Source organism: Cynocephalus volans, chromosome 12, assembly GCF_027409185.1.
Source record: "Cynocephalus volans isolate mCynVol1 chromosome 12, mCynVol1.pri, whole genome shotgun sequence".
Lineage (NCBI taxonomy): Eukaryota > Metazoa > Chordata > Mammalia > Dermoptera > Cynocephalidae > Cynocephalus > Cynocephalus volans.
Window position 1 is genome coordinate 46,869,789 of NC_084471.1, and position 144,179 is coordinate 47,013,967.

The 144,179-nt window shown below is 34.8% G+C and overlaps 1 pseudogene; it reads right to left on the reverse strand.

Annotated features, from left to right (window-relative positions):
* Window positions 1-46,250: 46,250 nt before the first annotated feature.
* LOC134391654 (cysteine-rich PDZ-binding protein-like) lies at window positions 46,251-46,593 on the reverse strand (annotated as a pseudogene).
* Between the last annotated feature and the right edge of the window lie 97,586 nt (window positions 46,594-144,179).

Consider the following 144,179-nt stretch of genomic DNA (forward strand, 5'->3'; position numbering starts at 1 on the left):
TAAAACTTTAATTAAATAATTTTGCTATGTTTTACTCTTGTTAATCTGTCTTTTGTTATAGAATTGCCATCTGTGAGATTTATGATGGGGAGGAAAGGTATCACACCTTTTTTCCACCTCCACAGGGTCAAGTCTCTGAATAGCTATAAATAATTGGTTTCCATAATGAAATATTTCACATGGAAAAAATACTATCATTATTTTTTCATATGTATTAAAATTAGGAAGATTTACAAACATATTGATTTATTTAGTTAACAATATTTATTAAGTAACTACCATGTGCACTGTTCTAAGCACTTAAGGTTCATCAATCAGAGATCCTAGACATCATGGAGGACGTCATAGGGTAGGAAAAATGAATATTTTTTTTAGTGTTTTTCATCTGCCGGGCATCATTCTAAGTCTTTTCCAAATATTAAGCCATTTAATCTTCATAGCAACTTACAAAATAGGCAGTCATCATTCATATTTCAGGGATGAGGACACTGAGGCAGAAACACAGGGAATTGAAGAGACTACCTGAGGTAATACAGCTAGAGAGTAGTGGAGCCAGAATTCAGAGCCAGGCACAGTGTTTCAAATGCTGTGCTGGACTGCCTCATTTTCCACAGCAATTAAAGGCTGGATGGCTTCTAAAGTTACTTTCAAAGTTAAATATCATTCCTAACCTTAAATTATTTTAATACCTATTTTATTCTCTAAATTGCTGCACTATCATGTATCAAAAGAAAATGAATGCAGAGATATATTTTTCCCTTTTATCTTTTATAAAGGCTGAGAACTTTATTGTATAGTACCATTGAAACAACTTTTTTTCACAGCTTTTATTTGTAAAAAATTTACATTTGAGAGAGACCCAGAAAATTGCATCTTTTATTCACCACCATGAATCCAACTCATTTTGCTTTTAACTAAGTACACATTAAGGGTGGCGGAGAATTGTCTCATCATTATTAACAGACATTAAAATTGCATTACTTGTTAGTATACTGGCATAAATTCCCAATTTAAAAGACCTAGGAATAATAATTAAATATATTTTTGAAAATGATACATAAAAATCTTTTTCTCACATAAATTTACATATTTATTAACACATTTTGGGTTATTCCAGTTGTACGACTATGGTTTATTTATTGTTTGCCTATGGCTTACAGTGCACACAGGGGAATTCTAAGCAGATATAATCTTAAAGAAAATTGGGTTCCTTGTTATTCTCAACTCTTTGCTGGAAGGACTCAACACACAAAATAAATTTGCTGGTTATAGCATGTACAATGAAACTTGTGATTTCTCGAAAGACAGCAAAGTACTTCACTCTCTGTGCGGTCTGGAGAGAATCTAAAGCAATGACTGCAGTTTTTGTGGTTTTTAAAACAGCCTTGGCTGGTGGATGTTTTTGCAACCTGAAGAGCAAGTGCAGGGAGGGTGTACTTCTGAACATGCTGAGTACTGTCCTTTGGGAGTGCACATGATTCTCCTAGCCTTGGGGGAACTGCAAAGTTATATCACTGTGTTGAATTGCATCCGGACCTGCAACTGGATAGGCCCTCTCTCATTTGTGTGTGGCCTCTCATTTGTACCTGGAAAGGTGTTAGATTATCAACTGCTACATTTCATGTCACAGGGAGTGAATCTCCGTTTTTTAAAAATCATTACATGTTTGTTCATTAAAGAAAAATTGCTGCTTTTTTTTACTGTTTGCGGGATTACCACTGCAAAAGAGATCCCAGATGCCAGATCTGTGCATATGCTAATGAAAAACATGCGCACACACCCATGAGTAGGTTAAAAAATAAATATTTGTTTAAGGGGATTTATCAACTTGAAGGAGGAAATCCAATATAACAAATCAAAACAAGTAGTGGGCATTCTGGAAAATTGAAGAGAAGGTTAGAGGAATATCAATAAAATAAAAATTAAAGTAGAAAACATATAGTATAAAGCAGGAAATAATTTTTAAATCTAATGGTTTAAAATTGAAAGGGGAATGGTTGCTGCTAGAAACATCTCAGTTAAGAATAAATATCATAGAGTACAAAGGAAAAGTACAAAGAAATAAATAAATAGAAGAGATGTGAAAGATAATTATAATAGTTTGTAATATCTTTTAATCTAAATCAATGATATTGTTAGTAAATACTTCAATTGAAGGACCAAATATAGATTCTTGAAGCAAAAGAAACTATACAGAAATATAATGATAGCTCGACATTCAAAAATTTTTAAATATTTATGAAAAGCCCAGGAATTGAGAGTTGTTGAGAAAAAAATGATTGCAGTAAAGTGTTGTTAGTGCTACTATTGAGATATGAAAATTTCTCAGGGATGGTACAGCATAGTTTTCAGGTGGAAATATACCATATTGATGGTTGTCAAGGAATAATTTTGATGGAACAAAGCTAAATCCTGAATGGGAAAAATGACATAGTCAAATAAAGTGGTGATAGCATGTTAGTCAGAGAGAAGAGCCTATAAATAAGCAAGATTTCCAAAGATGATTTGGAAAATTAAAAGGTGTCATTGAAGTAAGTGGTGAGAAAGAGAGACCATCAAGAAACAGATTTAGAGAACTAAGGAAGGTCCAAATATTAAGATTTTTTTTCAAGTAATATTTTAATATAATCAACTTGTTTTCAAGATTGAAGATTGCTTTGTGGAAACACAAACCCAGAGATGAAAGAAAAGAGATGATTGCTTAAACAAAATAGTGGATATGAAGTGTCATAGATTGTCTTCAGAATGGCCGTCCCAAATTTTTTCTTCCCTTGTCCACACACATTCCTCTTCCCATCAACTGGTGGCATTGACTTCTCCTCCCTTTAATCTGAGGTTGCTTTGTGATCAACAAAATGTGGTACAAGTGACATGACCTCAGTTTAGGTTTTAGGCCTTAGAAGACCTGGCAGCTCTTTTTGTTTTCTTGGAATCCCAGATTACCAGTAAAGTGGTCCAGCTACCCTGCTGGAGAGATTGTGTGGAGAGAGAAATGTTATCCTGCCCCCAGCCTTTCTAGTTACCCCAGCTGAGGTGTCGAATATGAGGGTACTTCAGAAAGTTCATAGAAAGATTTGTAATATCTTTCAATTATATTTTGCCATGAACTTTTTGAAGTACCTTCGTATGTGAGTGAGGCCGTCTTTGATATTACAAGTCAGCCAAGCTCACAATTGAATGCAACTGCTTGAAAGACCCTAACCCCCACGCCATGGCAGGATCCTAAAGGAGTCAGCTTGGGCTGCCCTCTCCGAGTTGGCAAGGCCGCTGGAGGGAGAGTTGCTGGCAAGGCCACAGCTACGAGCACTTGCTACAACCAGAAGGGTTCCTGCCTCGGCTTCGTGGTTTTTGCCTTCTCTTTTGATATTTTGGTTAGCGTGGCAGTTCTCTGAATTCCCAAAAGATTATAAAAATAACACAAATGACTTTGCAGTCATTGAACTAAACATTCCCACAGAGGATCCGAGTAAATTGGACAATTTAAAATTATCTCCTTATCATAAATTGACCACACCAACATATGTTCCAAAAGCACCGCTCATGACTAAATATGAGCTGCAGCCTAATGTAAGCTGGAAAACATCATTTACTGGAGATTATATTAATGGCAAGAGAATGGTTGCTATTAATGGGAAATTATATGATTGGGATAAAAATATATGCTGTAAAATTATTAAACATGCAAAATTAGATCTTAGAAGAATAAGAGAGTACACCTAGTTTTGTGAGGGATGGTGCTGTGCACAAGGACACTTTAACATTTAGATCAAGATTACAGTGCCAAGGCCAATGCATAACCTCAAAATGTGCATGATAATGCTGCTCAAATATCCACTGTTCTTTTTACATTTGACTCCCACCATGTTAACAGGGTGGATATTAACCACAGCTTGCTAACAGAAAAAGGTCACAAGATAACTTCAAGACAATGAAGGGATGATTTGAATCTGATAAACCTGATTCCAGGAAAAAGAAGCACGAGTTCATCACCTAAGACGTGCTGACCTCTAAAAAAGTTTCCTCCCTGCTTTTTGGACTATTGATTTAAGCTTGCTGATACAATAAAAATAATACCCAAAACCCCCCTGCAGAGAAAAATCTAAATAAAAGGCATTGTCTCATGCTCTACTGGGCTCCAGCTGCAACACGCTGACAGCCCGCAGAGAGAGAACGTGCATACTGATGCATTGAGGTCTCTGTCTGTGTTTGTTATTTTCACAGACCCTCCCTCTCCCTTTTCGGGTACCCACAACTGGACTGGAGCTGGTCTCTGGCACCAACTGATGCCACATGAAACAGAAATGAGTCCTCTACAAGGAGCCCTGCCCAGGTTGCAGAATCCTGTGCAAATACGTGGTTGTTACTCTGAGCCACTGGATTTTGGTGTGGCTTGTTTCACAGCAATAGATTGATAACTGAAACATCAAATAAATACATTCAAGAAATGTTAGGGAAGTAGAGCTCAAATGACATGGAATCCAATTTATGAAAGATGAGAGGAAGAGAGACATATATCAAAAAGAGCTTCCTGGATTTTGGCATGGGAATCTCAGTGGAATGATGGTCCCAGTCACTAAGATGTGGAAAGGTGGATGAAAGAGGATGGGGGTAGAGGTTGGAAAGCTAGAGCTCAGATGAATGTTTGAGGCCCAGGTATGTATTTGGGAATCATCACCACAGTGGTGCTGGCTGAAGTCACAGGTTGGCAGAAAGCAATCTGACATGCCCATGAGCATCTCCTGGCAATCAAAACGTCCACCTCCTCTGTCATCTCAGAAGTTCTGAAAGGCTAATTGCTCTCAACTTCGTAGTACATTAGAATCACTTAGAATGACTAAGACTAATCCGAATGTCCAAGCTGACCCTCAGGCCAAGTATATCAAAATCTTTGGGAGTAGGATGCAAAAAGGACTTTTTAAAGTTCTCCAGTTGATTTGAATGTGCAGGCAACTTTGAGAAGAAACATTATCACTCAGTGGCAGAGCATCAAAGTGCATAGTATGGAATTCCCGCCCAAATGATTTTGCTGTGCCCTTACCTTGGCTGAAAATCCCGAATGTAAACTATTTAATTAGGAACTCCATGATTTCAAATTATTATAGGTATTTAACATCAGTACAATTATTTTTTTGTGATCTAAATATAGCACACTTTCAGAAAATATTGCTTATTTCTTAAAATATATTTCCCTTCTATTATATATTTTAAAATTACCTTTTTTTTAAACACTTACTTTTACATATATGTAGGGTTGCACAATGATTCACTTACAGTAGATAGCATAGTTTTGTACCATAGTCCACCAGTTCTCTGGCTTCCCCTTCCCCACTCCTCCCAGCCTCTGGTAACCACGATTCTACACTCTATCTTTGATATGTGATGTTTGCTTTATTTACCTTTATCTTCATCTTGTTTTCAATTTTATCACTGGCTAGTTAAATTTTAATTAAGCTTAAACTGAAATAAAATTTTCAGAAGCATACTAGATCTGAGTTCAAATACCAGAACAATACTTTTACTTGCCCTCTCAGTAGTGATATTTAAAATATTTTATAACCTGCACAACAATAAGCACCACTTGGACAGAATGGGCTCCAACTTAACAACAACAATGACAATCACAGGTGTGATTGTGTGCTGCACAGATATGTACCTGATAAATACAGCCTTTGCAAAGATGGTTTATTTGACTTGCCATAATTAGACATAACTCCCTCTTCTGGGTGCTGCCTTCTGGGATTCTTTTAAGTGCAATGAGACAATAGTCTTAGAAAAAACAGATACAAATACATGTCAAAGGATTTTTACTGCCTCTTTATTTTCTGTCAATATTCAAGTTTTGCCTACATTCTTTCCAGCTCACTGCCATAGCATTGCTGTAAAGGTATGAGAATTCCTGGATCCTGCAACTCTTATCACTTGGTTGGATGCAGAACGGTCTGACTACAATTTGCAGGCCAGCTCTGAGGACCTGACTGAAAGACAGCTTCACAGGATGAATTGTACTGAGTCAGGGCTCAGAAACCACCCCCAAAGTATTTTGAACTGAAAGAGATTGGGAGAGCCTCAGAAGCAAGAAGATCACTCTGAATTTTCCTGCCTCTATGTGTGAGAGCGGGCCGTAAAGAAATTCTCTGAGGTGGAGCAACAGGACGAGTGATAGAGCACAGCAGAAGCTCCTGGGTTCCTGAGATGGGTGGCCGTGGGCCTCAGCCCTGCCCACCACAGAAAACAACTAGACCAGCAACAGAGCCAGCTGTGGGCTAGCCCCACTCCCTTCCCCCTCTGCCCCAACAACATGTACTTACTAAAAAAATATTAAAAATAAGAAAAAAAAAACTTAAAAAAAAAAAGGAATTCTCTGTTGTACCTTGCCTGAAAGTAGGCCATAAGACCTTCAGTCTGGAGGGGTCCCACAGGAAGGAATGCCACACAGAGAAGCCAAGAAGAATCTGAACAGACAGGCCCTACTGGGTTTCCCCCTCAGTCTGTTACCATTAGATCACACATTTTGTTCACTCACCTTTCTACACAGCTGTCCTTTCTTCATCCAACTGAAGCGTAAAAAAAACAGTTTCCCTGTGTCTTTGGATCCTCACTTCTAAAGTCTCCTATGCTATGTAAAACTTTGATTAAATAATTTTTTTATGTTATTCTCTTGTTAACCTGTCCTTCGTTGTAGGTGTGTCACCTGTGACCCTCATGATGGAAAGAGATCACACTTCCGCCCCTGCAATATCTAGTGGACAAAAATGGTAAATTTTGACTTCATCCAACCACAAATCTTTTAGCTTATTTTGGTTTGGGCAGATCACTTTCTATTCTCTATTTGAAGATTAAAAATAAGCAAGAATAATTTCCAGACAAAGAATACTCAACAGAAATTTTGCAATATAATATTTTCTTTCTTGATTGTACTGTATGACTTAATGTTTTGGGAATGAATACACAAGTTTTGGTATAATTTGACAGTCACAACTTATTAACTTATTTTTCTTTCCAAAACAAAGGATAAATAGTATGAATTCCATAGTGGAATTAGAGCCAAAGGGAGTTTGACCAACTCAAACTCAAAAGTTCTTCAAAACCATGCAAATTTACCATATTTATTTCCCTGTATTGTTACCTCTTGTCTTATCACTTAATTGTCAATAATTATTCATTCAAAATGGCATTTGAAAGCCATGTAATTTTTATTAATTAAGTATTAGTCCTCTGCTCTTATCGCTTCACATGTCACTTTAACAGTCTCTTTCATGTTTTTGGGGAACGCTGTTTTTATGTATATCAGACATTCTTATTCTAACCTTTAGGTTTCTTAGCATCTCTTCTGTATTATTTATCATTGTGCCTTGTTATGCTTCCTTCTAGATATTTTCTTTTGATTATCTTCCCATTTGATCATTTGCATCTTATCTATATTCAGTATGCCTTTATATCCCATGATTGAATTTAATACAAGTTGTTATAATCTTTAAATCTAGGGTCTTTATTGGCATTTGTATATTTCTAGTTCTATGCTACATTCTCATTTCTTTTTCTTTTTATCTCCTTGTATACGTCTGGATAGTTATTTACAATCTATGTCTGACAACACTAATATATGGGGCTCTTTTAGATCTGTTTGAATTGTATGTTTTTATTTATTTTATTTTCTGTTTTTCATTCTCGTCTTTTCTCCTTGTGAACCTCCTCATTTTTGTGTGGCAGACATTGCATTTACAAAATTATTTATAAACATAATTTAAATTCTAAGATCACAATTTTTTCCTCTAGATAGGAGTTATATTTCTATTTAGCTAACTTTTTGTTCTGAATAACCTAATCTTAACATGACTGAAAAAAAATTACCTATTTTTAAAAATTCTCTGGGAAATATAAAATTCTTATAATTTCACTATTCCAACCTTTGTTATTAATTCCTTTTAGCTTATTTTAATTTCTTAAGTCTTTATTGTAAACTTGCATATTTAAAGCACTTTGTTATGTCTGAATACCCCTAATGAATAACTGATAAATACCCCTTGTCATGCAATAAGAGTGGCAAATTTCTAGATTTAGAAGGAAAGGTAAAATTTTGACAAATAAGGAATATGAGAGATAGATAGCATTCAGGAGAAGGACCAGGATAAGCAAAGGACTATAGGCTGGTGCATTTAAATTGTTATCAATGAGCAGCTCAGATTTGCTATTTTTCTCCAGCTCTGTTAACTTTGTGTGGGGTCTTACCTGGAGCACTACAGAAGCTGCTATTTTAATTTACTGATTTATACTTGCCCCATCTACCACACATTTGTCAGAGTGATTTTTCTAGAATGCAATTTTGATTTGATGTCTCCCAAAACACTTTAATATAATCTCATTAAATTGAATTCTCTATCATGGTGTACAAGGCTCTCGAAGATTTGGGGCTTGATTTATTTTTCAGATTCACCTCGGCTTAACTTCTTCCCAATTTACGCACTAGAAGAGTATTCAAAACTTTTTTCTGTACTTCTTTGAATACTGTATATTTCGTTAGTACCATGCTCTTACATATATATGTGAAAACTACTATTTTTTTTTTTTTCTTTTTAGATCGTCTCAGGAATCAACTCCTTAGAACAGCTGTTTAGGTTATCTTTTAATGTATTTAAAAAGCACCCCAAAGCCCAGTGGCTTAAATTTGTAACTTCTAAATTTGTTCACAATTCTGCAGTAAGGGCTGGGTTCAGCTGGGTATTATTGCTCTCATCTGCTGATAGTCACTTGAATAGCCTGTATTCAGCTGGCAGGTATGCTAGTGAGGGATTCTACCCAGCTGCAATGTGAATGGCTGGACCTCTCTTTCTCTAGTTAGTCTTTCCAACTCTTCCACCTGTCTTTGGACACAGCCTCTTCAATAGTGTAGCCAGACTGGTTGCATGGTGTTTTAGGGCTCCCAAGAGAAAAATGGTGGAAGCTGCAGAGCATCTTAATGGTTAGGCATGGAACTGGCACATTGTCCCTTCAACCATATTAGTTTGTTTAAAGTGAATCACGGGGCCAGCTCATGTTGGAGTAAACGGGACTACATGGGTGTGAATTTCATGATTCACTCACAGTCATGTATCTATGAGACTATCACATAACTTTCCCTGTGGCCCTCCAAAATGGATTAGGTATGCCTGCTCTGTGCTTTAATAATATTCCTCATAAATGTGTTTTATTGTACTTACTGTTTTGAATTATAATTATCTACAACATCAAATAAACTATGTATTCTTCCCTCATGCTACAAAATACATAGGCTTTTGCTCAGTGAAAAAAAACGTAGTGAATTATTGATATAAATGAATTAAGAATATGGTATATTTTGCAGAGTTAAGATCAAAAAGTTAGGCTGAAAAAATGCTTTTTAAGTTTCTGAATGCATGATTAATATTTAAATATCATGAGAGAATAGTGTATACATACCATTAATTATATTCATAATATTTGAAATAACTAGAAATTATTATACCGTTGCTCTCATTTTGTCTTTAGCAGATTAATTCTCTGTCCTCTGATTTGTTCTATAACCTGGAAGGGCTGCTCTTATACCCTTCATCACCCTGGCTCCTTAAGATCTGACTTCCCACCAGTTTGATTAATAGGAGACACTGGAAGACATCAACATCTAAGAGTGAAAGGAGATAAATTAAACCACTTATACCCTTTCTTGCTGCTTTGTGCTAGGGTTCTAGCAGACACTGTTCCTCAGCTCCCACTCTCCTACCCCTGACTTCAGCTCCTAGTAGATGGTTCACCCCTACCTTTTCAAGGCTCCATTTATTCCTAGTTCTAATACATTTTTCCTCCCTTCCACATTCATTTTGGGGTGGAATTAATTTCCCACTGTTGATAGTCCTTGGGTGCCCTGGTTCTCTTATTGGTTCCTTTAAACCTTCTTTCGATAAAAAGTCTCTTTATTAAATTCTTTTCAAAATCTTAGTTGAATGTGTCATTTGTTTCTGCTGGAATCATGATAAGTTCAATTATCTGATTGAATAAAACTAAATAAATAATTATTGAGCATTAACCTGACTTTGGGAGTAACATTGAGGGTGTGGATATAGAAAGTTATAGTTCCAGATACTTTGATTCATCTTTAGTTAGCATTATAGTCGATACTATAATGAGAAACAATAAGAGGCAGAGGAAAATGTTGACACAAGTGCTTTTGGAAAGAGAGGGCCAGTTGATGTTTTTTTCAGTACCAGGAAAGGAAAAGGTTGAAAAATGTTTAAATACCATAAAGACACAATAAGTAAATAGGTTAGCAAGGATATTTGCAATGACAGAGCATCGTTTAAAAGTGAATTATGCATATTCTTTACCTGTAATGGTAAAATTGAACTCTTGGCATGCTGTTAATAGATATGTGTATTTGCACAGTGGTTAAGAGCACGTACAAGACCACTGAAGCCAGATGAACTGGGAAGAATTCTAGCTCTACCACCAACTAGTTTTGTGACTTTGAGACAAATTAGTTGATTTTTTGTGCCTCAGTTTCTTCATTTATAAAGTGAAGATAAAAATAGAATAAAAATACAGACCTAAGAGGATTGATGGTATAAAGGCAACTAAACCATAAGTATTCAGAACGTAGCCTGCCCAAGGTAAGCACTATATAAAGAATTATTTTACTATTTTGTTATTTGCTGAAAATGAGAAAAGTTCTGTATATTCTTTAACAACAAATGGTCAGTAGTTATTTAGGTGAAATTAAACCTTATCCTTGGGTCTATGATTTTTGCTAAATTTGTTTTTCATTTTGGTTGCAGAGAATTATATTATACTCATTCTATATATGTTGTAGTAATTTATGATTAATAAATTATATTTGTAGGAAATTGAATTTACCTTATGTAAATTTTAAAGTGCACAGGAACATTTTTATTAACTTTCTGATTTTGATGTTTGAAACACCCTGCTTTCTCCTTGCCACAGTATTTTACTTGTTTACAGAAAGCATCACATTATTGGTCTTGAAAATCAACCTTTATGCCCAGTGGAAAAATAAACTGACTGCAACATATTGAGTCCTAAAGAAAGTGTGAAGCATGTTTTTCAACATGAAGAAATTAAAAATAAATATGACTTTGTTTTTGGTACCATTAAGCTTGTCTTTAACGTAAGTAATTTAATTCCAACCATTGCTACTCATTTTAAGCCATAGCTTTGATAGGGATAGGGTAATTGTGCACCCTATTTGCCCCATCATAATTAATAATATGTCCCCTTCTATACTCAGAAGTTTCCTAGTTTGGAAAATAAAGTATATGGTCACTCTAGATAGGTAATTTTACCTATGCAAAGGCCCTTGCCGTGACATATGGTTCAGGACTTGGACATTAAGGTAACAGATACAGCTGATCTCAAATAATAACTGATTTAGTAAGAGGCCACATGTCATCTGAAGAGATCCAGGAATACGGCCCAAAGAGAGAGAAAGAGAGAGACAAACTACTTTTGTGGTATTTCAACCAAAAATACATAATCAGAATCTAATCATGAGGAAACCTCAGACAAGACCAATTCGGGGAAAGTTCTTTAAAATATATAGTCAGTAGCCTTTAAAGAGACATTATCATTAAAGACTAAAGAAAGAATGAGGAGCTGTTCTAGATTAAAAAGACCTGAGACACATGACAACTAGATGCATTACATGAAACTGGATTGGTTCCTGGACAGGAAGGGGTTAACTCATCAGGACTGGGTTGCTCAAACCCTGCACATTCCAAAGAAAGACCTGTCTTCAGATTAGCCTTTAGTTGACTTCTAGGAAATTACCTCTTAGCCTTTGGAATATTCTGCTTCATAAGGGGGTTTTTTGTTTGCCAGAGACCTTGGGACATACTGTATGAGCTTGACCAGATAAGTACATCCTAGTAAGGTGATTTATGATGAACACCATTTTTTCTGGGGTTGGAAATGGAGGCTGATGTCCAAGTAGCTGAGGCCAGTCAGGCAGGTGAACAATGCTTATGTGACTGACCCCCAATAAAAACCTTGGATGCCAAAGCTTGGGTGAGCTTCCCTGGTTGGCAACACTTTGCATGTATCATCACACATCTTTGCTGGGAAAATTAAGTGTATCTCCATATGACTTCAATGGGAAGAGACAGCTAGAAACTTACATTAGTGTCTCCTAGACTTTGTCCTATGTGCCTTTCCCTTTTGCTGATTTTTTCTGTATCCTTTCACTGTAATAAACTACTATAACCATGAGCATAGTAGCTTTTTTGCATACTGTAAGTGCTCTAGAGTCATCAAACCTAAGGGCGATCTTTGGAACTCCTGACCCAGCTCCTACACTGAAAAAAATTGATAGAAAAGACTTTTTTAGAACAATGATTGAAACTTAAATATAGATTTCAAATTAGACAAAATTATTGAATTTGATAACTGTGTTGTAGTTGTGCAAAAGATTATTCTTATTCTTGGGAATTATATGTTGAGTATTGGAGGTCTAGGGGCATAATGACTACAACCTACTATTAAATGGTTCAAAAATATCTATATACACTATTAGAGAGAAAAATATACCAAATTTGTCAGCATTTTAACAATTGGTGAATTTGGGTAACAGGATACGTGATATTTTCATTTTATGGATAACAAACCTGACATTCAGAGAGCTCATATGAACTGCCCAAAGTCACACAACTTCACAACTGATAAGGAAAGATCTAAAAATTCCATTTTCTCAATCCAAAAGAGACAAGGTTTCTAATTCATTGTTCTGTATATCGTGTGTGTGTTTTCTTGGAGAAGAAAAACACTCTTATTTATAAAATAAAAGAGCTAGTCTTAAAGGTTTTTAAGAAGTCATTTGAGGTAAACGAATATGCTAAATTTAGTAAGAAGGCATATTGATCTGAATTTGTGCCTTGAAAAACAGAGCATCACCATATAAAAAACAAAGCTATTGTAAATGTGAGGACAATTTTAAAAAATAAGATCATCTTAGGAGAATTTATCACAGAACAACTAGATAAAATTAGAATGTGAAAGACTGAAAGAAAATAATATGCTTGGCTAAATGCATTTATTAGAAAAAATGAAAAATTGAAAACAAAGGCATAGAGCATTCAATGCAAGGAGCTAATTTTTTTAAAAAAGTTATACTAAAATAAATTAGCAGAAAATAATAGATAAAAATGAAACAAAAAATAATTAAATTTAAAAAAGTAAATGTGATCAATTACATCAACAGTTGATATAGCAAGTTGGATCAAAAAATATATATATATAAAGTAATAAAGGCAAAAATGAAAATTAAGGATGGAAACAGAATACAAGAACAGATACAGAGAAGAATAAAACTTATTAAGATAAAATATGAGCAACTTTACAGAAGTTAATATGAAAGTCTAGATGAAGTGGGCACAATTTGGGAGAATATGATTTTAAAAACTTACAGAAGAAAAGGTAAACCACCTGACTGTATTGAAAATCATAGGAGAAATTTGAAAAATTGTTTAATGTAATCTTAACAAAAGCATAGGCCCAAATCAATATTTTAAGTAAATTCTAGTAAATATCAAAAGATTAGTAAATATATAAGTCGATTAAACTTTCTACGAGTACAAATAAAAGATGGAAATAGGGAAATCTATTCTAAAATAAGAACGATTTGAGAGGAATTGCCCTACTAGCTATAAATATTTATTATAAACCTGTATAAATTAATGCAATGTAATATTAATAAAGAAATAGGCAATAGACCAATAGACTGTACAAGAATCCTGGCATAAGCGCCTTAGAAGTATATGGAATGTTGATATACGATAGGACAGATATATGGAGATCAATGAAGAAAGAATGAAATATTCAATAATTGTGCTGGAAAGACTGTATTCCTATTTAAAATATAAAATAAAATTAGATCTTAATCATCTATTATACTCAGATCAATCCCACATCAACTCAATTCATTACAAAATAAATCTCTTTAGGAAAATATAGGAGAATACTGTGCTAGAAGAATTTCTCTTTTTAAACTTTTTTTCATTATTTATTTATTTTTGTAAATTGATAAATAATGGTATATGTTTATGGTGTACAACATGATGCTTTGAAATATGTATATTGTGAAATGGCTAAGTCAAGCTAATTAATATATGCATTACTTCACACATTTATTTCTGATGAGAATACTTAAAATCTAATTTCTTAGTAATTTTCAAGCAAACAATACATTGTTATTGACTATCGTCACCCTGATATGCAATAGATCTCTTGAACTTATCCCTCCTATCTAACTGAAATTTTGCATATTTTGACCATTATTTCCCGAGTGCTCCCACAAATTTCTTAAGCAAGATACAAAAAAGGTGAGCAAAGACTAATGAAACTGATAAAGTTTAAATGAAATATGTCTATCAAAACATAAACATATGAGGGGAGAGATGTTATTTGCACCTAACTGACAACTAATATGCAAAATATTAAAAAATAAAACTGCCAATCAATAAGTAAAAGAAAAACAGTTCATTAGAAACTTAAACAAATTTATGAGTGGGCATTTCACTGAAGTGGACACACAAAGGACAAATACACAATTGCAAGGTGCTCCACTAGTTATCAGATGTATTCACATTACAATGATAAGGGGGTAACATACTCACTTTTAGGAAAAACTAAAAACTTTAAAAGTAATAAATGTTTGTAAGGATAGGAAACAGTGAAAACATTTCTGCGTTACTAACAGGACTATAAACCGGTACAGACCCTGAAATTTTCGCAACAGGTAGTAAAGTTGAAAGTGTTCTAATTTTATAGCCCAGCATTTATGCTCCAAGATTTCTGCTTATCCTTTTAGGGACTTCCTTAGCTGAAAATACTGTTCCTATGTGCATCATGATGCCTGCATAAGAGTACTGTGTGGGGGGACAATCTAGATACAAACTGAGTATATACTAATAGGGAAATAGATTAAACACTTGTGGTGCATTCAAAATAGTAATGAAATGGAATATTCTACAATTATAAAAATGAATGGACTGCAACTATATTTATCAATATTTATGAGTCTCACAAGCACGATATTGAGCAAAAAGGTATGGGATTTAAATAATACAGCATTTTCATAAATTTCAAATACTTGCCAAACTAATAATATAAATAACAATATGAAGAATCCAAAGAAAAACAGGAAGAACAAACACAAATCACAGATAATGGTTCCCTTAGTACAAGAAGAAAAATCCAAGAAAGGATGTGTGGTAGGTATAATAGCCCATTACAATTTTTTTTTAATCAGGTGTATATATGTACAAAAATGAATTAAGTTTGAATATATCATAAATTAAATTTTAAGATTATAGTATGATATTCAAAAATTTGGAATATACTTGAGTTTTTAAACTAAAGTCCATAACCCCAATAAGTCTGTTTGGAGCTTTCAGCAAGTTCACAAATTAAAGGAATAAAAAAAGACTGCCTTCCCTCCCCAGCTGTCCCCTGACCCTTTATCCCAGCAGAAGAGTGGACGTTTTTTCTTTCTCTGGAAAAGTTGAACAGGAGAGATTCTGTACTCAGAGAAAGAATCTTGCTGAAAATAGGAGGATTTAAAGAAAATTTGTATACTTAACCATGAAAATCCAGCTCTGAATAAAGGAATTATTAAGAAATCACCATTCTCCATTCTTCTCCTCCCTTACCCCAAATCCTGTTGGGCAGAAGAACTGAGGATTTATTTCAAACAGAATTGAACAGTGTAAGAACACATCTGCTGATGGAGATGCTTCATGAAATAGTTCATCCAATTGAACCTACAAGAAAGGCCACCAGCCAACAAGGATACTCAAGCACAAAGAGTTTGCTACAGTGTCCTAATCTTAGATATGAGGGAAGCAAGTGTTATCAGATAATTGAAGAAATTCTCTAACATTAGTAAATGAGATAAAAACATTTTAACAGTAGAAAAAAGAAACTCAAAAGAATTAAGAACACAGGAAAGTAACACTTCCCTCTGTGTAATGGAGATGTAAAAAAGAATTACTCAATTACTCAAAGCACTATGAATGCATTGCATTGAGAAGTCCAGAATGACTGCACTTCAGTAATTTCCCCATTAGGAGGAGAAAGCTGAACGTGACAGCCCCATTTCAAATTTAGTTTCTCCTTCTTATTGTAAAGATAAGGAAGTTTCACAGGAAAATTCAGTTGACTTAATCATTACAAAGAAGGCAAGGACATGGGCAGAGTTATGGATAAGTATAGTTTTAACAATGGAAACTAGTAACATCAGTGAAATAAACAAAGTGAAATTCCATAATGCAATTTACAAAAGGTTAAGTAGACCCATCAAAAAAAGCTTGTTCTTAGTAAACACTTTCTTTTCCTACAGCAATTTGCTTAGTATTTTTACATAACAATCAAGTAACTTTTTCAACATATCCATCAGTAGGTTAACCTGCACCAAGGACATCTGCCCTTAGAGCCAGCAATTTTGCTGTGTTACAATTCTTTATCTGCAACAGAGACTTTAGCATGGGGAAAGTTTCCTGTTTTTTGCAAGCTTAACATTTCTACGTGTAATTTTAAAAGGTTAGATCCTGTGAAATACATTTGTTTTATTAACATTAGTACTCTCCACACAAGGAAGATGTGAGAGTGGGCAGGGGAAATGTTCACCTATGCTTATTTTTTCTTATCATGTTAAATACATATATTTCAATATTTCTAACACTTTTATTCATGGATTTAAGAAATCAAAAGACTTTTTGTCATTTAAAGAGCATTTAATAAATTTTAGCATTCATTATTTTAAACGTTATTCATTCTATTGATGAAATTTATTATATTAGAGAATATTAAAACTTTTCTATGCCTTTTAGCTTAGATTTTATTTTAGATTATTTCATGTTTTTTTTAGATCCTTATTATCCTCTTCTCCCCTAATTATTTTTCACATTTCAAATTGATGTTTGTCTATTATTCTTCTATAAATTCCTACTCTTTTTTCATAGGGCTGTGTCTTATTATCTTAAATGATGAACTTTTTGTAAATTTTTTTTAGTTTCTTGAAGTAACTCATTTTCAGGGCCAGCATTTTCTCTAAGCCTCCAAGATTGTGCTTTCTTTTCTTCCCTTGAAGTAATTCTTTATAGGCCTCTGTTGTATTGTTTAATACCCAGTGGGCAGAGATTCATCTACACTTAGTATTTTCTATCCAGGTTACCTGCAGATTCCTAAGTGTTGTTTTGTTTTGTTTTGTTTTGTTTTGTTTTTTTCTCCTCACAGCAGGCTTGTTTCACCTTTATTTAAGACTTGCAGCTAGACAGTAAATTGACAATCACATGTAACCAAGAAAGCCTTAATGTTCCCCACAGCTTGACTGAACTTAAAACAATCTTCTTTCTGACTCTAGGCCCCTGTCCTCCCTTTTCTTAGAGAATTTACTTTAGAAAACTTGTCACATAATATCCCTCCTCTGCACCTTTGAGATGTAAGTCTTTTTAAAGGGTTCTTGTCAGTTTTACAACCTACAAATGTGAATGTCTTTCTTAAGAACCTGAGAGTTGTCTCTTTGAAATGTAATCAAGTGCCTCTATCTTGCTTTTCTGTGGGACAGTAGGAGCTAACTTTGGAGGCAGGACACCTTGCTCCAAGTTGTAAAAATACTTCCTGTCATGAAAATATGAGCAAGTTTACTTTTCCTTAGAGTAAAGCCAATTAGCAAAGACAAAGCAGAACTCAAGATCCCTAAAACTCGGCCCTCAAAATCTCTCTAAACCTTTCTTTCAATTTACTTAAGCTCCAAATGAGTTATGGCCTCTCTCTCTACTGTGATAATCTTGAATGTCTTCCTTGCCTGTTTGACTTTGGTGCAATTTTTGCTTTGACGTGTGTTATAGGTCAATTATATTAAATTTTCATTTAGGAAGGTTGTGCTGACTTCAGATGAGAAGGCCACTTAGTATTTGTCTCCCTGAATCAGAGCTACCCACGGCAAGTACGTGAGAATAAAACAACCTCTCATATACGATTTACAGGCTTTTATTTATTAGCCTTGTTTTCCTTTTTGTTTGTTTTATTCTAGGCCTGCATAACTCTCAGGATAAAATGTAGTACTCGGCTTTTGACTCCTTGTGTCTCTCGTTGCTTTCGGTGGGCTAGAGAACGGCCCGGGATTCCTCTTTCCCTCCTGTCCCCTTGGAAGGAGATGGGGGAAGAGAGCCATGAAGAGAAGTAAGCACACTGCCAGCCCCAAACCAGCCCGGTTAAAGGACACTCAGACACGGCAGGGGTTCTGTTGAGCAGTTCCGTTTATTACCACACAAGTACTTGCTTTTATAGGCAGATAGGGAGGGGAGGTTTTAACATAATCCAATCAGCTTAAAGGTCAAGGGCATGCATCCTGTCTCAATGCCTAGCTATTGCAATCATGCAGTGTTCACGAGCACAGAAGCACATATTTGGCCAATAAGGGCTAAGGCAAGGTTCCCGCAGACACCCCCACCCTACTTCCTCCTGGCGCCGTCTTAGGCTGCCACATTAATACACCCTTGTGGGCCTATAATGGCGCTGCTTGCAATGTCACTTAAGGTGGCATTAGTTTTTAAAGCCTGACACATTCCCCCTTTTTGTTTTAATAAGGCAGCTGGAGGCGGCTAACCTTCCCAGCCTCACCTCCATTCCCTCTGGTGGCTGTGCCTGTCTTAGGTTGTTTCCCTCTGGAAATCTTACCCATCATTGACTATCCAGCCAAGCGGGGGCGGGGTGGAGCCTTAGAGATTGGTGTTGATTTCTTGAAGGGCCATATTGACCCAAGGGCTGTCAGGGCTTTCATTGTGGGCCACCTCCTCTACCACCTGGGTGAGCATTACGAGATTTGCGCCTTATAAGGGACACAACCTGGTGAATGGCGTAAGGCCCTAAGATGATTAAGACAAGGAAAATGGCTAGGGGGCCCGCCAGGGAGGACAGCAGGGTGGTGAGCCAACGGGGAACCTGAAAGCCAGTCTTGGAACCAATTACTATTGGCTCCTTGCTCTTTTTTTTTTTTTTTGCGCTTTTCTAGCCCTTCTCTAAGCTTAGCTAGGGAATCTTTGACCACTCCAGAGTGGTCGGCATAGAAGCAGCACTCCTCTTTGAGGGCGGCACATAGCCCTCCTTGTTGTAGAAATAGCAGATCCAATCCGCGTCGGTTCTGTAGCGGCTTGTATGACCTCCCAGGTTTGGTTGGCTGGCTCGTGGGGACCTCCCCCGGTGGCAGAGGCCCTTGTCCTTGTTGACCCGAGTAGGGCGGCCACTTGGAGCATCCACAAAGGGTTCATAATGCAGTCTGAAACATACAAACAATAAACTCCTCAGGGTCCTCAGTACCCTGGGTGTCTGGCAAGAACTTAAGATTTTTGGCTGGGACCCATATAATAATTGATTTTTTAGGCATTGGTGATGCCATTCAACAATGGCTTGTCCTTGGGGTTTATAGGGAATTAATAGGTGTTAATGGACACAAAAACATATTTGAGTTTTCCAAAAGGCAGGAAGTGAGTTACATCAGTTTGCCACAGCACATTAGGCTTGAGTCCCCTAGGATCGACCCCTGGCGGTTGTAAGGGGGGTACTTACAGATAAGGAAGGCATGACTTGCATGTGTGTACAATCCTTTTTAGCTGTGAAATAGGTATATTTGGAAACCTGGCATGTAGACCTCGCCAGTTTACATGAGTTAAAGTGTGCAGTTGGCTGGCATTATCTATTGTATATATTTTAGGGCCCTGAGAGGCAAGAGTATCTGCCTGGGCATTTCCAGTGGCTAGAAATCCTGGCATCCCTTGATGACCCCGAAGGTGTTGAACAAAAATAGGGTTATTGCAGCCTTGTAAGGTACTCCTTACTTGTATCATAAGGGAGGAGATGGGATTATAATCTAAGCAAATGTGGGCTCCCGGAAGCCCAGGGAGAAGATTGGCCGCATATAAGCTGTTTGTAAAAAGGTTGATGGGGTCTGGCACCTTTTGCAGGGCAAGGAGTATAGCGAGCAGCTCTTTGTATTGTGCCGACCCATCACAGGGGTGAAAATGAGTAGTGGGGACTGCCTGTGATGTGGTGCATGGGGGTTTGTAAATAATTACATCAGCCCCTGATTTGTCACCGTCCATGAAGACATTGTAGGCATCTACCAGGGGTTTGGTGACAAAAAGCTGTGGGTTAGTCCATGACAGCTCTTTGAAGGTGGAGACCCATTTATTGTTGCCATAGTGGCAAACAACAACCCCGAGATACCCCTCTAGAGCCAGTGCCAGCCAGTTTTGATTTTGAGCTAACCATGTAAAAATCTGCCAAGCGGAAGGGGATGACACTTTTCTGTGGTTCCTTTGCGAAACATCTTAGTGAGCATTCCCTTCCTTTCAGTATTAGGTCAGCAGCTTGGTTCAGAGTGGTGTACACCCGGGGGGTCCCTCCTAGGGATAAGTGTACCCATTGGAGTGGCTCCTCCCTTTGGGTTAGGGCAGCCATGTATGTGGTGTTAGTGGCTATGAGCCATAACTCTATAGGGGACTCAGGGTCATAGCGTTTCAACTGGGCGCTGTTTAGGAGATCTTGGAAAATGTACTTTAGAGCCTTGCAGGCTATCTCGTCACTCTTTCCACACACACACCTTCCATGTTGCCCCGCGAGGAAGGGACAAAGGGAGCACAGGGCAGAGAAGTGCAGGGACTTCCCCCTGTTATGGTACTCATCCTGACACGCAGGTGGATTACTTCACGGCGACTACCGTGGTTGCGGGGGCCACTCCGCTGGTTGATCACCCTTCCTCGACCTTCTTTCAGGGCCGAGCAGCCAGGGGCCTCACTCGCTTGTCTTTCACCCATGAGTTTTTTTAAAAAACGCCTCACATGGGGCACCACTCTGTCGTGTCCGCCACCGGCCAACCTGAACAGCCCTAGCCTCGTTGCTTTCGGTGGGTGAGTGAACGGCCTGGGATTCCTCTTTCCCTCCTGTCCCCTTTGGAAGGAGACAGTGGAAGAGAGCTGTGAAGAGAGGTGAGCACACCACCGGCCCCATTCCAGCCCGGGTAAAGGACACTCAGATGTGGCGGGGGTTCTGTCGAGCAGTTCCGTTTATTACCACACAAGTACTTGCTTTTATATGCAGATAGGGAGGGGAGGTTTTAACATAATCCAATCAGCTTAAAGGTCAAGGGCATGCATCCTGTCTCAATGCCTAGCTATTGCAACCACGCAGTGTTCACGAGTGCAGAAGCATGTATTTGGCCAATAAGGGCTAAGGCAAGGTTCCCGCAGAAACCCCCACCCTACTTCCTCCTGGTGCCGTCTTTGGCTGCCACATTAATATGCCCTTGTGGGCCTATAATGGCGCTGCTTGCAATGTCACTTAGGGTGGTGTTAGTTTTTAAAGCCCGACAATATGAGAGGCACAATTGCACTAAATGCAAGAAGAGGTATTGATGTAATGACAGAAAAGTTCTCTAACTTTCTCCTAAACCTTCAGTCATATGGTAAAGGGACAAAAACAGTTCCATTTTCCTTTCTTCTTTCTTCCCTTTTTATTTTTTATTTGTAATTACATAAAGAATGTCTAATGAGATAAAGAGCTGCGTATGATTAGTCTCTAGCATATTCAAATGCTGAGATTAATAGACATTATTTTTATTCCATGCCATTGTAAGCATGTGGGTCACTTCTCACAAATTTTGACTGAAAATAGTGTGCTCTTGAGAGGTGCAGCTGATTTACACTCACATTTACAACACAGGGAACTGGAATATTTCGAAGACGGAAGTAATATGATAGTGGAAATCCCTGGCTAGGAGCAAGAGATGATTTCAGATGCTATTATAATCACATGGGTGAGATCATAAAGGCTTTAACCAAAGATTGGAAATGTGGATGAATAAAATGAGATGGACTCAAGAGGTTTTTGGAGGCAGATTTGACATGAATCTGTGATTAAGTTTAGTGAAGGAGGGAGAAGTGGAGAATAATTATTATGTCATTTCTGGCTTGTGTCATGGTGTATGATCATGAACCAGTATGTGGTATATTAGAAAGATAATTTGTTTCTAATCTTAGATCTGCCTCAACAAATCTGATGGCCTCATAAAAGTCTATTAGAAACTCAAGCCTCTCTTTCTTCATCCAGTTTATCTCGATATTCCTTTTTTAGTAGTGACGAAGTAGTATTCTTGAGGTAAATAAATCACCGTCACAGTGAGTGGTCTCTTTCAAATCAGAATAACAGGCATTTATCAAGCATCTATTGTGTGGTCATTACAGCCTGAAAATTGAGAGACACACAAATTTAAGACAGTACATTTATAAAGGCAGTGGAAGAATAATATTTACCCACATGGTGCATCTAGAAAATAGTGAAACAGAGTCAGGCTAGGCCTGTGAACCAAACTGACACCATTTTCCCTGCAGAGGACACTTTGTTACTTTTCCATTCCTTAGTAATGAGATCCCTCAGGGCAAATGATTGCTCCAAGGGCTGCCCTGACAAAATATAGGGAGATAAAAGAGGAAACAGATATTTACTAAGTTGCAAAACCCCTCCCCAAGGCTTGTTTTACCATAATAATAAAAGTTACAGATTAACCTTAAGACCCCCTTTAGGAATTTGCACCTGTGCACAAAGCATCAAGGCTACAATGACACTCCTGGGGTGACACGATGTACACCACTGCCTTTGTGGACCTACTGAGCATGTGCCCACGATGCAACGAGGACCATCCCCGGTGACGCTGGCCTGTACCTCTTAAAACTCCTTTCCCTGTAAAGGACTCTGAACTGCTCCCCTGGGGGCAGGGGCGTGGGGGGGGGGGCGGTGCAGCAGGTTAACTTTACTGTGGCTACCCCCATTATGTGTAAGTCTCTCTCTTTTTTAAAAAAGCATTGCTTGCTTTACTGTTGGTTACATTGTTTATTTCTATAACTTTGGAATCCGAGAGCCTAATTTAATCACTGGCAAAAACTGGAAAGCTTTGGACACCAGAGAAGGAAGACTCTAGCTGCAAGAGGCAAGTGGCCACTGGGATTATTTTGCTCCTATGTCTCTGCTGCTGGTAGATCTCTCCTGGAGTCCCTGGCCTAAATTCTGACAAGGCAATGCTTTATTCTCTTTACCTTTCTCTGATATTCTGAGCCCTCTTCTGCTGTTTGGTTGGATTGTATCCGCTACTATGTAGGTGCACCTTGGAGGGCTCCTGGCTATGCTTTGCTTCTGATTTTCCAAGCCCTCTTCTGTTTATAGGTGCACCTTGGAGGGCTCCTGGCTATGCTTTGTTTTTCTGATTTAAATCTAGTCGATACTTTTCTTCTTTATGCTGAAAACAGTGGGGAGAACTGCTTTTATCAATTACTGTTAATGGAATAGGTTGGCCCCGCCCATTAGGACTGGGCTAAACTGGACCCCACTGCTCCTCTTTTCTCTTGGTTTGTTTGTTTGGTTAGACATTTAGTTGAGTACCGGTAATCTGAATAAGCCTTCTGATCCTTGCATCAACTTTTGGACTTTCAGGTCATTTGTTTAATGCGAGAGAGCAAGCTGAGCCTGGCCTATCAGTAACAATAGTATGACTAGAATTATTAAAATCCAACATTTATGCTATAAACATTCGATACTGTGGAAGTTTCATCATTATAGGATATATTCGTAAAGAATTCATCTTTTACATAAAAATAATCTTATAATAACACATGAAAACCTGCTTCAAAAGGTTCCAATTATAAAGAATGAAAAACTAAGATATTTTATAAAAGAACAACTACAACAAATTTTCTAAGTTTTAGGACTGGTAAAGAGAAGAGCCAGGTTGAACTTCAGGTGCATCAGATTCCGAAACTCATGCCCTTTAGTCTATACCTTGTTAGGCTTCAGTATTACATAACATACATTCAGCAATAAAAACAGTTGCTGCCTTTTCACTTGGAGCAAAACAAATACATTGGCCTTATTACCACAAAAGTATGTGCGATTATATACAACTCGTATTTAAAACCAACTATATTAATATTTCAATGTATAGTTTTTGTAAAAAGTTGCCAGCTATAAGAAAAAGCAAAATAACAAGTTGAAATGTATTTTATAAGAATTGAGTTATGCTGCCATCTAGTGATCACTTGTCGGCTGATACTCCTTGAGTATACAAAAAAATCAAGTAAATTAAAGATTTTTGTATATATAAAAAGTAGACTAACAAAGCTATTAAATAGGTGGACATAGATTCATATCATAAGGTTTACACAAATTTATATAAGAGCAAAAATATAAAATAATAATAAAATGGAGATATTAATGAAAAACTTAATTATTCTTTAAGTTTTTCTTCTTAAAAGTGGAATCTACATTGGTTTACATACAAAAATGTAACAAGTTACTGGAGTAGAATTTCCACATCTTGTATTTTATGGATTCTAGGTTTTTGTTTTATCATTTGAAATAAATATTATTCATAATTTACATTTAGTCTTAGTTTACAGAGATTTTATTTTATATTTTTCCACCTACCCTGGAGGTGAGAATAAGAGTTAACAAAAATCGAATGACACAGAGAGGTGTTCTTGTGAGGATCATGGGCAAAGGAGGAAGCAGCAAGGAGAGTGGAGAACAGAAAGAATTTCTTCTTAAAGTCAGTTGAATGCAGTATACAGAGTCAACTCAATAAGTGCTGAGAAAATTTTAAGGAAGCATTTAATGGTAACCAAGTAACAGGAGTCTCAAGGCACTGTAGTTTGGTGTTAAAAATAAATGCACAGGACGTAAATTCCAAAAAGCTTATCTGAGGCTACCCTAAGCATATTAGATCATTGATTCTGCTTTACATGTGACTCATATTAAGATAGAGATCCACAGCCTTAAAGCCTGGGACATAGTGGATAGTACTAAGAACAGGGAAAAAGATTCTGCAGCTCTAAAATGCATTCATTTACTTGCTCAGATCATTGAAATTACTGATAAAATACGAGACGCTAAGCATTGTGTTAGGCATTGTTGTATACTAAACTTTTCCCTGCCCTTAAGGAATTTATATTTGAGTGGCAGAGAAAAACACCTATAAATTATTGAACATACCAAATGTGTGGGTATAAACAGAAGACAACTATTTTTTCTTCTGACTTTGCCTACACTCCTACTCTACTGCATCTCCCTGCCCAACCTCATAGCAACATTTTGGGCAAATCCATCACTCTATGGTAATGTTGGAGTATTAGAATTAGAATTAGATTTGAATTGTCAGGTTAAAAATTTACAGCAAAGTATAAACTAATCTAAGTTAAAACCTTACTATCTCACCTAGTTCAATGTTCCTTCCCCCAAATCAGCTCAGACTTTACCCGTGACACTGGAATCAATAGAGAGGGAAAACAGCAGGGCCTAACTATTTTTTGTTCTTTTGCTCTCCTTAATTGATTTTCTTTCCTATGCCCTGTTTCTACCATTGGCTTCTTCAGGAGAGTATTAGAAGAAGGGATGATAGAAGTAAACAAGAAAGACCTTTTGATTTGGTGTGTGTTGCTTGTTGTTCTCTCTGCTGTGCTGGGCACTCAAACGATGGCTTCCTATCACAGCAACTCTTGGATACTTCAGAGATGCCCCATTCCGTATTGTGTTGTGTGCAAGATCTACTTTTTAATACGTACTTCCAGTGTTTGTTATCTTTCACCTTCTTAGCTATAAGCTCCATGAGGGCAGAGTCCATACATTTTGCCACTGCTGTATGCTCAGCTCTAATGTAGTGCTCTGTGTTTGTGCTTGAACGCTGAAAATCAGAATCAAGGAACTTCGTATTGAAGAGAGCGTCAAAGCAAATGAGAACGACAATGGAGTTCTAATTCAGGTATAAGCAACCTGAATTAGAGAACAGTTTGAAAACTTGGGTGTATTTTCAACTTTTAACATCTGGCTATGGAACTTTATTTGGTGTGCTAATTGGTCAAGTCTACACCCTATTCATATTTTGGAGCTTCACCTACAAAACATGTCCTGGGAGGTGGGAAACCATTCTTTCCCACAAAGAAAACCCACAAGTCCACCTCTATGGCTGCCAAGGAAAAATAATCCGAAATTAAATTCAGGTTAAAATTCAACAACTCTTGTAAGGAGTGTCTGATTTGTTAAGGTCTGATTTTGGCTCATTTTGTTCTGGGACTTTATATCAATTTATGGCACTTTTTTTTTTTTTTTTTTTTTTTGTCTGTTTTGTTTTGTTTTGGTGGCTGGTTGGATCCTGAACCTGTGACTTTGGTGTTATAAGACCGTGCTCTAACAAACTGAGCTAACCAGCCAGCCCCCAATGGCAAGATTTTGAAATTAACTGCTTCCAAGTGACCTACATACAGGAGTTGAAAGAAAAAGTAAACAGGAACATATGGAGAAGAGGAGGACAGCAGGATTGGTCACCACTTTATTGTATAGGCCTTTAAGGTTCATGACAGTAGCCACAAACCACATTTGGCCACCAAGCACTGGAATGGAGCTAGTCCAAACTGAGATGTGATGTGACTGTAAAATACACACTGGATTTTGAAAACTTGGTACAACAAACAGTAAAATATCTCTATAATTTTTATAATGATTTACTTACTTCAAAATAAAGTATTTTGGATATATTTAATTAAAATATATGGTTAGTTTTATGTGTTTCTTTTCACTTTTATTAGTATGGCTGCTATAAAGTATAAGATAACATGTATTATGTTTCTGTTGAATTCAGTGCTGGTGTAGAAGATAATCTCCTGGACTGGAAAAGCAGGAACTTTCTACTCTTAAAGAGGAATTGTTTCTTTGTCCTCTGACCTGGGATTTATCTCTCAGTAAAGTGCTGGTTGTTCTACCTGTCCTTCCTTCCCTCATTTAAGACCTACACCTTTGCAACTTCCCTAAGGTCACCATAAATAATTTCTCCTCAAACCCAGGATGTATGCAGGTACATCTATCAATGTGTATTTGGACCTCAAAATGTAAAGAGGAGCTGTTTGCCCATGGGTATGCCATCTGAACACCTTCATTCTTCAGTGTTTTTAATGTCTGCTTCTGGAAGAGATCATAGGAGATTCAGCAAAGTCTTGTCTTCACCTTGATGTGGCAGCGTTTTTCATCCTTTATATTGAGGGAATTTATACCTACCCAAGACCAATGTCATGGACAGCTTAGTCCCCCAAACATTATTCATGTGAATTCTGACCACTTCATATACTTCCTACACTAGATATATTTTCCACTTGGTGGTGTTTTGCTTGCAAACATTAACTCAAATCTATTTAACTGAATTAAAAAATAGATAAATATAAATAAATAAACAAACAAACAAACAAATAAATAAATAAATTGGAAGACTATCCAGGTCCTATGAAAGAACAAAGATGTATATAAGGCAGGCATACAGCTAAACCTCAGGAAGAATTAGAACTAGGATTTGGAAATTCGTAAAAAATCTTTTCTAATTTCTTATGTTTAATTCTCTCTCTCTCATCTGTTTAATTTTTTTCCTAGCTTTTCATCAACTTTCTCTAAAGGAAGGAAGACATGACTGCTGAGTCTTAGCAGGAAAATTAACATATTTTTGGTTCAGTAGAAGTCACTATTCTGGTACCTACCCAGCTACAAAACATCGTAGTTATCTGTAAATGTTGTTATGCATTGCCTCTGTATGTAATTAATCCACCAATCTTTGTTATTCTCGCAGTTCTCCTTGACTTCCCATTGTAACTACCAACATCCTAATTCAAGGCCACTTTACTCCTCCCCTGACTTCTCAGTTTGCCTTCCACCTCTACGCTTTTTCTTCTTCCACTCTATTGCTATTCAAATCAAAAGTACTAAAAATCCTTTAATGGTAAAGATTTTGGTAACTGATTTCATTTGAAGATTCTTTGCATTAGCATATTAAGTTATATTAAGAAAAGATACGAACAATCATTGAAAGAAAAAAAAATGTTGACTTTTGCAAAAGAAAAGGCAAAAAACAATATTTTACCTTTGAGTTTCATGAGTTTCATTATAAGTCAAGTTATTAATCTTCATACTTCAGTACCTTACAAATATTGTATTTAAAGTCAGTTGATTTCAGAACAAAATTTGCACAAGAAGAAGAAAGACAAAGTATTATTGAATCTTAAAAAGTCTTTATTTATAAATATGCATTCTCAAATATGGTTTTCATCCAATTTGGCCACAGCTTTTAGGAAGTGGTTTGGTGACACATGTCTGCACTTGAAAAGCTAATGAAAAAGTAGAAACAGAACTGCTTTTTAAAAGCTGCTAAGGTAATACACATGAGAAAGGAAACAGCTATTTACTTTCTCTAAAAGTTAAACTACGAACATAGAAATAATTATAAGTTTTGTGAGAACATACTGTTAATATTTTTCATTGTATGTTTCCTTGAGTGATTTATCCTCCCACTTTCCTTCAGTAAGGTGAATTACTTTTTCAATAAAGGGTCATTAGATAGCACTTGCTCTAGTTATCATAAAATATAAATCTAATGATTAGAATTAATATGCCAGCTGAATATAGTCAATATAAGTAGATATTGTTAACTATGATGAAAAAATGACTTTAACGCCTAAATGCCCTTTATCTACTGATAGTATCAAGAGAATCTGCTTAAAATGCAAAACAAAATTTTTTTTAACAGACTTTAGTTTTAGGTTTAGAGAAGAAGAAATACTTGTCCATTCACTTCACAGAAGGTACATTGGCTGGAAAAATATTTGCCCTGGGACAGAAAAGAATTAAAGTCCATCAGCTCAAGTCAAAGACCAGGCTAGTTTGGGGCATGTGTTTGATTTTAGAAGGATACAGTTTTCCTAAGAGAAGGGACCAAATTATATTCACATTTTTTTCCTGCATATATATACTTACGCATTCTTTGTCATTCAGATATATTTATATTTAGATAAGTTAATGTAAAGTCCCTGAATAACTTACTTAATACAGTGAAGGTTTGTGCAATAACTAACAATCATTCTCACTCCTGGAGATAGGACAAAGAAAAAGAAGAAATTTAGTATGAATTATTATTTTGATAATTTTTATTGGGGGAATTATTAGATCATGTAGCTTTCTGTCTTTGTTTTTTATTTCAGTATCTGTTTTAAAAAATTGTGGTAAGAACTCTTAACATGATTTCCACACTCTTAACAAATTTTTAAGTGCACAATGCAGTATTGTTAACTATAGGCACATTGTCGTACAGCAGATCTCTAGAATTCATTCATCTTGAAAAACAGAAACTTCATACCTGTTGAACACCAACTCCCTGTTTCCTTCTCCCACTAGTCCCTGGCAACACCATTCTACTCTGTTTCTATGAGTTGGCTATTTTAGATACCTCATATAAGTGGCATCACGTAATATGTGTACTTCTGTGACTGGCTTATTTCTCTTGGCATGTCCTCTAGGCTTATCCACGTTGTTACATATGGCAGGATTTCCTTCTTTTTTAAGGCTGAACAATATTCCATTGTATGTATATATCACATTTTTCTTTATTAATTCACCTGTCAATGTACATTCAGGTTGTTTCCATCTTGTCTATTATAAATAATGCTATAATGAACGTGGGAGGGAATGCAGGTATCTTTTCTAGATTCCCTGCAGCTTTTTGTGATTGGCATCTTTTTAAAATTTATGGCCACCTAGCCTTTTAGTTCTACTATTTTAGGAGAATTCCTTACTTTAAGAATACTGTTGGGAGGAGTGTATACCCTCCTTTTACAGAAAGTAAAAAGGCTAGTCACTCATCATCCCAGCCTCCCCCACAGCTGACTTTGACTCGGTGGCTTTTAAATAAGCATGTCTTTGTCTCAGCTGATGGGAGTAGTAAGAGATTATGAAAGGTGACATCTGTGAAAACATAGTATCTAGTGCTTAAAGGAGTACTTTTCAACATATCAATTCTGTAGTGTGGTTTGTGCATTGTTCCTGGAAATTAATCTAAAATGTGACTTTTTGGTTTTTTTCCAATGATTTTTTTAATAAACTCATTTTCTGCCTTTACAAAAAGAGGCAGATTCTGTTCATTGAATAAAACATCTGGCCAGTTACAATTGTTTACTTTATTTCATTGTGACTTTCCTTCCTTTGGAATTTGTAGAGAATATAGTCTTCATGTGTCTTTGTTTCTCAATTTCATCATAAACTGTTTGGTTGTGGAGCACTTACCTTACATATTCTTTGTGTTACCCATAATATTTAGCAAAATGCCATCTTAATATGGATAATTGAATGAACATGTGATTATTTAGTAAAAGCATAGGCCTGAGAAATATTTAAAGCAAGTGCTCTGTTAATATTTTAGGTTCCATAAGCAATGGTATCTCTGGGTCACAGATTTTTCACATATAAAATGAAATGGTCAGATATGTTTTATGAACCTAGGAAGTCTATATTATTTTTCTTAGCCTATTTTTTTCTGTAGATCTTGAAGTTAAGGATCCTTTAACATAATACTCCTCTATAAGACTTCAGGAGCAGGTATGCCTATAATACATGTATAGCCCAAATTTAATTTGTAGGTCTGTTTTTTTTCCTGTACCTAAACTGAGGATTGGCTAAATAGTTTGCAACATAACCTCAATTCAGAGGAAGAGAGTTAATCTAGGTATCTCTGTTCCAGGACAGCTATTTCCTTTGTCTTTTCCCTTTGTTATCTCAGTTCTTCCAGTTCCTCCTGAGACTGAGCAGCTCAACAATTATAGCAGCTTACTATCCTCCACATCTTACCTTCCTATAATTTTTCATCTGTCTCAATTCCCAGCTGCCACTCCCTAGTGGCCTCTTTATTCTGGTCCTCGCTTGGGGATGAAAAAATAAGTAGCAGGCATATCCAAATTCCTCTCTCTCTATCTCAGCAGATATCACTAATGAATCTTGTCACTTGTTCTTGCTGAGCCTGCATGTGTTCAGCCAATCCTCGGAACACTACTCCAGGAAGTCAATACCAATCAAGGCTGGCACAGTTTGTTGCAGACATTTTATATTAACTCACTCACCACTCATTTCAGTGGTTTTTTGGCTTGCTGTCTTGAACAATAGAGGCTGGCAACGCACAAGCTGCATTTTCCAAACATCCTTTTAACTAGTGTGCAGGCATGGGACCAAGTTCTGCCAAGCAGATGCACCTGCATAAAACATGGATAAAGAGATAAAGAACACGAAAAAGCTATTGCATGTGGGTCTTCTGGGGCGGCTGTGGTGGAGTTTCTAACTTCTAGTTCCTATTGTAGGGGCAATGCAAATGGCGATGTTTTTCCATTGCAATGGCCCCACTGAGCATTTTTCCTAGATATGTTGTCCTTCAAGTTTACCTCTTACGTATGTACTGCCCACACTGGAAGACCATCCCATCAGTTCTGTGTTATGTGACTTCCACTAACATATTTCTTAACGAATAAATTAGTTTCAATTGTCTGCAACAAAGAACCATGATCTATACCAAGTTGAAATGTCAATTATTTATGTGTCTGTGGGTAATAGAAAATCCAACGAACAGTGATTTAAACATAGAGCTTATTTTGCACATGATGCTCACGGATGTCAACCAGGAACGATCTTTAACATGTGATTTTCACATCCTTGTTACAAGATGGTTCTGCATTCCTATTTAATCTGCACAGTAGGCAGGAGGGAAGGGATGGGCCAAAGGCTTTCTTCTAACATTACATTACTTGATAAGGGATGCCATGTTCAGGGATTATTGCTGACATCTCATTGGCTAGAACTGTGTCACGTCTTTCCTGAGTCACTGAGGCTGGTATTTCACTATCTTGTCTTTATAATAGAGACAAGGAAGAGAATGGAGATTACAAATGGTGTTGAGTGAGACATCTTACAGTGTTTGCTACACCTTCATTGCCATAGTTTGTTGTAGTTGCTGCTGTCACTGAGGTTTCCTCTGAATAGTTCCTACAAAATCTTACTTACACACTTAGATGAAATATTTAGTTATCAACTTGATGGAACTCAGGCATACATCCATCTGTTCATAAGTAACTTTTTCAAAAGCTTGTCATTGAATGTGATTTTTTTACTTTTTTAAAAAATAAGTGTTTTTCACATGTTTGGATTAAGATATTTGGCATCCAGAAAACATACGCTCGGCCGCACATTTATTATTCACTGGTGGTAACCCCAAAACTTGTCACTATGCATTATCTTGTAACTACAGAGAAAACTATTAAAGAGACATGTATGTCTTTGTGGAATAGAACATACCTGAAGCTTCCTCTGAGGATCAGAGGTCTGGAATGGACTACCGAGCAGCATGAGCAATTGGATTCCAGGAATTATGAAGTGAACTAAAGGGTACACACTAAGCTTCCTCTCAATTGCACCTTGAAGTGGGCCATTTTAATTAGAAATAAATATGAAACAGTTACTTGATATATGTTAGAGTTTTAGAAGGTCAATTCATAGCATCCTTGTTTTCTCTGTTTGAAGTTAGAGCCAACTGAAAAACAGGCAGGTGGATGGAAATTACACCCAATTTTTCTTATAACGATCTCCATATGCCATACTGAAATCTATAAGTAAGCTTGTAAGACTTGACTCCTCGGTGAAACGTATTAACGTACCCAGCCACTGGCACAATTGGACAACCCCAGGTTTCATAATGCGCATGTGCATGCGCGCACACATACATACGGGCAGCAGCTTTCGTTGAGAGTAGGCAGAAATTAAGAGACACAGGAGTGGGCTGAGCTACCCATACCAGGACACATCAAGTAATTCCCCTTGCTTTGGCATGGTGAGCGAGGCGGGGGCCAGGGAGGTGTGAGACAAGACAGCAGGAATGTTACTTTGGTGGAAATCTCTCTCCACAGAAAAGTAAATGAGGTCAATATGTACTCTCCAGTGATAATTCTTAGGAGTAAAAGCCAGAGAGTGAAGAGAGTGACAAAGAAGTTACAGAGAATTATACTATTGCTGTTAGTATTTCATTGTCCTAAATTATTTTTAAAAGGATGATGATCATTCATATTATGCTGCTATTATTGTGGCCTTTCTATAATACTTACAGGAAGAACTTTTTTCTTTTCTTTCTTTCTTTCTTCTTTTTTTTTTTTTAAAAAAGATTACCAGTAAGGGGATTTTAACCCTTGACGTGGTGTTGTCAGCACCACACTCTCCCAAGTGAGCCATGGGCCGGCCCTAGGAAGACCATTTTTAAGTGCGGAAAATATACTATCCCTTCATGCATCTATCTAAAATACTTCCATTTCATTTGAGAAACAAAATAAGAGATAACAAAAATATTAAAAAAAAAATCAGCGCATACATACCTCTCCAGCATCAACTCCCTCTTGCTCTGAATTTATTTTACAGTCTAGCAAAAACAATCTTCCTATAATGATCATGACACATTTCCTTCTTTTCTTAGCTTCTTCACTTATGCTTTTGCTATTTATTCTCCCTGAAACATATTTTCAGTCACCTTATATCTAGTACTAAGTATTTTTCAAATCTCAGGTCAAGCATTCTTGTATTTCACTAGGAAGATTTTCCTGAATCTTCTGAACACAGTAAGTGGCCATCATCTGTGATTTCATAAGAGCACTTTTTCACAGTATTTGAAACTGTATGTCATTTATTTGTTAAGTCCACTGGAGTATAAGTTGCTTAGGTTAAGGATCATAATTTTTACTAATGTTTCTCTAGCGTAGGCAATTATTAAGTGTTTTTTGAGGGCCGGCCGTGGCTCACTTGGGAGAGTGTGGTGCTGATAACATCAAGGCCACAGGTTCAGATCCCTATATAGGGATGGCCGGTTAGCTCACTTGGGAGAGCGTGGTGCTGACAACACCAAGTCAAGGGTTAAGATCCCCTTACTGGCCATCTTTAAAAAAAAAAAAAATGTAAGTGTTTTTTGAAATAAAGAGAGGAGAGGCAATGGAGTTATTAGGACAGGACTTTCAGAAGGATTTTCAGAAAAGGGCAAATTGTGCATGAAGAGAAACTTATCAAAATATATTTTAGAAGTTTGAGGAATGGTATAGTTCTCTGTACAACAGATCTTTAACTTTTGAAATTAAAAAATGGGCGAAGGAGCTGAATAGACATTTTCCAAAGAAATTCATACAAATGGCCAAAATGTACGTAAAAAAATGCTCAGCATCACTAATCATTAGGGAAATGCAAATCAAAACCACAATGACATATCATCTTCACCCCAGTTAGACTGTCTATTGTCAAATATACTGAGAATAACAAATGTTGCTGAGGTTGTGGAGAAAAGAGAAATCTACATTGTTGGTACAACTGCAAATTAGTGCAGCCATTATAGAAAACAGTATGGAGGTTTCTCAAACAACTGCAGATAGACCTACCATGTTATTCAGCAATCCCACTTCTGGGCATATACCCAAAGGTATGGAAATCATCACGTTGAAGGGATACCTGCACTCCCATGTTCATCACAGCTCTATTTACAATAGCCAAGATATGGAATCAACCTAAATGTCCATCAACAGACAACTGGATAAGGAAAATGTGGTATATATACACAATGGAATAATACTCAGCTATAAAAAAGGATAAAATTCTGCCATTTGCAGCAACATGGATGAGCTTGGAGAAAATTATGTTAAGTGAAATAAGCCAGACACAGTAGAAGAAATATCACATGTCCTCACTCATAAGTCGGAGCAAAGAAAGGAAGGAAGGAAGGAAACAATAAAGTCTTGAACTTTCAAAAGGAGAGAACAGACCTATAGTTACTAGAGGTGATGGGGGGGGGGGGATAGAGAGTAACTGGGTGAAGGATACAAAGAATAATTACAATTTGTAATGATAGACATGCTAATAATATTGATTTGATCATCACATACTGTACACAAATACTGATAGTCAAGTCTACCCCATAAATATATATAATCAAAAATAAAAAAAATAATTACTTACTTTTTAAAAAAGATCAGGGTCACAGAAACAAATCTTAAAAGTGTAATATTTTGATATTTAAAAGGAATCACTTTTAAGTGACACTGAATTCTTTAAAAAAATCCCAAAAGAATAGTTTTAAAAGGTTATTTCATAAGACTGTTATAAACTGATCGGAGTCCTAGGTATGAGTTTTATATTGTTCCATTTCATGTCATGAGCATCATTAGACATTTGATGATTAAATTATAATCATTCAACATTGAGATTTAGAATGTGTCAATTATTTGTACTATTTAATTCAAACAGCAGAATGAAAAACAATAAATAGCATTTCCATTCTAAGGTATATCCTAATAAACAAACATACTGCATAATAACGTGGATATTTTTCATTCATTTCTGATGATAACACATTATCAAGTCAATGACCTACTTCTTCAGGAGCAACTTTTGAATATATTGTGTGTTATATTTGGATAAACTGCAGGTAAAATCCTGTTTCTCAGGTTGTATCTAGGGAGGAAAACCTGACACAACATTGCTGGTCATAAGATTTAGGTAGACAGGGCTTATTACATCAGATTTTAAAGATGTTTTCTCCTCTACAGCTCTAATAAGATTAACATTTTCTGTTCAATTCTTCTATCTGAAATGCATAGAGGGGGCATTCCACTTCTGTAAAACCATATTTGCACAAAACCAGTTATTGGCTATTCCAGTTAAGGAGGATCAAAGCCCCATATCCTCGACCTTTTGATTTATGTCCTAATATACTTGAGTTCTGGCTCGAGTTTAGGTTCAGTATTGCAATTATGTAATTCTGTGATACTTATTACTTATTTAAAGATATGAATAAAAACGTAGGCCTACAAATATATGTATGAGCTTTCTACAGACACACTTCTTTTGACTTTCAAATAATATTAAAATTTATTAGAGAAATGTTGATTTCAATTTTTTTCTTTTAAGATTTAAAATTTACTAGAACCAAATTGCATGCTTCATAGTTAATGTTAATTCATATAAATCAATCCTTCTTCACTTAGCAATGCCAAAATAAATGATAAAATTGGTATTTGCTATTTAATCATTGCTAGAAACAATAATTTATTTGAATTTGTCTTTTCTCAGTCACTCATGCACTATTAATCATCCTCAGAACTGCTCAATCCTAAAGAGGTCTGGCAAACGTTGTAGTTAGAAACAGCTTTGTTTTCCAAATTACATTGTCTTCACATCTCTTCTTGTTTATTACTAAGCATATTTGCATAAAAATTGTACCAAATTAAACAAGTTGCCAATCTCATTATAATGGACCTACAATCCTCTTGACATTGTTACAAATCAACAAAACATAAAAATTGTTTGCATTAGCTTATGCCTGTTGAAGAGAAAACACATCCAACTCACTACCTAGTAGTACCTCTGTAAAAGCACCGCTTTATTCTTTTATTCCAATAACAGAACTGTAAAATATTGCCTAAAAACTACCTCAACTAACTTTCAAGTTAGTCTCTGCAAGTGCAAAAATGAAGCATTTGATTTCATGAAGAATAAAGCGAACTTCAAATAGATTTAGGCCTTCTATCTCTTTAAGTAACATTGCAAAAAATCATTTTCAGATTAATTATAAACATTGCAAAGAATAGTCACCTGAAAACATACTGAAAGGGTATAACCAAGGTAATTTTTAAAGCTTGCATTGTTTTCTTCCTACCTGTAATCTTCATAAAGTTTTTTATATACCAGCCATTAACACATCAGAATGATCTTTGGAAAATGCATACTTATTCTTGCTCATTTATTGCCATTCCATTTCTTTATCCATTTTTACCACAGCAAACATTCAGTCTAATGTGGACATATGCATGTTTCTCAGTTTGCTTATTCTCCAAGTAGACTTTTATTTTTGAAAGTGGTTAATAGTTTTCTCCTTTACTACCACTTTTACTAAAATAGATACCTAGTTCAGTAACAATAACAGATTGTTTATCTTTAGGATTTTTAGCCAGGAAATGAATTTTGATTTAGAATTTACTAGTTTCTCTATCCAATTTCATCTTTTTTCTATCACCTCTCCATCATTGCCATCGTCACCGCTTCAGTCCGTGTTATAATCATGTTAAGCCTGGATATTGAAACATCTTTCTGGCTATTTTTAAAACCTCCAGTTTTTCTCTCTTCCCTCCAGTATAACCTGCATAAAATTTACAAAGTTATTTTACCAAAAATAAGTTTTATTCCTCTGACCAAAATCTATACAGATTTTACCCATTTCCTGCCACATCTGTTTTAAAGCGGTTTCCCTGAGTTGAATCCTGTATAACATAGCTCAATGCACCTTCACAGGAGCACCAAAATCAAGGTTTTTGAAAAAAAATAGTAAGTGAGTTCAATTATTTAACAGCATCACCTTCCCTTGGAGTCTTCCCCATTCTCTCAGTTGCCTCTCTGTGAGTGTTTTCTTAATTTTTCTTTTTACCTTATCTCTATTTTTTTATTTTTGTTTTTCAGTGACAGGAGCATTATACCACAAAGCTGTCTGGATTTTAAAAGTATTTTCCATTTCTTGTCCTGTCTTTTATTTGTCTCATAAATATAATTTCACTAAATGTTTCTGGCTTCAAGAAGTGAAACCCTGCCTTTCTTTCCGTCTCCAATTTGTTGTCTCAGCCTTCATAGGGGTGTCCCGAAGGCCTTGATTCTGGAAAAAGAAGTTGCTACACCAGGTCTCCTGAATCATACCAGAAATTGTTGAAAAGAGGAAAAGTGTGCATTAAGAGCCAGCTCATTTATAGTGGATAACTACAAGACTAATAGAATTTATTTAATCTCTTCTACCTGTAGAAAGCTTATATTGGTACTAAGTTCTATGTTGTCTTCCCAGGGATGTTCTCAGGGACAATAAATTGTCTTTGCCATGATTTAAACCAGGAATACTTGCTAGTAGTGTTTTAGCCTAAATAATTTTTACCTGAGATTTACCTAAATTACCAGCAGCATATGTAAAGATAAGGATTAAAGTGTAAATATGAGTAGAGTTAGAAATATAGTCAATGGAGATTGAAACCAAGTTCTGCTCACTCAAAACTTTATACTCTTTCTACGTACTAGATATGATTTCCCACACGGGTGAAGTATGTATGATTGGATGATTTCCTCATTGCTTCGTTTTAACCAACTTTACAGAGTACAAAGAGGAGTTCAAATATTCTGTGTACTTTTAAAAATTTATTTCTACACACACACACACTTCCTATGTTAAAAATTTGAAAGATCAGAAAATGTTGCCTTTGCAGTCACTTTTAAGTATGACTTAGTCTCAGAATACAGATGAACATTATCCAGTCCCTTCAACTATAAAACAGGATTAGTAACATTTTGCCTATTCTTAGTGTTGTGTCAAATATATGCAAAGTCCATGAAACAGTGACTGGTACACGGATATGCTATGTAAAAGGTTAGCTATGTTTGCTATTGTTATTGTCACATCATTGTCAGTGGGTGTATATTTCTTTGTTCTGTGTGATGACTCCATAACATTGAAAGAAAATGATAGTGTACTCTCTTCCCCTGCCTCAGTGATTAGAAAAGCACATGTTGATGTGGAGGTGTGACACCGGGCATCGCAGAGGGACAGCTGCTCTAGAGAATCTCCTGGACCTGCATTGTACTGCACATATGGAAAATAAACTTTTTCTTTTATGCTACTGAGACTTGGAGGTTATTCTTATGTTGTCATAACTTAGCATTTCTGACTAATGGTGACCTATTGGAAATGAAGTATAGCTTATGAAGAACTGGTTACAGTCTTCACCAGTTTCCAGCTATGTGACCTCAGGAAACTCTCTATTGCCCTAGTTTTTAATCTGTAAAAAGTGAGACTATTACTTACTGTAATAAATTAATGTAACAGTAAAGAAATATAAACATGGTAAAGTGTTTCACATGTAGTTGCTCTTTGATAGTTACTACTCTTTTTAATATTGGATTTATTTTTATATGAACTAAATATATTACAGGGCCTTTTGATATACAGAAAATACAGTGGATAATTTAGTTAAAACTTTTTTAGAAGTACTATCTCATCTACAGCCAATGGGAGTTGGTAGGGCCATAAATTGTAGTAATTTCTATGAAGGAAAATTTGACAATATTTTTAACAATTAATTTTGTTTCTGGGGATTTATTCTTCACATGTACATTGACATGTATGAAAATACATACATAGATATTCATTGAACATTATTTGTAATAGCAAAAGAAGAAAAACAAATATACCTAAGCAGCTATTAACAGGGAATTTGTTAACCAAATAATGATGAACTTATACAGTGAAATACTATCAGGCCATTTTTAAAATGAGCTTATCCGTACATACTAATATGGACAGATTTTTCAAGATATACTTTTGAGTAAAAAATGTAAGGTGTGGAACGCAGTATAACATGGTACTATTCATATGAACAAAAGATATATACACACAGAATATTTTTGCAGGTTGGAGGATTCCCAAACAACTGATACCACTATTTTTGAGGAAAGGAGTTGTATTTTGGGAGAAATAACTAAATGAGAATGTATTTTTCATTGTATTTCCTAAGGTAGGTTTTTTTTTCATTTTTTATTATGTACATATATTATTTGTACCTGTTAACATTAAATAGATAAAAGGAAAGATGATACATCAGATGTGCTTTGTCATTGTGCTATGAATAGATGATTGTTTATGGATAAATGGATTAGGTGACATTGGCATTTATTTTTTAATACACTTGAGGGTGATTTTTATAGAGAGAAAAGATAACCTAGAATTATTATTATTGTTAATATCATTTCATTTAATTTTTTGTTGGAGTCTGGTATGTATGGGGATCTGAAACCTTGACCTTGTAACCCCTGTTCTAACCAATAGGCGAATTATTTTTAAGTTTAAAACTAAATATTGAAATTGTTAAAATTAAAAATATATATTTTTTCTCTTTATCTTTAATTTATTCTACAATTTTTTTCTATTCATAAGTTTGTTGGATTTTAATAATTATTTCTTAGTGAGCTTTAATTAATGTTTGCCCTTGTTACCAGACTTGATTATGCATCCTCAAATTTTAAACAATGTAGTTCTATTCTAAATTTATTATACTTGATTTCTTTTTAAAGTAATTTTTCGGTTCTCTAGATTGACAACAAAACAACTTCCTAAGTATTTAAAACTCTTTTATAAGTCTCATTGATCAAAGTTAAACATTACTAATTAAAATTTTAATTAGATTTTAACTTAAAGTCCATAGTCTAAATTGGTTAATCAATTACCTATTGTTAAATTGTCTTTAAAAATTTATCAATAATCAAACTATCTTAAGCAATATAAGTGCAAGAATACCAATGATTATATGAAATAGAATCTTGAGTAAGTTGGGCATTTATTTTATATATGCAGAGAGGTTAAGTAAATTGACCAAGTATACATAACTAAATAAGAGCAAAATCGGATCCAGGTTTGTTTGATTCCAGTTCCTATAACCTTTACACTGTGCTACTTGCTTTACTAGATACTACCAGACCTTCACAAAAAGGAATTTTATTAACTCACATATTTAAAAGTTTAAGGAGTAGGACTAGCTTCAAGTGCATTTGGGTATTGGGGCTCAAACGATATCTTCAGCATCTAATTTCACACTTATTCTTTTGCATCTCTGCCTTCTTTGTGTTGGTTCCATTTTCAGCTGCAGACACAAGTTTTACCTATCATTTAATAAAATGCTGTGTTTCTTTTTTTTCTGAAATTTCCCAGCAAAGAACTTATTACAACCTGTTGCTCTATTTTGGTAACATCCACACACCTGAAATGTAGCCAGGGAGGTAAAATATACTGATTCACATAGATAAATCAAGGTTAATCCTTGGGGATGAGGGGTTCTATTTTACCAAATCATGTATATTCAAAGAGCCAATAGATGTGTCTACAATAGAATTGTTAGTTTGTGGAGGTGAAGTTGGGGAGAGAGGAGCTGTTGTGATTGGAAAAGGGGATTCTGAAGTAGATTTTGCCCTATTTCTATTCTGCTTGTTATTTAAAAACTTGCCAGAATTCCAGAATCATCTATTAAAGTTGAAATGTTTGTTTTAATTTTAATAAACCAACACCTTTGATGTGATCTGGTTGATGGGGTGGGAGTTGGTGGTGGTTAAGGGGTCAGGATGGGGAGTAAGCAAGTGGCTTGTTTGGGGGCAACACACATTTTCCAGAGTAAATGACAGTGAATTGGCAGATAGATGGTTAGAAGTATCTAAGTAGGGATAATTGGATGAAAAATACAATGTAATATAGTGAGGTAACGTTTTGCCATGGGGCAGTCTCTCAGCAGATAGCCACATCCCGGTTAAGCTAATAAGTATTGGATCAAAGCTAGGATGTCAAATCATTAGTAAGAGCAAATAGGTATGGCCAGTGTAAGAGTAATTGGACCTTCTTGGCATACAGTTAAGATAGAGACTAAGGACAAAGTTCTAGGAACCAGAATTCTATGATGCAGTGACCAAGACTTGGCTGGACACCAAGGCAGGTGTCACAGCTGGAGTGGCAACAGCAGACTTCATAACAACTGAGAATGTTGGTTTCTAATTTCATTCTCTCTTGTCTGAGATCAGTGTTAGCTCTGATAAAAATAGCTTTAGGCAAGTGGCTTTAGATTTGAAGAATACATTTCGGAGAAGCAAGACCTAAAATCTTGCAGTCAAGATGCCACATATTCTCATGATCCCTCTCTGTGCCTCTTCAGTTAGAACATAGTTCTCCAGGGCTGGCCAGTTAGCTCAGTTGGTTAGAGTACCACCTTGTAACACCAAGGTCAAGAGTTCAGATCTCTGCACTGGCCAGTTGCCAAAGAAAACAACAACAGCAACAAAAACCCATTGCCTTCCTTAGGTTTCCCAAACACTGTCAAATCCTATATTTTATGTTCTCAGAATTTAAATAATAAGCTGGATGTATATGTTTTTGTTAATGTGTTCTTATGCAAATTACCCTTTTAAGGATGAGCATAGGCAGCTATAAATCAGCTGAACAGCATTGATGTTAAATAGTTAATCTTCAGAATTTTAGAAATGCTGATATATAACAAGTACAATAATACCCTTGGTCATACACAAATGTGTTTAAAACTTATAGGTATGTGATCCACTTTTGAAGATAATAAGGCTGACTTTATTATTATTTTTTTAAAATCTGGCCAAAATTGCAGATAAACCTTAGAGCATCATAAGTTATAGGAAGTAAGGAAGTGATTAAAAAAAACAAGCAAACACACAATGATGGGGTATGTCAAAGGGACACAGGAGCCAACTGAAAGAGCTCCCAATGGCCAAAGCTGCAACAATTTGAAGAACAAAATAAACACAGTACTCATATTGTAGGATTATAAACCAAAGAATAAGTATCTGTGAATTCATTCTGATATAAAATATGGTTAAACAAACAAGTAACTAGGGGAGAATAGACAAATCTCATGTGAAGAATTGTAACAATTTATGTAGATACTATGCCTTCAAGAAGATATAGCATAACTTCCCACTTCTTAACTGTGGGCAGCACATAGTGATTTCCATCTCAAAAGCACAGTACGGAAAGGGGAAAAAATAAGACTGCAGTGGAAAATCCTCACTCTTCCTCAGCCAGGTGAGCAGCAATAATATCAACAGTGATAAGTCGTGTTGTTAGTAGTCGTGTGGACCTTTGATATGATGCGATGAGAAGGGCACTTTACGGCTATGGTGTTCCTCCACATAATACCAGAGTAATCATGAGAAAAACATAAGTTAATTAGTAGTAATGTCTGAACATTTGTTCATCAATTGTGACAAGTGTAACATACTATGTTAATAATAGGGGAAACTGAGTGTGGGGGTACATAGAAACTCTCTGTATCATCCTTGGAATTTTTCTGTAAATCTAAAATACTTCTAAACAAAAATATTTATTTTTTTCAAAAAGTGGGGAGGGTAACTTCTGACAAAAAACCACTGATTTAAAAAGCCAAGATCTGCTGAGAAAAGTTTGTAATCCTAACCAATCTGCTCATTGAACCTAACTCCAAATTTGGCCCTCGTTTCAGTATTCATCCCAGATAGAGTGGCTATTATCAAAAAGACAGAGAATAACAAATGCTGGTGGGTGTGCAGAAAAAGGGGAACCCTTCTGCACTGTTGGTGGAAATGGAAATTAATACTACCATTATGGAGTACAGTATGGAGTTTCCTTAAACAACTACAGGGGGAACTACCATATAATCCAGCAATCCCACTACTGGGTATGTACCCAAAGGATCGGTAATCATCATGTCAAAGGGATACCTATACTCCCATGTTTATCACAGCCCTATTTACAATAGCCAGGCTATGGAGCTAGCCTAATTGTCCATTGGTGGATGACTGGATAAGGAAAATGTGGTATATATACACAATGGAATACTACTCAGCCATAAGAAAGAATGAAATTCTGCCATTCACAGCAACATGGATAAACCTGGAGGAAATTATGCTAAGTGAAAAAATCCAGGCAGGCACAGAAAAAGAAATACCACATGTTCTCACTCGTAAGTGCTAGCTGAATTTATAAATAAACAAACAAACAAGAAAGAAAGAAAGAAACAATGATCACAATAATAAGTTGAACTTTAAGAAGGAGAGAACAGAACTGTGGTTACTAGAGGTATAAAAAAGGAGGGGAGGGGGAAAGTAGGGAGGTTAATGAGAATTAATGAGAAATTGTTTAATGGACAGAAAGAATGAGTATGTTTTGTAATGATGAATAAGCTAGCTATCCTGATTTGACCATCACCCATTGTACACAACTATTGATAGTCAACTTTGTACCCCACAAATATGTACAATCAATTATACTTCAATAAAAAATAAATTGAAAAATTAAAGACATGATAAACTTTCATGGTGATTAACATGCTAACTACCCTGATTTGATCATCACACATTATATGCATTTATTGTAAGATGACTCTATATCCCATAAATATGCACATTTATTGTGTGTTGATTAAAAACTAATAATGTTTTTAAAAATCTAAAAGAAAAAAGTGAAGATAAGCCTACTTTAAATATCATTACACCTTATTCCTTTATTATAGCCAACCATTTGTCTTATGTGTTTATAATTGTTTTTAAAATAAACTTTATTTTTAGAACAATTTTAGATTTACAGAAAGATTGCAAAAATAGTACATATATCCTGCTCCCAGTTTTTCCTATTATTAACATCTTACATTATTATGGTACATTTGTTACAATTAGTGGACCAATATTGACACATTGTTAGTAACTGAAGTCCATACTTTATTCAGACATCTTTAGTTTTTAACTTAATGTTTTGTTTTGTTTTCGTTTTTTTTCTGTTTCAGGATCCTATCCAAGGCATATTACATTTATTCATCATGTTTTCTCAGATTCCTGTTGGCTGAGAAAATTTCTCAGGCTTTCGTTGCTTTTCATGATCTGAACAGTTTTTTTAAAAACAGTTTTATTGAGGTTTAATGGGCATTTAAGACATTGCACATATTTAATATATACAATTTGATGAGTTTGGACATATGCATGCATCCGTGAAACCATCAATGTAATCAAGGTAAAAAACATACCCATCAACTACAAAAGTTTCCTCTTGCCCATTAGTTTGTTATATGTGTGCATGGGGGACAGGTAAGAACACTTAACATGAGATTTACCTTCTTACCAACTTTTTAAAGTGCACAATACAGAATAATATTATTAACTGTAGGCACTATGCTGTACAGTGGATCTCTAGAACTTACTCATCTTGCATAACTGAACCTGTACAACCATTGAGCAACTCCTCATTTCCCCCCAGGGCCCTGGAAACCACCATTGTACTCTACCTCTGAGTTTGACTATTCTATTTTACCCTTTTTTTTGTTGTTGTTGGCTTCATTCTAGTTATTTTTTTTAATGCGAGAGGAGGAAGTTAAAGACAAAAATAAGTTTGGTTTTTGCTTCAAAGAGTTTTTGCAAAGGGTGGTGATTAATGTTCCTTACACATCATCATGAGCAAACAATGTTCTCCCAGCTTTCATGACATTTGAATTCAAGGCAGTGTGTGTAATACATGTCTTTTTTTTTTTTTTTTTTGAAATTCAGTGTAATCAATTGGACATATGATGATCCTTATGTTCTTGTTCTCATCTGAAAGAAATTGGTACCGTAGGGGCCAAGGGAAGACGTTCCCTTCAATGCTCTGAATGCTATCTGAAAAATCATCTGATAAACACAGATTAATATAAAGAAAAGTCATAACAAATTTTATTATGTCACAGTTTTACATGACATGGGAGACTTCAGGATGAAGAACCAAATTTCTGTATTTATGCTCAGTTTCTATGGAGCAGACAGAGACACGTAGAAATTTGATTAGGCAAGAAAAGTATGATCTAATGCTGTTAGACTGAGTGGAGAAACCCAGCAAGGCTTGTTTTGTTCAGATGCTTCTTGGCCTCTCTGGGTAGCACTCATTCCTCCAGGGTATGGGGCAAGACCCTTTCTGGAATGGGGATCTAACGACCTACAATCAGACAAGGTAGGTCAGAGAATTTCTTTATGGCCAGCTCCAAGACAGAAGAAAGGCAGCGGGGAAGATTAGAGTATGTCTGTGATTCACTTTGGGGGAAAAGTGATTTTAGTTTCTATGGCTTGCTTCAGGGGAGAATGAGGTTGAGAAACAGGAGGGCAGGAGAAAGTCAGAGAAAAACTTTTCTTTTGAGGATGATTCTGAGGCCTTCACTTTGGGGCGTCACTTTCTGGGCCCCAACAGTACTTTGGCTCCAAGAAAAAAATTTTTAAAACGTCACAAATCCAATTTGTCTTTAATTTGGGTCTGGGCTAATTACTAAGGAACCGTTCAGCAATAATGGCTTCAGACATTTAAATACCCTGTAAAAGCACAATTAATTAAGGGGCTGCTGATACTAAGAACTATGCAATGAATAAGGAATGAGGGAAGGATTATAAGTGTGAATGCCAAGTTCAGAACAAAATTTCAATAACTTTCTCACTTTTACAATATCTATAAATAAAATAGAGAGAAGGGAAAAGAATTATATGAACAATTTTAAATAGAAAGTGCATACAGAACTTGGCAATTAATTTTTATTAAATTTGACACTAATTTCAGTTCAATAAAATGCTTGTAAGGAAAATAACTACTTAAGTTGGTAGGCATAGTTGCTGTTCAAAACTTTTGAGAGCAAAAGAATGAATACTGATAAGCTTCCCTGGTTTAAGTTTAATTATTTGTCTTAAAATATGTTATTTTGTACCTTGAACATCTATGTTATGCCTTAAAAATTCAAAGCTTAAAGTAAAATCATATAGAAAGCAGAAACTTTATAATCCTCCTTAATAGACATTTGCTTGTAGTTTTTTAATTCATAACCTTTTCCCTTACAATGCACAGATGTCTTTTTTTGTAGGCATAGCCCTGGCAGTAATGAAAACGTTGGTGCACAGAACTTTTACAAATTCTGCAAGTGGAGAACTTATTCTTTCCATATGGATTGAATCTTGCTTATTTGAAGTCAAAGCTTTATTTTCGTTCAGCTTTTTTCCACTACTTTCTATGGCATTCCTTGCACCTTCTTTTTATGTATCTGCAGTGATAACAGTACCAACTTTCTTTTCATATTTTTAGCACACCATCCTTCCACCAAAGTTTCCCTTTGCTGCAGAAGCAGCAGCAGCTTGAAAACATTAACTGAGTTTTACTATTTTAGGTACCTCGTACAAATGGAATCATGGCTTTCTGTGTCTGGCTTATTTCACTTCTGTTCTCCAGGCTCATCCATGTTGTTGCATATGGCAGGATTTCCTTCTTTTTAAAGGCTAAATAACATTCCATTGTATGTGTATACTACATTTTTTTAATCCATTTATTCCTCATTGTATATTTAGGTTGTTTCCATATCTTGATTATTGTAAAGAATGCTGCAATAAACATTGGAATGCAGAGCTCTTCAAGATGCAGATTTCAATTATTTTCTAAATATACCCAGAAATGGAACTGCTGGATAATATCGTATTTCTATTTGTAATTTTTTTAAGAATCTTCATATTGTTTCTGTAGTGGCTGCACTATCTTGTGTTCCCACCAACAGTGTATAAAGTTTCCAGTTTCACTATATCCTCATCAACACTTACCTTTTTTTTTTTTTTTTAATAATAGCCATCCTAACAGGTGTGAGGTGATATCTAATTGTGGTTTTGATTTGCATTTTTTCTCATGACTGGTGACATAGACTACCTTTTTATATACCTGTTGGCCTTTTTGCAGATGATGCGATTTTATGCATATGAAAAACCCTGAAGACTCCACAAAAGACTGCTAGAACTAATGAATGAATTCAGTAAAATTGCAGGATACAAAATCAACATACAAAAATGAATTATATTTATATACACTAACCACAAACTACCTGAAAAGAAAATTAAGAAAAAAATTCCACTTATAGTAGTATAAAAGAGTTAAAATACTTAAGGTTAACTTAATCAAAGAGGTGAAAGACTTGTACACTGAAAGCAATAAAACATTTGTGGAAAAAAGGAAGACACAAATAAATAGAAAGATATTCTGTGTTCATGGATTGCTAGACTTAATGAATATATTTTTAAAATGTCCATTATACCCAAAGAATCCTACAGATTCAGTGCTATACCCATCAAGATCTCAATAGCATTTTTTCTACAGAAAGAGAAAAAACAATCTTAAAATTTAAATGTTACCACAAAAGACCTTAAATATCCAAAACAATTTTAGAAAAAACAAAGCTAGAGGCATCATACTTCCTGATTTCAAAATATTTTACAAACTGTGGTAATTAAAACAGTATGATACTGGCATGAGGGTAGATATACAGACCAACAGAACAGAATAGAGCCAATAGAACAGAGCCCAGAAACAAACCCACGCATTTTTGTTCAACTGATCTTTGACAAGGGTTCCAAGAATACACAAAGGGGGAAAGATACTCTCTTCAATAAATTGTGTGGAGATAACTAGATATCCATACGCAAATGAAGAAATTGGATATTTATCTCACACCATACATAAAAATCAATTCCAGGGCCGAGCCTGTGGTGCACTCGGGAGAGTGCGGCGCTGGGAACGCGGCAACGCTCCCGCCGCGGGTTCGGATCCTATATAGGAATGGCCGGTGCACTCACTGGCTGAGTGCCGGTCACGAAAAAGAAAAAAAAAAAAAAAAAAAAATCAATTCCAAATGGATTAAATACTTAAACAGAAGACCAGAAGCTGTAAAACTTCTAGCAGAAAATATGGAGAAAATCTTCATGACATTAGTCTCAGCAATGAATTCTTGAATATGACACCAAAAGCACAGGCAAAAATAGACAAATGTGACTACTTCAAACTAAAGTGCTTCTGCACAGCAAAGTAAAAATATCAACAGAATGAAAAGGCAACCTACAAAATGGGAGAAAATATTTGTAAACTGTATATCTGATAAGAACTCAAAATACATAAGAAAATCTCATAACCCAATAGTCAAAAAAAAAAAAAAAAGATTAAAAAATGGACAAAGGACGTGAATAGCTATTTCTCCAGTGAAGACATACAAATGGCTGATAGGTATACGAAAAGGTATAAGGCTTGATATAAGGAACACTGGTAAGGTATTTTGTCGAATGTCTCTCAACTGGGATTAGTCTTGCATTTTTCTCATTATCAACCTGGGGTTATGTGTTCTTAGGAGGAAGATCACACCAGTAAAGTGCCATTTTTATTATATAAAATTAAGGGTATACAGACCATGCGATAGCTGTGTACACCTACTCCCAAAGCCACAGATGACTGAGTAGCAGCTTTTCCTCCCTACAACACTCCTTTGGAAAGCCACTGGGTCCTGCAGTATTCACAGAGGGTTGCTCTGGGCTCAACAGCTCAGCCAGTGGCCCTCTAACGACCTACCAGGAACTGCCACAACAGTATACATCTACTCACTGACTGACAGCGGAACACCCACCCCAACAAGAAACTGCTGAGGGCCCCTATGCCTAAGCTGCAAAGGCACCCTCTGACAACAAGATGGAATACAGTTGAAAAAGTAACACAAAGCCTGCACTACCACACTCACCCATTTTTTTTTTTTTTTTGTCTTTTTCGTGACCGGTACTCAGCGAGTGAGTGCACAGGCCATTCCTATATAGGATCCGAACCCGTGGCGGGAGCGTCGCTGCGCTCCCAGCGCCACACTCTCCCGAGTGCACCACGGGTCGGCCCTACCACACTCACCCAGATCCAAACTTAAAATGCCTAACCCAGCTGCCAAGATAGAACACTTCTACAGGAAAGAGTTTCCCTCTTCAAAAGCTTATCTTAGAATTAAAAGAAGTAACAACACCACCAGATGCCCAGACATCAATGCAGAGATATCAGAAGCATGAAAAAACAATGAAGCTTGACTCTCCCAGAAGAAGATTACAATTCTCCAATATCAGACCCCAAACAACAGGAAATAGATGAATTGCCTGTGGAGGAATCTCAAAGGGCGATAGTAAGGAAACTCAAAGTGATGGATGAAAAAATAGAAATCACAATGAAGTCAAAAAGAAATTCAAAGACATGCATGAGAAATTCAACAAGGAGATAAAAGCAATTAAAAAAATGAAGAAGAAATCCTGGAACTGAAGAAATCTTTAAAAGAAATGAAAAATACAACCAAGAGCATGAACAGTATGCTAGAACAAGCATATTATCAATATGAGTTTTCTCTATTGATGTTACCCGGGATCACCTGACCGAGGTAGTGCTTATCAGGTTTCTTCACAGTAAAGTCGTTCTTTCTCTCCTTTCCATACAAGAGGTGGCGTAACAAAGCAGTTTACAATTTCATTATTTTACATAAAGACATGGAGTGAGTGCCCCATTTGGGCTTCATACCATGTCCTTATACTACTTTTATTAGAAATATAGATGTTTTTATTTCCTTTCTGCTTTTGCTCAGTGCTCAACTGGTTCAGAAATTGGTTGAGAAAAGGGAGGTGTTCTTTGCTGAGACCTTCAAACCACCCTCAGTATTTCATAAAACCAAATAAAATCATTTATGGTGTGGTAGCTTGAAAATAATTATTCATATAATTCATATAAATGTAAATTCATATAAATGTAGATTGTTATCATGGTAAAATTGAAGCTTCTGAAACTAACAGCCATATGTATTCTACATCTATGTAAAGAATATTGAATTGTTACAACTTCTGGTACCATCCAAAATAGTAATGAAATACTCAACTTATTTAAAGTCTGTAACAAGCTTGCTTAGTTTTATAGAGTGGACTCTTACGTCTTCCTAATTGCTAATTATTTTTCCTCTTTTTCTGCCCATTGCATGTTCAATATAAAACTATGCTTTTAATTAACTTCTGTGCAGTAAATAGGTATTCAGATGCACATTTTGTGCATCAGAATCACAATTAAAGCTGTAGGGTTAGTTTTTGCAGCAACGTTATTCTAATTAAAATACTTTTAGCTGTATTTGGCATGCATTAAAATGTCAAGTAATTGACAGCCCATAAGTGAAAAATTGATCCAATTATCAAGCCAGCTAGAACTTTTTTTTTTTTCTTTTTTCAACTGCTAAGATTTATTATGGTCATTAGAATTACAGATGTTTATATGTTTGCTTTTAGTAATTGGAATTCATTTAACTTTTCCATGCCCTCAGTGTTGTTTCTGCTCTTCAGTGTGATAGACAATTTCTCAGTCCTTGAAGTGCACATTTAGAAAAGGCCTCCCAAATCTCTCTTCACATGGAGTAGATAATCATGCTTTTATTGGAGTTTAAGAAATAGATTTTTCTTTTCATGTCTCCAGATGGTCCTTTTGGTAATGAGTCACAGAGAACACAGCTTCTCCTAAGATATGGCTTCTATACAATGTGTTGTTTCTTAAATTAATAATATAAATCTTTAATGAGTTAATTCATTAAAGTCATGAAAATGGAATAAAACAAATTGAATAAAAGAAAATATAACAAATGTTAGCTTCTAATGCAACCATTTGGTTCATCTCTACTGAAATGTAATAAAAATATTTAACCTTCTCAATAAAAGTCAGCCAAATAAGCCCCTAAAATACCACTGCTATATATGCTTGAAAGGTACTTAATTTAGAACAACTACTAATAAAACAAAAAAGAAAAAACTAGGGGGATTAATATTTACTTAATTATTTATATTAATTTTTTGGATCAGTAGTGTAGGGGGAACAAAATATAATAAATAACCTTTATCAATAAATATTAACCAATTAGGAAAAAAAGTCATTTCAGAGTGTAAGTTGTAGATATTAAATTTACCTGTGTCTGTATCTAATAACTATAACTGGAATGAATATTAAACTGATTTATTTGTTATGGATGTCATAGACCTATTCCAATGATTTACATAGTGTCAACAGGTATATCTAAGACCTAAACAAGTCTTCCCCAACCCAAGCCCTCAAAATAACATTTATCTCTTAAAGTCAAGACGGTCCTCAGCTGAGTATCCAGTGCCTTTTACCACTAGTCTCTCCACTCATCCAACTACATCCTGGGACTCCAGATCCAGCCCATTCATAACATCCTCATCAAGCCCACCTCTTTGCTTTTTCCTCTGCTAATTTTTTCTTTAATTCTCCAGTAGACTTCACTCTGCCTCTTCACAGTTCAAAGAAGACCAGGCTCAAAACTTACTTTCACCAAGAACCTTCTTTTATGAACCTCTCCCAGAAATAGTAAGTGCTTATTCTAAATTTCAACGTAGTCTTACAGCGTGTGCTTCACTATGAGAAATGTATTCACAATCAATTCTCATTGTCCATGGTTGTTATGGTTTATAAAGTCACTACAAAAACTGAATTAGCAATTATTGAATCATTACTTCTTGGGGAAATAAAGATGGAATAAAAGGTTAAGTTTCTGGTAGTCTCTGATCACAACATTTTTGTTAAATAATCAAGATTTTGTTTTATGTATGTTTCTGTTTCAAGACACCTTATTTGGTATATATTGTTGATTCATTAACATTGAGTTCATAATCAACAACGTTATTCTTCATGACTGGATGAAACTTACCTAACACATATTTTCTTGTAAGGCACATCACAGCCTTCTTGCACTTAGAAACACTAGAAAATATTGCAACACTAGGCTTGGGGACATTTTAGACAACAAAATCACCATGTAAAAGTACAAAAGTGAGAAAAACATAGTACTAAATAGAGCATGAAAAAGAAATATTTTACATTATGAGAGTTGCAGTAAGAGAGCAGAACAATGCCTTATTCAACCTCAGCTAGGATCGTGTGCATTGGTCAACCCAAATTTTTCACCACACTGAGCATGTGCATGTCCCCGAATGACAGTGAAAGCCTTGGAGTATTGATTTTGGGTTTAGAAATAAATTTTAACCAGTGGGCAAACTCACAAAAATGGAATGTGAAATAATGAGATCGATTGTGTATTTCTTAGTTGCTTCAACTAAGTTTTCTCTTTAGAATTACATCCCTCCTCCCAACACCAATGTGAGTCTATTGTAATACTTTTAATATTACATACTTACAGAATGTGAAAATAAATCAAATCTTCCTTTGACACAAACTGTATCACAAATGATAATATCACCATCAAAATTATTTTCAATATGGAATCTCTAGCCTTTTCTGGAAACGTGGACTTAAAGATCTCCAGGCAAAACTTTTTTAGAACTTAAAAACTCAAATATAAAGAAATAAGCCTAATTATATCAAGTGATAACGTTAGAGGAAAATGTAATGATCGTAATGTTATTTCAGTGTTGGTAATATACTTCTGTAATAGCTCAAAGAACAGAGACTATACAGGCAAGCACAGCAATAAGGAAACACTTGAAATTACCTAGATTTGAGATGATGAGGGAGCAGGGGTTGGAATCAAGACAGCTGCAATATAAAAGAGGGGTTATTTGAGAGAGATGGTTTTAAAGACTCTATTTGAAATCGTCTTCTAAGGCAATTTTTTCAGATATAAATCCCAAATAAAATAATTGTATTATTTTAAAGTAATAAAATAATTTATATTCTAGTGTATGCATAGCATATTATAGGATTTAGAGAAAGATTATTGTGCAAATACAGGACAACAACAAGAACAACAAAAGAGAATAACAACAAGCTGATATTTATTACTAGTATAAAATTAATATTTAGTAGATATAATTCCTATTTTAAAATTTTTAAAAATTCAAGTTTGCCTAAAGGAAAATGTCTAACTTTCAAAATGTTTTTTAATCATTTTGCTGAATTCCTTGAGTTTCTACTTATAACTATGTCCTCGGGGAGTATAAATGGAAGTAGCAGATGTTAGTAAAAATGACTGTGACTTAACAAGCTTCTCAAACAAAGCTAACAAAGTTCCCAAGTTCATAATAATTGCTTATTTGTGTGAAGAAGACTCTGAATCACACATGCATCCTCTTCTCATCTTTTGCAATTAAAATTATCCTTCATAGATTGCTACACATTCAAAAGACTGCCAAATTGGAAAGGAAGTGCTTTTTGCTTAAATTTTACCATGATTTGTAGGATTTTGTTTTTGTCCATCACTAAATGCAATGGACAATTTTCATAAACCTGATTTTTTTTTTTTTTTTTTTTTTTAAAGCTCAATTATGACACATTCAAATCTGGCAAAAACACTGTCATGTTTTCCATTTTATTAATGCATATATTCAAAACGGATTTGTATATTGCTTCCTTTAGGTAATTAATACATAGTACTACCTAATGATCTAGTGGGATATTTCCCTACCTTCTACATTACACTGTTATTTTCAATAGCTGGTTTATTTTATAGTGGTATAAAAATTAAGCCGATCTTTTTTAAATTGCTTTTCTGTCCATTGGGAGGAGCTATTGCCCTTCAGGAAGAGAAGAAACCGTGGTTACAGAGAAAGTTGTCTCTTTCTATTTTCATCTGGTATCAAGCCTTTATGGCTCTGGGTCAAAATTCATTCTAGGAAATGTGGGTTTTTAGCAATGTCTCTGTTATTACTAACTTTATTCATAATAACTCCACAAAGCAGCTCCTTTTCAGTGGAGGAAGTCTTTATGTCTAACACAATGCATGGTACAATATTATATAATTTAACTCTTTCAGAAATAAAAGAGCCAAATTAAATTTAATGGGTTTTTTTTTTGTTTTTTTTTAGAATAACTGAGTAAAAATGATCCCTGGAAAAGCATAGGACAAATTGTCTTTCATTTGTATGTAACTCTCAGTTTTTAAATACCTCTTCACCTTAATAAATATATAAGCATTAAATATGTTCTTTTCTAGGTGAACTTTAAAAAAAGGTATTTAAATATTTTGTTGGTTGCAGTGATTATAATGAAAAACATGAAATATCTGAGAATCAGTCATATACTTATTGATTGTACAAAATCTAAAAATATTAAATTCAGTTTGATGTACTAAAATATACAAGTAGAAATTGAGCATTGTGTTTGATATGCTTTCTTAGGAAATGATCTTCTGATCTTTTTTCTGGAAAACTATTTATTAGCTAAAAAATGATGCAAAAGAATGGGGAATTGGTGCATAAAGCATGGGCAATGAACAAAGCCAATACAGAATAAATATGCTTAAATAAATTCCATTTACAAACATTAAAATACTCAGGTCCAATTTCTCCGGGGAATATAAATGCATAATAACTTGTGTGAAGGAGCAGACTTCTAGCTGTTTAACTAGAACAGCAATTAGCAAAATAAAATCCTTTGTCACTGATATGTCTTGCAGTTCTCATTACTATAAACTAAAACAAACACACACACACACAAATCCTCAACTTTAAAAGTGTGTCCATAATCTAATTTAATAACTCATGATACATATCATTTATTCAGTGTCTACCATGTGCTTCTTCATTAGGCTCTTTACATTTATTATAACCTCAAACTCCTTGAAGAAACCCATGAGTTTGGCATTTTTATTTTTATTTTATAGTCTTGGGAACTCTAGGTTCAGAGAGCACAACAATTTGAATAAACATACATAGAACTTTCAAATCTAGATTTATATCACTTTGAAGTTTGGATTCTATCCACCTGAAAACATTCCTCCAATTAGCTAAACCCAATCTTTAGTTCTCAGACCACATACTAATTTATTAATTGACCTGTAAGGGAATTTCACACAGTTAGTAATTCCCTCTGAAAATACTTTCTTCACTCGGACTCTAGAGAACCACAATCTCCTATTTTTATTCCCATCTTACTGCCTTCCAAAAAGGCAAGACTTTTGCCTGTTTTATTCAGAGTTAGATTCTTAGCACATAGAAAAGAGTATAACGATCACATAAATAGAAATAAAATGTAGATGCTGAAATGAAAGTAATTTTAATTTCTAGAAAACAATAAAACTATATTTAGTTCTTAAATATTTTAATATTTAACAAAACAATATATTAGTGAACTCTGAAAAATATAAACTTTATGCATGTTTATTTCTTTATGAGAAAGGTCACTTAAGAAACCAATTTTAGATTTTAAACATTGCTGAGTGATCATACATATAGTAGATAATATCGATGTAAAGCAATAGAAACTTGATATACATTTTTCTTTAAAAGGAAATATTCATTTACTCATAAATATCAACTGAAAAACCTACTCTTCTAGGTTCTCTGGTATAGCACAGGCCAGCATTGTCAAGGCCATTTTAGACTGGGTAGTCAGGAAGGAAATCTATGAAGGGGTGTTACCTGAACCAGGTCCTAAATGCTGAGAAGGTGACTGCCATGGGGATAACTGGGGAACAAGTATTCCAGAGAACATCAAACGTGAAAGCCTTGATAGAATTTACTGATGAATTCACTAGAGGAGGAGGGGAGAGGGAAAGAGCAATCAACTGCCAGAGTAACCAGCTCAGGGGCTGTGCAAATAGAATAATGGTGAAGCCTCTCTAACTGAAATGGTTAGACTGAGTGAGATGCAGGGTTAGGACAAGGATTAAAATTCAAAATGTGTTTAGCTAAGTTAATTTTGAGATGCTTAATAAATATCTATTTGGATGTGTGTGTGGGATTGGATAAGATAAAGATATACATATATGCATTTAGGTATCAACAACACATAGATGATGTTGAAAGCCACTTAACTGAAGGAGATCGCCAGGGAGAGCATACAGATAAAGCATATGCAAGGAGACAGCCAATGATTGAGCCCTGACAGAGGCAATCTATAAGAGGAAGGCTGTAGAAGAATGGCCACTGGGAGAAAAGAACCAAGAAAGTGTAATAATCCAAAAGCCAAGGTTAATAGAGTCTTTGATGAAGGATTAGTTACACAATAATACTAAATATTACAGTTCCAGTTTCCGGTCCAGTATGTAGTAGCTTGGAAGTTGTCACTCTCACTCTTGCAATAAAAAAAAACGCTGAACAAATTACAAATCAGTAACTTTTCTTAAATCCATTAGAGAATTGAGGTCACAGGGCAAACAGTTGCTCCAAAAATTATAGAGACAGACAGGTGGATACCTAAATAGAACTCCAGGAGGAACTACTGCTGGAGCCACTACTGGCATAGCAAAACTTAAACTGTAACAGGGAAATTGCTGGAGGCCCAGTGTGCACAAGCTTGACAACTGAGAATTCCAGAGAGGCCCAGTCTTAGGGTGGGCCACCATGCTTTTTTGACTTTTACTTCCAGGTACTCTACCAGCTTCTCACAGTGAAGATCAAAGAGAAACTCCTTCTTGCTGCTGGCAGCGGGAGGGGAAAGTAGCCATTTTGCAATATGCCCATAGCATTCTTTTCTCTTTAATAAGGCCTAAACCAGCACCCACTCATTAAGACTGAGATCTAATCATACAGCTGTGGATGACTTACTCTCCCCACACATCTTACCATCACATCAACAGGGTTTCTGTATAATAAGAGGATTACAACAGAAAGAACTGCATGCTCAGACTTTATTTAAGAAGTCTCTAAGGAAACTCAAAGGGACAAAAACAAGGGAACCAGAGGAAACTTTACCCTCTGATACTACAGCTAGAGAAAACACAGCCTAACCCCTAGCCAGATAAACGTAAAAGTTACACACTAGCAAGGGTGTCTGAAGACATTCTCACTTGTCTCCTTATCATCCTTGAAAAAGAGAGAAACTTCTGGTTGGCAGGTAATCTCTGCTTGTGTTGGGGATCCCGTTTTCCATTACTATATATTGTGGGACCTCACTTCCTCAGTTGGCAATCTCTGCTCTCATCTTCCCTCTCTCCTTACAGTATATTTTCTGTGAAGCCAAAAGGTATGTTAAATTACCCCCAGTTAACAAGAAGAAGAAGGAGGAGAAAGAAGGAGAAACAGAGAAAGGAAAGAAAGAAGGAAGTTGGAAGGAAGGAAGGAAGAAAGGAGAAACTAGCCTCTAGGTTTCATTACCTGCAGATAGTGCTCTGTTTCTCTGTCTCCTCATAGCCAAATTACTTGAAACTGTGTTTACACATCTGTTGCCACACACAATACATGACTTATCCTTATCTCATTTTTATCTCTGTGTCATTTGCACTCTTGGCCATGCTGATTTGCCTGAAAAGAGATCTCTCTCCCATTGTCTTCAGAGCCACCACTTTTCCATGTTACTGTTGATTTTTTCTTTTTATTTTCCTTGGAGTTCATTCCTTTAGTTGTTTACACTGACATATTACATGTCCTCAGAATTTTGCCTTTTTTTCCCTCATTATATACACTAACAAAGTAATATAATCGTTAACCAAAATTTTAATATTACCCAGTGCTGATGATTCCCAGACCAATATTTATCCACTTAGATTCTTCACAGTCATCCAATTTAGCCCAACTTAGGTGCATAAATCACACCGAAAATCTAGGTAACTCAGCAAAATCAAGGGCCATTCAAGCTTGAACATTCTTACATAAAGAAAAAGAAAACTGTCTTCTCTCTCTGGCTGCCACTTCTAATTGGTTACCAATAGCTGAGAGTCTCATACAGTCTCTTCCATTTGCCTATCTCCAAACAAATATATTTCCCTGAAAGTCATCTAGATTTAATTTCACAAAGATTTTCTTTTTTCTATTTCCAACCTCTCTTCTGTACCCACTATTCTAACTGCTGCCAAATTAATCTCTCTGGAAAATTATTTATGATGTCATATTTTAGGTATAAAAATATTCAGTAATTTCTCATTTCCTACCAAGTAAATGCTAATTTCATGAGGCTAGAATTCAAGGTTTTAACCGATATGATCATATATGCTATTTTTTGCCCTGGTCAAAGCATATATATTTAACATTGCTGCAATAAATGTCTATTTTGGCCTGTCCGCAGAATTCACACACCTTTTATAGCCAGACCCCACCATATTTCAGAAGTCGCCACCCCTGGTCCATATGTTTGTAATGTGTCTAACCCGAATCTTAGTTTTGTTTCTGGGAAGGCAACTTGACTTTCTGAGCAACAGTTCACCCTCTCCATAGCAGAGATAGGTATGTATGTGAGCCAGAATTCAGGAATGGGCATACAACCCAAGGTCAAGTCAATGAATCTTATGTACAGCACTTTTATTTTTCAACTGTTGGGAAAGTCTTTTCCCACTGGGGTAGTCAAGCCAGTAGTTAAATGGAGTACTGGTAGCCATTAAACCATCATTGAAAGATAACCAGTGATAAATAAAATAAAATAAAAGATAATAAAGTAAAATAAAACAAAAAACAAAAGAAAATTTAGCCACACAAAGATTGGATGAATGCAAAACTGCCATCATACTTGGGATAAAGTTTGTTTCAATTTCATTTGAATTTCAAAGGCCAAATTACATCAGCTCATATTTAAATTATACCTACAGTTTCTCTATGCTTTTATCCATCTATATCTTAACTCAAATTAACTTTGTCAAGTTCTTACAGTCAATTTATACATGTCTATAACCTATGCATATTTGAAGGTTCGGTTCTAATTTTGTTTCCTGTAACATTTTCCATGATTTCTTTAGCATTATGTGTTCTTTTCAGTTCCCTACAGTACTTTATATGTATATATTGTGCCCCTTTTCACATTCTACCATGCATTATAATTACATTTCTTTCTGCCAACTATTGCAAAGTGAGTATAATACTTTTTGTGGTATTCAGCGATTAGGTTGGGATTCAGCTCTTGCCAATTGTTTATAGTGGAATCTGAATAAGATGCTTATCTTATGGTGATTAAATGAATTAACACATGAGAAAAAATTTAGTTCTAGAATAATTATAGAAATACTTCAGCAAGATATGTACCAAAAATTTTATTCTATAACTGAACAGCTATTTACTGGACATCCATTATGCAAAAAGCATTGAACTATGAATGACATTGTGACTGACACATGTTTTGTTCAATTAAGTTTTATAGAAGCACTTATATCCTAACAATAAAACTGCTAGAGGGAAAGGTCCATAACATATTTTATCCATTTAAATACTTATCATAGTATTTTTAACATTTTCATTACTATATTTAATTAAATTTTAGAAGAAAAGTAGAAATAAAAACTCGAGTCAGAAGAGTTGCTGTCTGATTAACAGTACAATTAAAAAAAAAGCACATATCAGATTTGTTTATATACTGCTTGCTATAAAGAATTACTGAAATGTAAGTACCAGTAATAAAACAAAAAACAACAACAAAAATATCTCTTTAGGAAATGGCTGTACATGATACCAAAATATATATGGGAAGCTGTCATTTTAGTCATGTAATTGTTATTTGGAGGAATTGAATTTAGTAGTTGAAAAGTACATTGTTTTCAACAAATTGCATCAGTAGCATTTTCTTTTTATAGCATGTTCCACTGAATTTTATATCAATATAGTATTTCTCTAACCAGTTTAGCTTTTAAAAAACTTCATCAGACTCCTCATTTCTGTACCATTATAAATGTTCATGGCAATGACTGTCAGCAGCTCTGAGCTTATCAAGGAAAATAATCGCCTCAGGGGTGACTTCGCCTTTCCCTGGAATATCTACAAATAGAATGTGGAATCAGCATTATTCTTACTGTTTCAGTCTGTTTAGGCTTCATTTAAAAAGTACTGTAAACTAGGTGGCTTATAAGCAACAAATCTTTATTTCTCACTGTACTGGAAGCCAGGAATTCCAAGATCAAGGTGCTGGCAATTCAGTATCTGGTGAGCACCCACTTCCTTCTCATTGAAACTTGCATGGTAGGAGGAGTGAGAGGTCTCTCTTATAAGGGCACTAATCCCATTTATGAGGGCTCTGCCATACTGACCTAAAAGGCCCCACCTGCTACTACAGTCATGTTGGGGGGTTAGCATTTTAACATATGAATTTTGGCTAGGGGATACAAATATTCAGCACTTAACGTATGGAATGATAAATTTTGCAGCACATTTTTGTAATGAACATGGGCATTTCTAAACATGCTTTAGAGACAATAAAGTACGAGGTTTCCACACCCCCCACCACTGCAAAGTTATGACTTTTATCTTTTAGGTATCTGATATCTACCATTTTAGCACTTACATTTTTTAAAAATTAGCATTTGTTTTACTGACATTTTAAAACAAGTACCTCAAAGTATCTTTTCATTATTAATATATTCTATTTGTCATACTAACACTTTATTGAGAGAACAAAATGTATTATCTCTATAAATATATTGTTTCATAAAGGTGCTACCATAAACTGAACATGCCATTACTTAATTGCATTTTTATAAGTTTAACTATATAAACTATAGCATAATTAAAGCAATATGTATGTGTATATGTGCATATACATACATATTGTGTGAGATACAAACACAAACACACACACACAAAGGTTGTATTCCTGTCAATCTCTTCCTTGAGAAACACACTCATAATCCTGTAAATGGAACTTGAAATCAATGAAGAAAGCTCCTCAAATATTGTTCATGTGTTCTGTGGTCCAAGCATATTAGTATGAATGAGAATTAGATTTACCCATAGGCTTAAATTGCATAACATTTGTAATGCACTTTCAAAAGTGCACTAGATATAGACATTTGGAAGGGTTAGGGTGAGTTTAATGTATGCTACTTCAGAAGTCAAGACCAGATTACTGATTCAAAATAAAATTTAGTTAACCGTTCCCTGTATAGTTACTATCAACATCCCAATAAACATCTAGCTAGACTTTAAGTAATGAAACTCATAATATCTGATACTATTAGCTAACTGAAAGCAACTATCTGGGAGAATTTTAATTCATTATTAGGCATAAAATCTTGATTATGGTAAATGTTTTGCTAACAATTTGTTAGAAAATAGACCAATTTACTCATAGAACCAGAATTAGTAAAAACCTTAATTTTATGCAGGTCTCTTTCTTTTCTTCCTTTTTTAAAAATTTATTTTAATTGATAAATAAAAATTGTACGTGTTTATCATGCACAACAAGTTTTTTTGAAATATGTTTACATTTTGAAATGGCTAAATTGAGCAAATTAACATAAGCATTACTTCACATACTTATTTTTTTCTGGTGAAAACACTTAAACTCTACTCTTCTAGCAATTTCCAAGAACACACTACATTGTTATTAACTGTAGTCATCACATTGTATAATAGATCTCCTGAAATTATTCTTCCCATCTAACTAAAATTTTATATTTTTTGTAATGAAATTTTGTATTTTTTGATCAATAGCCTCCTCCTGTTGAGCCCCTAGTAACCACCATTCTAGTCTCTACTTCTGTGAATTCAACTTTTTTAGATTCAACATGTAAGTGAGGTCATGTGGTAATTGTGTTTCTGCACCTAGCTTATTTCACTTATCATAATGTCCTCCAGATTTATCCATGTTGTCCTAAATGACAGAATTTTCTTCTCTTTTTATGGCTGAGTAGTACTCCATTGTGAATATATACCACATTTTCTTTATCCATTCATCCATTGATAGACTCTTAGGTTGAGTCCACATCTTGGTTTCTGTGAATAATAATGCAATGAACATGGAAGTGCAGATACTTCTTTGAAATACTGTTTTCATTTCCTTTGGATAAAAACTCAATAGTGGGATTACATAGTAACTCTATTTTTTATTTTTTGAGAATTCTCCACATTTTTTTTCCATAATGGCTATACTAATTTACATTCCCACCAACAGCATTCAAGGGTTACCTTTCTCCACATCTCCAACACTTGGTATTTTTTTTTGTCTTTTTGATAATAGCCATTCTGACAGTTGTGAGGCAAAATATCTCATTGTGGTTTTAATTTGCATTTTCTCATGATTATCAATGTGTGTTTTTTAAATGTACTTGTTGGCCATTTGTATGTCTTCTTTTGAGAAATGTCTATCCAGATTTTTTGCCCATTTTTTAATCAGGTTATTTGTTTTTCCTATTGTGTTATTTGAGTTCCTCATATATTTTGTATATTAACCCTTTATTATATGTATCATTTGTAAATATTTTCTCCCATACCATAGGTTGTTTCTTCACTCTGCTGATTGTTTTCTTGGCTGCAGCACAGAAGCTCTTCAATTTGATGCAATCTCATTTGTATATTTTTGCTTTTGATGCCTGTGATTTCGTGTCCATATCCAAAAAATCATTGTCCAGAGCAATGCATTAGAACTTTTCCTCTGTTTTCTTTCAGTTATTTTATAGCTCCAGGACTTACATTTAATTCATTTTGGATTGATTTTTGTATAGTGTGAGATAGAGTCTAATTTCATTCTTCTGCATGTGGATATCCAGTTGTCCCAAAACTATTAATTTAAGAAACTCTCCTTTCCTCCATTGTGTGTTTTTGGCACTTTTGTCAAAAATCAATTGACTGTAATGTGTGGATTTGTTTCTGGGCTCTCTGCCTTGTTCCATTGGTTTGTGTATTTATTTTAATGCCAGTACCATGCTGTTCTGAATACTATGGCTTTGTAATATAGCATAGTTTTGTATAGTAAAGTATAGCTTTGATGTAGGGTAGTTGTGAAGTCTCCAGCTTTGCTCTTTTTACTCAAGATTGATTTGGCTACTCAATGTCTTTTGTGGGTCTTTCATGGTTCCAAGCAAACTTTAGGATTTTTTTTTTTGTCCGTTTCTGTGAAAAATGTCATTGGAATTTTGATAGTGATTGCATTGAATCTGTAGATCACTTTAGGTAGTGAACATTTTAACAGTATCAATTCTTCCAATTCATGAACATGGGCCTCTTTCCATTTATTTGCATCTTTTAAAATTTATTTTTTCAATGTTCTATGGTTTTCGGTGTACAGATCTTTCACCTTCTTGGCTAAAGTTATTGCCAGTTACTTTATTATTATTTTATTATTTTATTATTTTATTATTTTAATTTTTATTTTTGGTAGCTATTGTAAATGAGATTGTTTTCTTGATTTATTTTCTGGATAGTTTGTTGTTAGTATACAGAAAAGCTACTGATCTTTGTATGTTGATTTTATATTCTTTGTAAGTATTGTCCTATTCTGTGATAACTAATAAAATAAGAATATTAGTTTCCTTTATTTCAAACATCTTTTTATATCTAGGCAAAGAAAGCAATTCTCAGAATATAAATAGGTATCATCTAGCTGATACATGGTTGGAAACATTCTGGGAAGTTAATTATACAAAGTAGAATATTATAGGCAGGGAGCAGAGATGAAAAATCTCTGGTTACAATGTTTCTAGGAAATGTAATTATTAGCATATCCCTATATACTTCATTCTTTCGGAGTTCCTGAGTACCAGAAAATTATAACTGAACAAAACTCAACAACATGAGTGTGTCAATTTTAGGTGTCAACTTGACTGGATTAAGGAATGCCTAGAATCCTAGCGGAGCATTGTTTTTGGATGTGTCTGTGAGGGTCTTTCCAGATGAGATTAGCATGTGTACCTGGGTAGGAAGTATCCTCCCTCAGTGAGAGCAGGCACCGTCCAATCTACTGGGGGGCTGGATGGAAGAAAAACAGAGGAAAAGGTGAATCTTTCACTCTATCAGCTGGAGCTGGGATATGCTCTTCTCTCCTGTTCATGAAAATCAGAACTCGAGATTCTTTAGCTTTTGGGTTCCAGGACTTATACCAGTGGGACATCTGGCTCTCAGGCCCTTGGTTTCAGACTAAGTATCACACCATAAGCTTCCCTGGTTCTAATGCTTCCAGAGTTGGACACTACTGGCATATAGTTTGCAGATGGCCTGTTGTGAGACTTATTAGCCTTCATAAATGTGTGAGCCAATTCCCCAAGTGAATCCTCTTTCATGTATTCATATACATATCCTGTTGGTTCTGTCTCTCTGGAGAATTCTGGCTAATAAAATGAGCAAATGTTTTATATTGGTAACACCAAAAATGAACAAATGGGGGGGAAAAAAGAAAAAGAAATGTGTCTTTGAGAAAATTCTGTGGAGTGAAGGCAAGGGAGAAAGAAACTAACAACAGGAAAAAATGGAAGAAGAGCACGGGTCTAAAAATCTACTGTAGAATCTAGAAGAAAATGTTATGAATGTTATTTGTATTCTCAATGGAATCAAGAAATGGCATGGCCTCAATAGAATGGAAGCAAAATATCATTAGGAAAGAAGAAATTGAAATTGAAATTCTCTAGGATAAGTTGAAAAGTCAACAGAATTAAAAGGATTCTTTCAAAATGACCTAAAACAGAAATCTGACATGATTATGAAAAATTGCAGGAATACCAACAGATGCAATGACAAAATTAAATCCCCAATGGATATGATAATTTACATTACGGGAAATCAAATCGACCTACAAGTCAAGCTTGAAAGTTCTCTAAGACTGGAAAGCAAGAGGACAAAGAAATAAACACGATGAGATTGCATTATACATGGGAAAGAGAAACAGAAGAGAAAATATTCTAAGGAGAAATAAAAAATAAAAAATAAAATCTAAGTTCATATGGAGCCAACATTTTTGAAATTAAGCAGGATTTGTGTATTCAAACTGGAGTTTTACCCCATTCAGGACAAAATTTTAAAATATATATTTGAAAATATTTTGACATATTTTTGAATGACAAGCATAATAAAACAAAACTTTGTAAGTAAACACTCAAAATATTTTTAAAAGGTTTGCTATATAACAATAAAAGCCAGGCTTCTTGTTTGCAGAAGGCAAAGGAAAAACAACTGAGGAAGAAAGATCCTCAAATAAAACTTTTATACAGGCCAAGAAATAAACCCTGATAATTACAAAAAAAAGAAAAAAGAAAAAAGAAAAATAAAGAAAAAGAAAAAGTAAAAATCCTGTAAGTGATCATACAGCCAAATTAAGAGACCTAAATAACCATATAGAAAATTCTGGAAAACAATGACAGTGAAAAGCAAAATCACAGAACTTCACTCTCTTAATATGTAATAAAACAAAAAGAAAAACAGGCAAGCTAAGTCTTCAAAGAGGCAAAAATCAGCAGAAAGTAAACAGAAAAGGAGCAAGTATATGATCCAAAATTCAAATGGCAATGAGCAAAATAAGAAAAGAAAGTCATGTTCTGGGTGAAGAAAGACATTACACTGGAGTTAATCTCAAGAATACCTTCTAATGTTTTCTCTCTAATCTAGAGAGTAAATAACTAAAGGAGTAAGAAACGTAAAAAAAAGTCAAGGTACATGTAGAGCTGCTTTGTTCAGTAGCCCTGTGTGACTGTTGTGCTCTTGAAACGTGGCTTGTCTGAATGAAGACGTGCTGTAAGCATAGAACACACACTGGATTTCCAAGACTTTGTACACAAAATGTAAAATATTCCATTAATTTTTCGTATTGTTTTTATACTAAATGATAATATTTTGGATATATTGGTTAAATATATTAGATTAATTTCACTTAGGTTTGTTCATTTGTTTGTTTTTACTTTTTACAATGTACTACTACAAAATTTAAAATAATAAATGTGGCTTGAATCTCTGGCTCAGGTAACATTTCTTTTGTACAGTTCTGATGGAGTTTGGTTGTAATCGTCCTCCCAGAACTCATGTGGAAATCTGATCCCCAATGTGGCATTGTTGGGAGCTGTATGAGTCATGGGGGCAGATCCCTCATGAATGGATTAATGCTCTCCCTGCGGCGTGGGGGTAATGAGTGTGTTCTTGCTCTATTAGTTCTCGCCAGAGTTGGTTGTTTAAAAGACCTTGGCACCTCCTCTCTCGCGTGCATGTGCTTCCTCTCGCCCTATGATCTGCTTCTGCCTGCTGGCTACTGCCACTTTCTGCCATGAGTAGAAGCAGCTTGAGGCCTATATCAGATGCAGCTGTCCCAGAATGGTGAGCCAAATAAACCTCTGTTTTTCATAAATTACTCAGTCTCAGGTATTCTGTTATAGCAACACAAAGTGGACTAATACAAGTTCTGGTACACAGCTCCATAATCCAAAGTAGGCAATGTGGACCCTAGGGAATTCTCAAGTCAGACCATGTTGGGACACTGAAGGAAAGTTGAATAGCATTTATGCTAATTTCTTTTTTTTTTTTTTTTTTAATTTTATTTTGTCGATATACATTGTAGCTGATTAATGCTCCCCATCACCAAAACCTCCCTCCCTTCTCCCTCCCCCCCTCCCCCCCAACAATGTCCTTTCTGTTTGCTTGTTGTATCAACTTCAAATAATTGTGGTTGTTATATCTTCTTCCCTCCCCCCCCCCGATTTGTGTGTGTGTGTGTGTATGTGTGTGTGTGAATTTATATATTAATGTTTAGCTCCCTCCAATAAGTGAGAACATGTGGTATTTCTCTTTCTGTGCCTGACTTGTTTCACTTAATATAATTCTCTCAAGGTCCATCCATGTTGTTGCAAATGGCAGTATTTCATTCGTTTTTATAGCTGAGTAGTATTCCATTGTGTAGATGTACCACATTTTCCGTATCCACTCATCTGATGATGGGCATTTGGGCTGGTTCCAACTCTTGGCTATTGTAAAGAGTGCTGCGATGAACATTGGGGAACAGGTATACCTTCGACTTGATGATTTCCATTCCTCTGGGTATATTCCCAACAGTGGGATGGCTGGGTCGTATGGTAGATCTATTTGCAATTGTTTAAGGAACCTCCATACCATTTTCCATAGAGGCTGCACCATTTTGCAGTCCCACCAACAATGTATGAGAGTTCCTTTTTCTCCGCAGCCTCGCCAGCATTTATCGTTCATAGTCTTTTGGATTTTAGCCATCCTAACTGGGGTTAGATGGTATCTCAATGTGGTTTTGATTTGCATTTCCCGGATGCTGAGTGATGTTGAGCATTTTTTCATATGTCTGTTGGCCATTTGGATATCTTCCTTAGAGAAATGCCTACTTAGCTCTTTTGCCCATTTTTTAATTGGGTTGCTTGTTTTCTTCTTGTAAAGTTGTTTGAGTTCCTTATATATTCTGGATATTAATCCTTTGTCAGATGTATATTTTGCAAATATTTTCTCCCACTCTGTTGGTTGTCTTTTAACTCTTTTAATTGTTTCTTTTGCTGTGCAGAAGCTTTTTAGTTTGATATAATCCCATTTGTTTATTTTTCCTTTGGTTGCCCGTGCTTTTGGGGTCGTATTCATGAAGTCTGTGCCCAGTCCTATTTCCTGAAGTGTTTCCCCTATGTTTTCTTTAAGAAGTTTTATTGTCTCAGGGTGTATATTTAAATCCTTAATCCATTTTGAGTTGATTTTAGTATACGGTGAGAGGTATGGATCTAGTTTCATTCTCCTGCATATCGATATCCAGTTATCCCAACACCACTTGCTGAAGAGGCAGTCCCTTCCCCAGTGAATAGGCTTGGTGCCTTTGTCAAAGATCAGATGGCAGTAAGTGTGTGGGTTGATTTCTGGATTCTCTATTCTATTCCATTGGTCAGTGTGTCTGTTTTTATGCCAGTACCATACTGTTTTGGTTATTATAGCTTTGTAGTATAGCTTAAAGTCAGGTAGTGTTATGCCTCCAGCTTTATTTTTTTTGCTGAGCATTGCTTTGACTATTCGTGGTCTTTTATTGTTCCATATAAATGTCTGAATAGTTTTTTCCATTTCTGAGAAAAATGTCTTTGGAATTTTGATGGGGATTGCATTGAATTTGTATATCACTTTGGGTAGTATGGACATTTTCACTATGTTGATTCTTCCAATCCAAGAGCATGGAATATCTTTCCATCTTCTTGTATCCTCTCTAATTTCTCTCAGCAGTGGTTTGTAGTTCTCATTATAGAGATTTTTCACCTCCTTGGTTAACTCAATTCCTAAGTATTTTATTTTTTTGGTGGCTATTGTAAATGGGCAGGCTTTCTTGATTTCTCCTTCTGCATGTTCACTATTGGAGAAAAGAAATGCTACTGATTTTTGTGTGTTGATTTTGTATCCTGCTACTGTGCTGAAATCATTTATCAATTCCAACAGTTTTTTTGTAGAGGTTTTAGGCTGTTCGATATATAGGATCATGTCATCTGCAAACAGGGACAGTTTGACTTCATCTTTTCCAATCTGGATGCCCTTTATTTCCTTCTCTTCTCTGATTGCTCTGGCTAGTACTTCCAACACTATGTTGAATAGGAGTGGTGAGAGTGGGCATCCTTGTCTAGTGCCTGTTCTTAAAGGAAAAGCTTTCAGCTTTTCCCCATTCAGGATGATATTGGCAGTGGGTTTGGCATATATGGCTTTAATTATGTTGAGATACTTTCCCTCTATACCTAACTTATAGAGGGTCTTTGTCATGAATGAGTGCTGAACTTTATCAAATGCTTTTTCAGCATCTATAGAGATGATCATATGGTCCTGGTGTTTGAGTTTATTAATATGGTGTATCACATTTATTGATTTGCGTATGTTGAACCAACCTTGCATCCCTGGGATGAATCCCACTTGATCATGATGAATAATTTTTCGTATGTGTTGCTGTATTCTGTTTGCTAGTATTTTAGTGAGGATTTTTGCATCTATATTCATCAAGGATATCGGCCTATAGTTTGTTAATTTCTAAATATGAAAGAAAGACATTCAGATTTAATGATACATCAATGCAGCACGTGAATTAAAACTGGTGTTCTTACTTGCCCATACCACATCTTAAACATGATAAACCTTAAAGGTAGAGTGGAAGTTAAACAACACAAAGGATGAAATAGTAGCATGCCCGCTTGTGCTGTGATTTTTGTCTTAATTTGTTTCAACATGTTGTAGTGTACTGTTCTGCTGTCAAGTACATTCACATAATAAATTATCTGAATTGGTAGAATTTTTACAATAAATGGGTGTCGTGTCCGCCACCGACTGACCCGAACAGCCCTTGGCTTTCTATCAGTCTCTCCCTTGGTGTCCCTTCTGGTGGGCAGGTGGATTGCCCAGATTCCTCTTTCCCTGGTCCCCATTGAGAGGAGACCGAGGAAGAGAGCCATGAAGAGAGGTGAGCACAGCCGCTGGCCCCAACCAGCCTGTTAAAGGACACTCAGACGCGGCGGGGGTTCTGTCGAGCAGTTCCATTTATTATCACACAAGCACTTGCTTTTAAAGGCAAATGGGAAGGGAGGTTTTTACATCCTCCAATCAGCTTAAAGATTAGGGGAGCATGCATCCTGTCTCAATGCCTAGCTATTGCAATCACACAGTGTTCATGAGCGCAGAAGCGCATATTTGGCCAATAAGGGCTAAGGCAAGGTTCTCGCGGACACCCCCACCCTACTTCCTCCCAGCGCCATCTCAGGCTGCCACGTTAATATGCCCTTGTGTGCCCATAATGGTGCCACTTGCAATGTCACTTAAGGTGGCATTAGTTTTTAAGGCTCAACAAATGGGAATAACCATAAGTATATTTTACAGCGGAAGTTTACTCTTAATCTCTTGCCAAAGTTCATAAAGGAATTGTAAATTATAAAGATACACTGAGAATTTTTATCCTACAAAAATAAAAATAAAAATTTCTGATCTTTCCTATGATGAGCAGGCATGAGTAGTCAACAGTCTAGCAAATATTTAATCTGTCCCTTTGACATAAACTTGATATTTAAACACCTTTTTTGGTGAGAAAAAGAAAAAAAAAAAAAACACTTGGCATGGAGAGAATATTGTGAAAGCAATTGTCAGAAAGCAGGAGGGTACTCTTATTATTCTGTAACATTTAAAAATGAGATAAATGTATCATCTTTAAGAAAAATATTAATACACTAAATAAATAAAAATCAAAATGTCTAGTCTGTTTAAAAGTTTTCCCAAAATGTAATTTCAGTGGATTTGTTATAAATACACACGTTTTTTTAGAACAGTTCACAGCAAAATTGAGTGAAAAGTACAGAGATACCCCATAAACTTCCTGCACCACACACGTGCAGCTTCCAAAGTCCATAATTTACCTTAGAGTTGGTGTTGCACATTCTATGGGTTTTGACAAATGTATAATTACATGTGTCCACCGTTATAGTATCACACAGAATAGTTTGTATTTATACCTACCTACCCTCTACCTCCTGGCAACTACTGATCTTTTTACTGTCTCCATGTTTTGACTTTTCCATAATGCCATATAGTTGGAATCATAGAGTACGTGGCATTTTCAATTTGCTTCTTCCACTTAGTAATACGCATTTAAGTCCTCCATGTCTTTTTCATGGCCTGATTTCTCGTTCCTTTTTTCATGGCCTGATAGCTCATTCCTTTTTAGAGCTGAATAATATTTCACTGTCTCAATTTACCAGTTTATTTGTCCATACACCTGAAGGACATTTTGGTTGCTTCTAAGTTTTAGCAATTATGAATATAGCTGCTATAAACATCCATGTGCAGATTTTTGTGTGGATATAAGTTATCAATTCATTTGAGTAAATACTAAGAAGAGTGATTTCTGGATCATATGATAGGAGTATGTATAGTTTAGTAAGAAACTGTCAAATTATGTTGTAAAATGGCTGTACCATTTTGCATTTCCATTGGCAACAAATGGGAATTCCTATTGCTCCACATCCTTGTCAGCATTTGTTGTTGTCAGTGTTTTGAATTTTGGCCATTCGAATATGTGTATAGCAGTATCTCATTGTTTTAATTTGCAATTGCCTGAGGACATACGATGTTCAGCATCTTTTCATATGCTCATTTGCCATATGTATATCTTCTTTGGTGGGCTGCCTATTTAGATCTTTGCCAACTTTTTAAATGGGTTGTTCATTTTATTATTGTTAAGTTTTAAGGGTTTTTTTTGTATATTTTGAATAACAGTTCTTTATAAGATATGTCTTTGCTAACATTTTCTTTTACTCTATGGTTTATCTCAGTCTCTTGACAGTGTCTTTAATAGAGCACATGCTTTTTAATTTTAATGAAGTCTCTCTTATTAATTATTTTTTTCATGGATCAAGCCCTCGGTGTTGTCATGTCAAACCCAAGTTCATCTAAATGTTCTCCAATGTTGTCCTATAAGAGCTTTATGGGTTTGTTTTTAACATTTAGGTCTATGATCCATTTTGTGTTCATTTTTGTGAAGGGTATAAAGTCTGTGTCTAGATTCATTTTTTTGTGAATGTGGATGGGCAATTTTCCCAGCACAGTTTGATGAAAATACTATCTTCTCATTGTTGTATTACCTTTGTTCCTTTGTCAAAGATTAGTGACTATATTTCTATGGATGTGTTTCTCTATCCTGTTCCGTTTATCTATTTGCTTCACCAATAACACATTTTCAAATGTAGCTTATCATAAGTGTTGAAGTTGGATAGTGTCTAACCTCTGATTTGTTTTTCTTTTCAATACAGTGTTGACTATTTTGGGTCTTTTACCTCTCCATATAAACTTTAAAACTGTTTCATTGATATCCACGAAATAACTTGCTAGGATTTTGATTGGGATTGCATTAAATGTATATATCAAGTTGGGAGGAAACACATCTTTACAATATTAACTCTTTCTATCCGCGAACATAGGATGTCTTCATTAAGGTCTTCTTTGATTTCTTTCATTGGAGTTTTGTAGTTTTCCTCATGTAGATCTTATACATTTTTTTAGATTTATACATAAGCATTTCTTTTGAGGGGGAGGTGCTAAAAGAGATCTTTTAAAGTATAAACAGTGCGGAACTTGTCAAACTTGAACACTTAAAACAGAAAAAAAAAATGTTTTAAAGAACCAAAGCACAAAATAAGAGCAACAATATATTCCTTTCTTTGTCCTGATTTTCTTGGGTATTTTATAATGAGTACTTGAGTTTATTATTTGTATAAGTGTTAAACTCATTACTTAAGAAAAAGTGTGGTATAAAATAATAAACTAGCATTTTTAAATCTGTGAAAAGAATTTAAATAAACATTACAACTTGATGACAAATTATGGACTCTCAAAAATTACTTTAAAAGAAAAGATATAATATGAAACACTGAAATAACCATCTGTATTGAAAAAGTATTTTTAATTTAAAAACTTAGAGAACCACAAACATGGATAAGTAAAGATATGTAAAACTCATAACTCTTAATAGAGTTATATTGAAAGTTATTTTCTCCCATTATTAGTATTACAGAAACATAGGTTAAAGCATACTTATGAGCAACTACAAAGGAAACTTCCAGTACATAGAAAAAGAGCACATACAAAGCTTTTAAAAGAGTGGATAAGAACATAAAAGTGAATATAGCCAATATATTAAAAATAGAGAACAATAAAGAAGAAGAGTAAATAGATAGGATTTCAAATTATTCATCTTTATTTTTCCTGTGTCCATTCACTTCTGGGATTATGTTAGTGACTAAATTAATATTTAATTAATATTTAGTCACTAGGGAAGATGGAAGGAAAGTAGGGAAAGAAGAAAAGGGAGAGAGCAAGATAGGATAGTGATGAATAGAAGGTAAAAATGAGATTATTATACACATTTTTAAGGAAGAGTAGTAGCAAAGTTGTCACAGTTGTTCACTCTTTTAAATTTCTTATTTTTAAAATTTTTGTTTAGAAACATAAATTCACAGTTGAAATAGTATCTTACTATATATAAAGTTTCTCTAATTTCCTTTTTCCTCAAGTGATCTTACTTAATATCTTCAAATTTACCATAAAATTTCTTAAGCTATTTTCTTAAGCAAATTAGCAGGGAAATGCAAATCAAAACCACATTGAAGTATCATCTCACCCCAGTTAGACTGGCTACTGTCAAAAAGACAGAAAGTAATAAATGCTGGAGAGGATGCAGAGAAAGGGGAACTCTTATGCATTGTTGATGGGAATACAAATTAGTATAGCCATTATGAAAAATAGTGTGAAGTTTTCTCAAAAAACTGTAAATAGAGCTATCATATGATCCAGCAATCCCACTCCTTGTATATATCTAAAGGAAATAAAATAAACATTTCAAAGTGATACCTGCACTCAACGTGTTCATGGAGGCTTTATTCACAATAGCCAAGATATGGAACCAACTTAAATGTCCACCAATGGATGATTGGATAAAGAAAATGTAGTATATATATATATATATACACAATGGAATGCTACTCAACCATAAAAAAAGAATGAATTCTGCCATTTGCAGCAGCATGGATGTACTTGGAGAAAATTATGTTAAGTGAAATAAGCCAGGCACAGAAAGAGTAATGCCACACATTCATACTCATGTGTGGAAGCTAAAAAGTCGATCTCATAGAAGTAGAGGGTAGAATAGTGTTTACTAGAGACTGTAAAGGGGAGGGAGCAGCTGGAATAGGGAGAGGGTGGTCAAAGGATACAAAATTGTTGCTAGATAGGAAGAGTAAGATCTGGTGTTCTATAGTGCTGTAGGGAGACTACAGTCAACAATAAATTATTGTATAACTTCAAATAGCTAGTAGAGAGAATTTAGAATGTTCAACACAAAAAGACATGACAAATGTTTTAGGTGATGGCTATCCTAATTACCCTGACACAATCATGTTATACTGTATAAATGTATTCAAAATCACATTGTACTCCAGAAATATATTCAATTATTATGAGTCAATGAAGAAAAAAAGTTCAGGAGTAGATTAGGGTTTACAGAAACTAGGAGGAATAAATAGTAGGAAGTTATTGATAAATATGTACAAAGTTAATGTTTAGGATGCTGAAATAGATGCTGATGATGGTCACTCAGCATTGCGAATGTAATTAATTCCATGGAATTGTATGTTTAAAATTAGTTAAAATGGCAAATCTTATATATATTTCACCACAATTAAAACAATCTTTGAGATCTTTATACTGGCTCAAAAATATCATCCAGAAATACTGGAAAACAATGTTGATAAATTTACTAAAGCTAAGAATGCTGAAAATTTAAGGGGAAACTTGAAATATTAAAAGGCTCAGAAATGATAGCTGTAGAAATGGAAAATAGAAAAAAGCTCAGGAAAAATTATGCTCCTAAATATCTTGTACTTTTTTTAACTATTAAAATTAACAAATCTTGAAACAGTAAAAGACATAGTTTCTTACGTATATTCAACACATTTCATTAATTTGTATCAATGTGGAAACCAAATTTTTTTCTTATAAGTTAATCTAAGATTCATAACCTAATACACACTAGGTGCATAATAAAAATAGATTACTTAACGTAACTGTTCATTCCCTTCAAATACATATGCTCCAGTAAAGTAAATTTATATGAACATTAAATAATATTAAATGATTATTTTCTCTTTTAGCTATTTTTACTGATGCATATATTTTTTAAACTAACAAGAAAATGTTAGGAAATACAACTTAATTGATTATTTTTTCTTATAGTTTTTCATGAATACAAAAAGAAAAAAAATTCTACAGCCCTGAGCCATAAAGAACACTCATGCATTACGGTTTTTATAACATGTAAAAAGAATTCCAAGTGAAACTTACTGAAAAAATGTGTATTAGTTTTTTGCATTAAGATGATTTCTCATGAGTTTGACTTGTGATCAGAATAAGACACAATGACCGTTTGCTAACTATTTGGAACAGAATCAATTTGTGTGCTCTTTCTCTCTGGGATACATAAGTGAATGATCAGCAGCCTGAACTCTGAGTTACATGACTGTAATTAATCACATCACAATTGACCTGCTTGTCTGATCCTCAGTTCTCTACTTGCCCTTGCCAAACTGGACCCATAATTCTCTACCATTAAACAGACTGCATTTTGTACTCCTTCACTTGAGAGACAGCGAAACAGAGAGAGAGAGAGAGAGAGAGAGAGAGAGAGAGAGACAGCACAGATAATACTAGAAAACACAACATTCTCTGAGAAACCTAAGTGTGAGAGTGTGAGAAGCCAAGTTGACCTCATATAGAGAGCTTAGAAAGGTAATTTTAAGGAAACTGTATACATGGCACTTTGCTAAGAAAATAATACATGAACTAAATACAACATAACTGATTACAGTAATACCCCAAAGAGGTCAGCATATTCAATTTGGGGTCAACTTTTTGACCACTAATAAATCAAAGCTAGAAGCAATGGTCTACTTCAGAGTTTTAATAAGTGTCTACTCTTGAATATAATACTCTGTATTTTCACATAATAATTTTATTTGATTATAAGACAATACATGCTCATTGTTCGTATTAGTTGGGGTTCTCCAGAGAAACAGAACCTAGAGCAATACACACACACACACACACACACACACACACACACACACACACACACACACACACACACACACACACAATCTTATATATAATAATTATTATATAATGAAATGCATGATGTTACATTGTTATATATATATTTATTTATATGAATAATATATATCAGGGGCTCAGTGTTGGTCTTTGCTTCTGGCAGTTTAAGCACTCAGTAGTGGTCATAGCCAGGTCAGCCTTCATGAGTGGAAGTCCGTGTGGCTGACCCCTGCCACCATGGCCACTTTGTCTCCCCAGGAGTGACTGGGGAAAGAGACAGACTGATATCCACACAATGTGTTATCCTATTCACCTGATTATTAATATCCACCTCTGCTGAGATCACCGTTTAGTAAGCATACACATGTGGCACAAATATCTTTATGTCTTTTGCCCATTCAGAGAGGTTTATCTACATACCTCTTCCTGAAATAACATTGTCTCCAATTTTCCAATCATGTTTCTTCCATGTCCCCGGCCATTTAGTCAAACTATTTGCTACCACCCATGAATTGCATGTCTGGCCATTCATCCATCCAAAGAAAGTGCACAATCAGGTTTACGGCCCAAAGTTTTGCCCACTGGGAGGATATCCCTTTGCCACTGTCCTTCAGGGGGGCTGTATTGCGGCAGCTGTCAGCTTTTAGGTGGTGCCTGCATATCATGTGGCACCATCTGTTACTCAAGCCCAAACCTCCTTTTCTGTTAACTAATTGAAGGGATCTCTCTACGAGGTTATAGGTACATACTGAGGGAGAGAAGGCAGTGTAGCAGGAGTGGGAAGCATGGAAATATAGAACAAAGGTCTACTTAGAAGTTTTAATGAGTGGACTCTTGGGTATGACAAGACAATTCATACTTGTCTAAAATTTGGAAGCTAATATAAAAGATAAAATAACAACAGAAAGACTAATACAAATTAATTTTAACACAATTATTTAATATAATTAAATATAAACACAGTTACATTTTTTAGTTTTAATAAAGATCATAATCACTCTTTATAAAGTTTTGTATTTATTTTTAAATTGATGTGGGCCTTTATCCTTGTTTGTTTTTCATTAACATATGCTTTTTTAATCCCTGTTTATTTTCTGTCACATGGATATACCATTAAGTGGTTCAATTTTGGCACATATCACAGTACCTGAATTATAGTAAGCTTTCCAGAATTGTTACCTACTATTGTTTTTCCATGGGCATTTTGATTGTTCAAAATTATCTGCTATTATAAACAATACTTTGATCAATGATAAATATATATTTATTTGTCTGAATCTCTCTGAATTAATTTCTTAAAAAGGATCTATTAATGTGACCTATTCAAGTCTCAACATTGAAAGTTTTTAATTGTGCATCCCACTACACTCTATTGATTTTATTTTTATATGAGTCAATTTATTCGTACAATTACAGAAAAGATAATTTGTGTTAACATGGATTTCTTATGCAATTAATAAGGTTAATTATAGAAAATATTAATTTGTTTTTATTTTTCTATGCAACCTTTATATTCAGAATTAATTTCTCTTTTAGAGCAATGACTTTCAGATGGTGCTCCAAGGATTTCTAGGGACTCAAGGAACATCCTTTGTGGAGCAAACGGGTAGGAGAAAAAGAGACCTTCGAGGAGCACGGTGGGTGTTCAGACCCCGGACTTTGACCTGAGCAGGCCTACCTCTACCTATTTTACAATTTGGGCTTTATTTAAAGCTAAAATTTGTAGAGGATACTTTTGATAATCACTGTATTTTGGTGTTAGTCATTGATTACTGATTTGTTATAGCTCTATACCTGTTAAACTTGTGTTCTTTATAAATATTTCTTGATATATCTTTATTTGTGTTTGATAATTTGTAATGATAAGAAATTGTTATTTTTAGGTAAATATATTAGTAAAATGTATCAATATATTTTATTCATAACAAATATATATAAATAATACTTGCACTTATAATCTGAGATGATTAGAAAGAAAAGCACAAAACATTACCAAGAGGCATTAGAAAAAATAGTCTTGAATAAAGGAGGGGTTTATGAGTAGAGGTAACAATTGATATGTCTCAAGTTGGGTTCCACTGGAAACAGACTCAGATAAAGATTTGTTTGATGGCAGTGTGTTGAGGAGGGCTTTTGGTAACAACATCTGTGAGGAAATAGGAAGCAGGATTAGGCAGGAAAAGAATTTGAACACTGATCCAGTACAATAGATGTCTAAGAAAATCTCATGGGGAGCTCTGAGGTTGTAATGGTTCTTCGGAGATGTCTTGAACTGAGACAAAGGGTCTGGACCTTTGTCCCTTCACGTTAAGCAGTCATTGCAAATAGGCACCCCAGGGAGAGACTTAACCTTGGGCAATGTCTGGAGGAGAGATCCAAATGTAAACTATTAGCAATCAGTACTCTTGACAGCTTGGGTAATAGCCTCACATCCACTACATATATGGCAAAATGTCATTTACTCTCCTGTAGTGCTGTTAGGAGTGTCAATTGGTATAAATTTCTTGTAAAGATAATTTGGTAATGTAAATCAAATTTTTTCCAAATCAATTTACTTCCAAAATGTTTTTTCTAATAAAATAATTAAATATATGACAAAGATTTTTAGGCAAGCATGTAAATTATATATTCCTGTTTTTTTATCTACCTATATATAAATACAAATAAATAATTATAACTGTACTATATAACATATAATATAACATATTGCACAATGTATGTAATATATATCACAATATTATAGAATATTGATATTATATATGCCGACTTATATGGAAATGTAGCAGGATATTTAAATTAATTGCCCCTGGATTATGGATTTTCCAAATCACCTATGGTAACTAATATTACTTTCTAATTAGAAAAAAATATTAATTAACCTTAATGGTTCATATGCTTTAAATTATCTTAGCTTTTTCATACCAAACAATAGACCAAATTTTTTTTGTTTTCAGTATTGCTCTGTTCCAAATCGTAATAAGTCACACAAACCCATGGGATATATAAGTCTCCCTACACAACGATGCCTTACTAGAGCATGTTGTGAAGTTGTTTCTGGAGCTGGGAAACGAGTTATGTGGCTATTTCTCAAACTTTGATCAGACTACCTGTAATCAGCTGTTGCAGAATTTAACTTTGCTAGTACAGAGTGGTATTCATCAGGGTAGAGAGTGCAGGCTTTAGATCTACATGAATGGGATCCAGACTCTTAGCTCTACCGTTTGCCAGCTTTGTAGATTGGAGAAAATTATTTAACTTCTCTATTCTTCAGTCTCATCACTTATATAATGGAGATAATAATGCTTACCACAGAATGTTGTGTACATTAAATGAGAGAAAACGTGTTGAGTAATTTTTATGATTTTGGTCTAATTTGTGGGAATACACTAAATGATCAAAAGTGATAGTTATTTTATTATCATTGTATGGAAATTTTTTTTCCTACAAAGTCATTGGCTCTAACTTCTATCCAAACTGATGGAAAGAAACTATAAAGAGGACTGAAAATCATACAATTCTTTGGCCCTATTACTATAATTTTATGGTTGGCAGTCAGCAGTTTACTTTGCTTTATTCAGGGTAGAGGAAAATATAGTTTCTACCCAGGAGTTTTGAGATAGATTATTACTAACATAATACAAGAAGGTTAAATTATAGAGGGAAAAATTTCTGAAAATGTCCATATGTATATATTATATCATTTATATTCAATTTATAAATATACTTTTTTCTTATTTCCATTGAAAATCTTTTGCCGTTCTTTGTCAGGTAGTAGAGAATGATATATTTATATATTGATGTGTTATATAAAATATTTTTACCAAAAGGGTAGGTTCCCAGTACTCTGTGTCCAATAACCTAAGATGAAAGAAGAGGTACCTATATTGAGAGTCTGAAAGCTGAACAATATGTTAACAGCAAGTTACACAGGATTCCGACAAGGACAGTGCCACCTGAAGCACCATGTCAAATAAGTAAATATGTTCTTTTCCCTTCGATAATTATTTAGCAAAGCTGCCCACCAGTTTTGACATAATTTTAATTTTCTTTATTTTAAACTACATTTAACTAATCAAAATCAGAATCTTGCAATATGAATGATACATTCGTTTTATCAGCACATTCATTGGGAAACTCTGCATACTAGCAATATTGCGTTTCCTCAATTCTTTTGCTAGGTGCTTGAGCCTTTTTAACTCTGGGACGTGATTAAAATTGCAAGATAACCTAATAAGCAATTTCGTAAAGTCCCTGAAATGGAGATTAGCAAAGCAGTCTTCTTCAATTAAATGTGAGGCTAGTGAAATAAAGGGGCACTTGGTTCATCCGTTTCTGCTCTTCTGACTGTGCATGAGCAAATAAATTCACTGTCAACAAATGAAGAGTACATATTACAGTTGCTTTATTTATACTGTTAAATTGTGAAAAGCAATTATTTTTCATAACTCTTCTGGAAATGGATGAATTTGACTCAGATTTCTATTTTACTTTCAGAGGAGCTCCTTGTATTATGTGTTGCATAATGTATTTTCTTGTATCTTCATCCAAATTTTTGTATGCCAGCATAATAACACAACTGCTGCTTTATCAATTTCTTCTTCATAGCTCAAGGAATAATCTATGTTAAATTAACTAGGTGGCTTAGTATTTTTAATTGCAATACCACAAATTTAGGTTGAATACTCAAAAAATCTTTTTTTTTCTTGAAATATAATAATTTATTGAAAAGAAAACATAATTTTCCTGACAAACATGAGCCATGCACTGGAGTCCAGGCTCAATTCTTGTCTATATAACCTTGACTAAGCCACTAGATTTTCTGGGTTCCGTATATTTTCACTTATAAAATGTGATAAAATCACATTTTAGTTGTTTTCTTTTTTCCTCTCATTCTAAAATTTAACGTTCTTACAAAATTCATGATTTAATCAGTTATTCTAAAAATCTAATATGTGGATATTTATTGCTTTTCAGAGTAATTTCCTGGGTCCCATTATAATCTTCTGGAGCTAGATCCTGTACAAAATCCGTATTCATCCCCTTTTCTCAGAAGGAAAATTCACTCATCTTTAAGTTGCAATCTCCCTTAGGAAAGTAAAAACAATTTTTTTGCAAATTCTATTTTTGCGAATTGTCTTTAAGCCTATTATCAGTATAATTTAATTATCTATATACATTTAAATAAAGGCTACAAAAATATTTTAACCTTCTTAACTCAATTTTGATTGGATATGAGTTCACAAATACAAAAAAGTCTTAGTCGTGTTGTGCACATTGGAAAAAGGAGTACTAGAGTGTAAATATGAAGACTTGAAACTCGTCCCAAATCTGATACTAATAGCCAAGGGCATTGTTTTTTGTCTGTAAAATTGGTACATGATATTTGCAGCAATATTTTTATAAATATCAAGAAATGTAAATTCTTATGTTTTAAAATGTTATGTAAGTTATAAAATACATTGCAAATGAAAGATATTCTTTTGACAAATTTAAAATATAATTTAGGTTTTCTGTACCTAAGCCACATGTGACTAAATAGTTAACTCATTTAACATATCTTTTTTATTTATTTTTTCTTAAAAAGTAATTGATTATACATATTTGTGAGGTACAGAGTTGAATGTAAATACCTGTGGAAAATGTGTGGTGATCAAATCAGAATAATTACCGTATTTATCATTACAAAACATAATCATTTCTTTGTGGCGAGGACTTTCAATCTCCTGTCTTAGCCATTTGAAAACATGCAGTAAATTAGTCTTAATTACAGTCGCCTACCTTGACTGTACATCAACAGAACTTATTTTTACTATCTAGCTGTTTTGTGTCCATTAACTAATTTCTCACTATCCTTCCTCCTCCTCTCCCTCTCTTGCCTCCAGTAACAACAGTTCTATTCTCTCCTTTTGAAAGTTAGATGTGTTATTGTGATTCTTTCTTTCTTTTTCTTTCTTCCTTTCTTTTTAATTCATTTTCTAGCTGCTAATTATGAGTTAGGGCTTGCAGCATTTCTCTTTCTATACCTTGCTTATTTCACTTAACATTATTTTCTCCAAGCTCATCTATGCTGCTGTGAAAAGCAGAATTTCATTACTTTTTAGGGATGAATAGTATTCCATTCTGTATATATACCACATTTTTCTTATCCAGTTATCTGTCGATGGACAGTGAGGTTGGTTCCATATCTTTGCTATCGTAAATAGGGCTGTGATGAACATGGGAGTGGAGTTGTCCCTTTGACAAGATGATTTCCATTCCTTTGGGTATATACCCAGTAGTGAGATTGCTGGATCATGTGGTAGTTCTATTTGTAGTTGTTTGAGAAACCTCCATACTGTTTTCCATAATGGCTGTGCTAATTTACAAATCCCACCAACAGTGTATAAGGGTTCCCCTTTTCCACATTCTTGCTAGCATTTGTTATTTTCTGTCTTTTTGATAATAGCCAGTCTGACTGGGATGAGATGATATCTCAATGCAGTTTTGATTTGCATTTCCTTGATGATTAGTGATGTTGAGCATTTTTTAATGTACCTGTTAACCATTTGTATGTCTTCTTTTAAGAAATGTCTATTCATCTCCTTTGTCCATTTTCTCAATCGGATTGTTTGTTTTTTTTACTATTAAGTTGTTTGAGTTCCTTGTATATTATGGATAGTAAGCTATTGTCAGATGCATGGTTTGGAAATATCTTCTCCCATCTTGTACAAATGGATTCACTATGTTGATTGTTTCCTTTGCTGTGCAAAAGCTTTTTAGTTTAATAGAATCCCGTTTGATTATTTTTTCGTTTGTTGTCTGTGCTTTGGGGGTCTTATTCATAAAGTCTTTACCCAGTCTTATTTCCTGGAGTGTTTCCCTTATTTTCTTTTAGGAGTTTTATAGTTTCAGGTCTTATATTTAAGCCTTTAATTCATTTTGAGTTGATTTTGGTATATGGAGAGAGGTAAGGGTCTAGTTTCATTCTTTTACAAATGGACATCCAATTTTCCCAGCACCATTTATTGAGGAGACTGTTCTTTCCCCAGTGAATGTTCTTGTTGCCTTTGCTAAAAATCCGTTGGCTGAAAGTATGTGGGCTGATTTCTGGGTTTGCTATTCTCTTCCACTGGTCCTTGTGTCTGTTTTTTTTTTTACTGGCACCATGCTGTTTTGGTTACTAGAGCTTTGTAGTATAATTTGAAGTCAGGTAGTGTAATGCTTCTGGCTTTATTTTTTTGTTCAGAATTGTTTGGTCTATTCAGGGTGTTTTGTTGTTCTGTATGAATGTTAGGGTTGTTTTTTCTATTTCAGTGAAGAATGTCATTGGCATTTCAATGGGGATTACATTGAACTTATAGATTGCTTTAGGCAGTATGGACATTTTCACAACATTAATTCTTATATGAACATGGAATATCTTTCCATCTTTTTGTGTTTTCATGAGTGTTTTGTAGTTCATATTGTAGAGATCTTTCACCTCCTTGGTTAAATTTATTCCTAGGTTTTATATTATTTTTATTTTTATTTTTTTGTGTGTGATTGTTATAAATGGGCTTGCTTTCTTGATTTCTTTTTCTGCTAGTTCGTTGTTGGTGTATAAAAATGCTACTGATTTTTGTGTGTTGATTTTATATCCTGCAACTTTACTGATTTCATTGATCAGTTCTGAGAGTTTTATGTAGAGTCTTTATATTTCTCTACATATAGGATGTCATCTGCAAACAAAGACAGTTTGACTTACTCTTTTACAATTTGGATGTCCTTTACTTCTTTTTGCCTTATTGCTCTTGCTGGTACTTCCAATACTATGTTAAATAGGAGTGTTGAGAGTGGGCATCCTTGTCTTGTTCCTCTTTGTAAAGGAAAATTTTCAGCTTTTCCAAATTCAAGATATTGGCAGTCAGTTTATTATATATGGCTTTTATTGTGTTGAGATACTTTCTTTCTAAACCTAATAAGCTGAGAGTCTTTACCATAAAGCAATGTTGAATTTTGTCAGATGATTTTTTCTGCATTTATTGAGATGATCATATGTTTTTTTCCCTTGATTTTGTTGATGTAACACATTTTCTACTCTGCATATTTCTAGAAAAGAAACAGAAAGAAAATTAATTAGGTAGCCATAGTGTTTTATGTCATATATCAAACTAATCTTTTGGCTTGTGGTGGAAATCCACTTCCTAAATAATTGTGGGTCTATTGTACATTAGCGTTCTAAGGAAAAATTTTAAATACAGATATAGACTTTAAGAACAATCATGGCATGTTAAGGTAACAAATCAAAAAATATGAACTGTAAAATTATTATGTAAAATGTAAGTATTAAAACTTAAAAAAAAAGAAAAGGAAAAATAAATATACCAAATCTGGAAAGACTTAAAGGAAGGAATATTACAAGTAAAATATCTGGGCAGGAACTCTCTCTGGCAGAGCATGTTCTGGTGTATGCAGAATTATTGAATTAGCAAGGGAAAATTACTTTACAGTTTGAATACAATAAGAAGCAGCTTAGGGCTTGTTTGTTTTGTAAAGGAAATCAGAATGACCTATAAAAAAAGACTTGGAAAGAAAAGTGGAGCAAAATTCTGGGCAAGACAGGAATTATCAAGTTAAAGAAGAATCCAGAAAAAAAAATAATAACATTACTATAGTGTTCAAGAATGACATGGAGGAGTGGCCAGTTAGCTCAGTTGGTTAAAGCACAGCTTTATAACATCAAGGTCATGTGTTCGGATCCCTGTACCAGCCACACACACACACACACACACACACACACACACACACACACACACACACACACACACACACACACACACACACACACACACACACACACACACACACACACACACACACACACACACACACACTAGAAGCTGCCCTGGGTTGATTGAGACATCTAATGACAAGTTTAAGAGAGATGCCCAGGAAATACCAACACCTTTATAACATCAAGGTCATGTGTTTGGATCCCTGTACCAGACACACACACACACACACACACACACACACACACACACACACACACACACACACACACACACACACACACACACACACTCTAGAAGCTGCAGTGGGTTGATTGAGACATCTAATGACAAGTTTATGCCCAGGAAATACCAACACCTGAAAAATCAAACTACATAGAGCTACTATAAATAGGAATTAGTGAAAGAATGTTTTCCTATTTCTTTACCTTTACGTAATTTGTATTCAATTTTTCTTCAGGGTTAAAATAATATACTTTGACTTGAATTGAAGAGAAAAAAGGAAATGAATGTAGTCTGAAGTCTTCACTTTTACAGAACAGAGCTTTTCTGAATCCTTGTCACCTATCCCTTTTAGTGGTAGAAACACCATTGAGAATCCATGGGATCTTTTCATATGTTACTGTGCATCAGTATAATACCTTTATGATTGTAGTTTCAGTTTAACAGCTTGGGAGTTAAGCCATATGACAAGGGTATAATCTATAATATCCCCAACTTGATCTCTGTCGGGTCTGCTGCCGGCCGACCCGAACAGCCCTAGCCTTGTTCCTTTTGGTGGGCAAGCAAATGGCCCGGATTCCTCTTTCCCTCCTGTCACCTTTGGAAAGAGACGGGGAAGAGAGCCGTGAAGAGAGGTGAGCACAGCCGCGGTCTCAACCAGCCCAGTTTAAAGGACACTCAGACGTGGCAGGGGTTCTGTGGAGCAGTTCTGTTTACTATCACACAAGCACTTGCTTTTAAAGGCAAATGGGGAAGGGAGGTTTTTTACGTCCTCCAATCAGCTTAAGGGTTACAAGAGCATGCATCCTGTCTCAATGCCTAGCTATTGCAATCACGCAGTGTTCACGAGCCTGGAAGCACATATTTGGCCAATAAGGGCTAAGGCAAGGTTCCCGCAGACACTCCCACCCTACTTCCTCCCGGTGCCCTCTTAGGCTGCCACGTTAATACTCCGTTGTGGGCCCATAATGGCGCTGCTTGTAATGTCACTTAAGGTGGCGTTAGTTTTTAAGGCCCGACAGATTTCATAAAGTGATAAACAGTTTTGCACTGACACACACCCCCTTTATTTTTGAAAGCTTAGGTTTTTCCTTTTTCTGTTGTTTTTAGTCTTTTATTTTATTTTTAACATATTTGACCTCTTATGCTTCATTCAGTATTTTATTGAAGCTTGCAAAGGCATTTTCCCTCATTAAATTCTCTCAATTCTGGAGTTTTTAATGAGCCACAGATTAATGAAATAGGACTAGTAAGAGACAATAGTCATCTAAAAACCCCCGTTTTGTTTTGTTTTTCACAAATCAGTGCTAATTACTTAGTTCCAGTGAGACTTCAAAATACTAAACTCTGCATAATATAAGAGTTTGATTTTTATCAAGCTTTTAAAGAACTAATGTCTAATTTTAAATCCAATGTGAGATTTTGTATTTTACTGGCTACAACTTCTTATAAAGCCAAGTTTAAATTCCTATTAATTCCAAAATTGTTATGCATTTGAATGTTCATGATGACCTTGAAAAATTAACTATGAAAAAATATTTAAAGAATGGCACAGTATTTACATTACAACCATTCCGTAGATAATTACATCTTCCAGCAAGCCCAGGTAATTATTCATGATGGCAGAAAGGATTATTTTAGCAGTCTACCTTTACAGTTTCTGTCTTAAATTAGTATGTACCAACAGAGAATTGAAACTATTTCATTATTTTGAGAGGGAATGAAAGAGTTCACAGTATATCATTTTAGATGCAATTGTATTTTCATCTATATTAAACTTAGACTCAAATATATTAAATACAATTATATTGACAGTTTGAGTACTTGTGTGGTCTTGGTCTTGGTGAAAAATGTTTAGACTGTTCTTTTTGTGTAATTTTTAATCTGAGTCCTTAGCTTTACTTTTGTCTTGAGACCAACAAATGATCTCATTTGGACATGGAAATTCTAGTATTGACATTTTCTCATAATCTTAGTGTTGCAGGATAGCTTCTTTTTTAATTTTGTTTTTTAATTGACACACAAAAATTGTATATATTTATGGGGTAAAGTATTTCAGTACATGTATATTCTGTGTAATGATCAAATCAGGCTAGTTAGCATATCCTTTGCCACTAAAAATAATGCAGAACAGTTTTAGGTTTTTTTAATATATTAATCTGTATTTTTTTTTTTTTTTTTTGGCTAAACCTTCTCTTACTCTATCTCAAGCTGCCTTGACCTTTCCTGCCTTCATTACAGCATCATGGAGACCAAGAGTTATTTGAGGTCATTGGTTTCTCCCTTCTTTGTAGAGGGTTTAAATGATTATGATCACTATCTAGGAAAATAAACACTAAACACAAACGTGTGTTCAACTCTGAGCTTGGCACAATTCTAAGCTTGTCACATGCATTATTCTTTTTTTTTTCCTATCAACCTTATAAGTCAGGACCAGTATTAACCCCCTTTAAATATGAGAAAATTAAGGTTACATAATAAGCACAAAGTCAAGATTTATAACTTGTGCAAAGTCAAGCTGGTAAATGCCTGAGCCAGGATTTGAACTCAAGCAGTATTTCCAGTACATCAGTGATAACCACTCTGCTTCTTCTAGTATACTAAGTTATTTATGGGAGCCAAAGTGGATAAGCAAAAATGGAAGATGAGGCTGTTTCAAGATCCTAAACTGTATAGCTATTAGGTGTACCTAGGGTGGCAAAACTCTCAATATAGAGACTTCAAACTCAAAAATTTTAGGACTTCAGTTTATCACAGAAGAAGCATATAGTCAGTACAGACTCAACTACAGGCTTCTATAGAGTTATAGATTTACAAGGTAGAATAATGGAGGACAGAAAAGATTAAGGTTTAGTTGAATATAAGAAATGGATAGAACTTGTAAAGAAATAGGAGAGGCAGGACTGGACTTCATGAGAACAAATGAAGACATGATCCTCACCATTTTCAGCCTTCCCAACAAAGACCAATTGCACTTTAGACTTATGAAAATTACTGTGTTGACATCATGTTCATATGAAGATGTCAAACAGAAAGCTGAAAATTCTCAACCTCAGGGACTATGTTAGAAGTGGCATTACAGTTCGGGGAGTCTTCTTCACATAAATGAAGTTTCCTTACAAAAATTCTTAATGCGTATGCTTTTCAATGAGTGACAAAACAAGAATGTTATTTTGTTTCTGCTATGATTGCTTTTAGAACAACTCTATAAAATATGGAGAGGAGGGTATAAAACTTCAAGTTAATTGCAGATAATTTTCCATCTAGGAAAGTCAAGATGATCATTTTAATATCAAAATGAATCAACAAGGTCAGAAATATAGCTGACTTTATACCTTCTTGTTTTACATAAAGAAAATTATACTATGCATAGCTCTACATTCAAATAAAAAATATATAGGGATGCATTCAAATGTTAACATAGGTTACCTTTAGGTTATGAGAGTGAGGAAAGGTGACAGGAGAGTTTTCACAGTTTAATTTATACCTCCATGCTGCTTGCATTTTTAGAATAAAAGATGTATTATTTCATTTTTTAAATTTTAAATGAAAATAGATCTTGGAGAAAGTTGAAGTTAATTTTACCTGGAACATGGTAAACTAGATTTAAAATGCTGAATCTTAATTCTGACTCATCATCTCTGCCCCATAATTCCCATTTGCTTAATCAGAATCTGGCAGGATGGGTCCCCAAAATCTATATTTTGACAAACTTTCCTATGCATTTTATGCAAAGTGGATTAGATATTCACTACTTTAGACGTAGTTTTAGTAAAGATCTGGGAGTAAAAATCAAATTGCAGTAAAGAAAGGGGTGAATAAAAAATAAAAGACTCAACTATTGGAGCAAGAAGTAAAAAGCTGTGTGGAGAAATTGTGAAAGGAAGAGGAAAGAGATAAGGAATTGCTATTATTATGCTATTAACTGTACATTGCATTCAGGTACATTTCATTCATTAATTAAGAAATCAAAATTTATTAGAGAATCCTATCTTTTAACTCCTGGGTACACAGGACTTTTTTTAATTTTGTTTTTTCCCTGATATTGCGTGGAATGAATCCAAAGTAATAAGTCAAAAGAGTAGTAGTTTGAGTTACGCTGTAATGTAAGCACCAGAATATATTTGCTTTTATCTGTCTTTATTTCATTTATACAATAGACATATTTTTTTAATTGTGCACTCTATCTATAATATCTTTAAACCTTTTCTTGCAAATCACTATAAATTTATTTTATCCCTGTTAATTTATCAGAATCTGATATTTTTGATCTTTTCAGTAAATGGAGGAACTCACTACTTTTAATAAATCAGAATTCTGCTGATTCTCTCTGGACAGCTGGCATTCACGTTTATAGCCTTAAAGAGAATGTGCTAACATCTGCATTTGATGATAACTGCATGTGTATCGTAGTTCCTTCAACAGAAATTGTTCAGAGGTTTGGAGAGCTAGTGATAAATAATTAATGAACACCAAAGCAATATTCTCACTTTATTGCCAGACTTAGAGGAAACAAACAGTAGAAGTTGTAAATCAGGCTTTCTTACTCTTTTGCCTTCCCTTTGACTCATCATTTAGTTGATTGCAGACTCTGCCACTCAGAAAACCTCCAGGCTTATAACATATCTTCATTTTATCTTGTCTTTAATTCATTTTGTCAAATGAATATCATGAATATTGAAAGCTTCTGTCCTTCAAACACCACTGGGACGTGACTACTAGAGGCCATAACTTAACTTGGATGTGGTGGGTATGAGCACGTCTCCTTTTTTACGTTAAGAATGTTTTTGATTTTGGAAAGCTTTTTACGATATTAAGAGAAATTGAAAATTGAAAAATGATAGCAATTAATGGAAGAGAATTCTGTGTAACTTCTATATAAATCTTAGAACCAAGTTACAAATATAACTAGTAACACAACAATCCCACAGATGGGGGTGTTCATTCTGAAAGACTGATTCAAGTTTGGAATTCTCATACGAATACGGTAGCTGAAATTTAATATGGGCCTTTATGAATACATTGATACAAGCACTGATAAAAGAGATAATTTATTATAAGATGAAACCTGCCAAGAGATTCTGTATACTAACAAGTTAAATATACAGAATCTATAAAAGGCTTCTTCTACGACATTTAATATAAGGGATTATTAGTTCAAAAAAGAAATTTTCGTATTAATTATATTTTCATAACTTGTCCCATTGTGAAATTTGAACTCAACATATCTCTCAAGAAGGATAGCCATTGAGACAATAAAAAGTGTGAATCAGGAAAATAAAGCATAAATAAAGAAATAATTTTTATGCCAGGCACAATACATTTCAAATATTATCTCATTTAGCTTTCCCAATAACCTGTGGAATACATATCATGTTTGTTTTATAGCTGAAGACAGTGAGAGTAGGAGATTATATACTTTTCTCCAATTCTCGTGGCTCATGAGTACCATAACCAGGATTCACATGTAGAATTGTCTTCCTCTAAAGTTCAAGTTCATTCTGCTGTACTCTCTTAGGGAATACCCAACTTCACCTTGTATAAAATTAATACTATATACTTGATAACAGAAGACTGTTCCCTGGCATGTAATTGTCTAAAGCATATCATTAGCTGGTCCCCAAGAATGAGGTAAAAATCCTGTGCATATTATGGTGCTAGTGTTATAATATGGAACCTAATTTCTGACCATTTTTGTCTTTAATGCAGTAGCTTTAATTCTCCGCTATAGTCTATTTAAAAATATCTATTTATTTATTCTAATTTACAAATAGAAATTGCATATATTTATCATATACAACATGGTGCTTTGAAATATGTATACGTGTGGAATGGCTAAACTGATCTAATTACTACATGCTTTACTTCACATACTTATTTTTTTGTGGTGGGAAAATGTAAAATCTACTCTCAGCAGTTTTCAAGAATACATTCATTACATTGTTATTAAAAATAGTCACCATACTGAACAACAGATCTCTTGAACTTATTCTTCCCTTCCATCCAACAAAATTTTGGTCCTCTGTTTTCTTATAGTTTATCTGTCATCTATCTTTGTCAATCTATCTGTTCACCATCTGTCTATGTATCTGCCAAGTATTGGTATACTTTACTGTCTTCCTAATCATTATTGAACTTATAATGTGAACAAGGACCATATGACATTCATTTTTACTTCTTCTTCAATGACTAGCACAGAGGCGTTAAAATTTGTTCAATAAAAATGACTGTAATCCTTTACTTATGATGGGATTACATTGGCAGGCAGATTAATCCTTAAGACTGTTGTAAATCAGTGAAGTAGCATGGAAACCAAGGTTTAAAAGGCATTTGCTGTTTCAATTTTCAATTTAATAACACTTTTTACTTACAAGGTGTGAATACACATGGAGAAAAAGAGATACTTGGAAAAGAAGAAATCATGATCTTCATGATTTATTTTTTTCACAGGGGAGTCCTCCTCTGAACAATGGCTTCTGTTAATATTGACTAATTGCCCACAATACAGAAATATTAATTTAATAATTCATGCTGATAAGAAACTATATTTGTTTTCCATCTCTTCAAACAGCTTCATTCCCTTTCATTTACTTTATTTCTCCTTATTAGTGAAATTATATGCTGACGTGAAAGGTAAAGAAGCCAGGAGAGAGAAATCAACGTTCTAGTTACACCTACTCTAATTATATCTAAAATTTTGGGTGTCTTTTTGAGCATAAATTATCTAATGTGGGGATTGTAATACATGCTTCATCTATGAACATTTTTTGCTTAATTTACTGAAAATCAATAATATGTCAAGGATAGTATAACATATTTTATGGCTTTTTAATCATTAATAATAATAAAAAATCAACATTTTATGTCTTTTTCCTGCTTTATATTTAATTAAGCTGAGCCCTGAAAAAAAAAAAGACTAAATAATTTATGCCGACTAATGCAAGTAGCAGAATTGTTACTCATACATAAGTCTTATTTCAATGTCAGTGCTCTAGCTTTACAAATAACTAGTCAGTTGATTTTTGTTTCATTTTGTTTTGGTACTTATCATGCTTATACAACTGAAAAAGGTAATAATTTCCCAAAACAAAATGAAACTGGATTTCTGTGGAAAAATCTGCTGGAAGTTTTCTCATTGAAATTTCAATTTGCACATTGAATTTATCTATTGATTCTGATGAAATTGCATGAAAGATTATAACATTCTACACTCTCACAAGCACAGAAGGCAATATAATCTGACCTCAGTTTGATGTTATACTGCCTTCCTCAGAATGCCACAGAGTTGGCTGTCTAAATTAAAAACATCTCCCAGGTTAGGAAGTTGTTTTATCACTGCACAACTTTTGATTTGTAAAAAAAGTTTTTGTTATTAAAAATAAATTTCTTGGTTACTGCATTGAAAATGTTCTCCATATTTGAATGTTTGCTTTACAAAATAACACATGATCAGACTATACTTTATTGTATGTGAAATCTTTAAATATTTGAAGGTCAGTATTTCATAATTTTTATCTTTTCAAGAATTTCAAGAAGAATTTACCTCTTCTTCCCATGCTTATTCAGTGGGCTCTCATTTGATATGCATTTGGGTTCCTACCATCTCAGTAACTTTTTTTTTCTCTCTTTTAAATGTTCTTTTATTATTTCTTTATTTAGTTAGTTAGTTTAATTTTTAATTTTAGCTCCCACAAATAAGTGAGAACATGTGATATTTCTCTTTCTGTGCCTGACTTGTTTAACTTCATATAATTTTCTCTAGATCCATCCATGTTGTTGCAAATGGCAGTATTTCATTCCTTTTTATAACAGAATAGTATTCCATTGTGTAGATATACCACAGTTTCTGTATCAACTCATCTGATGATGGAAATTTGGGCTGGTTCCAACTCTTAGCTATCGTAAACAGTGCTGCGATGAACATTGGAGAACAGGTATACCTTCAACTTGATGTTTTCCATTCCTCCAGGTATATTCCCAGCAGTGGGATAGCTGGGTCATATGGTAGATCAATCTGCAATTGTTTGAGGAACCTGCATACCATTTTCCATAGAGGCTGCACCATTTTTCGGTCCCACCAACAGTGTATGAGAGTTCCTTTTTCTCTGCAACCTCGCCAGCATTTATCGTTCAGAGTCTTTTGGATTTTAGCCATCCTAACTGGGGAGAGATAGTATCTCAGTGTGGTTTTGATGTGCATTTCCTGAATGCTGAGTGATGTTGAGCATTTTTTCATGTGTCTGTTGGCCATTTGTATATCTTTCTTTGAGAAATGCCTATTTAACGCCTTTGACCATTTTTTAATTGGGTTACTTGTTTTCCTGTTGTAAAGTTGTTTCAGTTCCTTGTATATTCTGAATATTAATCCTTTGTGAGATGTATATTTTGAAAATATTTTCTCCCACTCTGTTGGTTGTCTTTTAACTCTGTTAATTGTTTCTTTTGCTGTGCAGAAGCTTTTTAGTTTGATATAATCCCATTTGTTTATTTTTCCTTTGGCTGCCCGTGCTTTTGGGGTCGTATACATGAAGTCTGTGTCCAGTCCCAGTTCCTGGAGTGTTTCTCCTATGTAACTCTTTCTGTCTGTGTTTCTGTTTGTTACTGTGCCTGAACATGAATTAAGGTTTTGCCCAGCACAAGGACAGAGCATTTCTATAACTTGCCATGTGTTTAAATTATCTTTTTTGTAATGAACTCTAAGAATGCCTTCTTGAATTTACGACAATGGTTTTATACTACTGATTTTTATTAAGCTCAAAAATACCTATAACTCCTTGTTCCTTATTTGTTTTCCATACAGTCAAGCAGCATCTCCTTATTTTGTACTTACCAGTCCATTATTAGACCTAATTTCAGGACTCCATATTTTTCCATGTTAAATTTCTTCTTAGGTCTACTCTCTTATTCAAATTTAATATGATCATTTTATCCCATGCAAATTGTTTGCTGTTCCTCTAGAAAGTATGTCATGTAAATGATTTAGACTTTTGAGCAGACGCTTTTGGATGTCCAGTCAGTCATGTTTTACTACTTAATATGGATATATTATTCAGTAATCTTTTTGACACTGTATTCTACCAGTTATGAATTCTTTTAACTTTTTTTTTTTTTTGTCTTTTTGTGACCGGCCATACCGCGCTCAGCCAGTGAGCGCACCGGCCATCCTCATATAGGATCCGAACCTGTGGCGGGAGCACTGCTACGCTCCCAGTGCTGCACTCTCCCGAGTGTGCCACGGGGTCAGCCCTGAAGTCTTTTAACTTTATTTCAAATCTGAATCTCTTCATTATGTCCACATAGTATTTTGGTAGACACTGGTAAAATTCTGGATAAAATTCAGTTTATAATTGAGAGTACCAAACTTGTAGATTCAGTTGGAATTTGTAGTGGGCATATACTATTTGGACTTCAAGGGTTTAAAAAAAAAATTAAATGGCTTTAAGAGAGGCATGCACTCTGCACTTTCCACGGGGTTACTTACCAATCTACTCTTTTTGCTGTAAGCATTTATCCTTCTGATTTGAACCCTGAAACTATTTGAATTTGAGAACACTACATCATTCCCCTGATCTACCAGCTTTTTAATCCATATAAATCTCAACAATTTATGAGCTCATACCTAGGGTTTATCAGTTATCTTCATTCTAAGCGTATACACGATGCTGTTAGAAAGTTAATTCTTGAATTTTTCCCAGGCCTGATATTAAGCTTACTAGTCTTAAATTTAACTTATCTACCTTTCTGAAAAGTGTGGCTCCACTTATTCTCTAGTTTTCACATTCCTTGTGATTTTAAAAAATATTGTGGCTAATGGTAGCAACTTCCCATGCAATTTTTTCAATGCCTTGGGATTCAATTTTTCTAAACATGATAACTTACACTTCATTTAGAACTGCTATGGAAAGACCGAAAATCCTGCACATATTTTGGGATTCAGTTTCCTCTGAATAATGTTTCCTCAGACTGAAAATGGTAGCATGTCATTATTCCTGAGAGAGAGAAAGGTAAAAAGCGGGAGTTGAAAAGTGGTGGTTCAGTTTTCATTAGTTCCGATTAATGAAGATTGCCCTCAGCTTGACTAAAGATTATTTAAAAAATTTTTTTATTTTAACTTTTCAATATACATTGTAGTTGATTTTCGTGACCATTTACCCATTCTTCTTCCCCCTTCCCTCTATCCCCATCTCCTCCACTACATCATAGCTGTTCACTTGCCTTAACATGTTTAAGGAATTGTTGTAGTTTTTGTGTCTTCTCCCCCCCATTTGTGTGTTTATTTATTTTTAGCTCCCACAAATAAGTGAGAATGTGGTATTTCTCTTTCTGTGCCTGACTCGTTTCAGTTAATATAATTTTCTCTAAGTCCATCCATGTTGTTGTGAATGGTAGTATTTCATTCTTTTTTATAGCAGAGTAGAATTCCATCATGTAGATATACCACAGTTTCCTTATCCACTTCTCTGATGATGGACGTTTGGGCTGTTTCCAACTCTTGGCTATTCTAAATAGTGCTGCAATAAACACTAGAGTATAGGTATCCCTTTGGCATGATGATTTCCATTTTTCTGGGTATATTACCAGCAGTGGAATAGTGGGGTCATATGGTTGATCTATCTGTAATTGTTTGAGGTACCTCCATACCATTTTCCATAAAGGCTGCACCGATTTGGAGTCCCACCAACAGTGTATGAGAGTTCCTTTTTCTCTGCAACCTCTCCAGCACTTATCATTCTCAGTCTTTTGGATATTAGCCATCCTGACTGGAGTGAAATGGTATCTCAAAGTCGTCTCAATTTGCATTTTCTGGATGCTGAGTGATGTTGTGCATTTTTTCATGTGTCTGTTGGCCATTCATATATCTTCCTTTGAGAAATACCTGTTCAGCTCTTTAACCATTTTTTAATTGGGTAATTTGTTTTTTTACTGTAAAGTTGTTTGAGTTCTTTGTACATTCTGGATGTTAATCCTCTGTCAGATGTATATTTTGAAAATATTTTCTCCCACACTTTTGGTTGTCTTTTCACTCTGTTGATTGTTTCTTTTGCTGTTCAGAAGCTTTTTAGTTTGATATAATCCCATTTGTTTATTTTTCTTTTAGTTGCCTGTGCCTTTGGGGTCATATTCATGAAGTCTGTACCCACTCCTTCTTCCTAGAATGTTTCCCCTATGTTATATTTAAGGAGTTTTATTGTTTCAGCATGTATATTTAATTCTTTAATACATTTTGAGTTGATTTTGGTATATGGTGAGAGGTACTATCCCATGCTCTTGAATCAGAAGAATTAACATTATGAAAATGTCCATATTACCCAAAGTTAGTTACAGATTCAATGCAATCCCCATCAAAATTCCAATGACATTTTTCTCAGAAATGAAAAAAAAAAAACTATCCAGACATTCATATGGAATAACAAAAGACCATGCATAGCCAAAATAATCCTGAGAAAAAACAATAAAGCTGGAGGCATAGCACTACCTGACTTTAAACTATATAACAAAGCTGTAATAACCAAAACAGCATTGTACTAGCATAAAAACAGACACATGGATCAATGGAATAGAATAGTGAACCTAGAAATCAACCCATACTCCTACAGCCATTTGATCTTTGACAAAGGCACCAAATCTACACACTGGGGAAGAGACTTCCTCTTTAGCAAATGTTTCTGGGAAAACTGGATATTCATATGTAGGAGAATGAAACTTGACTAAACTTAGACAGGCTTCTTCCTGAGTATCCTAATCTCCCTTTTCCTAGAGTATTTACTTTAGAAACTTGGGATTATAATTTTTTTTATCTGCTGCTTTATCTTTTCCCAGCCTCTTGTCAGTTTTACAAGCCAGAAGTGTCTTTCTTAAGGTCCTCTGTGCCGTCCCTTTTAAATCATTAACAAAGGTAAGACTTCTGTCTTCCAGTCTCTGTTGAGGGAGTAAGAGCCTAATTTCAACAAGTGCCAGTTAGCAAATACAGATGGCCTAGTCACATTGACCAAACTCTCTGGTAAAGTCTTTCAGTACTTTCCCAATTAAGCACTCTCCCTCCTTTTGTTTCAGGGAAGTTGAATTAGATCCCTCTCCCCTATTGCAATAGTCTTGAATAAAGGCTTTCTTTCCTATTTAAATTGAATGGTGCTTTTTGGGGGGGGGGCATAATTAACCAGCCTACAACTTTCCCCCTTTTTTTGAAAATAAAATATTAAAATATTTTTCTTAAGTAGTGGCAACATTTATTGTGCACTGTTGCTAGACTGTGGATTCATTTACTTCTCATATCATCATTATAATAATGCCAAAGGAAAAGTTCTAGTATTGCCCCTGGTTTGCATATTAGCAGACTAGGCTCAGAGAAGTTTGTTAACTTGCTTAAGTTTATGTAGCAAGAGGAAAGGCTAAGATGCTAACCTAGGAATTCAACTCCAGAATTTATGCATTTTACCATTAGGCTAATCTCTCTAATTTTAAGCACTATTTTAATACTATATATTATTCTTCAATTCAGCATTCTTTTTTCTAAAATAGCATTTACCTTCCAGTTTATTTATATGTCCTTATCCTTATCCTTTTAAATATGCCTTTAAAGTCTGACCACAATGGACCTATCAGATCCTTCTTTAGCTACTTCAAACCCAATAGCTTGGCACACATCTTGGAGTTGCACTCTGTGCCCATCTTTATTCTCAACTTTTGTAGCCCAACTTTCTCAAGTTTAAGGCACATTTTTTACATTCCCAGCATACCCCCTTCTAGCTATCACAGATTTGAAAATGACATAGTCCCTTTCTCCAAAGGTTAAACAGCATGTGTTCATTTTCTAAATAAAGTAATGAAGCATAAAAGGTAAATTGAAGTAGCAATAACAAGAAGAACAGATTGCTGATAGGGAAAGTTTTTGGTAGTGATATTCATGACACTGTCTGCTGAATTTTTTTTGTTGTTGGAAATGACAAAAGAGAATAGCTTCATAGCAATTCACTAGACCATCCCAAATATTCATAGTGTGTAAGCTGATCCTCACCCACCCTTGGGCATTCAGGGAACATTAGATTACTGTTTTTATTTTTTATTTTTTTTACCTTGTCTAACTCTTTCACTTTTTTAGTAAGAATGGTTGTTTCCAAAGCAGTATCCTAATTTCAAGCATGACACCAGTTTATAAATTAATTTATGGATGTGCTATTCACTTAAGATGCTTTACATTCTGTTGTTTTGTTTATTTTTTAAAGAAAGGCTTAACATTTTTCTTTTTGTTCCTAAATATCCATCAATTGGAATAAGGGTAATTTGTACTTTGGTTGGAGTTCTGACTTACAGATAAATATTTGTATTACTTCTGGCAAATATCAATTGGTTAAAAAAGAAAGACACATGCAGACACACACACACACACACACACACACACACACACACACACACACACACACACACACACACACACACACACACACACACTTTCCTGTGTAGAGTCCAAGGTCTGCCTGACCAGCCCATCACGACTAGCGAGGTAGGCAGACTGTTAATACATCCTGTACTGTGTTCTATCTTGTGATGCCTTCAGGAAATCTCAGTGAAAGTCTAAGTGAAAAATAATTGAGAAAGTAGAAAAAAATTAAAAATTAGATGACTTTTGTGAGGGAAACTTTAACATAACTGTAAGTTAAAAATCTAATTTTAAAGGGAAGCATGAAGTCTTATTTGAAGACAGGAAACTTCTTTTTTGAAAATGCAAGGTACGTTTTCCTTTGTGGAATTTAATAAGCTGATATGAATCAGTATCTTAGCATTTTACCTAGAAGTGGAAAGCAAAATTATCTTTCTGACCAAAATGGTGACACATAATTACTCATTCTCAAAAGAAATCATTAAACTACAGCATTTTCAAATGCACATTTGCACAGATATGATATCTGTCTTGAAGAGTATAATTTAATGAAGAATATTCTGTTATCCTTTGGAATTTTACTGAATGTGCAAATAACCAAAAATCAAGCTCTGAATAGAGAGGAAATACATTTACTTACAGCAATTTGACACAAAAATATGAGCTAAAGATGGTCACTGAATTGAAAGGTACAGCAGTCCAGCCAAATATTCTTCATTTAAAACATTTTTCTTAAATTGAAAAGGTAATTGCATGTGTTTCACTTATTCTTTCATTGAGGCTTGTAATATGGGCAATGCCTTTTTAGAAAAAAAGGAAAATCCTGATTGACCAAAATGAAAAATATTTGAAAAGGAAGAGATGTGGACGTGAACCAATCAAAGCCTATAGGGATAATATTTTGAATTCTGTACTTGCCAAAGATACAAAATTTTCTTTTCTATAATTAAAAGAGAAAAAATCTTTTCATGGCGTGACCTGTGATCACTTTTGCAACTTTGATTGCTCATTTTTGCCACCTCTGTACCATTCTGAACCATTTTTGCTACCTCTGTACCATTCATTCAGATCATAGACTGTGACAATACTGTCTTATTCTGAAATACCATCTTGCCGGAGACCAGCTCCAGTCGAGTTGGGGGTCTTTGAAAGAGGGATGGAAAGGTGGCGAAAATAAAAAACACAGGTAGAGACCTCGGTTCCTTTGAAGCACGTTCTCCCCCTGCGGGCTGTCAGCGCTGTAGCAGCCAAAGCAACTAAAGCAGCTGAAGCAGCCTTTAGACTGAAAACAGCATTTTTATTTGTTACACAACATGGGTGGGGGGGTTAATGTGGGCATTTTAACTACATAAACCTTTAAAATTATTAAGCCAATAGTTAAACAAAAACTTTTCTTAAAATTACATCAGTTCTCATAAAATTAATAATCTACAAAGTTAAATAAAACTCGGTGGTCAGCCAATTCTTTCTGGTGATTATATCTGTTGTGTGGTCAATTAGTCCGTGACTCACTGTTCTTGACGTTTTTCACCATTGTGTTTCTTTTTTCCTTGTATTAACCTTAAACTTATTACTACCAGCAACATAAATTATATGTCTGACTCAAAATTGAGACGGCAGCGATTGCGGTTTCAAACTGTTAAACAAACCTTATATATATTTTTAACTTAGATTTAATGATTCTCATATTTCTATAGGCATGAACCTATTGTTCATTTGGAGAAGGAATAAAGGATATTTGAACAGCTTTATCATGCATGTACTTAATATAGTGGCTGTGTGGCCCAATGTAAAGTGTCAAAGTGCACAGCACCATCCCTCACAAAACCAGGTGCATTCAAAATTCCATCTATAATCTTTGTTTTTAGGAGGGAAAGTTGTGCATCATATGTTGTTGTCCAAATATCTTACTAAGATGTTTTTATTTAACTTAGGACACCAATGATTAACAGGGTTTCTACGCATTCTTTCTCATAAACTTAATTTTTTCTATAGTATCTTTTTCCATTAATTGCAGCCATTCTCTTACCATTAATATAATCCCCTGTAAATGACATATGCCAACTTAAGTCATATTTAGGACGTCCCCTAGGAGGGTACCAAATTTTTCCTTTTCCCATTTTATAATCCATATAACCATTTACCCAGATGGTGGGAAGAGGATGGGGATTTCTATTGTTTATTAATTTCTTCGGTAAAAACAATTGCTCATGGCTACTCATAAGGTGTTTTTAAAACATCCGTTGGTGTAATAAATTGACTCAAAAGGGACAATTTGGAATTGTTCAATCTTCCAGGATCTTTTGTGGGATAATCTAATTTTATGACAACAACTGTTTGTGTGTCATTTTTTGCATCTTTTGGAAACTCAGGAAACTGCCACGCTGACCAAAACATCAAAAGAGAAAGCGAAAGCAGCACCACTGTGCCAAGGCAGAGATCTTTACAGTGAAAGCAAGTGCCGGTAGCTGTGGCCCTGCCAGCAGCTCTCCCTCCGGGGCCTTGCCAACTCGGAAAGGGCAGCCCAAGCTATTCTTTTCAAGACCCCGCCATGGCGTGGACCGCGCCACCATCTTATTCTGAAAAATAGTGGTATATCTTAACACTAAAAATTAAGCAGAAATTCATTTTGATAAATCAAAAATCTTAATTATTAAAGTTGCAATGAACTTGTAATAACCTTTCATTATATTATTAGTTTTTTCTATTGACATAGGTCACAAATATCTGAGCAACTCAATTTTAAAGCTTTTATCCCAAGTGTGTTTTTTTGTACTTCAACATGAGCAAGAAATCTAGTTTTTTTCTATGGATGCTGTAATCCTCATCAATGTGTAGGTACATGAAGTATGAATGTAAGCTCACAAAAAGTTTCTAAAAGAATAATGCATCATTAAAGAAAAACAAATTTTTATGTTATTAATTTGTATTAAGAATTAGTATTCACGTGAGCAGGAGGGTGGAAAATCAGTTTTGTATCTCATGAATATTTGTAATAAATAAATAAAACAAAACAAACAAACAAATAAATAATAAAAAAGAATTAGCACTCAATAGTTTATGAATAGTTTCTTTTTCTTTTTTGCTTGCTATTTCTTTTCTTGTTAATCTCTGTATTATTGCCCATATGATAGCAATATCTGATCAACTGGGCAAAGCCTGACATCCACAGGTCTTTAAAGGATCCAAGAAATTGCAACTGTACTTCATTGGTAGAAATTCTGCAAATGCTCACTGTACAGACTAAGATAATATTTTGGCAGCATGGTGGAAAGGTGGCAATGGGAAACTTGTAAAGCATTGATGCAGACACATTTTCAGAACTTATTTTAGAGTAATGATTTAGAGTTAATCTGTTGAAATAAGTTCAAATTTCATAGTTCAATTATTACAGCAGGGTTTATAACAGAGACTTTGTTTTTTACTCTGACTCTGCAGTAAAATTAGGTTGATAATATAATAATGGTACTGACTATGTGAGAAGATAATTTAGACAAAGCTCCCATCCATACCTAGAAGTAAAACATACCCCCGGAGAGCTATTTAGAAATTTTTTATCTTCTCCTTTTGATCATTCAATAAGTTTTATTTATTGTTTACAATGTACTGACACTGCACTAAGCATATTAGTTGTACTCATTAATTTATGTTTTTTTAAAAACCCTGTGAGATATGGACTGATATTAAATCCATTTCAAGTTGGACAACTGGAGCCCAGAAAAGTTAGGTAACTTGTCCAAGGAAACACAGCTAGAAAGTGATGGAGCCAGGATGCAAACCCATTTAGTGTAACTCCTGAGTACACTCTTAACTGATCTGCTAAATTATAACTCAAACATTCAAAAATTTAGTTGAATCCCTATGGTTGAAAGAAATATTTTCTTCTCTCATTGAACTATAAACTTCTTAAAATATTAAGCAATGCAAAAAATGAACATAATAAAAGATTTTTAAAGATGATTTCTGCTTGAAGATTGTTACACAAGCATCGAGGAGTAAAAATCTTTTCTTTTCTTTTTAGATTAAAAAAATGGCTAAGATTTTAATAGACAGAAATTGACAAGGAGCATACCTCAGAAAAGACAGTTAAGAATATAGGCAAATAAAGCATAGAGTGTGACTGGAGAAAATGAGAAGCTTAGTGTTTCTGGAGAGTAGACTGTATGCTGAGTAAAGACAAGAGATAAAACTCCTACAGGGGTTTGGGTCCAAATCATGAAGATCTTGAAAGCAATTTTAAGAAAATGAGACTTGGTTCCTTTGAGGACAGGATATATGCACACTTTTGATTAGGAGAATGATTTAACCATAGGTTAAACGTGTGATTTTAAAATATTATTTGGTAGCATCTTATAGGATAAATTGTCATGTGAAGGAGAGATTAAAATTAAGAAAAGAGCATTGTTCAATTTCACACTCATTATTTTAAAATAAAAAGTATACAAATAATAATGCAGATATTATTTTCCAAAAAAGTCAATAATGCAGATATTACTTTCCAAAAAAGTCAGTATTTTGAAAAGTAAAAATTTGGCTGTATAGAACTTTCCATTTTTAAATGTTCAAATTATTTTAAAATAGTCTTCGATCAAGGTAGAATATACCTTGGGGGATGGGTATTACTAATTCATCAGAAAATTTAGTAATTTCCAGGAATGTCTGGTGTTTATAGTATTTTTTCACACTTCATGGAAAGCATATAAAAAATGATATTCCTCTTAATCTGTACTGATTTAGCCAATAAAAATAACTTTTTGAGAGTATTAAAGTATTGTATTCAAAAGTATTTTTTTCACCTCATAAGATACTTTTAGTTCATTAATAATCTCATTTACCATTAATGTCTGGATTTGGGCAACTTGCTGAAAATACTCTAGAACAAATGCTACATAATATTGTATACACTTTATTTTTAAGAATAAAATTAAAATTATTTTAAATATGTATTTAGTGAAACATGCAGAGATTTATAGCTTCTTTTAATTGTTCTCATTCTTGAAATTATTTATTACTTATGAGGCAGATTCCTATGAGTTCTATAATTTTCCCCAGTACTTAGTATCAGGCAGTTGGGATGGTAATAACAAATCTTCTGCATAACAATATTCCAAAATTTCCCAAGCAGTAGCCATGAAAGTTCTTACCATCCCATCAACACCAAACAAAAATTGTGTTTCCCAAATACACTATCAAGGACTCTTCTTGAATATATGGGTGAACAAATACTGTCTTGAAAAATTTTGTTTTGAGGTCCAGCATATGAATTTGCACTATTGGATTTGTAAGTTTTCATATCTGTATTTAATGTCTCTAGGTTAGGTGTCTTTCCTCTGCCTTTCCAACCACTGCATGCTAACCATTTTCATACTAGGACTAGTCTGTCTGTCCATGTATTAGTCCATTTCTGTGTTGTTATAATGGAATGCCTGAAACTGGGTAATTTATAAAGAAAAAGGTTTATTTGGCTCACAGTTCTGGGACAGCTGCATCTGGTGTAGGCCTCAGGTGCTTCTACTCATGGTAGAAAGTGGCAGGCAGCTGATGGGTGCAAGCAGATCACATAGCAAGAAGAAGCAAGAGAGAAGGAAAGAAGGCGCCAGGTCCCTTTAAACAACCAGCTCTCTTGGGAACTAACAGAGTAAGAAATCATTCACTATTCCTCCTCCACACCCCGGGGAAAGCATTAATCTATTCATGAGGGATCCACCCTTATGATCCAAACAGCTCCCAACACTGACACATTGGAGATCAGATTTCAAAATGAGCTTTGGGGGACAACATACCCAAATTCTTTCAGTCCACTTGTGTGGAGACAATTTCAGGGAGTTTATTTTTATTTTAATATTCTAGAGTCTAAATACAGGACCTGGTACCCAATAAGTGTATGCTTAATGGCTGACTGAGATGATTGCTTGTTTAAAAAACAATCACAGATGAAAAAAACAGATTCAGTAAAGATGGAAATAATGAATTTTTCAACATGCCTTGGTTTCACCAGGATTCATAGAAAACCCAGAGACAATTTCATTCGTTAGCAAAGAATTTTTTTCTTTTCTTTTTTCTTTTTCTAAACTTTACTTCTCAATACATCTTGTAGTTGCTTTTCATGCCCCTTTACCCATTCCTCTCCACCTCCTCCTGTCCCCCACACATCATATCTGTTCACTTGACTTAAATAGTACAAGTAATTTTTGTGGTTATTCTGTCTTCTACCCCCCCACCCCTTGATTTGTTTGTATGTTTATTTATTTATTTATTTTTAACTCCCACAAATAAGTGAGAACATGTGGTATTTCTCTTTCTGTGACTGACTTGTTTCAGTTAATATAATTTTCTCTAAGTCCATCCATGTCATTGTGAATGGTAGTATTTTGTCCTTTTTTATAACAGAGTAGTTTTCCATTGTGTGGATATACCACAGTTTCCTTATCAAGTCATCAGATGGTGGACATTTGGGCTGATTGCAACTCTTGGCTATTGTAAATAGAGATGCAATAAACATTGGAGTACAGGTATCCCTTTGGCATGATGATTTACATTCCTCTGGGTATATTCCCAACAGTGGAATAGCTGGGTCATATGGTAGATCTATCTGCAATTGTGTGAGGAATGAACATACCATTTTCCATAAAGGCTGCACCATTTTGCATGATTTCAGAAAAGTTGCAGGATACAAAATCAATACACAAAAATCAGTAGCATTTCTATACTCCAACAGTGAACATGCAGAAAAAGAAATCAAGAAAGCTAGCCCATTTACAATAGCCACCAAAAAAAAAAAAAAAAAAAAAATTTAGGAATAAAGCTGACCAGAGATGTGAAAAATCTCTACAAAGAGAACTACACACCACTGTTGAGAGAAATTAAAGAGAACACAAGAATATGGAAAGATATCCCTTGCTCTTGGATTGGAAGATCCAATGTGAAAATGTCCGTGTTACCCAAAGTTATCTACAGATTCAATGCAATCCCCATCAAAATTCCAATGACATTTTTATCTGAAATGGAAAAAACTATCTAGACATTTATATGGAGCAACAAAAGACCATGCACAGCCAAAGCAATCCTGAGCAAAAAAAATAAAGCTGGAGGCATAACACTACCTGACTTTAAACTGTATTACAAAGCTATAATAACCAAAACAGCATGGTACTGGCATAAAAATAGACACACAGATCAATGGAATGGAATAGAGAACCCAGAAATCAATCCATATGCCTACAGCCATCTGATGTTTGACAAAGGCAGCAAATCTACGTACTGGAGAAGACACTGCCTTTTCAACAAGTGGTGCTGGGAAAATAGGATACTCATATGGAGGAGAATAAAACTAGACCTGTACCTTTCACCATATACCAAAATCAACTCAAAATGAATTAAAGAATTAAATATCCATCCTGAAACAATAAAACTCCTTAAAGAAAACGTATGGGAAACACTCCAGAAAGTTAGCAAAAAGTTTTATTGATGAAAAGTATTTCCTCCATCTTATGCCATTGCTTCACTGAATTTTTCTATGAAATCTGTGTTACAGCTGCACTGTCATTAGTTAGAGTTGGGCAGTGAGGAGGGACCATAAGTAGCTCTATGCTTGCCCCTTCAGCTGCTGCTTCAGCCCTCACTCATGACTGAGGACCCCACAATTCTCCAGGACCTTGATGCCTTCAAAAGCCTCCAGATTCTTCCTCAAACATTATTTCAATTTCCCAAAGTATACTAAAGGTACAAAGCAATGCTGGGGTGTATGTGGAATTTGTTAACATAGGAGTATATTTCTGGTTAAGTTTCTGGGAAAATATTGGAACAGCACCTGCCCGTGTGAAGTATGTAAGTAAAAAAAGACATAAAATTACATAAATCAGATGACTAATTCTGAGAGTAAATGGGGAGAGATTAAAATGGATTTGATCTAGAGATACAGGGGATGACACAATCTTACCTTTGACATTTAACCTTGCCTCACAAGGTCTCCAAAGCTAAGTATAAAATATAATAAGGCTTTGGTTTCAAGTCCTAGTGCAGAGTCAGCAAAGACTGACTAAGCAAGGGCACCATTTTTCTTTGCTACAGGAAGGAAGACCTGCAAACCAGAGAGCTTCCCCTAAGGCCTGAGCAGAGCTGACTTTGTCTTAGGTCATAGGCACCTACAGGGTTGTAACAAGAGATTGTGTACTATATAGGAAAAAGTCACAAAGGAGAAATTTGTGCCTGGAATTTTTTCCCCTGGATTGGCTGCCTCTATCTCTAGGACCACTTTAGCCACAAGGAAAATTTGAAAGGAGGGTCATAACAACTATTTGCTCAGAATTATGTGGTAACAGTGAAAGCTCTGCCCACTTCTTGCTCCTGGGTATAGAGCCAGGTTGTATAGCCTTAAATGTTCTTCATCTAGAATGTAAAGATTATATTACCTAGGCTTTAAAAAATTATAGCTTCTAAGTTAAATTAGGAAAAGGACTTAGTCTTGAAGACTCTGGGATCAAAAATTTGTAGAAACCTAACAACGCATTATAATTTGTCAGAAGAACAAGTAAGAGGAGTAATGCACATTATGGCAAAAATGAAAGTGTAACAATACAGAAAAAAAATAAAATTCAAGAATATTTATCTTGTGAGACACCAAAATCTGTGGAAATTTTGTTAGTATTGATTGTTAAAGAATGGTAAAAACATACAGTATACTGTCTTTTTAAAAGGAAAAATTGAAGATAAAATTAAATAGATGATGTATGAGTAGCTGTTTATAATTGTAAAATTTACAATAAGTATTTCACAACTGAAATACTATTGTGAATGTGCTCAAGGGAGGAGTTGTGTCTCCTTCCTTCATTTATCCACAGTGATTTACACATAATAGGGATGTTAAATGAGTAAATTAATCATTATTTGTAAATAACAAACTTCTGCTGTTTTCCATAATACGTTAAGTGCTCATGACATAATTAGAAGAAAAGTAGAGAGAAAATGGCAACTACTCTGTCCCTATGTCATTGTATCAAAACCCAGATCTTTTCAGTCCAGGGCCATCAATTTCTTTACCCTAGTGGCGACAGCTATTAGATAAAATCTATCAGATACATGGTACTAAGTTGTATCCTGCATGAAAACACGTCTTAATTCATTTAATCTTCATAGCAAATCTACCTTTTTTACTCATCACTAGCAGAGGGAGTATTGAGGAAGGGTTTAAGGATATTTAGCTGATGCAATTATTTTATGGCCTGTGCATTTTGTGTCTTCTCTAAGAAATCTTTGCCCAAATAAAGGTTACAATGATGTTCTCTTTTGCTTTCTTCTACGAGTTTTATTGCTTTTGCTTGTGTTTCAAGGTGATTTTTGTATGTGAAATAAGGATTGACATATTTTTTTTCTCATATGAATACTAGTTTTTTCCAGCACTGTTTTCTGAAAAGACTATTTTTTTTTTGCCATTGAAATATCTTGGTAATTTTGTTGAAAATTACCTATACATATTTGAGGCTATTTCTAGATTATTTATTTAGTTCTATTCAGTCTATTTAGAGCAAAATGTCTAATTTGTTCTAAATGTCCATATTTATATTAACGTCATACCCTCTTGATTATTGTAGCTTTATAGCAAGCCTGGAATTCAGTACATTGAGTGCTTGACATTTTTATTCTTTTTAAAATTGTATATGTGACGCCTAGAAAAAAAAAATATTAGTAAAACAGGTATTTGATAAGGGATTTGTAACCAGAATGTATAAATAACTCTTACAATACATAGTAAAAAAAAATAACTCAACTAATAGCAAAAAAGCTTAAATAAGCTCTTCACGAAAAATACCATTGAATGGTCAGTAAATAATATAATGATGCTCAACATCATTAGCTTTTATGGAAATGCAAATTAAAATTACGATGAGTTACCATTGCCTGCCCACTAAGATGGCAAAACAAACAAACAAACACCTAACACCATCAAGCACGAGGGAAGATGTGGAACAACTAGAACCCTCATACATTGCTATTGAGTATTCAAAAGGGTGAAGCTATTTTGGAAAAGAGTTGACAGTTTCTTCTAAAGTTAAACATGCACTGAAGAGCCTGGAATTCTACTTCTGTTTTTATGAACCTATGACAAATGAAAATAAATGTCCTCATAAAGACCCGTACTTGGTGGTTCATAGCAGTTGTATTCAAAACAGCCCCAAATTGTGTGTCAACTAAGTGAATAGATAAACACATTGTGGTGTATTCATATAATAAAATAATACTCAGAAATAAATAGGAATGCACTGCTAACACATGCTACAACATGGGTGACTCTCAGAGGCATTATGTCAACAGTGACAGAAGCGAGACAAAAAGCACTAGAAAGAAGCTCTATGGTTCTCTTTATATGACGCTTTAAAAAGGCAAAATTAAAAGCCAGGAAGTGAATCATTGTTTGCCAAGGCCTGGGTATGGGAAGATAAGGAGTTAAGGGAATTTTAGGGGGGGGGCATGGAATAGATGTCTACATCTTGATTGTGATGGTAGTTACACTAAACCACATATTTGTCACAGCCATCAAATTTTAACTGTAAAAAGAATGATGATTTTGTGTGTAAATTATATCTCAATAAACATAATAATAAAAAATGCATATTAGTTATTCTTAGAAAAATTTCACCTGCATTGTTTCTCAACCTGGTAAACTATTACAAGTGCAACGCACACACACACTTTTTTTTTTCTTTCAATTTTCTTTCCTTCCTATCATCTACATTTTCTTCTGCATTACACCCAGCATGAATACGTGAACTATAAACGTGGGCTTTATTTTTTCTGAACCTGAATCTTTTTTATTTTTTCTAAAGCAAGTCCCAAATGAAATTCCCAATGAAATAAAAATCAGTTTCTCCCTGTGCGGGAGATAATTTCTCACATTCTGAAGTATCAGGTAGGTGTGATAGAATCTAACTTAAATTCTTGCCTAGTTTATCTGGAGTTTCTACTAAGTTCTTCTAAGAAGAGATTGGCCGGAGTCACTCACAGGTTCCCTTGAGTTTAAGCTGCTTATGGAAAAAGAGAAGCGGAAGGGTAAGCCAGAAATTTTGTTTAAAGACAGCCTGTAATCTTAACTAGTATTTGAAAACTGAACATCTTACCAAGGTAGACCCTTTCTCAAGAAAAAAATGCACTTATATAATTCTATTTACATTCAGCCTTAAGGAGTTCAGGGACAATGTCAAGGCTACAGAAAATTCTCTATGAGAGCAACAAAGACACTCTTAAGTTCTTGAAAATACTTTTCTTTAGTGCCTATCTCATCACAGAATCAAATGCATTGATAAATAGCATGCATATGAAAACGATAATGACAATTTCTTCTCTCAGTTAAGGTAACATTTCAAAATGTAGTTTAATTTTTGGTTTCTATTTCCAAATAGCAACATAAACAGAACAAGAATGAGAACATGAGGCAATTTAAGAAACATGACATTAGGAAATGGATGAAAACTCAAATGGAACTTTCAAAGTTGTTGTCTTGCCTTACTTGATTTTTATACAGATGACATCTGTTCTCAGAAAAATGTACTGCCACCCTACAAATAATTGATGTGCTACTGTGTGAGTTTGCACAGCCAAAGACTTTTTTTCCTAAGTCTTTCCTGATTTTGTAGACCAAAAAACAGGTAAACACAAGGGGCTAGGGTTCTATTTGCCTCATAGATGTTTTTATAAATACTACTATGATAAAGAAGAAATATTGTTGAACTTAAATATAGCAGAATTTATATACTTTTAATCTGGAAAATACCCTCATCTTCCAATTATCCATGATAATGGTGAACAGGTAGAGATGGCATGAACTCAAATACCGAAAAACATGACACAAAAGGCTTTATAGCTAAATAGGCCAATTTCTTTACTCATCATTTTTTTTAAATCAACATCGTTAAAAGTAACAACCAATTTGAGCAACTAGTCATGAAAAATGAATAATTACCGGACATATTGTTATGTGTACCTCAGTTTCCTGTGGGGGTTGTCATTACCTAAGATGTGAGTGAGCAGCAACACTAACAACAAGAGTCTCAGGGCATCAGAATTTCCACAAAGAACAACCAGCTCCAACAGAACAAAACAGAAGTTACTTCAGCTAGGTCTGTGTTTTGGAATCACTTTTATCTTTGTTAAAAATTCTTCATGCAATTACTAATTTTGCAGTGGAAAATTGAATTGACAGGACATAGCTTTTACTAAACACAAGAGGGTTTCCTGCCTTATTATATTCCTTACAGTGGCTATTCATGAATTTTCCACAAACTTTTATTTATCTGTTTTCTCAGCAGAAACAATACCCTTGCTTTGTAGACCAAGAAAATTACCGCTTAATGAGCTATGTGCTTTTTGGTAAATTTCTTAACTGCTCTGTTAATCCTTTAGTTTCTTCATCTCTAAATTGGGGAGAAGTTATATCGTGCATAGCACATATGTTTATTGAGGAGTTTAACAAAATATTTGATGAGAAGTGTTTAGAGCAGTCCCTGGGACATTGTAAGGGCCAATGTGTTATAGTGTTATTTCTATTTTTTCATCATTATTTTCACCTTTCTTGGTCATCTCAAAACTTCCTCTAAATTTTCATCCGTATTCTCTTTCTATTTTGTTGTCTTGGAGAAAGGAGACTATCCTTTCAAATATCATATTTACCTTAATTAAAAAAAAAAATTCCAGGAGTGATGATTTGATGGCCCAGAGAAAACCACCGAGAGATGGTTGTCTTCCAGGTATATTTTAAATTCCTTAATCTAGTATCCACAATTTTAATCTACTCTATCTGCCCAAATTTTGTACTTATCACTCAATCTTCCCAGGATAGCTGTTTTTTTTTTTTTTTAATTTTCTACCTTACTATTGCTTTTTCATTTCTCTGAAATGCTCTTCTCTTCTTCACCAACCAAAATCTTCTCTATTCAGCACTGAACAAGCATTCATAGAGTACTGTGTGGCAGAGATGATTACTGATCATTAATACCGATGTATTGCCCCACAATCTCCAGTCCTCTGGCATTCTGGTGGGTATATGTGACTTGTCCTAACCAATGAGTTTTTAGTGAAACACAGAAGATGTGGTTTGAATTTTTATGTAAATTTTATCCCAGTATGGAAAGATCTTGTCTTCTAAATCATGTGTCTAAAAGGTGTTAGAATTTCCCTTAGCTCAAGACATTGAATAAAACCCACAGTGAACATGTATGATGAGAAAGAAACAAAATTTGTAATGTTGAAATTCTGATGCATTGGGTTGATTTGTTACAACAGCGGAAACTAAATGGTCCTGAATATCTAATGGGCTAGAGATAAAGGAATGAAGGACAAATTTGCCATCCTCAAGGACACATAGGGTAGAGCCTTCCTGTCTAATATGGTAGCCACTAAACATGTTTTAAATTTAAATTAGTTAATTTTTTTAAAAATCTTTTTCCCCCCATTTTTATTGAATTTTATTATTATTTTTATTGATTATGCATATTCATGGGATACAAAGCTGACCATTACCACCCGTGTCCACAATGTGATGGCCAGAACAATACTATCAGCATGTTTCATTAACACTAAGCGCGATTATTCCCCATGTCCCATGCCCAATTAATCCCTGACCTTCCCCCCGCCCCCCTCCCCAGCTCCATATTAAATAAAATTTAAAGTTCAGTTCCTCTGTCATACTAGCCACATTTCAAGCATTTAATAGCTCTAAGTGTCTAGTGGCTCTCATACTAGATGGCCTAAGAGTATTTTCATCTTCGGAGAGTACTATTGGACAGCATTTGTCTTGAAGAATGAATAAAGAAGGACATAAGCCATTGCAATACAGTTACATACATGGTAACAGAGCTGTAGGTACAGAATATTAATAGAAAAAGTGTGTTGGAAAATAGAAATTCTCAAAAAATGTTTTTTAGGGTATTTTGAGAAAATGGAATGGAATGAAACAACACCCTTTAATTTTTAAAATCAGATTCCATTTTTATGACCTTACTCAACACATGTATCAGAACAGATAAGCAATGATGTATACAGAATTGTTGACTGTTTTAGTATTAGATGCCTGAAAGCACTGGAGACAACTACATGCTTCTCTATTTGGGGCTGGAAATATACATAAATTATGATATATCTATAGAGTAAGGTATTAGGTAGTTTTCAACATAAAATGAATTGGGGTGTCCTCATGGCTGGGCTCCATGTGGTGAGATAGTCCCATCTGAGGAAGAAAAAAATCACCATCACCACAAAATATGCCAGGCAAGGAGTCCTCTGGGCACGAAGAATGAAGCTAACCTGAACAAGTTGTGAGGCTCTGGATGCTCCGGAGTTTGAATTTCTCTAGGAGTTTGGAGGACTGATCAGTTCTTCAATTCCTAAAATTGTGCCCTGTTTTCAGGGATCAGGGAAGTACAGACATGTTGCCATAAACATCTCTCACAGGAACAAGAATGTTTAGATGCCAATGGAGAGACTTGCACAAAGATGCATTGTTGAGAACTACAAAGTTGTACTTACTGGGGGTTTTAGTTCCCATTAAGTGGAATAAGGCCATGCAATACTGATTTTCCCACTGAGTACAACTAAAACTCCTGGACAGTATGCATGAAGTAGCTATTTGAGGACTGTGCCAACTAAATTTTAGCAGGTGGACTGGGAGCTCAAAGTATGGATATACGGGTGGTGTTTCCCATTTTTTGCCTTGTTTTCTTTATCTCTGTTGTCTCCAAGCCTGGGATCAAAGACAGCCTGAAACCTGGAACTGTACAGCAGTTGCTGGTAGAAACAGTTTCTGAAAAACCCTCTCTCTGGTCTGAGGAGCATGAAATGGGAGCCTGACGAAACAGATACTGGGGGAATTTCCTGTTTTTATCAGTTATGTTTTCTGTTCCTTTCTGCCTTAGCCCCCAGGCAATCATAGCTGTGTATGTATTTTACCCAACGTTTTGTGAGTTCCAAGGGGGCAGATGTTCTCTCACTTCTGCTGTTGTGTGCCCATGATCTACAACTGCCTAGACATACAAAATATGCAATATATATTTGTGCAGGAAAGCTAAAATATAATATGAGACAAAAGGTGGAAGAGGTTATATCCACAAGAACATGAAGTGATCAGCAAGAAGACGACTTTCAGGATGTTTCAATCTAGGGTAAAACTATCCAGAACTGGTAAAAAGGGTCAATAGAGTACATCATTTGAGGTCATTTATTTGACAGGTGAAGTACAAAATAAAAAAGACTACAATCACTAGAAAGAAAAGAAAGTTCCAGTGAAAGTTTGCATTAGGTATCATAAATTACATCTTTTAAATTTTACACATATGTGAGTAATACTGGCTTACAAAAGCATCAATGCCTCATGAGATTTAAACAACCTTCATTTTCTATATTAAGGAAAGGAATCCTAAAATAAAGCAAGCACCCACATCAGCCCACATATATTTAAGTGCCACTCTGGCTAGTCTGTTAGTAATTTGAGTTTAATTTACTAAGTGGAGGGAAGACTTTTCTAATATTCACCCTCGGTCAACTTTTCTAATATTCACTGTGCACTGAACTCTATGTGAAGCAGCAGTGCTCAGTGAACAAAAGTTGCGTCCCTCTCTGGTGGGCAAGGACTTTTGTTTCCATGATTTGCTCTCAGTGGTTTTCCTTATATTTTTCTACCTCATTTTTTTCTCACATCTCTGTGATTTCAGGGGTTAGACAATGCAATAAATCATTTCGTACACTGTCTCCTGGACATCTTCCAAACAAAATGCCCTCATTCTGCTATTTTGTACAGTCTACATAGAATCTCATGATTTTGTTGGATCCGTCAATTGTGCAGAGCATTTGATTGTATATGGACAAATATGACCATACAATTTCTCTAGTTTATCTTCTGTGTAATGTATCCTTTAAGCAATGTCATAAATATTCCCAGCCATTTCCCCAGCTTGTCCTCCCTTTACAGACACATGCTGAGAGCAAAATGTGCAAATTTCTTCTTCACAACAAGATTACCCCACCCTGGGGACTAGATGGGCAATTACTTCCCCCTTTGAATTCATTTTATGTTGTGTTCTGTGCTGTTTAATATTTATAAAATCACTTCATTTATCAAGTCTTTAAGTCCAAGAGTTAAGTCCAAGCTCCTAAAGAATTCACACCAGCCCAGACTACCTGGCCTTCCCTTAAATCTCTGTGGTTTAACTTCAGGAGCTCTTATGTGGCATTTACTGTATTCATCTCCCAGAAGCTCGGCTACTTGATTCACGTAGGGAACACTTTGTTCTGATTAACTGAGCTATCCAAAAAGCTGAAGATATTCATCCTGAGCAGCAAACTCTTAAAATTAATTTTAAATGGACATCATTTAAAAGGTATTATGCTTTTCTTATGCCTGATTGTAAGATACTAAAATTGAAGACACATTGGAACAGAAAAACATATTACTAACACCATTAACAAAAGGACTCTAACACAGGGATTTTTTTCCTTCAAACTTGGCAAATCTGGGCAAAATCACTTTAAGCATAACTAAAATTAAGATTCCTGCCCTTTGCTGTAGACCTGTCTAATTGAACTTTCCCAGAAACCAATTGACTTATGTGTGCTTGGGGGGATTGGGGAGGGAGGTTTGGTCTAATGCAAAACGGTGAATACTGAAGTGATTTTACAGTTCTTCAAGCTGCTTTTAGTGTTTGCTTCTCTCTTCTCCCTTACTTTGTGACTGGCAGCTGTCATTGCTCACTACTGCCAGCATACCAGCTAGTAACCAGCCATTCTCCTGCTGTCTAATGTAGTCATGTTCTAAAAAATGATAAATATTGAAAAATTGATCAATTTCTTTACCATAACAGAGTAAATATTCAGTAAGTGTAGGCCCAAGCGTCTCTCTTATGCATGTGTAACAAATTTATGTAATGGGCTGAACTATAGAAACAGCTTTAATTTTTCTCCCCGTTGCCTTAACCACATTCTGTTGAAGTCCCTTTTCTACCCTTGGTTGGCATTTCAGGGATCTACTATAATTTGGGAGTCACATTCATATTTTAAAGTATCCCATCCAACATAAATAAAAACTTTAATCTTATATTCAATTTAAATCTTTCCCCTCTCACCAATTCGGGCTTTACCAAATATGCCATAGGTCCAGCAGGAAGGAAGGAGTGGGATGGGAGGATGAAAACGGGTCTGTTATTTCACTCTTTGTTTCAAATCTCCTTTCGCCCAGCCACACCCCAACAATTTTTTATTTGTGGTTCTCAGTTATGGCAGGTGTCCATATTTGATGTATTTCCTGGAACACATCAGTGGTTTCTTTGCAGACTGCCAACACTGCACCTTCACCTTTTTAAAATTTTTTTGTTTGGGGATTTATTTTCTAGGACCCCTCTCATATCACCCTCATAAACTCTTGCCCTAGCTTTCCAGCTGAAGGTTCCCCTGCCCTGGAAGGCAGCTTTCTTGGGCATCTTCCAGGGTTTCCTTTTGGGCCACTGCAAAACTTACTAATTTCTTGCCCCCCAAAACAGGGGAAGTGTAGATCTGCTCCCACCACTGCCCTTCCACTCTCTCCTCACCTTCAGGTTTCCTCAGCCAGCTTTTGACTTGAAGATTTTTCTAGAGAAGGTCAGGTACCTGTTCTTTCGTTTCTTCTAAACTCTAGACATGACAAATGTTTTTTCAGTAACTTTCTCATTCTTTCCCTAACAGTTTCTGCAGCTCAGCTGTATGTCTTCAACTGCAGACAACTCCAAACTCTTTGAGTAGTACCCTTGGTGGTCCCTCACTTTTTCGAGGTATAGAGGAAAGAGCCTCCTTTCTTCCTGCCTCCCTGGGAGAGGGAGAAGAGGAAATGGCACAACAGTCTCTATCTCTCATGAGTTGTAGGCCCTTTTAAAAATATCACCTGGGGCTGGCCCCATGGCACACTCGGGAGAGTGCAGCGCTGGGAGCGCAGCGGCGCTCCGCAGCTGGTTCGGATCCTATATACGGATGGCCGGTGCGCTCACTGGCTGAGCGTGGTGCAGGCGACACCAAGCCAAGGGTTGCAATCCCCTTACTGGTCACAAAAAAAGGACAAAAAATAAATAAATAAATAAATAAAATAAATAAAAATAAAAATAAAAATAAAAAATAAATAAAAACAAAATATCACCTGGAGACTGAGAATGGGTATTGATAGTGACCAGCTTGGCTACCTCTTAGTAAGTCCTCTGGAATGTGTAAGTGCCTCTCTTGAGAATACAAATCTGCATTTTTTACCCCTTGTCTTGAACTTTACTCCCTCAGTTTTTAGTCCTTTTCAACCTAAGCAACAGGAATAATCCCATTTACCAGTAGATTGACTGAACTGAGGTGCAATTACTTTACAACATCCATCGTAGCTGCCCAGAAGCCTTTTTCATCTTTTTTTATTCCATATCCTGGTATATTTTAGATTTTTCAATCTGCAATAGTGATATGTTTCTAGTTTTTGATAAGTGTATTGGTGTAGACTGCCCTGAATTACTAATTTTTTAAATGTTTTAGATTCATATGTATATTAGTCCATTTTTGTGTTGCTATAACAGAATACTTGAGACTGGATAATTTATAAAGAAAAGAGGTTTATTTGGCTTACAATTCTGGGAGAGCTGTGTCTGGTGAGGGCCTCAGGCTGCTTCTACTCATGTACCAGCTAGTAACCAGCCATTCTCCTGCTGTATAATGTACTCATGTTCTAAAAAATGATAAATATTGAAAAATGATCAATTTTTTTGCAATATCAGAGTAAATTTTCTGTAAGTGTAGGCCCTAGTCTCTCTTATGCGTGCATAACAAATTTACATAACAGGCTGAACTATAGAAACAGCCCTTTCCCGTCCAAGAAAGGCATTAATCTATTCATGAGGGATCTACCCTGCAACCCATGACCCAAACTGCTCCCAACACTGCCACGTTGTGGATCAGATTTCAACATGAGTTTTGAAGAAACAGCATATTCAAACTCTATTAATATGTTCACATCTCTTCAAGTTAATTACAACTGACTCACCAAATATTTTAAGTCTTACACTTTAATCAAATAAATATATATTAAGTCCCTGGCGTTATTTAAGGAAGGCACTCAACATGTATGTATTTATTAATCATTTCTGTTTTTCTTATGTCAACTTTCCCATGGAAACTTTTCAAGAGCAATGCTTTGGTGTTTCCTATGTTAAAAAGGAAAGAGTTTGGAATTTGATTGATAAATTCAAATGTTACTGACTATTCACTACATATGAGATTTCAGGAAAGTTACTAATTTATTTCAACCCCAGTTTTCATTTTTTAAAGGACAATATCTAGTTTGTATGTTCATGAGAATTAAATGATGCAAAGAATATAAATCTTCTGTAACATAGTATGGGAGAGATTCACATAGTTAGTACCCTTTACTTAACCTTCAATTATTTATCCTGTATGATATTCCACACTGAGTCGTTCTCTTTCAGTTTGTGAGGGTGATTTCTTATTCTCAGAATAATTAATCTTTCAGTATCTGTATCACAAAATCTACAGATCAATTGCATTAGCTACTCTTCACTCATTTGTATTATATTTTGCTATAAGTCCTCAGAGAACTATAAAAAATACATGTATTTGCCAGGGGCGGTATTGTTGCTTTTTCTAATTCCTTCTGAATTCCATGATGTAATTAATCTGAGCTCGGTGTTCTGTCAACTTCAATAATCCTGACGACCTTATTACACTCTCCAGCGAAGAGATAAGTATTCAGTGAGCACCTGAGGGAATTAGATTCTACTGTCATCATTACCAGCTGATGTTTTTAGAAACCATTTCACCCCTTTGTGCATATGAGAAATTGTATATTAAACTGAGAATGAATAGAATGCTGTGTTTGCCAACTCATTTTTATAACTGGGAGCAGGGTGGAGGAGGTGAACTAGTGAGGATTCTAATAAGGAAGAAGAAAATTAAACTGCATCTGTGTAGGTAAAATTGAGTCTATTTTCATTATTAAAGTTGTTTGTCATTGCAACAACCACTGGTTGTTGTCTTAGGGAAGTACTGGATGTGCCTGCAGTTTTAGAAAACATCTTTTCAATTTTGCTTTGCTGCTTTTGACTTGATTGCTGAGATGGTGGTGTGATTGGATACCTGAATAATAATAAATTTTGGCATGCAGATTTGAACAGTGAAGAAAAAGGATGAGGAAAATAATGGTGGTGGCTTAAGCCCATGTTAAATTTATGCAAAAATGTGGTTAGCCAAATGATGAACAGATGCAGCTGAGTATTTTCATAATTTTTGTTAAATATCCTGCAAATGATTCTGGCTGGTTGTACAGGAAAATTGCATCAAAGTGAAGTGTGTACATGAGTAAAATATTAATGACTGAGTCCATTCAGTGGGCTATAGATAATGCAACTGTTTTTAGCCTCCAGCTATGGAAACATAACTTACTTTTTTCTGGGGAAAAAAATCAAACTTCTCATTTTGTTTTATTTCAATCTAATTTCCTATTTATTCATTTTTATTTTCTTAGTTTCTGACACTTCTTTTTTTGAGGGGTATCTTCAGCATAGTTATAGTGTTTCCTCAGCAATAGAAGTCAAAGAGTCAGCACTTTATAATCTTTATTTAGACTTTGGGTTACTCATGAGTGGTGAACACCTTAGAGAGAAGCCCAGTGAACTCTGTCTGAAGTAACCCTTACGATGCCTCCTTAGTCACAACAAGTCTTGGGCAGACTGGGGAAACAAGAACTGGCCCCATTTTCCATAAAATCCTGGCCAGACAGGGATGACTAGATTGAGATCTTCTGTTTTAGAGGGATAAATAAAGCCATATAGGTAGTAGAGCAGAGTGAGGGTAGGCAAAAGGCTAAAAATGTACAGAGAAAGCACTAAGTAAAATTTGTGGAGTAGAAGTGGCTAAAAATCAATAGAAAACACAGGTGGAGCAAAAAAAAAGAAGAGAGAGAAGTGAATTGTTCATTATAATAATAGCTTAGACATATGTAACCAGACACTGTACAAAGATCCCTTCATACACTGTCTCGTGCAATTATGACAATCCTACAAAGCAGTGAGGATCTTTCCAAACCCTACAGATGTGGAAAACTGAAGTGCAGAGAGGTTAAGAAACTTGTTCAAGGTCATATGACTAGCTGAACCTAGCAGTTTAGCTCCAGAGTCTGTACTCTTAAGCACTATGTTACCTTTTTGCCTTCAGTATCACTTGTTGCAGTAGAAGGGGACTTGGGAATAATTGTCATAGTAATAGCAGAAATGGAGAGTAAGGAGCAGCTTCTTCAGTTGAAATCAGTTATATTTCACAGGGTCTTCTATATTCTCTATCTATATTGTAGTCCTTTAAGTCCAGTTTATGAAACTCCTCTTTTTTTCCTGCAAGATCTGCTGTATGGTTCTGAGGCCTCCAGCACCCTCATCCATAGGAATTTTCTAAAAATAATACGGGGAGAGACCTGAAAAATGAAAATGAGATATGAAGATATGAGCACAGAGTTGTCTAGGCAGAGATGTCAATGAGTGTAAATGCTTTGAAATAGAAATGAGTCTGGCATGTTCTAGTTTTAGCAAGAAGGCCAGTTTAGCTCTATTCTGACAGAGATCCTTTGTGCGCCATTTCAAATCCCTTAACACTTAGAACACTGATAGTAACTGATATGTAATAGGGCTCAATATCTACTTGTTGAATGGATAAATAAATGAAAAAATGCATGAATAAAAACAAAGAAATATGTGGGCACTGAGCATTGGTGAAGGGAAGTCAAATGTCACCAAAATGGCAAAGGAGAAGAGAAAAGACAGCTTGAACATTTAAAATGAGAAAACTTCCTCTAATTCATAATAATTAAATTAGACCTGCTTCTTTGTTTATATTTGTTTTACCCAATAGCCTCATGCTCTTTACTTGGCTTTAGAGACCTTGTGTTTTTCCAAACAAACATATAACATTCATTAAAAAGGCCATTTCTAGCTTTTCATGAATGAAGAATAATGTCAATATTTGACAACTTTATTTCATCAGGCTGTTCATTCATGTATAGTTATCAAGATCATTTATTTCTAAATATATGCTTGAGTTGATAGCTAAGTCAAAACCAAATCATTGCCAGATTGACTGCAGACACATTTTAATAACTCCCATGCTCCTCATGATACACTCTTTGCCAATTTGTGTTTTATAAGTTAGATAATAATCCATCTTCAAGAAAAACTAATTTTACCTAATTGTGCTCTCTAGGATATTAGCACTAACAAATTTATTAAAAATTTACAAATAAAATACTTGATATCCACTTTGTCTCCTGTTTTGATATTTCTCAATCAATACACTGGTCCTGTGTTGTATCTCTCTATTACATGGTGGTATCATCTGGTATCCTAGCATCCTGATTTCTGCTTCTGCGTCTGCTGCTGGTATTAAAACAGTCAATTGTTTGCATAAAATATGGTAAGACATTTCATCTTTTATTCACTCTTTTTTTTTAGTGGAATCAGTGAACATTGGCCATAATTGGCGTTATGGCGGGGGCGGTGTCTTCAAGAGATTTATTATGAAGAAACTGTTAATGGATTTCACATTTTTTTTTGCACCAAAATAAATATATGCTAAGTTGTTACAACATATCTGAACAGGATCAAGTTTGAGGCACTAAGAAAGAAAATGCAACAGTTTGAAATGGTCCCCTATCAAAACAAAATCTGCTAAAATCGAAGCAAAAACAAACATCAAATTTATGGTGAAGCTTGTGGAAAAGAATGGTGAAATTATCAATGCTTAACAAAAAGTTTATGGGGACAATGATCCAAAGAAATCATCGATTTACAAATGAATAATTCATTTTAAGAAGGGACCAGCGGATGTTGGTGATGAAGCCTGCAACAGCAGACCATCCACATCAATTTGTGAGGAAAGAATTAATCCTGTTTGTGCCCTAATTGAAGAGGACTGACAATTAATAGCAGATACAATAGCCAGAACCATAGACATCCCCATTGAAGACTTACACAATTATGACTGAAAAATTAAAGTTAAGCAAACATTCTGCTCAATGGATGCCAAAACAGTTGCACTCAGATCAGCTGCAGACGAGAGCAGGGCTTTCAACGGAAATTTTAAACAGTTGGGATCAAGATCCAGAAGCATTTCATCAAAGAATTGTAACAGGGGATGAAACATGGCTTTACTAGTATGATCCTGAAGACAAAGCACAATTGAAGTAATGGCCATCAAGAGGTAGAAGTGGCCCAGTCAAAGCGTAAGTGGAACAATCAAGAGCAAAGGTCATGGCAACAGATTTTGGATACTCAAGGCATTTTACTTGTTGATTTTCTGGAAGACCAAAGAATGAAAACATCTGGATATTTTGAGTGTTCTGAGAAAATTAGCAGAACTTTTAGCAGAAAAATTCCTGAGAAAGCTTCACCAGAGAGTTTTTCTCTGCCACAATGTTCCTGCTCTTTCCTCTCATCATCAAACAAGGGTAATTTTGTGAGATCTCTACAATTTAAAAACCCATACATTATCGCCATTGCATAGTACTTTTTCTCTAAAGGCTACATTTGTCCAAGTTCATAAGAAAATTATTAAATGAGACTCAAATATTACTTTACGGTGTTTGCAAAGATGGAAAATTGCACATGTGTATGCACACATACACTTAGTGTATAATGGCTTCATTAAAACTTATCTGTCTGTTCTCTAGAGTAGCAAAACTATCTACTTATTGCAGATATCCTCACTTTATTCTCACTTTATCTGCCCTGCAAACTGCCAGAGTCATCTGCCTGTAGAAGTGGTCTCGGTTTGATTTTAAGGTATATTTAACAATGGTTACCAATTCTGATTATGTTGGGTAGACCAGAAGTTTCAAATAGAAGACTATGTTGCACAGTTCTCTTAGTTTATATCATACTTATAACCAAATATCGTGCACCAACACAAAAATAATCCTGATAATTAGAAAAAAAGCATGTTAAGACTGAAAGCAGAAAGGGTGATTTCTGTCTTTAAATACAAATTGATAGAATAAGAAATTATTTTCAAATAAATGATCGATTTTGTAGGGTCAACCATGGTATAACAGAAAACAATATTATACATACTTAGTTAACCATTGCAATATTTATAATTAAGAAAAGTTATAATAAATATTATGTAATATTTAACTGAATTGATTCTACTGCACACATAGGGAAGTATTATTTCTTAGATTTCCAAACTCTGGTTTGTACATTTACATATTTTGTCTTGAGAAATAAGTAAAAAGTTTCTGGTTATGGATATGCAGTTTGCTCTCTCTTGTCAAAGTGGCTTTTTATTTTCAACAAAGTTGGCCACTCACTTCTCATATTCTAAGTTTTAATGGAATAAATTATTCTTAAAAAGAATCATACAGCCCAGGTCTATAGAGAAAAAGTGAGGAAACAGAGACGTGAGAAGCTACATAAACTATATGACTGTAATATATATATATTACATAGTATATATTACATAGTAATATATATATATTACATAGTGTGTATATATATATATATACACACACACACACACACACATATACACGAAAAGTGTTGTGTGGGTAAAAAATTATGATCAAAGAAGCAGCCAAAATGTTATACTTTGCCAAAGTTTAGTATTATTTTGAGTCAGGCACTGAGGATAGTACAGATATTGGCAATCCTGTGGCAAGAATGGAATAAGCCTTTAAAATAAGCAAAGTACACAATTAAGAAAAAATTGTAATAAAGCTGTAATTCTTGAGTAAACTGTCTTTGACATAAGCTGTGCTACTTCGCATGTCACATGTCACACAGTAAAAAGGAGAGAAAGAGTGAAGAGGTTTTAGAAAGTCTCTGACTATGAAAATAAGTTTCATTGATATTTCTATTTAATTTTGAGAGAATTTCAAAGAGTATCTCACCATTAATTATTCTCTTAAAATCTTCTTTTAAAGGGCATATTAATGTGTATGTATAATTATAAAATTTATTTACATTTATTTAAAATATCTTATTTTTCTCAAAGAATGTTAGACAATCTTACCACGACATTAGTGCGCTACTTGGATACATGGTTCGGTTACCAAAAATACAAAAGAAATACCAAATTGAAGAGAATTAACTGTTTTTTCTAGAAAATATAATTGATATGTATCCTTTGAGTAGAATTAAATTTTAATGTCAAATAACATCATGTTAAACAGAGGGTAATTCATGAATGTTCCACTAGGTCTGCCTGCTGAAAATATCAGTGAACTTTGGATGCATAGTTGCAGTACTCATGCACATTGACTGGTGTTAAGCAAATAACAAGAATAAAACATATTGATGTTTAAAAATCCTTTTTATTTGTGAGTTGTTAATTCTGACAACATCATTGTGAGGATGCAGTGGTAGAAATTATTATCCTTATTTTAGATATGAGAAAACTTAAGTTTGAAAGATAATTTGCCAATTATCACAAAACTCTTTTGTGGTAGGACTGGTAAAACCATCTATGTCTCTTTATTCCTAGTCTGTGGCTTTGTCTCGATCCTAAAAGTTTACTTTGGTTTGATCCCTATGTGGGATTGCACTTGAATTCTTTTTTAGATGTTCATTGAATAATGCTTTGAAACCATTTTACTGCTTCTCTGGCTGAACTGTTCAGTAATTGATTGACCTGTGGCAAAACCACAGAACTAAATACAGAGAACAAAACCACTGGGGAGAGTGGGTGGCATTTAAAATTATAGCCTAACTGACTTATAAGCTAGTTGTTATTTGCTTAATGCATGAACTGTCTTTGTTCTCAAATCTAAAAATGATGTTTCCAATGTGTGAACTCTTTTGAAAAGTAATTGTTAAAAACCTGACATTTATCAGCCACATTAAATTATCTGCTGCTCTAAACAGACTTGAGATTTGGCCACTACTATTTGATCACTGAAAGAAATTAATAAAGATTCAAATTTTTATTTAGTTTTCATGATGACAAGAACAGATATTCCAGAATTTATAAAATCTTAGGATAGATTAATTTTATCAAGCATAACAGTAAATATAAAACAGTAGGATATATGAGCAATGCAGGTAAATCGAGAAATGTTTTAAAGCCAGGCGTTTTCTCTATTCTGGTGGTTAAATTTAATTGTAGCTCTTTAAGATTGGTTAGATGCTTTTGTTGTGATGTTGTATGTTTTATCATAAACTTTTCTTTTGCCATATTAAGCTAACAAATCACAACTTTGTTTCTACATGTAAAAATTAAAATATAAAATTTATGACTAAATCATTATTTAATTGTCCACCCTCAGAACCTAGCATTTTAGCTTTTTATAAAAGTTCTGATGATCTCATCAATGCTGCTCCCAAAAAGAGAAAATAAATTAACCAAACTTTAATTGCCAAGATGCTTCCTAGGAAATGGAAGTAATGAGATGAATATTAATTAATCTAATTTGTATTTTGCCACCAAGGAGAACCCTTCATATTTCACTGTTTGGAGTGACAATGTACTAAGGCAAACATAGACAAGTGATAGTAGATTGCTATACTTCTCAAAGATAAATTTAAAATGTCATGATTCTTAGAGATTTTGAGTTTGCTCAAAAGTGTTAGATCTTACATTTATTTTTTGAAAAGTAGACTAAAAACAAAAAAACCTAATTATTTAATGCTACAGAATAAAAACTTGAAATATACAAATACCTAGAAAGATTTAATAATTGAAATAACAGTAAGAGAACTTTGCTCCTCCTTGCCAAGACCAAAATGAATCTATTGTTCTACTCTTGAATTCTGCCAACAACCAATGAATTTGGAAGGGGACCCAGTACTCCAGATGAGACAGCAGCTCTGGCTGACACCTTGATTTCTGCCTGGTGAGACCTTGAGTAGAAGACCCAGTTAATCTATACCTGGACTCTTGACTCACTGAAATCATCAGGTAATAAATTTTTGTTGTTTAATCCACTAAGGTAATTAGTTATGTACCAATCAAAAACAATTGATACAATGGATGAATTAAATCTATGTGGCCTTGTGTAAATTAGTTAATCTCTCTGTGCCCAATTCCCTCATTTTTGAAGTGAAATAGTATCTATATGATAGAGATATTGTGGTTTCACTTTCACAATTGAGGTAAAATTTATTCTCCCTTAGACCATATGCTTACACTCAAATAATACAAAAAAGTTGATTACATAAAACTTTTTCAGTCATGTTCCTGACACAGTGTTACAGAGAGATATGTGGTTTTTAAAACTCCAAGTGCTTTTTTTAAAATTCCACACAAAAAAATGGTCTAGAATTCTTTTCCAATCCCACACACTTGTATGGCAGGTATGCAGAAGGCACTCAATACCTTCTGTGGATGTGTCAATGAGAAGAAATACAGAACATGTAAAGAATTCAGCAGAGTACTAGAACATTGCTTCCCTTTTTTGATGTAAGTGTACTAAACTGTGGATAATGATGATCATAGCTATCACAAGGAAACAATTTTATATGTTGTTTCTTGATGGTTTGCTGATTACCAGTTAAAGGTATTTACTCTGATGTTTATCATTGCTACAAAGAATTAACCGATCTCTAAATTGTAGGGCCCATATTCAATTGTAGTATCTGTAGCAGAATTATTCAGTAACATAAATTGGTATTAATAAAATGGGGTTGTTGTTAAATGTTCTTTTTCTTCATCCTGAACACAGAAAGTCATCATGAAATAAAACCAGAGAGAGAAAGCTGCTGGAATTGGAATGGGCTGGGTGGGTATCAGAACAGACTCCCATACATTAAAAAGAGATATAGAATCTACAAAAGATTGAAAACCTAGACATATATCTGACTTTTCTTCCTACTCTTTTTAGGGCTGGAAGCAGGGTGAATAAAAAGACCTACTTCACCATTTACATCATATATCATTACTGCTTGCCTGCATTCTCAGTTATTCATACATAGCTTCAGACATAGAACATTCCTGTCATTGCAGAAAATTCTATTGAATAACATCAATCTATAGCACTTTATGTCTATCAATAACATGTAAGTTTTAAGATCTGGAACATTATTATTCCATGACTAACTATACAGTGGATATAGCAAAGTCACTCTGAATTACTCCTGCCCACCTTTAATGATCCTGGCTGCTAAAATGTGTGAGTTCCTACATGTTACCTGCTATATAGCATTGTTTATGACTGTCACCTCAATGCAGGTGATTTTGTCCTATACTGCAAACTGCTCAAGGTTTTGCCACATAGTCACATAGGTAAATGTTGAAGTTTGGACAATTAGCTTTCATTCACGAGTGCAGATGGAAATCCCAGAGTACATAATAATGATTTATTGTTTTATTGTTTCAGTTTATTCTTTGTCCATTGTTTACTTCAACTCAGATAAAGTGTGGAAGATCCAGCTTCAACTTTATCCCTTCTATTTTCCTATATATTCTGAGTTATTGCATCAGCTAATACATTTTACATTTTTGACTGCATGTCAAACAAATCATATTTTTATTTCAAACTTCTAACTAGTTACATACTATTATCAAAATATTATATTACATGCAAATGAAACACTTTCTTTAAAGATTTGGTCTCACAACCTCAATTACAGTTTGGCTTTCTCTTAAAAAAAAATCTCAGTTCTGTGAGTTATAACTATATTAACCATATAATTTATCATCCAAAACACAACACTTCTGAAAGGACAAGAAGGCAGTACCAATAATACACCTGAATAACAATTGTAAACCACGACTCTCCCAGGAAAACTAGGATGTGTGATCACTCTAGTAATAACTCTTTTGGCCTTTTTAAGGCAGGAGCTCTGATAAATATTTGTGTACATCTACAAGATAAAGAAGCTTAATTATCTTTTTCCATCTGACCCTAATAAATGTCCTTAATATACCACTTTTAGGGCCTCTAGTGCCCCCATAGGCCTCATGGCTTTTCCAGTAGTAGAAATGATAAATGTTACAGACCATTACTCTTTTATTTTCCATTACTTTCATGGGAAAATCTCAGATTATATCATAGATTATTCTTTCTGTTATTAAAATTTACCACGTATAATTAATACTACACAAACCAATCGGAATGTTTATTCTTTTTTTATATTCTTCACTAGTAGAATATTGTTCTGATAGAAATGATGTTATAAGTTTGTTTAATATAGTTGTTGCCTCGGCATTCATTTTTAGGCCTGATATAAGTTAAATGAAACCCACTCATCCCTGTAACCTTTGGTCTAGGTAAACTTCTCCTTCCTGTGTGACTGTTTGCAATATAGCCCACTTGTTTGTCATCTCACTGACCCCAAACCCACCACACCCCACAGCTGCTATGAATATTAGGATAAAACCTAATGGTCAACACAAGAGTCATATAAATAAGTTCCCCCCTTTGGCCATATTTTCATTAAATTAGCCAATCCACAGTCCCTGGAAATGCCTGAGAGATAATGCCTATGGAATTTAATAAAGGCATCGTCCCACGGGTTCTCTCTCTCTCTCTCTCTTTCCCCACTCATTGGTTGAGTTTCCTGTCTCCTCCTGACTTCTCATTGGCTTCTCTTCATTACCCCTAACCTCTCTGGAACCAGTGAGCAATAAACTTCTTTTGTTATTTATGCATTTTGGTTTTATTTCTTCATGTGTCTCACCACACACACACACACACACACACACACACACACACACACACACACACACACACACACACACACACACACACCCACACACAAATCTAACTTTCTCTCTGGTCAGGGTTGTCCTAGAGAGTGTCTGTATTAGCTTATGGTCACTTTCAAGAGAGCGAGACCTCAAGACCAAATTAAAAAACATAAGAGATGGTTTTATTAACCAACTGTTCTTGTGCAGCTGTCATTACCCAGAAGAAAAAGAGTTATTACAGCTAACGATGAGGATAAGTTGATGATGAGAAAAATCAAGGCCTTTCAAATTTTATGAGTAATCATTAGGTTGGCTAGGAGTAATTCACTGACTGTAGTGGATTGAATTATGTCCCCACCCAAATCCCTGAAGCTTGAATTGTGTCCCCCAAGTTTTATAGATTAGAAATTTAGCCCCCACTGTGACTGTTAAGAGGGTGGGAAATCCTATTATGGTAATTGAAAGGTGGGGCCTTGAAGGGGTGATTAGGTTGCAGGACCATGCAGTAGTAAATTGATTAAAAATGGTGGTCAGGGGTGTGGTTCTGAGGGCTTTAATAGAAGAGGCGAGTCTATCTTTCTCTCTCTCTGCTTCTACCATCTTGCAATGTGCGACCCCGGGTCACTGTCACCACCACCAGATGGACTTTGGACTTTCCAGCCTCAGAAACTGTAAGCAATACATTTCGTTTTCTTTATAAAATACACAGTTCCAAGTATTTTGTTATAAGCAACATAAATGAACTGATATACTGACTGTAAGTGTAATGCTCTTGAATCAAAATTTTAGCTGAGTGCAAGTGGAGAAAATATTGATATTAAAAGAAAAGAAAGACTGGGAAATAGTATCTGAGAGAAGTTAGGAAATATTTTAATTGCTACACTACAAACGCAACTGAACAGTTCATTATAGGCATTAATTCTAAAATGTAAGGTCATAAACTGAATCACTTCATATTTTTCATATATCATTTCAGATTGCCATTTTTGCCCATGCCGTAGAACCCTTTAAAATAAAATCTAAGGTCCTAAAGCAAAGGAAGGATCCTTTAAAACTGATCTAGCGGTATGCAAATGAAAGACTGGTGTCATCTACTGGAATGCATTTTGTCTTTAAATGCTTACGGACAAAGGTAATAGTGTATTTCTCATTTTAGTCCAGAGGTGAGGAATTTCAGGGTCATAACTTGAGGAATAAATAATTCTAAAATTTTAGTCTTTATAAAGGCATTACAATATGTATGGCAAGTTATGTCTTTATAGAATTGCCTTTAAGGTACTAAACATCTCACTTTATAAATGCAAAATAGGTTTTAGAAAATGTTTGCAGTCTTCAGTCCATCAACCTTGTGTGTTTAAAATTTTTTCTAAAAATCTTTAAGATATTCAGAAGCTATGCTAGCATAAAGAGATTAATAAATATTTTTATTTTAAAAATATATTACCATTTTTGTCATTGAATATTTGAAATAATGGAATAAGATATTATGATTATGATAAAATAATATTTTACTTATCTTTGTCTCATCAAGTTTACATTTTGCAATCTTGCTGTCTTAGTCTGTTCTGTGCTACTATAACAGAATACCATGGACTGGGTAATTTAGAATAAACAGAAGTTAGCTGTCTCACAGCCCTAGAGGCTGGGAAGTCCAAGAGCAAGGCACCGACTGGTAGGGCCTTTTTGCTGCATCATCCATGACAGAAAGGCAAAAAGATGGCAAGAGAGAGAGCAAGAGGGTGCTGAACTCATCCTTTAATAAGGAACTCACTTCTGTAATAATAAACCATAATAATGGCATTAATCCATTCATGAAGGCTCTGCGTTAATGGCCTAAATACTTCCCATTCAAGCCCATTTCCCAACCTGGTACATTGGGGGGGTCAGGTTTCCAACACATGGACTTTGGGGGACACATTCAAACCATAGCACTTGCTATGATCTAAGAAAGATGTCACAGGTAGAATGCTAAAAGTAATTAAACAGGAAAAAGATACCTATTATATATTCAAGCCATATAGCCTAAATTAATAAAAGGTAAAAGTACACTGCTCAGTGTGTATTTTTTGTGTAAAAGTTTTTACTCTGCAGAATATCAATGAAATTGATGAGAAAAATAGTTAATACAATGTGTCAGGCTTTTACAATCTGCTTTTTAATAAAAAAAATTAATTGTTTTATTTTTTACCTGTCATGTTTGAATAATTTGTTTAAAAACTAGGACAATGAGGATCAAGTCACATAATGACAAGGAGTTCCCAAGATTATTTATTATGAATACAAAATGACACAGAACTGTTTCAAATAAATGATACATTTAAACTATAGCAAATTTATATAACATAGTAAGGAATAAGCGATAAATTCTTCGTTTAGGCAAACCAGGATATCTGGAATTCAACAACAAAAGAGAACATCAAATAAAACAAATTATCCATTTTTTCTTTTTTTAAAAAAATGTATTATTTATTTATTTATTTATTTAAAATATTCACGAGATAAAAAGCTGATTGTCCCCCCTCCTGCCCATGATGAGGGGGCCAGATTCATATTGGGGACATACCCATTACCAGAAATTGCTTTTGTACCCTTTGTCCCCTTCCAATTATCCCCTTACCTCCCTCCCCCTCCCCTTCTCCCCTCAACTTCAATTTGTAGCCCTAGGAATGTTCCCTCCCTCTGTTGGATCATGGCACTACTGTGGTCTTTCTTTCCTGCCTTCCTTTCTCTCTTAGCTCCCACATATGAGTGAGTATATGAGGTATTTACCCCTCTGTGCTTTGCTTGTTTCACTCAACATAAGTTTCTCCAGGTTCATCCATGTTGTTGCAAATGGGAGTATTTCATTGTTTTTTATGGCAGAGTAGTATTCCATACTGTATACACACCACAGTTTCCTTATCCAATCATCTATTAATGGACATTTAAGTTGGTTCCATATTATTATAAACAGAGCTGCAGTAAACATGTGAGTGCAAGTATCTCTTTGACATGATGATTTCCATTCCTCTGGATATATACCCAGAAGAGGGATTGCTGGATCATATGGACGATCTATCTGTAGTTGTTTGAGAAACTTCCAAATTGTTTTCCAGATTGGTAGTACTAATTTACATTCCCACCAACAGTGCAGTAGTGTTCGCTTCTCTCCACACCCTCACCAGCATTTGTTATTCACTCTCTTTTTGATCATAGCCAGTCTAACTGGAGTGAGGTGGTATCTAAATGTGGTTTCAATTTGCATTTCCCTGATGACTAGTGATGTTGAGCATTTTTTTGTGTATCTGTTGGCCATTTGTATGTCTTCCTTTGAAAAATGTCTATTCAGCTCCTTTGCTCATTTTTTAATTGGGTCATTCATTTTTTTACTGTATAATTGCTTGAGTTCTATGTACATTCTGGATATTAGTCCCTTGTCGGATGCATAGTTGGCAAAAATTTTCTCCCACTCTGTAGGTTGTCTTTTCACTCTGTTGATTGTTTCTTTTGCTCTGTGGAAACTTTTTAGTTTGATATAGTCCCATTTGTTTATTTTTTCTTTTGCTGCTTGTGCTTTCGGGCTCATGCTCATAAAACCTCTGCCCTGACCTAACTGCTGAAGTGTTTCACCTATATTTTCCCTTAGTAATTTTACAGTTTCAGGTCTTATACCTAGGTCTTTAATCCATTTTGAGTTGATTTTAGTGTATGGTGAGAAATGCATATCTAGTTTCATTCTTCTGCATATGGATATCTAGTTTTCTCAGCACCATTTGCTGAAGAAGCAATCTTTTCCCCAATGTAGATTTTTGTTGCCTTTGCCTAATATCAGGTGGCTATATGCCTGATGAGTGATTTCCGGGTTATCTATTCTACTCCACTGGTCTGAATGTCTATTTTTATACCAGTACCATGCTGTTTTGAAGTCAGGCAGAGGCCTCTGGCCTTGTTGTTTTTTGTTTGTTTGTTTGTTTTTGTTTTTGCTCAGGGTTGCTTTGGCTATTCAGGGTCTTTTGCTTTTCCATGCGAAAGGTAAGATTTTTTTTTTTCCATTTCTGTGAAGAATGTCATTGGTATTTTGATGGGGATTGCATTGAATCTGTAGATCGCTTTGGGTAGGATAGACATTTTCACAATGTTAATTCTTCCAATCCAAGAGCATGGAATATCTTTCCATCTTTTTGCTTTCTGTAATTTCTTTCAGAAGTGGTTTGTAATTCTCATTGTTGAGGTCTTTGACCTCCTCAATTAAATTGATCCCTAGGTATTGCATTTTTTTGGTGACAATTGTAAATGGGCTTACTTTCCTTATTTCCCTTTCTATTAATGGATTATTTGAGTATATAAATGCTACTGATTTCTGAGCATTTATTTTGTATCCTGCAATGTTACTGAAGTTATTAACCAGCTCTAGGAGTTTTTTGATAGAGTCTTTAGGTTTTTCTATATATAGTATCATGTCATCTGCAAATAGGGAAAGTTTGACTTCATCTTCTTCAAACTTGATTCCCTTTCTTTCTTTCTCTTGCCTGATTGCTCTAGCTAGTACCTCCAGCACTATGTTGAATAGAAATGGTGAGAGTGGACATCCTTGCCTTGCTTCTGTCCTTAAGGGGAAGGCCTTCAATTTTTCCCCATTCAGAGTAATACTGGCCGTGGGCTTGTTATAAATGGCTTTTATTGTGTTAAGATATTTTCCTTCTATACCTAATTTGTTGAGAGTCTTTATCATGAAGGAATGTTGAATTTTGTCAAATGCTTTTTTAGCATCTATTGAAATAATCATATGGTCTTTATCCTTGAGCTTGTTGATGTGATGTATCACATTTATTGACTTTCATATGTTGAACCATCCTTACATCACTGGTATGAATCCCACTTGATCATAGTGTATAATTTTCTTAATATGTTGCTGTATTCTAATTGCTAATATTTTTTTGAGGATTTTAGCATCTAGGTTCATCAAGGATATTGGCCTGTAATTTTCTTTTTTTGTTGTGTCTTTATCTGGTTTTGGTATCAGAGTTATGTTGGCCTCATAGAATGAGTTTGGGAGAGTAGAGTCTGTTTCAATTGTTTGGAACAGTTTCATGAGAATTGGTTTTAACTCCTCTTTAAAAGTTTCATAGAATTCAGCTGTAAAATCATCCATACCCAGGCTTTTATTTGTTGGAAGATTGCTAATTACCACTCCAATTTCCTTGCTTGTTATTGGTCTGTTCAGGTTTTCTATCTCTTCTTGGTTCAGTCTTGGTAATTTATGTGTGTTTAGAAACTTATCCATCCTTCCAGATTTTCAAATCTGTGTCATACAGTTGTTTATAATAGTCTCTAATGATTCTTTTTATTTCTGTGGAGTCAGTTGTAATGTCTCCCTTTCCATTTCTGATTTTTGTTATTTGGGTCTTCTCTCTTCTTTTTTTTGTTAATCTAGTTAATGGTGTGTCTGTTTTGTTTATCTTCTCAATAAACCAACTTTTAGTTTTGTTAATCTTTTCTATTGTTTTTTGGGTCTCTATTTCATTTAGTTCTGCTCTGATCTTAATTTTTCTTTCTGTCTACTGCCTTTAGGTTTGGATTGTTATTGTTTTTCAAGTTCTTTAAGGCATAGTGTTAAGTCATTTATTTGAAGCATTTCCGTTTTTTTGATATAAGCATTTACTGCAATAAATTTGCCTCTTAGTACTGCTTTTGCAGTATACCACAAGTTTTGGGGATACTATTAGTTTCTAGACATTTTTTGATTTCCTGTTTAATTTCTTCTTGGACCCATAGGTCATTCAGGAGCCTATTATTTATTTTCCATGTATTTGTATAGCTTCCAGCAATTTACTTATTGTTTATCTCCAGTTTTAGTCCATTGTGGTCTGAAAAGATTGTTGGAATGATTTCAATTTTTAAAAAATGTACTCAGACTAGATTTGTGACCTAATATGTGTGTCTATACTGGAGAATGTACCATGAGCTGAATGGAAGAGAGTGTATTCTTTAGCTGTTGGGTGAAGGGTTCTGTATATATCTGCCAAGTCCATTTGGTGTAGGGTGTAGATTAAATCCTGTGTCTCTTTGTTGACTTGTTGCCTGTAAGTCCTGTCCCATACTGAGAGAGGGGTGTTCAGATCACCCACTATTAATGTATTAGGACCTATCTCCTTCTTTAGGTCTAAGAGTGTTTGCTTGATATATCTGGGTACTCCAAGATTGGGTGCATACATGTTTATGATTGTTATGTCTTCTAGCTGGATAGTTCCCTTTAACATTATATAATGGCCTTCTTTTTAATGTTTTTTGGTTTAAAGTCTATTTTGCCTGATATAAGAATAGCTACTCCCACTCATGTTTGGTTTCCATTTGCATGGTGTATCTTTTTCTATCCCTTCACTTTTAGTCTATGAGTGTCTTTACAGGTGAGGTGGGTCTCTTGAAGACAGCATATACTTGGGTCTATGTTTTTTATCCAGTCAGTTAGACTGCGTCTTTTGAATGGTGAGTTTAGTCCATTCACATTTAGAGTAGTTATTGAGAAGTGTTATTCAATTCCTGTCATTTAATTGCTATTTAGGTGGTTTAAATATCTTTTGATCATTATTTCCCCTTTTATTTCTCTTCTTCAATGTGAGTTGGGGATTTAAGGCAGAATGCTTTAGCTTCTTTTTCTTTCTTGCTGGCATTTTTGTTTTAACTGTGGGTTTTGCTTTTTCTTGTGTATTCGTGGTGATGGTCACCATTATTCAGAATCCAGATGAATGATTCCCTTGAGAATTTCTTGCAGAGTTGGTCGTGTAGTGGTGAACTCCCACAATTTTGTTTGTCTGGGAAATACACTATTTCCCTCTCATTTCTGAAGGAGAGCCTTATTGGGTGAAGAATTCTTGGCTGGCAGTTTTTTCCTTTTAGTATTTTGAATATATCATTCCACTTTCTTCTGGTCTGTAGGGTTTTGGTTGAGAAGTCTGCTGTTAGTTTGCTGGGGGTTCCCCTATAAGTGACCTGATGCTTTTCTCTTGCTGCTTGTAGAATTCTCTCTTTATCTTTGAGATTTGTGAATTTACCTATAATATGTCTTGGGGAGGATGTTTTTGGGTTGAATCTGTTTTGGGACCTTTGAGATTTCTGGATCTGAAGGTCTGTATCTCGCCCTACACCTGGGAAGTTTTCTGTTATTATTTCCTTGAGTAGGTTTTCAATACCTTTTCCCTTTTCCTGCCCTTTAGGAATACCCACAATTTGGATATTAGAGTGCTTTAGATTGTCTGCTATCTCTCTTAGGTTTTCCTCATTATTTTAAATTTTTCTTTCCTTTTTGTTGGCTGCCTGAGTTATTTCAAAAAGACTATCTTCAAGCTCTGAAATTCTTTCTTCTGCTTGCTCTACCCTGCTGCTCAAGCTCTCAGTTGTGTTTTTTATTTCGTTGAGTGAGTCTTACATTTCTAGAAGTTCTGCTACACTCTTTTTTTATGGTATTAATCTCTTTGTAGATTTCCTCCTTCATATTCTGGGTGTTTTTCCTTCTTTCATTGTGTTCTCTAGTTGAGTCTTCCTTTGTTTCTTCAAGTTTTCTTACGATCATTACCTGAAATTCTTTTTCAGACACTTCAAGGATTCCCTGTTCCATGGAGTCTGACTTTGGGGCATTACTATATCCTTTTGGTGGTGTCATTTCTTCTTTATTGCTTGTACTTCTAGTGCTTTTTCACTGATGCTTGGTCATTTGGTAGGGGTTTTGCTTCTGTTATACTGAGGTTGGCTGTGGAGTGGCATTGGTTGCTTGACAGTAGATGTGGTTGTGGTTGTGTTGAACCAACTTGGTTCCTGTTCTAGACTCTGTGGTCATAGTATGAGCCCCTAACATGTGGAGTTCTGCTGGGCCAAAGTTGGTGGGTCGGATCTGTATGCTGGTGCTCCCCCATGGGTCTGAGGTGGTATGAGGGGCCATGTGGAGCTGCGTGGTTCTGCTGGCTGGCCAGCAGGTGCCAGCAGGCTCACCCACACAGTGCTGGTTTGGGGTGGAAGGGTGGGGCCAGGAGCCCCCCCCTGCCTGGGTCTAAGGTGGTGGAGTGGGGGAATTATCCATTTTTCATGTGAAAAAATGCATACCACATATGCAATATTATAGAAAAATCTAGAAATATGTCACATCAGTTGAAATCTTCCTAATTCTCATTAAATTTAAATATGAAAAGAAAACTAGTTACAAATCCTATAAAAATATATTTGTTCTATTATGGTAACATGTGTACTGACTCAAAGTATTAATTATATAGATGTGTAATGCATGCCATATACAATATGTCTAAGATTTGTTTTTACTTATGTCCATAGATGTGAAAGGAATTTAAGTTTTTATAGTCATTGAAAATTTAAGGTATAAATCAGACACTTTATGTCGAATTGAAATTGACATATAAACACTTTTTTTCCAAGAAAAATAAAACTGTCTTTATCATGTAAGTAGTCATCTAATATATTTCCTTTTTCACCTTTATTCCTCTAGAGTTTTTCTTCAACATTAGTACAGAGTAAAAACGTGCTTACATCTATTTAAATTTTATTTGTTCTATCAGTAACAAATACTAAACACAAAGTGATGTGTATATACATAAACACATGCATAAATACATCCATACAATGCTAAATAAATCATTACATATGGGACTAATATAAAGTAATAAAATACTATTAATTCAGCACCTCATACCTTTGTAAACATTTTCATGTTTTCATAACACAATCTCTTTTTATTATACCTGTGTAAATATCTTCTATTTCACACAAAATCTATTGCCACTTCTGAAAGTATATCCAAGAAGTGCTAAAAAAAATCTATGTTCATGTTGATCATAAATATAGTGATTTGAAAAATCAAGGAAATATACTTTTTAATTTCCATTTTTAGTTGTTTTCTTTTTACTCTATTCAAAATGATCTTAACATGTTATTGAAAAAGAAAATAGTGCAGTCTTAGGCTAACACAAAAAATTTATTATTTTGTGAATGGGAGAAATGGGCTACAGTGAGAAAGGTGACAAGCACCCTGGTCTGATGGAGTTTTAATAGTAAATTTATTCTTGATAGAGTATTTTTGCCCCATAATTACTCCAAACTAAAACAGTTGGCTGTGATATGGACATTGCCATACCACTGTGTGTCAAACAGAAGCAAGTGTGTGAATGTTCTCAAAGAACCCTATGCTTTCTATCAATTACCTCACTTAATCAATAGATTACCATATTCGATATGCACTACATTGCATTATTAAAAATTAGGTAGTGAGGAATCTATTGTCCCATTTTTATAACTCAGTAGAAAAACAGAACAATTAATTATATGTCTAAATAATTTATTCTTGAATTATTTTATAATCTATCATAAAAGAGGTTTCATAATTTCTTTCTCAGTGTTTTTTATAATATTTATCCAAATGTGTTTTAAAGTATTTATGTGTAATAAAAGATGAGATCAGACTTAATGATGACAGGTAAATGAAATTTATTTGTTTGATTTAATGAGGTGTGGCTTTGCCATACAGATGATAAGACAGATTTCATCCAAAAGTTTAACAAGTTTAACATGCATAGCCGGTATTATAATGACCATCTTGATAAACTTTAGTTTTCTATATTGTGACCTTGGGCTCAGTGTGTTTGTGGTTCCTACTGTCCAAGAATGGAGGAGATACTTTCATATTTCCAATGACTTGTAAGCTAAAACTTCTACCTGGACCTTTTCCTTAAAAAGAGTAAAATTATATTAGAGATGTGGAAAAATAAGATAATGTATGTGATCAAAATTTAAAGTTGTGAGATATTGAAGATTTAAAAGTTTTGAGTGATGATAAAACCATCTATCATATGTTTGATTTGTGAGTAACTTGTGTGGATTCCGAACATCTGAATGCAAGAGTGGAGAAAGTGGACAGACTTGGGTATAGTTATTACGGGGTTAATAACTTGGAATTTCAAGTCACCAAGTATGAAGGCAAGACAGATGGTGCATTCCTATATGACAGGTAGCGAGGACATTAAGCAGTGTGGGAGAATATCTTGGAAGTCAAGAGATTATTTAAAAAGGAGACAAAGTAACACGAGAACATAGTTTTGGGGAAAAATATGAATGATGAAATTGAAAAAGATTGTATACATAGGGTAGAATCAGATTGTGAAGAGTTTTTACTGCAAGTTTGAAGTATCTGGACTTTATTCTTTACGAAATAGAGAGTACGGGTAGTTTTCTGATTGAGGAATCAGTAACAGAATGATTAGGATGAATTGAAAGAAGTAGATATTGGTAATATGGGTATGGGTACTCATGGCTGGCACAGGGTAAAACTGGCAGAGAAAAAGAAATAAAATGTGTATGAGATGTACCAGGGAGAGTATTAAGATGTAGTAATTGGTTACACAGAGTATAGAACATGAAAAAGAAAGTAAATTAAGGCCTCTGGAGATTTGGGACTAATGCTGAAAGAATATTTCTTGTGTAGGATATAAATTTGGGTGTTACCTTTGAAAAAAATCCTGAAAAATTACACCTCACACTTGTAATGGATATAATATTTACCTTCAATTTGCATTGCATATCTACCAAAAAATGTAGCTTTTAATATTCTTATAAGTATACTTAACAATATGAGAGAAATGGCCTTTCTATCATAAGGCATGGACAGGTGGGTTTTTAAGGCTTCAGACTCATTATTGGAAGTGGGACATCAATGATGTCAATTCATCGAAAGAAGTTTCTACATCATCAGCAAAACAAAGTCATTATGTAATGCAAAGTATAAATGTGTAAAAGCACATCATTCAAGATTATGCAGCAACATTTGGCATATATCAAAGTGACACAAATAATCTAGATTTTTAAAAAATTGTTGTTTATAATCAGAGAATAATCAGGCAGCTAATAATAGAAGATCATACTAATCAGTGAAAATAGACTCAGGGGCTCTAATTACAAGAAATTCAATAGAATCCAAGTAAAATATTTGACTGATTATTGGGTTTCTAAAACAAATTAGAAAAACTGTTTTGCAGATACGTTTTATGTTAGTATCTTGGGTACCATCAAATTAAAACAAACATTTTTTGAGTGCTTACCATGTATCAGGCATTGGTTACTTCCAGAGTCTCTGCCCTCAAGAATTTATAATCTAGCACTATAGGTTGACATATTAAAATAATATTACAACTTAATTTTATAATGGTATAATAATAGAGTTATGCATGGGATGTTACAGAAGGTATGTGTAGGGACACCTAAAGTGCACAATTCAGTGATATTTAATGTATTCACAATTTTGTACAACCACTAGCTCTCTAGTTTCAAAACTTTTTTATCACCCCTCAAAATATTCTGTACCCATTAAGTAATTATTCCCCATTCTCCCTTCTTCCTATCCCCCGGTAACCTCTAAAATGCTTTTTATGTCTATGGATTTGCCTATTCTGTATATATCACATAAAAGGGATTATAAAATACATGGCATTTAGTGTCTGGCTTCTTTCACATAAAATAATGTTTTCATGGTTCATCCAAGTTGTAGTATGTGTCAGTACTTTATTATTTTTTATGGCTGACTAACATTCCTTTGTATGTATATAGTATGTTGCTTTGTATGTATATGAGTATATCACAGTTTGTTTATCCATTCATCTACCGTGATAAACATTTGGGTTATTTCCACCACCTTTTGGCTACTATGAATAATGCTTCTATGAACATTTCCGTACAAGTTTATGTGTGGACGTATGTTTTCATTTCTCTTGGATATACACCTAAAAGTGGAATTGCTGGTCATATGGTAATTCTATGTTTAACTTTTTGAGGAACCACTAAACTATTTCCCCAGTGCCTAACCTACATCATTTTACATTCCCATCAGCAATGTACCATGGATCTCAGTTACCCATGTGCTCACCAACATTTGTTATTTTCCAGGTTGTTTGTTTGTTTGTTATAAAGCTATCCTAGTGGGTATGATATGGTATCTCATTTTTTTTAATGCAGAATGAGGTTGTACATCTTTTCTTGTGCTTGTTTGTCTTTTGTATATCTATTCAAGTCCTTTGCTCATATTTTAATTTGGTTTTCAGTCTTTATCATTGATATTAATAGTTCTTTATATATTCTGGATATTAAACCCTTATCAGATATAGTATGTGCAAATATTTTCTCCTATTCTTTAGTTGCCTTTTCTCATTCTTAATAATGTCCTTTGATGCACAATTTCTGTACTAGTTTTCTGTATTATTTCATTTTCTGTTGCTGATAACAGAATACCTGAAACTGGGAAATTTGTAAAGAAATAGAATTTATTTCTTACAGTTTTGGAGTCTGAGAAGTCCGACTTCTACAGGGCACATCTGGTGAGGTCCTTCTACTTCGTGGAAACTTTCTACAGAGTATCCCATGTCAAGTATGGGGAAGAGCACATTAACATGCTCACTTCATCTCCTTGTAAAGCCATGAGTGCCCCTTCCAGTGTAGGTGAATAGTTTTTGCATGACAAATACACTCTAGCATCCCAATCCCCCTGAGTCTTTGAATCTCTCCCTCTACAGTTAATCAGTGGAAATCGGTCATCTCTAAGTCACTCACTATGGGCCTTCTTTGATCCATGTTTCAGCCAACCAACCAAACTGTTAGCACCTTCTCGAACTCCCCTGGATGCAACATTAAATGCAGGATCTCTGCTTAGTGGGCCCATAAACTTCTAAGAGGTTCATGGTTTTAGCTTTTATATTTAGGTCACTGATCCATTTTGAATTAATTTTTGTGTATGGAGTAATCTTGGGGTCCAAGTTCATTCTTCGAATGTGGTTATCCAGTTATCTCAGCGCCATTTATGGAAGAGACTATTCTTTCCCCACAAAGTGATATACAGATTCAACGCAATCTCTATCAAAATTACAATGACCATTTTTACTGAAATTGGAAAGCTGATCCTCAAATTCAAAGGACCCCAAATAGCCAAAACAATATTAAAATAGAAAAACAAAGTACAAGAATTCTCATTTCCTGATTTCAAATCTTGCCACAAAGCTAAAGTAATCAAAATAGTGTTGTGCTGGCATAAGGATAGACATATAGACTAATGATACAGAATTGGCAGCCTAGAATAAACCCAAACACCTGCAGTCAATTGATGTTCAGCAAGAGTGACACAATCAGTATATGTTTACTGAAACAAAATATTTTTACAAGTTAGCTAAGCCAATGGAGGTAAAGTAAGACAGGGCATTCTTGGCCAATTGGGTAGCTTGAGCAAAGTCATGAGTTCAGGAAACTAAAACAAAACAAAACAACCCATATATTTAGCATTCTTTATACTGGAATATACAGTATACAGCTTACAACAGAATACCTGTGGTTGAATAAAATGAGAATAAAATAAATATTTGAGACAGAACTAGAGAGATATAACTTTTTTATATAATGGTTCAGTACCGCCCTTAGTCTGGAAAAGTAGGTTCCCTGCTCTGGGCCCATCTCAGGGCATCCCTGTGCTTTGCAATGTCTTCCTCAAAATTTTCAAAGTCCCTTTCAATACCTGAGAGTGGCAAAGGCTGATGGTGTCATCTTAGACCAGACTCCTGCAGGATGATCTTTGACTATTGTATTAGTCAGGGATCTTCAGAGAAACAGAACCAATAAGATAAACATATATAGGTAAAAGAAGATTCATTATGTGAATTGGTTCATACAATTATGGAGGTTAAGAAGTCCCACATTATGCTTTCTGAAAGCTGGAGAACCAGGAAAGTTGATGGTATAATTCAGTCCAAGTCTGAAGGCTTAAGAACCAGGGGACTGATGGTATAACTCCTGGCTGGAGACCATTAGTGTAAGTCCCAGAGTCCAACGGCTGAAGAACCAGGGGTTCTGATGTCTGAGGGCAGGATTTCTGAGAGCAGGAGACCCAGCTCAAAAGAAGAGAGAAAGAATTCACTTTTTCTGCACCATTTTGTTCTACTTGGACCCTTAATGGATTGCACAATGCCTGCCAACATTGGTGAGGGTGGATCTTGGGTCTACTGATCCAATGCTAATCTCTTTTGGAAATACCCTCATAGATACACCCAGAAATAATGTTTTACCAGCTACCTGTGCATCCTTTAGCCCAGTCTAGTTGACACATAAAATTAAGCATCAAAATGCTATATACTGAGCATAAGATCCACCAGATTTCTCAGGGGCTTGGAACTTGAAGCTTGGCCCCAGTTGAAGACTGGTTAGCCAGAAAGATGCTGACATACTGATTTGGTGTGACTGTCATTACTGGACACGGGGAGAGTTCAGGGCTCTAGCCTACTAGTAGTCCAATGCCAACACTTGGCATTGAACCAAGTTTGTAGGCTCATGTATTGGCTTTCACCCATCTGGGTGTCTGTTCTAACTATAGAGCTGCCTCTTGTTTTCATTACCAGAGTGTGGTAGGGGTACCAAGAGTAGTCTTTTGCCCTGTGACATCCTCTGTTGCTCCTCTTTCTGGCAACAACAGGCTGGCTACCCCAGCGTCCTCTATGTACTCTATGCAACATGTCAGGCAGCTCTCTACAGGTGGTTGCATATATCTTCCCCAGGGGACTTCAAGAATAGTATTCCACAACCCTAACGGCCCTTCTGATAGACGTCCTCACTTGCCTCCAATTGATGCAGTGGCCTCATGTTCTCTTGGCATGATCTTAAGCCTTATAGTACCTGGGATGGACATACCTTGTATGAACGAGGCTGCTGTTCTCTCCCTGCTAAGAGCCCCTCACCTATCCATCCTACTCATGAGTTGGGGTGGGAGGTGAGGTCTGGTGAGTATTGAAGGAGATCATATTCTAGGAATGAAATGATTATTGCCTAAAGAGTTTAATAACTCTTCTAACTCTGATAGAAGATGTGTTTTTCTACATTTACATTATATAAGTTTTCTACTGATAAATTTAATATATCCAGAAATCAAATTATTGTACATAATTTTATGTATATTGTGGGTAGAACTTACAATGGTTATCATAGTCAGTGAAACATATTAACAGTGGAGAGAGCCATTGGAATAGAATATTCATACATGTTCATATTCATAGATGATACCACATTGTGAGTAATGTAATAGGCGTTAAAGAGGTTATTAAGGAACTGTAGAGGCAAGATAGCTATATTATTTCAGTACAAACAAGATTCCAAAAAGCCATGTCATTGTGAGTAAAAATAACATTGCTACCTTTTTCTTTCAGTGGGAGGTATATAATTAGCCAGAAACAGCACATTTGACAATAAAAAACAGGAAGCAATGATTCCTGGACCAAATTAGGAAGCAATAGTTCCTGCATAATATGAAGTCTTCATGTACTGATTGGTCAAATACAAATATATAAGTACCTCTTTTCTACCTATTACTTTCAATACTCATCAATAAATCAGTATTTCTCACATATTCCATTCATTTTGTAATACATTTTTATATCAAATTGTTTACATATACAGGAGCTCAGCGAAAAAAGAAAACCCCACTGTCCAGGGTCTCAAACATCTTATGAATGGCCTATTGAAGACTGACAGTATGAATATAGAGTTATTTTAGCTTTCTTTCTAGGGATGCTGTTCTCAACATTTAGAATGGATAAAATTCACTGGGACACATGTTGAAAATGCAGCTTCCCAGGCTTTAGTTTTGCATAAGATGAGATGTGAGGTTACTGTGAAACACGTAATTGGAGGTATCTAGTATGCCCTTGAATACATAAATCTGAAACTGAGATAAGATGATGGCTCAGAAACCCATATTTCTAACCAACGAAGTGAAGAGAAGTCTAGGGCAAAGCCCTAGAACAATTATCAAAGCAGAAAATCACAGACTGATGTGACAGAAGTCATAATCTAACTGTGCCAAATTCTCTGTATTTAAATGGTTACTGATCTTGGGTATAAGATGGGCTGGTTAGTAATTTTCCAACTTCTTAGCTCATGGAATCATAGAATGTTATAGGTGTAATAAAACCAAGAAATTGTTTCATTCAAGCTTATCAGTTTCTCAGTAAAGAAACTTGCCCCAGAGAGATGAAGTGATCTAAGCTCACAGTTTGTTGTAGAATCAAGACTGAGCTTAACATTATTTCCAATCTATTACACAAAGTCTAAATCAATTGTTGAATCACTGTTGAATCCAATACCAAGAAGAAATAATGTAAGTTTTAATTCAAAAAGAAAATTTATCTGTAAGGGAAGTGCTTAAGTAAGAAAGCAACAAACCGCAAAAGTACCTGGTCTTGTGCAAGTGAGTCTTGAACTGTAATAATTTCATATGGCAGCAAGAGCAAAACCAGATTAGCCAAACTTATTCTGAACTGGGAGTACCTCAGGGCTTGATTTCAAATTATAACTCATGTGTGTGTGCATATGTTTGAAAACAGAGAGCTGGGAGACTGACGAGAATGCAGTGGGGGAAGAGTAAATTTAGGAAATAAACGCACATTGAAAGTGGAGAGGAGGTCACCGTGTATTCAAGACAGCGCTTCATATTACAGATGTAAGGTTAAACTTGCAGATATCAGGTGTTATATTAATGAGAGATTGTTTTCTTAGCACTGTGGAATTATATTCCTCATTATGACCTGACAAGATCTTAGTAAGGTTTTTATGCCAGTAATAAAGATCATTATCTAATGACATTTCCCTTAAATAGCATCCTGAAACTTCCT